This window comes from Dendropsophus ebraccatus, chromosome 1 (assembly GCF_027789765.1).
Source record: "Dendropsophus ebraccatus isolate aDenEbr1 chromosome 1, aDenEbr1.pat, whole genome shotgun sequence".
Classification (NCBI taxonomy): Eukaryota; Metazoa; Chordata; class Amphibia; order Anura; family Hylidae; genus Dendropsophus; species Dendropsophus ebraccatus.
Window position 1 is genome coordinate 80,276,462 of NC_091454.1, and position 144,179 is coordinate 80,420,640.

The following is a 144,179-nucleotide window of genomic DNA, read 5'->3' on the forward strand; positions in this document are numbered from 1 at the left end:
ACACCTTCCTGCCTGTCATATTCGCTGTCTCTATATAGTAAACTGGTGGTTATCCAGCTTACTGTATAAAGCCTGTGACTGGGATGACAGGGAGGGGTATACTGAGTGGCAAGTCCCTGGAACTTCTAAACTGGGAGGCCAGCCGTGCTGGGCCCCCTGATGCTGCGGGCCCGATAGCAGCGGCTATGGCTGCTATGGTGGTAGTTTCACCCCTGATTGTGTGGTGGTATCGCTGGGTTGCTGCAGTTAAACTTCTATATAGTTCAATGGGAGCTGAATTGCAATAATCAAGCCCCACTTCTACAAAGCCAGCTTTCTTCTTCTGGTTCCATTCATTGCGTATTGTAGGTGCTCTAGTATACAGATATATTGGTGGTCTATCCTTAGGATAGGCAAAAATATACATATGACATTGTCATAAATGAACAATTATTTCTTCTAAGTAGTAGTGTTGAGCGAGTACTTAAATGTTTGGGTGCTTATTTTTAAAGCTCAAGTGCTTGTCTCGTGTAATGAACCCTATTACAGTCAATAGGAGACTAGAGCATTTAACCAGGTGCCACCTGCTCGGCAGAGAGGAGTGCCTGGTTCACCTGTATTTCTTTGATTCATAGAATATATCTATATTTAAAGGCAGTACTTTTGAACAAATCCTCCTAATATAATACAATTCTCTCAGTTTCTGCTTAGTAACAGACTGTAACTAAATACCGCTCACAGTTCTGCAGATGTGTGTCTACGCAGTCGTCTCATGGTTGTTACACAATTGTTTTATGTTTCTACTGTATGTGTATTTCTTGAGGAAAAATGCTCAATAAGACTTGCATTATAATAGGCAACTAATGTTTTTCCCATTTGATAAAATAGAAGCAAAACGCTCCTGATTATATGCAATTTGCCTCATTTACATAATTAGTAGCACAACAGCATAGCCACTGGTTGGATTTGCAGTATTAGGCTTGGTTCACACTCTGTATCTGTGCGGCTGTATTGCGGGCGGTAAATCATCGGCCGGATTTTTCATGAGTACGCTGGAGAGTATACGATATACGGCTGCACAGTAGGTATGAATCTACGGCCCGATCGTAAACGGACCTGTAAAAAATGAACAAGACCATTGTTTGCGGCTGGAAATGCGGCCGTGGATTGACAGGCGGTCCGTACGGAGTACTTCAAAAATAGCCGGCAATGATGCCGAATGCCGATGCCTCTAATAGTTAATATATTAAATTAATAAAACACATTTTCTTTGTAATAAAGTCCCTTTCGTTGCTCAATAATTTATTTCTAACGAATTCATCATTTTGCAATTAAATATACTGTTAAAATAAATATATATATAAATAAATGTATATTTATATATATATTTATTTTTTGACAGTATATTTAATTGCACAATGATGGATTCGTTTAAATTAAATTATTGAACAACGAAACTGATTTTATTACAACGAAAATGTGTTTTATTAATTAAATATTAATTAGTACAGGAAGCTCCAGTAAGCCGTTAATTCATATTGCCGGCAATAGAGCATTCTGTACTAATCATCACTTTACTTTAATTAAAACATCAAATGTTTCTTCTAATTATGTTATCACAATAGCATTATTAGAAGAAACATTTAGAATTATATGTGCGCTCAGCTGATTGGCTGGTCGGCTGAGTGCATATATAATTAGCGGGTCCGCAGCACAGTGACTTCATTGTGCTGCGGACCATCGAAGAGGACACATCGGGGTGAGTATACAGCTCTCCCCACCCCCTGCACTGCACCCCTCCCAGCAAGAAAGGGGGGTCACTTAACCCCTTCCTTGCTGGGATGGGTGCAGTCGGACATCGGTCTGGCCCCCAAGGGGTTAAGGGGGATGCAATACATCCTCCCTTAACACCTTGGGGCCAGACTGTAAGCAGCGATCTGTAAAGATGCTGCATACTGTAAGGTGCACAACACCGCTCACAATGATGGGTGTTGTGCTCCTGTTTGTGTGTTTTTTGTGTGTTTCTCCCTTTTTGTTTTTCAGATATCGGTATCCTGTGGATTACGTCGGATTCCGTGGACTACGACGATGACCAGCGGTTGTTTGTTGTTGTTTTTTTTTTATAAAATGGTCAATGAGGGGTGTGTGGGTGTTTTTATTTGAATAAAAAAATTTTTTAACTTGTGTCTTGTCTTTATTTCTTTACTTTATAGACTTAGTAGTGAAAGCCGTCTAATAGATGGAATCCATTACTAAGTCGGGGCCTAGTGTTAGCCGGTATAAAATGACTAACACTAACCCCCCATTATTACCCCAGTACCCAATGCAACCAGGGGTACTGGGAAGAGCCGGGTGCCAGTGGTCCCGGAGCGTCAAAATTGGCGCACCTGGACCGGGCGGCAGCAGGCTGGTAAGATTTAGGCTGGGGAGGGCCTAAACCAATGGCTCTTCCCACCCTGGTGTTACCAGGCTGCTGTCGTTTTGGTTTTTAACCCGGCTGGTTATAAAATAGGGGGGACCCTATGCGGTTTTTTTTAAATAAATAAATAATAAAAAAAAAACGCATAGGGTCCCCCCTATTTTTATAACCAGCCGGGTTAAAAACCAAACGACAGCAGCCTGGTAACACCAGGGTGGGAAGAGCCATTGGTTTAGGCCCTCCCCAGCCTAAATCATACCAGCCTGCTGCCGCCCGGCTGCGCCAATTTTGACGCTCCGGGACCACTGGCACCCGGCTCTTCCCAGTACCCCTGGTGGCATTGGGTACTGGGGTAATAATGGGGGGCTAGTGTTAGCCATTTTATACCGGCTAACACTAGGCCCCGACTTAGTAATGGATTCCGTCTATTAGACGGCTTCCACTACTAAGTCTATAAAGTAAAGAAATAAAGACAAGACACAAGTTAATTTTTTTTTTTATTCAAATAAAAACACCCCCACACCCCTCATTGACCATTTTATTAAAAAAAACAACAACAAACAACCGCTGGTCATCGACGTAGTCCACGGAATCCGACGTAATCCACAGGATACCGATATCTGAAAAACAAAAAGGGAGAAACACACAAAAAACACACAAACAGGAGCACAACACCCATCATTGTGAGTGGTGTTGTGCACCTTACAGTATGCAGCATCTTTACAGATCGCTGCTTACAGTCTGGCCCCCAAGGGGTTAAGGGAGGATGTATTGCATCCCCCTTAACCCCTTGGGGGCCAGACTGGTGTCAGACTGCACCCATCCCAGCAAGGAAGGGGTTAAGTGACCCCCCTTCCTTGCTGGGAGGGGTGCAGTGCAGGGGAGGGGGTGGGGAGAGCTGTATACTCACCCCGATGTGTCCTCTTCGCTGGTCCACAGCACAATGAAGTCGATTAGCCAATCAGCTGAGCGCACATATAATTCTAAATGTTTCTTCTAATAATGCTATTGTGATAACATAATTAGAAGAAACATTTGATGTTTTAATTAAAGTAAAGTGATGATTAGTACAGAATGCTCTATTGCCGGCAATATGAATTAACGGCTTACTGGAGCTTCCTGTACTAATTAATATTTAATTAATAAAACACATTTTCGTTGTAATAAAATCAGTTTCGTTGTTCAATAATTTAATTTAAACGAATCCATCATTGTGCAATTAAATATACTGTCAAAAAATAAATATATATATAAATATACATTTATTTATATATATATTTATTTTAACAGTATATTTAATTGCAAAATGATGGATTCGTTTAAATTTAATTATTGAACAATGAAAGGGACTTTATTACAACGAAAATGTGTTTTATTAATTCAATATATTAACCATGAGAGGCATCAGCATCGGCATACTGCAGAGGATCGCAAACCCGGTAATAGCAATTCATGTAAACTGTTTCCCTGCTTTCCCAGAGGTGTTTGCATCACTTTCTTAAGATTTTATTTGTTATTTTTAGTTGAACCAGATTTCCAAGTAAATGACCGTATGTTTTCAGCCGCATGTCTATTTTTTCCCACGGCCGTAGTTTCAGCCGCACATTTCCAGCCGCATAAAAAATACAGCCGCACACATACATAGTGTGAACATAGCCTTATACAGTAATCACATTTGATTGTTAAGGGTCCTATTAGACAGACCAATAGCTGCCCGGTCAATAATGTAAATGAGAGCTGATCTGCCTATTACCGCTCCGTGTAATAGGGCCCCTAGTCTTACAACTACTCCTTGTGTATTACAATATATTTACCTTGTTTACATGTTAATACCTGGTTTGTACATTTTATTATTATTAACAGCGCAGTGGTTTCTGGTCACTATTCTTTTTTCTAATTAGACAAAGATTGTCAGTAGGTTAACAGACACACGCTCTCACCTGGAGACAAACATTGTTGATGTATCTACCTATTGTTAATGCTCTATACGACTACTACACACCATTGTTCTGCATGTTAAAGGCAGAGGTGTAGCTAGGCTTTCCTGCACCCGGGGGAAAGATTCAATTTGGCGCCCCCCTCAGTGCATTAGCATAGGGGGGCCCATTTTGCCCCTTACTGATGATATATTTTAAAAAAAATTATATATATATTAATACAACTACATTAAGGGTGCGTTCACACGTATAGGATCGCCATAAAATCTACTGCAGATCTGCTGCAGATCCTGTACGTGTGAATGCACCCTAAAGCAATGTTTTATTAAAAAACAAACAAACAAACAAAACTTCTCCGCAAAAACCCTTTAACCTCTGGCGTCTATAACAGCTATGGATGATACAGCTATTGTTACATTTATGCATATGTGTTAATTGTTTTGTTTTTTTTACATGAAAAGATAGCTTACATTCCAAGTAGGATTAATGCAGGCCAGGGAGGTCAGTCAATCCAGGCAGGTGGATGGGCCAGGGGGTCCAGGAACAAGAAAAGGAGACTGTAGATAGGCTGCATTGGGAATTGAACTGGCGTGACCTCATTACCTCCTCACATCAGGTGATGCACCTTTACTATCTGTGGGGGGGTACTTGAGTAGAGAGACTTGGAGTGCCTGGTGGGTGGAGACAAACAAATTAAATTCCTGGATAGACTGGAACTTTGTTGTAATTTCACTAGACTGTAAGGGGAGTGGTGAGTGAAAATTAGTTTTGTGCTCTGTCCCACTGTTATCCACCAGGGCTGTTTCTAGTGGCGGGCCGGGCGACCGCATGGGGCCCCGACAGCTAAGGGGGCGCTGATGGTGCCTCTCCAGAACTCACCTAGCCCTGCGCGCGCGCGTACACCCGGCCCACCACCTGCGCAGATCCCATCCCGCCAGACCGCACCCCCCCCAGGCCGATCACCTAACAGGCCCCCGCCGCCCATGCACGCATCTTCTCTTTCCAACAGGTGAAATGACATCATTGTACCTGCTGGAGGAGCAGGCTGGAGGAGAAGATCTGAAGAGAGAAGGACCCACTGTATGCAAGAATAAGGTGAGTATAATGTTTTGTATGTGTGAGTGATTTGCAATAAAGTGGGGGAGTATTAGTGTTACTATGGGGCAGAGAATGGGGGGGGGCTGGGATTATCACTATGGGACAGAACATGGGGGGATTATTACTATGGGGCAGAACATGGGAGGGGGAATTAATACTATGGGGCAGAACATGGGCAGGGGGAATATTACCATGGGGCAGAACATGGGAGGGGGGATTATCACTATGGGACAGAACATGGGAGGGGGATTATTACTATGGGGCAGAACATAGGGGTGGGATTATTACTGTGGGGCAGAACATGGGAGGGGGGATTAATAATATGAGGCAAAACATGGGGGGATTAATACTATGGGGCAGAACATGGGGGGTATTACCATGGGGCAGAACATGGGGGGTATTACTATATGGCAGAACATGGGAGAGGTGATTATTACTATGGGACAGAACATGGGGGGTATTATTACTATGGGGCAGAACATGGGGGGGTTATTACTATGGACAGAACATGGAAGAGGGATTATTACCATGGGGCAGAACATGGGGGGTTTATTACTATGGGAAAGAATATGGAAGGGGGATTCTTACTATGGGGCAAAACATGGGTGGGTTTATTACTATGGGGCAAAGCACAGGGGGATTATTACTATGGGGACAGCACAAGGGGGATTATTATTATGGGGACTGCACAGGGGGATTATTACTATGGGGGCTGCACGGGGGAATTATTACTATGGAAGTGCAGCACAGGGGGGATTACTATGGGGACAGCACAGGGGGGATTATTACTATGGGGACTGCACAGAGGGGATTATTACTATGAGGACAGAGCACAGGGGGATTATTACTTTGGGGACAGAGCACAGGGGGGATTATTACTATGGAGAAAGTACAGGGGGATAATTACTATGGGGACAGCACAGAGGGGATAATTACTATGGGGACAGAGCACAGGGGGGATTGTTACTATGGGACAGAGCATGGGGGATTATTACTATGGAGACAGTACAGAGGGGAATATTACTATGGGGTCAGCACAGAGGGGATTGTTACTATATAGTTTTGTGTTTCTTCACCCTCTTGCTCCTCCCCATGCAGCAATGTATTAGAGGCCCCAATCCTGTGCAGGAGCCCCCAACAAAGTAGAGTCCCCACTGTGTAGGCCCCACCTAGTATAGCCCCCCCTTTGTACCCCCCTTACATAGCATAGCTCCAAGTGTAGCCCCAACTTAGTAGAGCCCACTGTGTAACCCCTACTTAGTATAGCCCCTCTTTGTAGCCACCAAATAGTATAGCCCCCCTTTATTTCTTTATTATATTTATTATAACCCCAACATAGTATAGCCCCCCTTTGTAGCCCCACAAAGTATATCCCCCACTTATTATAGCCCCCCTTTTTAGCCCCCATATAGTATAACCCCTCTTTGTTGACCCCCTTGTGTAGCCCCAATACTGTATACCCCACCCCCGTGTAGCCACTACATAGCCCCCCCCCTGTGTAGTACCTTCCATGTGTAAAATAAAAAACCCAGAAGGATATGCACCTCTCACATCACTCCCCCATAGTCTCCTCCTGGAGCTGCTGTTTCCAAGTACAGACTTCTGGTGCAGGCTTTCTATTCCAGCCCCGCAGCGCCTGCAATCTTCTCTCCTTCTTGGCTTCGCACATGACATCACATCTGGGCCGAGCAGGAGAGAAGTGTGTCGGCACTGCTGGGCTTGAACAGTGAACTTGAACAGGATGCTTGCACCACAAGTCTGTGCATTTCCTCCGTGGCCCTTTAGTGTTGGGGGCGGGGGCAGAGATCTGCAAACAGACTCGGCCAGTCAGTGTCACTGTAAGTGCTCATGAAACGGCCCTTGCTAACACCCGGCAGCCGCAGCTGTCGGTGCGATTGCCGGGGCGGGTCACATGGGAGCTATCCTGGGATGGAAGGACATCACCCCAAAACCAGGACTGTCCCGCCGGATCTGGGACGGTTGGGAGGTATGCACTATAGATTGTAGTGAAAATTTTTTCTTTGGGAATGTATACATATATGTGTATTTGGAGAGGACAGTCATTAAGGGGTTAAGTATAGAACAGGGGTAGGGAACCTCGGCTATCCAGCTGTTCCAAAACTACAACTCCCATTATGCCTGGACAGCTAAAGCTTTGGCTGTCCAGGCATGATGGGAGTTGTAGTTTTGCAACAGCTGGAGGGCCAAAGTCCGTTATCCCTGGTATAGAATAATGTACAACCAGACCCCTAAATACAGAAACTGGACCCCCAACTCTCGTGTGTCTCCCCCCCATGCCAGACTGGGCACCCCTGATTGTCCTCCCCTTTCAACGCACCTCTGACTTGTTTCTTCCTCCTCCATAGTGCATTGTACATACAGGAACTGCTGTGACATCATAGTCACATGTCAAGGTCGTTCAACATCTACAGTAACTTTACTGTACTGTCTCCTGGCTGCTGTTTAGCCCTGATTTAAGCAAAATCGCTGTAAAAATGCTGCAACTTTGTGCAAGTCATAGCTAAACAGCAGCCAGGAGACAGTACAACATGGAAAGTACCTCTGCTGATCAACTAAAAATCCTCCCCTGCCTCCCCCACTGACAGAAAGGGCAGGACTGCTTCTAGGTCCCCCAACCTCTGCAATCCTTCTCGCTCTGCTCTGTCTATGCAGGCAGGGCCGTATTTGCCGTATTTGATCTGGTGCCTAGGGAGGCACCCTGCAGGGGGTGGCACCTTCAGTGAAAAAAAAAAAAAGAAAAGAAAAAAAAATTCCCCCCCATGGTCGCTGTGAGAGTGGGTGGGGCCATGATCGTGGGGGCTGAGTCACAATCACTGACGGGAGGGTGTGAAACTCACAGCTCCCTACTTCACTACTGAAGCAAGGAGCTGTGAAGATTGCCCACTGTCCTGGATGAAAAGACGGACTGCACCTTTTTTCCTGGGCCTGAAGGAGAGGAGAGCCATCTGCCATGGCCTTGGTAAGGGAGTTGAGGGGGGGTCGCGGATGGAAGGGGGTGGGGGCAAAGTTGGGGGCGGAGACTCACAGTGCTGGGGGCATTCACTAGACCCTGAGCAGAATCTTTATTATGAATTATAAGGTAACCCCATGTACCATTCATGGCCTAGTAAACAGTACTGTGAAGGGGAAGGGGATCCTGTACCTATTCTGTAAAGGGCACCAGGCCCTGAACAGTACATGGGTGAGGAGGGTACTGTATCATACAGGATCCCCTGCCCCCTCTCTGTATACTCAGGTCACCCAGCTTTCCCAGCCTCCTTGCCCAGCATCTAGTACTCAGTATGATGGAGGTCACCCAGCTTTCCAGCAAGTTGTAGTCAGTGTGATGGAGGTCACCCAGCTTTCCCAGCATCTAGTAGTCAGCATGATGGAGGTCACCCAGCTTTCCCAGCATCTTGTTCTCAGTATGATGGAGGTCATCCAGCTTTACCAGCATCTAGTAATCAGCATGATGAAGGTCACCCAGCTTTCCCAGCATCTAGTTCTCATTATGATGCAGGTCACCCAGCTTTACCAGCATCTAGTACTCAGCATGATGGTGGTCACCCAGCTTTCCCAGCATTCCCGGGGGTATTGGCACCTCAGTATAAGCAGATTTAGCTGAAAGGATATTTTTACGGATCTTTATTACCACCATAACGGGTGGTATAGAGAGGTGCCAGGAGTCCAAGGTAACCCTTATCAAATACTCTGGGGCAGAGGAAGAGGAGACTACAGAAACATTTTCTAAGTCTTTTTTTTTTTTTAGACCGTTCATAGAATTGTTTCTTAGCCATGGTTTTAATCTGGATTCACACACATGCAGCTTTTTATGCAGTTCTTTGAGCCAAGCAAAGGACTGAATATGAGGCAGAGGAGTATTTATATACGTCTTTCTTTTATATTTGTTTCCTTTTGGATTCAGATGCATCAAAAACAGCATATATGAATTCAGCCTTTGAGCATGTCATACAATGAAGGAGCTTTCAGTTCTGCAGTGCACCAGTATGATGTCAGTTATATAATGCACTTTTAGATATAGAGGAATGCTACTGTGTGTTAGTTTAACATTAACTCTCACCTTCACCATATATATATATATATATATATATATATACATATATATATATATATATATATATATATATATATATATATATATACTGTATGTATATATATTATTTTTATTTTAAATTACATTGGAATTAGTCAAATATATACACGTCTACTGATTAATGGTTTAGAGTTCACATGGCACTTGGCTAATAGTACTTTATTGCCCTCTTATGGTTAGTACTTGAATTACACATTACTAAAACTGGTCAGATATAGTCATTTGTCCATTGCTATTACTAGATTACTAGATCAGAGAGATACTAGGAGATTTACTGGTTACTAAGACTTGTAAATGTCAGTGATATAACTATACACTGATATACTTACCTAAACTCTCTTACAATTTATGTGTCTACCCATGGAAAGGCTGCAAACAAACCTAAAAATATTCTGTGCAACACACAAAGACACACGGATACATTTCTTGCACAATACTGGTAGTTCTTATGTATTCTGGATATAGGTATAGCCAATACTATGTGTAATTGTTTATAAGGAGTACTCATAATGAGGATGATATAGTAGGTAGTATTATTGGCACCTGGTAGGTAGGGGATATGTATTGGAACCCACTATGCCACTGATGGCAATGCTTCATTGCCTCCTTTACCAATCAACCTATGTAACTGATTTAATCAGAGTAGTGCTCCGATCCTGCAGTGATCCAGACCATGCAGTCTCTATTGTTAGCCAGTATTGCTGCATACAAGTCATAGTCACTATAGCCGGGTTATAGCCGGTTTCCAAAAATGACACTTAGCACTAAGCCCAAGGCTGCCTAAGACCATTCTGGCCATGAGCTAGCGGGCAGTATGCATACAGACAATACAAAATCCATGGTTTAGCTTACAGACAATTCTTTCCCTCCAAGCTGTGGATGCAGCATACGTGTGGTTACCTTGACAACAGTAAGCTGTGACTTATGATGTAAAACATAATGTCAATATTTAGAAAACCGAGGCTTTCGAATATGTATGCAGTACTGGGGGCCAAACTAGTAAAGAGTCTAGGGTAAGAATACTTTGCATTAAAAACATTACCATTATATATGCAGTATAATAAAATATTAATACATCATCAGTATGAAGTCAATAAAAACACTTGAAATCAGCAAATAATTTATATAAATATGCAGGTTAATGAACCAAAGTTGAACAGAGAGTGCTGAGATTCAGTAAACTCCCCTGACGTAGCAGCTGTTCTAGGCCCCTACAGAGAGGAAGGAGTGGGGGATTAACTGTACCACAAGCCTAGGACACCCCCCCCCCCTTCCATTTATAGTCAGACGTGGCATGCTTTATTCTCGTGAAACAATAAACTGCTTGCCCAAGAGTTAAAAACAAACTAAAATAAAAAAAAGAAGCAGCAAATGTCTGTATTCACTTGCTTTTGTGGTCACATGCCACACTTACTGGCATTACTGCTAAGGCTGGTATTGGAGTACAGTATGTGCATGGGATTGGACAGTGATTGAAGTGAGATTTGAGGGTTTTGCTACTTATTTTCATTTTGTTTAGTTTAGTTTAGTTTTTTTTTTTATTTGTTAGTTTAAAAACAGCAGACAACCCCAAAAACCCACACACCAAGAGAATATTCACACAGAGGTGGATACACTGAAGATTTTCTAAAGAAGGTTTGCATTAAACCCTTAATGAACCAGCCCAAAATGGCCTAAATGACCAGGCCAATATTAATTTTTGCATTTTTGTTTTTTCGTTTTTGCCTTTTAAGGCTTCATTCACATGTCCCGTAAAATTGTCTGTGGTCGCGGATCCGCTACCTCTGACAATTTTAGGAACCATTCAAATGAAGGCACATGATCCCCCGCCGCCCGGTGGCAGAGATAACAGGAGCACAGAAGACAGGAGCACAGAAGACAACTACTCGCCTACTCCCCCCATGCCGGTGAACATGTGAGCCGGCTGACATTGGGCGAGTAGGACGGTAGTTATCTTCTGCGCTACTGTCATCTCTGCTGCCGGGTGGCGAGGGGGGGAGGGGGCGCTGCACTTTTGTTGGGGGATCCGTGCTGCGATACTCCTCCAGTCATAGTGGCGTGGATCGAGGTGGGGGGCGTGGCACAGATGGTGTGAATGAGGCCTAAGAGCTATAGCGCCTTTATTTCTCTATCTACAGGGTCATGTAAGGGCTTATTATTTTCAGGAAGTTTACTTTGTACTGGCACCTTTTAAGCTAGCATGAAATGTATGACAGAACCCCCAAAATATTTTATATATGGGGTAAAATTGAGGGGGGGGGGAATGCAATTGTGTACCTTTCGGGGGTTTCCTGTGTCTACATATTGCACTTTACAGTAAAACTGACATGATATCATTATTCTATACTCCAGTCAGATCACAACGATATGCATGTTTATTTAGCTTTTCTAATGTTTTACTTTTTTTTTTTAAGTAATTATTTTTGCTAATAATTTTAATTAAAATTTCCCTATTGTGACTCTTATAATGATTTTATTTTCTAACATATGGAGCTGTATGTGGCGTCATTTTTTGCAACATGAGCTCTAGTTTTTATTAGTACCATACTTGTGTAAATGAGATGTTTTGATCGCTCTTTAATCATTTCTATTTGCTACAGGCTATGGTTACACATCGTATAACACTGTCTGTTGCATAGCAACCGACGGCCTTATACTGCCGGCCGCCAGACAGCATTCAGAATATTCCTGCAGCCGATACTTCTGTATCAGTTGCAGGAACATAATTTTTTTACAATTGAATTGCAGGCACTGTTTGGTGTGTATGCAAATCAATTAACTACGGCTCGCCGGCCGTACTTTACATTGTGTGAACAGCTATTGTTTCCGGACGCTGTTCGTCAGACAGTGTTTAGAAATAATAGGCATGTTCATTATTTTAAAGGGGAACTCTGCATAGGGAAATGTTTTCTATTAAAAGTACATTTAAAGTTATATAAATGTGCCCATATAATATATTACCATATATGTGCGGTTCTGCCACACTGGTGATTGATTTACATCCAGGAAGTAGAGAAAACTGGCCCCTGGGCCAATCCTCTTTGTCTCCTGCTCCCTCTGCTCTCTTCCCTTAGCAGACAAAGATTCCATGCCTCTGTCTCACATTGTGTGTGTTTGCTGAGCGCAGGCTGATGATGCAGACAGGGGGCAGGGTCTAATGTCACAGGAGGCTTGACTGGATCCCCTAAACTCCTGAGTGATTCACCATCTCTTACCAGCCTCTCCAGCCTAAACTGAACAGGCAAGGAGTGACAGAAGCAGATGCTGCAACTTCACTGATTGTGCAAAAGTCTGCAGTGAAATTATAACTATGTTTGTACATGTTGGAGATTCATTGCAGTACTGCAGCGTCTTCACAAAAATGATGCAGTAATACAATTAAACGAGGCTAAATGGCACAGAGGATCAGAGCTGGCACTGCCAATCCCACCTGGTCAAAAAACAAGGCATAAACAAAATATCCTATGTAAGATAATATCAGTCCTTATTGTGGGGCTCAACTTCAAAGATAAAATATGCTTGATAATAATATGTCCATGGAGATGAGAAGAAAAAAAATAGATTCAAAAAGTTCTTTACTTTATTCCATTATCGTCATTACAGGTAGTACCAGCGTGCTGTGTGGTGTTACAGGTAGTAACAATGTGCTGTGTGGGTGTGGTGTTTAGTAACACAATGAAACTGCAATGTGTGAACACAGTTTAGATGTTCTGCAACAGATTTGGGCAGGGAATGTGCAGGGTGGGGGACTGTGATGAAAAGCTGAGGAAAAGCATTGCATTCTGGAACCTGTAGTACTGTGTATAACTGCTCAACCAGGAAGTGCAGAAACACAATACAGAACGAAGACCCCTAGAACAAATGGATTTTTGGTAGTTTCAAAACGGAGTTAGACGGGTAAGCAATGTTATTTTCTTCTGCAGCAGGTTTATTTTTTTTACCTCTACCTGGGGTTCCCCTTTAACCCCTAGACGACCCTGGACGTAGGGTTACGCCATGGAAGTCTGTCCCCAGACGACCCATGACGTAACCTTACGTCCTGGGTGTTTTTCCCGCTATGAAGCGCGCTCCGGAGCGGAGCGTTCTTCTTAGCAGGTGGGGGCCGGCTGCAATCAGCAGCCGGGACCTCACCGGTTATGACACGCTGCAGCGATCGCGCTGCCGCGTGTCATTAACCCCTTAAACGCCGCGACCGCGGCGTTTAAGTGTAAGTGACAGGGGGAGTCCCCTGTCACTTACCGATCGGGACCCCCGCAGTGTGACTGCGGGGGTCCCGATCGTTGAAACGGGCCGCCGGAGGTCTCTCACCTGCCTCCGTGCGGTCCGATCGGCGATCTGCTACACTGAGCCTGCACAGGCAGGCTCAATGAGCAGAGCGCCGATAACACTGATCAATGCTATGCCTATGGCATGGCATTCATCAGTGTAGAAATCAAAGTAATGTATGTAGAAGTCCCCTAAAGGGACTTCAAAAGTGTAAAAAAAAAAAAAAGTTCAAAACACTAACACACTACCCCAAAACCCCTCCCCCAATAAAAGTCTAAATCACCCCCCTTTCCCATTATATAAATAAAACATATAAAAATGAATAAATAGATAAACATATAATATACCGTAGCGTGCGTAATTGTCCGATCTATTAAAATATAACAAGCGTTATTGCGACCGGTAAACGGCGTACACGAAAAGAGGGGAAAAAGTGCGCAGATTACCGATTTTATGTTACATTATATATTAAAAAAAATCAATAAAAAGTGATCAAAACGTCCGATCTTCACAAATATGGTATTAATAAAAACTAGAGATCATGGCGGAAAAAATGACACCCAATACAGCCCCGTAGGTGAAAAAATAAAACCGTTATAAGCGTCACAATAGGCCCATTTTATTAATATTTAATTGCCAAAAAAAAGGATTTCATAAAAAAAAATATATATAACATTAGAGAATCTGTGTAACCTGCATATGGTTGTGTTCGGACTTACCTATAGAATAATAGTGTCATGTCGCTGTTACCATATAGTGCATTACGTAGACACAGGAACCCCCCAAACGTTACCATATTGCATTCTTTCTTACGATTTCACCTATTTATATCTTCATAAATAATATATTTGGAATTCCATCATACATGTTATGGTAAAATGAATGACGCCATTACAAAGTACAACTATTCCTGTAAAAAACAAGCACTTACATGGCCCTGTAGATAGAAAACTGAGAGTGCTAGAGCTCTTAGAAGGGGAGGAGGGAAAAACGAAAGCACTAAGATCAAAATTTGCGCCGTCCACTGGGTCATTTTGGGCCTGGTCCTCAAAGGGTTAATGCCATTCCAAAGAACGGGCGTTAAAATAACAATGTCGGAACACAGTAAACAGATGCTTAAAAAGAACAACATGTGAACAAAGCCATATAAAGTAACAAAGAATCAGCAATCGTGGTGGTTTTTCCTTTATGCCATTACCAATGTGGGAACAATATTGTTATTTTTTAATAGACCAGGCAAATACGCACGCCACAATTTTATATGATAAAAATTTTTTGAAAGTTGCATTTCAATGCAATGCAGTGTGTGTGTTTGTGTGTGTGTGTGTGTGTGTGCAGGGGGGGGGGGGGGGCTGGGGGTACAAAATGAAGGTTTTTGATTAGTTGGGTGTGTGTGTTCAGACCCTCGCTGATCTTTAGATATAACTGGAAGAAGTCCGCTTCACTCCTGCTGCTCGATCTGACTTTCTGCAGAAGATGAAATCCCATGTACATCTCTAAAGCTTGTCTCCTGCATCAATACAGATTGAATGTCGAGCCAGTAAGTGAAGTGCACAGCTACAAGCTCTCTGTGACTGTATCTACAGATTGGTGGCAGCCTTCACTGTGACCCAACAAATCAAAACTTTTGATGTGTTTGACATTAAAAAATATTTTTTATACTTTTTTTTGGAGTAGTAAAGTTTTCAAACCTAACGCTGCATTCAAAGTGTACTGACATTGTTTCGAGCAGTGCTTGGTTGTGTTACAGATCTCCTTATAATCAACACTGTGAACACTGTGCTTTATCCAAAACAGACATGCTCAGATAATACAGTAAAATACTCTGTCAGATCCTCTTTCCTAAGGTACAAAGCCCACTCCCTGTCATATTGTTCTCACTGACATTATGCAAAAATTGGAGGCATAATATGAAAAGAGGTTAAATATAATAACAGTATTCAGAAAACAATACTTGCAGAGCTGGTGGGAGTGCCATGATAGTTCTTGCAACAGATGCTTCTCCCCAGATGATATCAATTGTGGAACAAAGGTGAAGAGCAGCCTATTGTGCCACTTGACAGGCTCAACAGTGAACCTTTTCATTAGACCAGCTTGTGTCCTTGTTCTGACTCACATTGTTATCTGTACTCGAAGACTTATTAATAACCTAAATGACCTTTATAGAAAATCTCTTGTTAGATTTGGCCCTGATATTTTTCTGCCTAAAGGCTAAATTATTTATAGGAATCTGGACATTACTTCCATCACATAACCTGCTGATGAAAAAAAAGATTTTAAAGTATACCTGTCAGGACAGTCTGTTTCTGGATCAGCGGTGAGATCTAATGCTAATAGAGAATTTTGGGTCGCCATTTTGACAGGTACACTTTAAGGCTGGGTTCACACTACATATATTTCAGTCAGTATTGTGTTCCTCATATTGCAACCAAAACCAGGAGTGGGTTAAAAACACAGAAAGGCTCTGTTCACGCAATGGTGAAATTGAGTGGATGGCCGCCATTTAATGGCAAATATTTGCTGTTATTTTAAAACAACGGCTGTTATATTGAAATAATGGCAGTTATTTACTGTTATATGGTGGCCATCCACTCAATTTCACCATTGTGTAAAGAAGAGCCTTTCTGTGTTTTTAATCCACTCCTGGTTTTGGTTGCAATATGAGGACCACAATACTGACTGAAATATACGTAGTGTGAACCCAGATAGTAGCAATGCATAGTAAAAAAATGAAATATATACCCAAAAGTGCCTTGGGGAAAAGTATTCATACCACTTGAATTTTATTTTTATTTACTATTTTCTGTGATAGACGAACACAAGTAGCAACTCATTGTAAAATGTAATGAAAATCATGTATGCTTTTCCAAAATGAACTTTTTAATCTGGAATATGTAGTATGCATTTGTATTCACCTACCCTGAGTCAATACTTTGCTGCAATTACAGCTGCAAGTTTTTTGAGTATGTCTCTATTTGGAACATCAAGAGGCTGAAAATTTTGCCCATTCTTTTTTGCAAAATAGCTCAGTAAGGTCAGTAAGATTGGATAGAGATTTTTTGTAAACAGTAATTTCAAAGTCTCTTAAAGGGCTTATCCAGGATTAGAAAAACATGTCCGGTCTCTTCCAGAAACAGCATGACTTGTCTCTAGGTTGTGTGTGGTTTCCCACTTAAGCTGCATTCACTGAACCCAATGTAACCCAATCTTCAGAAAAAAAGTCATACTGTTTCTGGTGGAAAGGGGCAATGTCTTTTTAAAGCCTGGATAGCCCTTTAATTGGATTTATGCCTGGACTTTGACTGGGCCATTCTAAGGGTCCTATTACACAAACGTGATTTTTATCGATTAACGACTAACGTTTGCAAACGAGATTGTTTATCATTAACCTGAAATTGTTCACCATATTACATAGAACGATAATCAATAGTTACGATCATTACTACGATCTTTATTGCGATTGTTACTATGATCCCAGCAAAACAATGAACAATGTGCAATTACACTGAACAATTAGTTAAAAAACGCGGAATATGAGCGAACGAATGTGGAATTACAGCGAACGATTGGCGAACGATTAACAATGGTTTTAGGTTTAGATCTAAATCAACAATCAAAGATTTTTCGATTGTTGCCTGCAATTACACAGAACGATTATCGTTTAAATTCTAATGATTTAACGATTCTGCACACGGTAATCGTCCCGTGTGATAGGGCATATGAATTTGGCTTCACCATACTATTGTAACTCTGGCTGTATGTTTGTTGTCATGATCATCCTGCTGAAAGGTGAACCTTCTCCCTAGTCTCAAATCTTTTGTAATATCTAACAGGTATTCCTCCAGGATATAGCCCTGTATTAACCCTGTATTTAGCTTTATTTAGCACAATCCATCTTCCCATAAACTTTGAACGGATTCTCTGTCCCTGCTGAAGAAAAGCACCCCCATAGCATTATGCTGCCACCACCATGTTTCACAGTAGGGATGGTGTATTCAGGGTGAAAAGCAGAGCTAAACCTTAGTCCCTTCTGACCAGATCACCTTCTTCAACATGTTTGCTGTGTTCCTTACATGGTTTTTGTCAAACTGCAAATGGGACTTTGGCACACGTTCAAAAATGTCTAACTTCTTGCCATTCTTCCATAGAGACCAGAATTGTGGAGTACACAATTAATAGTTGATTCTCCAACCTGAGCTGTCAATCTCAACAGTTTCTCCACAGTAGCCATGGGCCTCTTGGCTTTTTCCCTAGTTTTTTTTTCTCTAGTGCTTTTCTTGCCTTGGTTGTCAGTTTAGGTGGATGGCCATGTTTTGGTAGGTTTGCAGTTGTGCCATACCTCCTCCATTTTAGGGCAATGGATTGAACAGTGCTCCGTGAGATGTCCAGAGTTTGGAAAAGTTTTATCATTTAACCTAGCTTTACACTTCTCTACAACAGTTTTTTTATTTTTATGATGCTGTTTTACCATTAAGGGCATGTTTTCACAAATGCATTTGGACTGCAATCTACTTCCCCTGTTCTCCCCTACTTCCCCCAATAGCTTTAGTTGGTTACTGCTAAAGGCAATTAGTAACAATGGAATTGTTTTAAGGAAATCATAGTACAAGGGGCTGAAAAGCAGCGCTGATCAAAAGCATACACTGCTTGTAATCTGGAAATTGACAGCACAGATATATACATATGTATGCTGTCAGTTTCCCTTTATCTTTATTGGCCACACATAAACCTATTTATAAAGGAAGATGTGCAGCCGATAACTATAAATTTTGAAGCAGGCACAATAGATGTGATCAATCGAGGATGAGGCATTTTCCTGCCCCTTAGCTGAGGGCTGTCACTTTTACATGGACCAATAATCATAGTATAAAAAGGGAATATATATATATATTTATATTTATATTTCAAAGTATATCTAGCAGCACTACTTCCCGAATATGTTCAGAGTGCCAGCGGGAACATTCCTGACCGTGGATCCAATTCAGCTAAACAAATGCAATTTCCCACAGCACTTCTTTGTGGTGGAAAAAAACGTGATTTATTCCATGTTGCAATCAAACAACAGTGTGGCACAGCAAACAAAAAACAGTGTGTGATGCGACGTTTCTGCTGTCTCCACCACCTGCTTGAAAAAGGCGGTGGAGACCGCAGAAACGTCGCATCACACTATGTTTTTTTGTTTGCTGTGCCGCACTGTTGCTTGATTGCAATATGGAATAAATCACGTTTTTTTTCTACCATAAAGAAGTGCTATATATATATATATATATATATATATATATATATATATATATAGATATATATATATATATATATATCCGACATGGCGCATGGCGATAGAGGAGCGGCTGCACATCACACCTATGGCTGATACTAATGCTGCTAAGCCTATTTTAAAAAAAAAACAACTTCAGGACGTTGGAATATGAATTGATCAAGCCATATCGCCCCATGTACCAACGTGCAGGTCTCCCGGTGCACACGGGTCCCTAAACTAACTCCACACCGTGTCGGTCAGTGACCATCACCCCCGCAAAGCGTGCACATGCAGGGAAGGGAGGCCATGGAGTGGCCCTGCAACCCCCATGTCACAGGACCAGACCCAAAATGCCCCCCCAAAAAGTCCCAGCCAGCACCACCGGCTAGGAAGGCTGCCCCCAAACACTGACCAACACGGTGTGGAGTTAGCGTAGGGACCCGTGTGAACCAGGAGACCTGCACGTTGGTACATGGGGCGATATGGCTTGATCAATTCATATTCCAACATCCTGAAGATGTTTTTTTAAAATAGGCTTAGCAGCATTAGTATCAGCCATAGGTGTGATGTGCAGCCGCTCCTCTATCTCCATGTCGGAGAATATATATATATATATATATATATATATATATATATTTAGAATAAAGTGGGTTACTATGCTACCTTGTCTGTGTGCAGTTCCCACTTGCTTGATTGTAATACCCACCCACTTTAATCACATTTACTTTCTAAAACCACATTTCTAAGGCAAATTTAATTAAAAATATTTTATTCAGACAATAAATGGTTAATATAAACACTGGGCAGACATAAATTTAACAAAGTATATAAAAAAGCAAAATTTAAAAAAAAAATTAAATAAAAAGGAGTAAAACTAAACTGGTACAACACATGGGGACAAAAATATCTGTTCCATATACAATATGGTCATAAATGCTACATACAATAGTTATATGGAAAATACAGGACTCTTTTCTAAATTTGCGGCAGCTACCGTATCTAACATTGCTTAGACATACAAAACACACAAAGAAATTCTGCTCCGCCTAATAACGCAAAACTGTATAAATGTACTAGCTTACTATTGTAAGGAAAAAATATTGAATTTTCTTACAAACAACAAGTCCGAAATTATACAATATACAGTACAGGATTTTGTTCTTGAGTGTATACAAGTGCTGATCTGATGTGCACTAAACTGATGCAGTTTGGTGTCCAGTGAACAATGGGGATTTCTAAACACAATCCCAGGCACTCAGATCCAACTATAGCAATAAATTCATCAATACAGACGGATCAATCCTCTTTACACAATACTAAATTATATAGTTACAATAAATATTGGAGGGTAAGTCCAAAACAAAGAGGTTCTTCTAACTATCGAACACATCACCTTTATAGTAAAAGCTTTCAGATAGCCTAGCCAAAGGAATATTGACCCATCTCTATGCTGGTAATACATTCTCTTCTGATCCTTTGGAAAATCGACTCCCGGTAGAATTGCTTCATTGCCACTGATCTATTTGTGTTTCTTTCTAGAGAAAAACCTGCAGTGAAAGCAAAAAGGAAAACTACTGAGAGCAAATGAATAGATTGTCAGGGTTATACGATTGTACAAAGAGCAGGACACTAATAGTACTGCATAATGGAAAAGACCATGGACAAAATACTTACTCTTAATCTGAAAAGAAAACTTTCCGTGACACAAAAAGAGACACGTTTTCCTATATATAGATAAAAGGAGTAGGTAGACAGAGATAGGGTAGATAGCTAGACATCTCTTACTACTCTTTCCATTGTGATACAAATGTTTTCTTAGGTTCTTAATGTCTCAGAGTTAATCTATGTAAATAACTGATCGACTTAGGTCTAATTTCTATTAACACAAGTTCTTGTGATCGTAGATTGAACTTCCACAGTGCCAACGGCCATACATTCACCATAATGTAATTGCAAGTCATGGTACACTTACTTTTTACGTTTACTATCTAAAACCCTTGTTGAACTTTTATGTTGAGGTGTAGTAAATGGTTAACCCCTTGAAGTTGCGGACAATTTTTGTTTCTGTCTCCTTCTTAGAGCCATTATTCTTTTACTTATTTATTTTGTCAACAGAGCCATATAGAGGCTTGTTTTTGCAGGACTCTAGTAAGTAAAGTTACTGTGTGTATTCATACAACATAATTCCGGGCGACACGCTGTGTCGTACAGGGGCCTCAGTTTAAGCCTGATTGTATATAATTTTGTTATATATGAGGTGCTAGTACCTTTGGTACCTTAGTATGTTTCAGTAAAGTGCAGTTTTGTTTAAACTGGTGTTGGAGTAGCTTTCCTCATTCGTGACTTTGCTGTATCCTGGGGAGCCCACCCGATGCACGGCTTACATCTCTTTTAAACCTTATAAACTGGGCTCAGTCGTACTCAGGGGCTCCCCAAAGGACTCTCCTCCTGTGGGCTAGTCTCTTGGTGCAACAACATAGTTTGCAGAGTTTTTGGCAATTTTTAGTAAAGTATATAGTAAAGCATGGTATAAATATTTTAGTTTACATATTTATGGGGCAGAACATGATCTGCTGTTTTTATAAAGTTAATGGGAATCCAAATTTGCATTATGGCATACAGCAGCATCTGTTTTTTACCATCCATTTTTGCACCTGTTTTTTTCTAAATAGAGGCACCAATGTTTTATATAGCTATTATTGGGTGCAGTGGTTAGTTACTATGGTACTAAGACTTGTTCGGATACAGCACAACCCATGACCATATTTCAGATAGAAATATAATCTCTTCTCACAGTTTTCAGTTGAGAAACAAATAACCCTGTAGACACAATTACATTGATCACAGGGAAAAAGTGAAAGCAATGAAAACTCTCACCTACGACATATGATTTTGCTGTGCCTGCTGTTGTTGCTGTTGTTGCTGCTGAATTAGTAACTGTTGTTGTTGCCTGCGCCTTGCGGTCCTCAGCTTCTCAAAGCGAGCCTCCATTTCATCCAACACCTTTGGTGTGTATCGCACTACGAGCTTGACACTGTCTTTTGCTGCTTTTAACAGCTCAACTGCCTTCTCGTGATGTTCCCCTTCCACACTCTGCATTTATAGAAATAAAAATATCATTAGGCAAACTAGCTGCCATATAATGGAAAAAAGTGGGAAATAAGCTCTTTAGTGTAATAGACCAAAACAGATGAGCATACAATGAGAACCACTGTAAGGCTGGGTTCAAACACAGTATATTTCAGGCAGTATTTGGTCCTCATGTCAGGTCCTCATAGCAACCAAAACCAGGAGTGGATTAAAACATAGAAAGGCTATGATCCCACAATGGTCAAATTGAGTGGATGGCCGCCATATAACGGTAAATAACTGCCATTATTTCAATATAACACCCTGTGTTACATAATAACATTAGTAACATTAATACCATTAGTAATAAGTATATTACAATTATAACCCAAAAAGGGGGAAACCACCCTAAAAACCTGCAAGTAGCTCAATTTAATAGAAGTGTATGAGCATTTTTCCAACTACCCATTTTATTGCAGACACAAAAACACACACACACACACACACACACAAAAAGGAACAGCTCACCGCAAATGGCAAGATACAGACCTAATACACATATGAAAATCCCTAAAAGCAGCCCCCCAACTGCTAAAAAAAAATTCTATAAAAATAACAAGGCTCTTGATTACCATTTGCAAATACTGTAAACCATCCCACCACGATAAGGTGGCCTCATGCCAGGATGGACCTACACTGTAATATGGCATCTCCATGGCATATAATAAACCTATGCTCTGGGCATGCAGAATCTAACTAATACTGGCAAAAATAATAACCACCTGGGTGGGATGGGAGGAGTGCACAACCAAGTAGAGACCTTGGGGGGCTGCTTTTAGCAATTTTCTGTATTGGGTCTGTGTCTTGCCATTAACGGTGAGCTGAGTCATTTTTTTGTGTGTTTGCAATTTCAGCCATAGCAACATGCTCCTACCTAGTGTGAATGGTGTTCTAGGAGAGCTGACCAAATCTGTTATTTTGCCTGTACCCATTTTATTGCTCCAAAATAAGAAAAAAAGCATTGTTAAAATGTTGCACAGTTTTGTATTTTTTAACTCCTTTGCTGAGCCATGTGTTTCCATGGTTACAGACTATAAACCCTGCATGTAGTTTTCTGCAGTCATGCTACATGTTTTTACTAATTCATAGACATTACAAGAAAAGATAGATGAACTGATTTAAGACCTTTTTACACAGGCCAATTATCAAGTGTTCACCCGATAATGTGGAAAAGGGCTAGCGATCAGCCGACAAGCTCGCTTATTGACTGATTTGATTTGTGCAGCGAGTAAAATCATCATTATAGGCCGCACATCTCTCTAAACAGGAACTCAACTGAACGCAAATATGAACAATCACTGAATAGTTTTTTTGGTTAATGCCCAATGGACCCCATTGACTTTATTAGGGTCTGTTGGGTTTCTGTCATAATGCCTGATATTTTAACAGACAAAACTCAAAATCATGCCATTTTGTCCAAAATTTCTGGCACAGTGTTCAACCAGGGCTCCTAATGTCTGTGACGCAGATATGAACCTAGTCTAATACAAGCCTATGGTGAAAACATGCCACTATATAACACATACTGTATATTGTGCATAACACTGAATAAGCAAACAAATAGGGACATAGTAACCATACCACTCCATTAACTGAAAGCAGCTGGTCTCCCCTTTTAAGTCCACCATGTCGTTCCGCCACACCACCTGGAATTATGCGACTAATGTAAATTGGCGAATTCTGCTCTTTTCCTCCCATGACATTAAAGCCAAGGCCTTCATCAGTTTTTGGCAGCTCCACAACACGTGGGTGAGAATGGCCTTCACTAGCAGCAAATGCAGCAACTGTTGCCTATAAGAAAAATTAAATTAAAATTAAATTTCATATTTAATAAAGGCCACTTTTTCTTTTTTAAATAATGTCCGGTATTGCTGATTTATAATTGAAGTCAATGCAATGCATTGATGTCAGTGGAATGACAGCTGCCCAATGCACACAGTGCATGAAATGACAGATGTTGTTTGCACAGATGTCAAAATAATGATCATGACAATTATTTTTGGATGTCTTTTGCAAAGAACGGACGTTATTTTCCAGTTGTTCAGATACAATTTTTCTTTTTTCATCGTCCTTTCACTGTCTTTACTATTAAATTCAATGGACTTTTCAATTAAAGACACATCCAAAGGCCAATTAGTCCACCTGAACTAGAATAATGTACCAGCAGCCCTCATTGCACTGCTGGAGGACTGCTGAAACAGGCTAAACCATGGACATTATTTGATACTCAAAACAACGGCCGTTGTTTTAAGCATCAAACAACGGTCAGAAAAAAATGTCAGGTGAACATAGCCCTAGGCTGAGTTATTGTGTGACCTTGGTGTAAGATTCATTCTCTGACATAAACAGAATTACCATAAGAAGCAAATGATGAACCCATGATAGCGCTATTAGCAGGATGGAAAAGGTTTATGCATAATTGAAAAATGATGTATTTTCATAGCTAGAAAAATCCAGCTAGCAAATTTACATAGTGCATCTGATTAAGTGTAAAAAAAAAAAAGGTTTTTGCTTTATCCAGTAATCTCTATTCCAATTTACATAGCTCTGAACCTCTATGCAAACAGCATTTGCCTAATGAATCAGAAAGATCTTCTTATCTCATTTAGACATCTTTTTAAAGAAATAATTTGTTGCTTTATAATCTAAAAAGGAGGGTGGTCCCAGCAGGGGGCGCTGCAGACTATAATAGAGCATAAGTGCACTGATTTTAAAACGTTGTTAGGATGTATTATTAAGCTTTAAATACGGCAAGTCTAGGGCTAATTAAATCCCACAGTCAAAGTTTATTAAAGCTGAATGTGTCAAATCGAAATCATAATTCTAATATTCCAGATGGAGCCGGAGCCTGACTACCAGGAAAATTAGCAGTTAGTGTTAACCCTGAGTAAGAAAAAGCAGCTTGGAGTGAGTTTTTAGTCACCAGTTTCTATTTTCATGGGCAGGTTTTTCTTTTTAACCCTTTCCTGACCAGGCACATTTTCATATGTCTATAGACTATGCTGGACTGCTAAAGTGTTTATAGTCTATGGATAGTTGTTAAATTTTCAATTGGATTGAGATCTAGAATGTTTGTTGATCATGTTATTGTGTTGATATGACTTAATTAAATAAAAAAAACTTAAATACTTTTTTGAACTATGCATTATTAACCTGAAAAATGACTTCATTTTTACTTATTTTTTCTGTCAGTGGAGTGAGACAAGTGTCCAAAATTGTCCATTGACTATTGAGTAGAGATGAGTGCAACATGAGCGTGCTCGAGTTCAATCATTCGGCATTTGAATATTGGTGGCTGGAGAAGTTGGACACAGCCCTAGGGAGCCCGAAAAAAACATGGATACAGTCATAGCATGCTTAAGTTGCGCTCATTTCTACAGTTAAGGTAATGACTTCCATGTACTCTGGTCCTTTACCAGACATGTAATGCTTTGTCATAAATAATATGGAAATATGATTATTTTCTTTAGACATATCTTTATATGTTTTATGAGAATATCACCAGATAAAAGATTCAGAAACATCTTCTCAAATGGAGATTCATCACTGAATATCACCTTCATCTCCTCTCTTTAGTCCACTGCAACCTTGTTTTCATCTGTTTAGATTTTAGTTTTGGTTTTTGTTGTTTTTTCTATAGGTAAGTAACATATACATTCAACTATTGTGTTAAAGTTTGTTTGATTTCTGTTGTTTCAATTGACAGCTCACTTCTTGGGGGACATGTTTTTCTGTCCCAAGCCAAATCCAAGTGATAAAAAGTATCCTGGATCTGCTGTACTAACTTAAATACAGTATGTGTATTGTACTTGTGTTATGCAGACAAATACAGTAGTGTTATGGAAACAACTGACAAAAAAACTTATTGAATTGTAGGTTTTAACCCTTAATGATTAGACCTAAAAAGCCCTTTCTGTTTGAGCAGCTAAAACATTATTTATTTTACTGATGTGTCTTCATGAGGCTGTTTTATGCAGCAGAAATTGGACTGTAGTTGGTGTAGTTTGGTGATACATATAAATTGCTGTCATTAGTTGATTTATTTTGTAATGTAATATGAAAATAAAAAAACTTTAGGTGTCTTTTTTTTAGTTTTTTCATACTTTTTTTTTCTATATCCCAATAAAGGATTACTATTTTTGTTTCATAGTTATAATAAGTAATGTTAGTATACTCCTGTATGCTAATACATTATATCCTGGGTCACTTTCAAACAGGTTGGGGCTAGGGCTACACTTACTGTGCTCTAGCAGCAGGCACAGCAAACAGACAGCCCTGGGGTCCTTTTTAGGTCCATAGTGCTGACTGTGAAGCCCTCAAGGGGTCAAATGTCCAGTATAGAGGTTCCTCTAATCCTTCTTTTGCTCCGGTGGTCGCCTGAGAACCTATATGTACCTTTGTTTTTTATAGTGTGTAAAGTCTTTGGCTTTCCATGCATCATGGGAATTGCAGTTTTGCAACAGCTGGAGGGCCGAGGGTTCCCCATTTCTTCTCTAATCAATTATTGGCTTTTGGCTTATATTCCACCTGGGCATTGTTCTACACTGCACCTCAGTATGTCCCCGATTCTTTACATTGGCTCAGAATTTTATAACATAATCACATAGGTCTGTCTGGTGATAGCTCCTTTTTAATGTTGCTACTTATTTAAGTAGAAAACGGAACTGGATATATTGCTGAATCCATTATGTCTACTGTTTTTTTTATTTTTAGACATTAATTTCACAATTCAATACAGCAGCAGTGTTTAGTAGGCACCCCCACCCTCCTTATTTCGCACATATAAGACTTGCAATAACATATTCTAGTGTTAATGGAAAAATATAGTGTGTTTTGAATGAGATTGCTTGTGGTTACTACACAATGGCAACAAAGAAGTAATATGTATGTAAAATGTGCCATAAGACTATTCTAACAAAAGCAGTAAATGAATGTTCCATATTAACTCAAACAAGTTCTCTGTAAAAGAAAATGCTTTTATATAACAGTACAGAAAAAAAAGCACACAAGTGGGTGTAAAAGAAAATATGTATTTATTACCGGAAATAAATACTTTACTTACATACCCTGGTAACCAAATGTGGCTTCTTCACTGCTTACCAGACATTGTTCTGTACATTTGTTATTGCCTATACCTGGTATTGCAGCTTGACCCATCCAAGTGAACATGAAAAGTTGCAATAGCAGGTACAGCGCTATAAAATGCATTGAGCTGTGTCTGGTAAGCAGTGAAGAGGCTGCAGGGCATTGCAGTCTCTCCAGTTAGCTGAATGCTGAACCCCAACAGATCTGATATCAGTGGCCTACCAAGGGACAGGATATGGGACAAAATATAGTGACCTTACCTTTGCGGTGGCACGAGCACGAAATTCCGGGCATCCATTAATAGGAATTGTTTCATGCATGTATTGGTAAACCTGAAAAAATGCAAGGGGTACAAGGTAAGCAGTTATGATACAAAAAATATCTTAGATCTTATATTATATTATTACAGATCTTATATTAGATCTGTAATAATATGCACAGAAAAATCCACCAAATAGATGTTTCAAAATCATATTTTTCTCCCAGTATGTCAAATAATGACACATTACTATGTTATGAGCTAAAAAATGAGGGGTCTAACTGCCAAAACAAGAACCCGTTTTTACAATATGCTGCCTTGTGTTAAATGCTGCAGCAGGTGCTGCAACCTTACAACTTGAGGCTATGTTCACACTGCGTATGATTCCGGCCGTAGTTCGTACGCCGCCGTACATGTGCGGCTGAAACTACGGGCGTGGGAAAAATCGGATGCGTACGAACCGCGAATATACGCCCGTAGTACAGTTATGCTTCCCTAGCTTGATTCGAAGCGATCTGAAACAGGTAATTTACTTGGAAATCTTCGGCCAGCCCAATAAAACTGACAGAACCTTTTGGATCGAAAAATCAAGTTCAATTTGGCTGATATAAATACTTCGTACGGGACCGCATGGAAATCCACGGCCGTGAGTTTCAACATTTCCGTCCTCAAACAATGGTCTTGTTCATTTTTAACGCCGCCGCATACGATCCGTCCGTAAGCTTATACGTAGTGTGCATTGTGTGGGCGTATATCGTATACTTTCAAGCGAACGCATTAACCTCAAAACTATGTGCGTATATTCGCGGTTCGCACTACGGCCGGTATTATATGCAGTGTGAACATAGCCTTATTGTCTGCAATGAATTGAGATGTTTGGGTGGAGAACTGGCAGGAGTGCTGGGGGAGGGGAGTAAGCAGGGTGGGAGGACTGGAAAGAAATGTTCTAGAACTTGTAGTACTGAGCAACTAATTAAACAGGAAGTACAGCCAGAAAATATGCTAAAATAAAATTAGCACTTATAAGAACCACCAATAGAAACACACGTTTTTCAGTATACACAAAAACAGAATTGCTGTAAAAATAAAAATGTAATAATTACTATTCTAAGAAACAGTTTGACAGGACTATATCTGCTTGTTGACCAAGGAAACATAAGGCATCTCAGTGATTTAATGAATATCATCACTTTTGGAAATAAGCTTCAATTTAGGCGATTCAGAGGCAGTAATCCAGTTGGAGAGAATCTGTTTGGCTCTGATGGCAAATGAGCTTAAACTTGCCCAAACAAAATGCTTTGGCTCCTTCCTGAGTATTTAGTGTGTCATTAATAGTTTCACAGCTTTTTATTTGTGTCATAATATTATGCCTAATTAATGCTGTAATATTTACCGTATATTCATTTCAAGTGATGCTCTAGAACAGTGCTTCTCAAACTATTTCTACTGGAGCCTCACACAACAGACCAAGGCAATGCCTGGACTTCACCAGACTGGCCAAGAGGATGCTGGGCCTCACTATCTGTCCATTTAAAAGCTGAAAATAATACTAGGGCTAGCTTACACTCATTTCCCAAGCTCTATATACTAATAAAGCAAGTACAAAATAAATTAATAATGTTGTTAACATGGAGATTATGGAGAACTGTGCAGATCATAGTTACTTTTGTAAAAACTGGCTCCCCTGCTGGGCCTCACCAACAACTAGGGGGCGCCTCACTGGCGAGGCCCGCCTCACAGTTTGAGAAGCACTGCTCTAGAATGTAGTACTATACATATTGGGACTTATAAGTAAAAACTGCTGACAAGTCCACAAATGTTTTTTTCATGAAGTTTTTTAAACCCAAAACGCCTTGTGTAAATTGCAGACAATTTCAGTAAGTGTATCACTGATGCAAAGATTACATTTGTGTGTCCTAGCTCTACCATAGCATAAATGATGTAACATTTTAAATATTACACTGAGATATTTATACAAAACTCTATATTAAAAACAATTAAAAAATACATCATCACATCTGTCCCAATGTTAACAGGAAACGAGAAATGCCCACTCCATCACTGGCTGAAGTGGGTTGAAATGAAAGCAGGCAGTATCAGGACCAGATATCATTAGGATAGGTGTAGGTGAGCATATACTTGTATTATTTATTTTTTTATGCCAATACAAGCACAAGCACCATCACAAAAAAAATATTTAAAACAGTCCCTTTTAGACTTTTATTTTATGTTTAAAAGTGCTCAAGATAAAAGTAAAACCATACTAAGGGGCCCTATTACACCAACAGATTATCTGACAGATTTTTTAAAGCCTAAGGGCCCTATTCCACCGGACGATTATCGTTCGCATAATAGTTAACGATTAACGATCTCAAACGACCGCTATTGCGAAAGACCTGAAGACGTTCACTCATTTCCATGGAACGATAATCGTTACTTATGATCGTATTTGCAATCATTTTTTCTTCGCTTTTGCGTTTGTATCTACTGCGAACGACCGAACGACACCTTATTCAATGCGAACGATTTGCGAACGTTTTGCGAACGAACAACGATAAAAATAGGTACGGGTCTTATAAAGCGATCAACGATTTCTCGTTCGGTCGTTAATCGATAACTGCATTTCAACCAAACAATTATAGTTTAGATTGGAACGATTTAACTATAATCTGAACGATAATCGTCTGGTGGAATAGGGCCCTAAGCCAGGAAAGGATTAAAAAGAGTAGAAAACTTTCCTGTATAACCTGTTTTCTGTTTATAGACTATTCCTGGCTTTGGCTCAAAAAAATCTGTCAGATAATTTGTTGGTGTAATAGGGCCCTTATTTATCTACCAACAATCCACTGCCAGAGCTCCTCCCTGCTGACGTCTCAACAAGTAGGAAGCTTAGGCATTAACTTAGGTGATTTACTGCTGCAACCAGTGACTGACTAAGAGGGCATTAGCTATGTGTCAGGATAGTGCAGGGTGCAGTTAAATAGAAGATAAACCTATACTTACTGTCTTTGCTCCTCCCCTTCTTCACTACCTTGTTTCAGGATTGCACAAGGACCTTCCTGCTCAGCCAATCAGTGGCCAAGATTCGACATCACTGATTGGATGAGCAGGAAGATCCTTCTGCGACACAGTGCACGAGATATCATAAGGATAGCAAGGAGGGCAAGTATAGTTTAGTTTATTTCTATAAAACTGCCCCATGAGGACAGTTATAAATAAAATTCTCCTGACTCCCCCTTTAAAAAGGTTGCAAAATAATGTTTGTGCAGAAGGCCTTAGGTTAGCCTCACACATGGCATATTTGCTGCAGACATTTTTGTGCCTGTTTCATATACATTGTTTTTAAAGCACAGGGCATGTACTACAGAAACCCCATTTAGATGTATGTAATGGATTTTCAGTTTTAGAACAGTTGTTCAATTAACTGGGGGGGAAATAATAATAAAAAAGTCTAAAGCAAAAACTTTTTTGTCTTCGTTGCCCATAGCAACCATTTACAACACAGTTTTTTTAGACAGTTATACATCGCAATTATATTTTTGGGAGTAAAACGATGCAAAAAGTACGGATGCTCCCACAAACACAGATTTATGATTCTGTAAGAGCAACCAAGCACAGCTCGGCTTTCATCTTACCACAGTAATCTGAGGAATTAAACCTGAGCTATGATTTGTTGCTTGGGCATTTTTTTATTCTTATAATAATAAATGTGGCCCAATAGTTTTCCCCCGCAAATGCCCTCATCATACCTCCCTTATAGCAGTACAGAATTCACTTTGCAGAACTTTCTTCAGAGACTGTAATTTATGCACTGGCACCTCTCCCGAATTTTCTAGTTTCTCCAACAATTCTATAGCTCGGGCAACATCTGAAGAAGAAAAACAAAAATAATTATGCACAGGCAAGCAAATATACAATCGCCATACAAGACTTGGCTAAGAGGAAAATGATTCCAGGATTTTAAGCAAGCGGTTTCAGGCAAGGAATGCAGATTGCTATTTTACTTTCACAGTTTAATAGGATTGTACACTATTACCAAATACATCTAAACAGTGTCAGCACATAAAGAGTTCAGCTTTGCAGCATACATTATGTAAAATGTCTGCTATTGAGAGTGGCTACAGAGCAATCGAGGTAAGAAGGGAGAATTTAGACTTGGAGCCAAGTCTGACTCACAATTGCTCATGAAGACTAGATAAATGCAAGAACAGTTTCTTCAAGGTCTGTTTCACACAAGCATATCAGTAAATGACTGTAATACGCATCTAAAATACACATGTATTGTGAATATAATGTCATCAGTATGTCTTTAGTATTGAGATCATATTTCCATACAGAAAATATTGATGAACCTTCTTTATGGAATTACACTTTAAACATTAAATTTACTAATAACATGCTGATCCAGTACAGATCAAATACAGGACACATACGGATGAATTCAAACTTTATTCCTTCCTATTAGACTTTAGTTGGTATTTTCCATCCACCAAATAGATGAAAGTAGCGCTTTTTGCATTTTGAATGCATGTACGTGATTTGTATACCTAGGTAAATAGATGTAAAGTAATAAAGATATAAAATAGACTTACATTTCTATGTCTCATGTAACAACCTTAGGGTTCATAGCAAACTTTTGATTGCCTCCCCCTTTCGCCCCATCCGACTGAAGGTAATCCTCCTGTTCGTTAGCACTCCGCCCTGTAGATAGCATATGTTAGGCATCTACCCTGGTATCCCCCCACCCAGTAGATAGTGCTCCATGGTAGCCATGGTAGGCATCTCCCCTACTATCCCCCGGCCTAGTGTCCCCCAAAATAGGCATCTCTCCTAGTAGACTACCCCCCCAGTACATAGTGTCCCCCAAAATAGGCATCTCCCCTAGTATGCTACCCTCCAGTACATAGTGTCCCCCATGGTAGGCATCTCCAATGGTAGTACGATAACAGCTCAGGAGGCCCAGTTTATTGCAGGGATGGGCCCCCTGATGTGCTGGGTCTCATAACAGCCATTATGGCTGCTATGGATGCTTTGGTGGTAGTTACGCCCCTGCTTAGAGGGCAAGATGGCTAATCAGGTCAAAAGTCAGGATTAAGATATATTTAAACAACAGCCTGCCATCAGCCATATTTTTGTGCAGAAGTGCAGAATCCTTCTAACTTGGCATTCAAATGACTATTGACAGTAGATTGCAGTACAGCCATACAGTCGGGGCTTCCTAAATGACAGTTTGCAAGTCACAAATGCAAGACTGGAACAATTGTAATAGTCTAGTAGCCAGCCAACAACCATTTAGTGCAACAGCATTTAACATCACTCTTTCTATATCCCACATTTTATTCGCTACTAGGGGGACCCTCCTATCCACTCTGTTCCTAATTGGGGGAACATATCTACTGGGAGTTCTAAATATGTTATGGTGGACATGCCTGCTTAATGAAAGGACCTGCCTACCTACTTAATGAGGGGACCTACATATCTAATTAATTAGGGGACTACTCACCCTTAACCTAACCCACCTATCTACCTACTCTTACTAAAACAATATTATTTCTATGTGGGGCACGATGGATGGATGGAAATTTTGCACAAAGGTGGGGAAAAGGTGGAGAGGATGCTGGAAGACTCAGGAGATATTCATACAGCAAATTCTGCAGAGTTGAGTTGTGACTTGAACAAGTTTGCTCCCCAGCCAGGCGCTCAGCTGATAGTGTTGGTTGTATGCTGACTGGCAGGTGCAGCTGCCAGTCAGACTAGGTGTTCTCAGGAGATTGGAGTCCAAGGCCCCAATCAGTTCTGGGGCTGGGACTTCACCTCCCATATAAACCTGTATTTTCCCCTCCCTCCTTGCTTATGATAGAGCCTCATACCCTCAGTGTATCTTGACCTAGCATTGTAACTGATTTGTTGTTATGGTATCTTTGGCTTTCTGACTTGGAATTTTTGACTACTCTTTCAGATTTCTTTTTTGTGCCTCACAGACCGCTCTGACCAGAATTTGCCGTCAGAATTTGTGTTTTGTCTGTCTTGTCCGCATTAAGTGTCACACATGTACAGGCTAGGGACTGTCGACCAGACAGTCAAGGCAATTAGGCAGGGACAGTGGGATGGGTGTCAGTGCCAGGGCATCACCTGTCTCGTGTCATTCAGTTCCCTAGATCTGATACTTGTCTAATTGGACTGTACCTTCAAATTACATCAAAGACATAAATTGTGAGGAGGTGGGGTACTCAACCAGTGGTTTTCCTATAATTCTATTATTACTTTCTTAGAACTTACACTTTGTAACCTTATTTTCTAAATAAACCTTTAACTGCGTTAATGTACCATGAGACAAGATGCTGTATCAGACATAAGTTTGTGGAGAATTTGGGATTGTCCAAAAGCCTGTGTTCCTTCTGCGAGTGATCTGGACAGGAGGATCCATGGGACAGACAAAGGGGACACAGGTGAAAGTTCCCACCAGTCTTTCCATTATTTCTCCTCCACAGGTCTTGATTTGGGAACCTTGTCTTTAAGCGACTTTGTCAATGACACTCACAGGTGACAACTTTTTCTCCTATTTGTGTATGTCCCATCAAGTGGTTGCTCATAGCAATTAATTGTAGCTCAGTTATCAGCTTTGGTAAAATGATTGCTGAGCTCTGATTGATTGCAATGGGCAGTTTATGCCAGTTTCTGTTTTACAGACTTTCATAGGCCTAGCTTTCTAACTTGTCTGTAACTGACATGCAAGTGCTGGGGTTGGATAGTAATGCAAATTTATTTAGTTTCGCTGAGACCAAGTACAAATTGGTCCCACCAACAGATATTGTTTCCTTGTAGTATTAGTATTTATAACCATTGTAGTATTACTGTGTATTACATTGCTAAAACCATAGTTTCCCCATCTATATGCAGAGGAATATAAGGATGCCTTCTTAGTCGTACCACAGAAGCAAATGTAGAAAGCCTAAAAAATGTTTGCAATAATAAATCTGGCTAATGCTTTCTTTTCAGTCCCCAGTTGTTACTAAGCCACTGCACCAACCTGCCCCCGTATTGGTTCTCCCCCATTTGCCCTATTGGTATTATTATTACGCCTTAGTTACAATGTTTTAAACGTAAACCAGTAAACAAACGTGACCAATATGCTGGAGGCCACATCAGAGTTGGAGGAAGAGGGTCCATGTGATTGTGCAAAAAAATACTTTTTTTTTACCCCTTACCATATCTCAAGTACTTTACAGAGGGAAAAAATAAATAAAAAATTGATGCTTTAAATGCTTTTATTGATGGTCTCCCCACCATCTTGTCCACTCCTAGCAGTGCAGCATGTAACTCAGCATGCCTTCTCCGATGGGATTTTCTCAGACTGATCTTCTGCCTTAGCAGTTAAACATAGATCTTAGAAGAGCAGTGTGAAATCTTAACATGTGACATGTTGACGGATGCTCTGTTGCTTCCAGGTCTTCATTTCCTTACCTGGCTGCTATGTCATATGATGCAGCAAATGTCTCAAAGGGGAGGGAGGGCTTATTAAGTTGATGCAACATTTTTCTTAGGCCCATGAGTTTACTATAGTTCCAGCAACATATTTGTCTATTATACTTTACTTGAAAAACGCTATAATAATTTAATACTGAAATGTCTCCAAGAAACACCAGATTTATCGTCTACAATAGGTTAATGGTATGAGGGTATGTTTTAGGGTGGGTGAAGTCAGGAGACAACAGCCTAAAGTTCCACAAACACCTTCAATAACTGACAGCCCAATGATTGCCTAGCCATCAGTTATATCTCCCACATACTGCCTGTCCTCCCCATACACAGTAATGTTTGGAACAAATGCTCTCAATGCCGCTTATCTCTCTCTCTCTCTCTCTATCTCTGAACAAAGGGGTCGGCTGTGATTTTCTATCATGGCCAATCCCTATCACTACCAGCATCATCTATCTGTGGTTGTTCTAGAAGGTCCCACACAGCTTATACCAGCATCCATCCGAATCAGCTACAAGCAGCAGGTTTGGCCAGCATAAGTCTGAAGGCTGTATTACACAGCCGGATTTGTTAAATAAGCCTTAAAGGGTATTCCACTGAAACAGAACTTTTCAGATGTTGCTGCCCATGGTGATACTAACAATTACTTCCATACTTATTATAATCTATTCAGTCTCCTTCTCCTAGTTCTGAGTTGCTGCTTTTTGCTCAATACATAAAAAACTATGTGTGACGGCTGATGTAAACAAGTCTCTGGAAGGCTTTATCTGCAACTTTGTAGTTTTTTTGTAATTCTATAGGGTTAAACGGAAGTCAAGTGCTAATTAACTCAGAAGAAGGGAGAAGGGAGGAGGGGGTTGATAGCAGAGACAGACTGAACAGCTCAGATACAGTTTTTTTGTGTCTTCAGCAGAAAGCCACAGTTCAGAACTGGGGGAAGGAGACTGAATAGATAATAACAAATCTGGAATGAATTGTTAGTTTCACCATGGGCAGCAACATATAAAAAGTTATTTTTGGGTGTTATACCCCCTTAAGCTTCTACTAAGCAGACAGGTAATTTGCTATGTCACAGGGATAAAAATAAATTATTCCACACAGCTTCTTATTTGATTGCCAGTGACTAAATCAATTGTATATATTTTGTAAGATTGGAAAGTCTGTAATCAGATAGGGTTCACCTGCACTGCAGTTTTAATGTTAGAACTAATTGTATACTGTTCTCCGTGATATATGGATAGACAACATAAGCCCTTAACAATAGTATTTTTGCAAGGAAAGACTTCTTTCCTACTACCTTGCTTTGCCTCTTAACAGAATTGTTTATCCTAGGGCAAAGATAGGAACCATGGCAGGAGCATAGGGATTTGGGGTTCGGGCCATCCGGCGACAGAGCCTTAGCTGGCCCCTCATCCATCCACTATGCAGAATCACTTGAGACACTATTAACATACACACACATTACTGACTAACACAGACTCACACATGCTGACTGACTGGGAGGCCAAAGTGTGACTCACTTCACTATTCTAGTGCATTTGCTATTCCGGACTGGAACCAACAGGTCACTTCTATCCATTAGTTCCTATACTGACCCAGGTGTGGCTCACACCATGGCTGAAGTATTATGTAAACTGTGTAAATAAGCACTCATCTGCTAGATTGGCGCTCGTTTACTGAGCAATTGTTAGTGATGTCCGTGCAGCCCTTGCCTTTAGTGTAAAATAATAATAAAGTATTTCCTTACCTTACCACATTCCCCACTGTCCTGGGGCCTTCTACGGTCTCTGCAGCTGCAGCTCTGCCTTCTGTTCCCTTCTGTTCCACTCAGCCAGTCACTGGCCGCGGTCATGTCTCGGGCAATGATTGGCTGAGCGGCCTGTCAGTGCACAGTCCGGACCAAAAGGGACCAAAAGCAAAGCTGAAGCTTCAGAGGCTGGGGTACTGTATACCCGAGGACACTGGAGAATGTGGTAAGGTAAGGAAATACTTTATTAGTTTATACTACAATCATCCATCGGCCCCGTAGGCCAACAATTTTAGGTCCTGATCTAAAGACATGTTCAGCTGATGATCGTTCTCAGCTGATCATTGTCTTAGTTACACTGAGCGATAATTGGCCGAATTGGCCCAGTTTGGCCAGTTATAGCTTTGAATAATAGGGCTCTTCATTATTTGATTTAATTGGAGTGATAAGGCATGAAGGGGGGACGGGGAGAGCGGAGTGGTAAGGCATGAAGGGGGGCCGGGGAGAGCGGAGTGATTATGCAGGGAGGGGGGCCGGGGAGAGCGGAGTGATTATGCAGGGAGGGGGCCGGGGAGAGCGGAGTGATTATGCAGGGAGGGGGGCCGGGGAGAGCGGAGTGATTATGCAGGGAGGGGGCCGGGGAGAGCGGAGTGATTATGCAGGGAGGGGGGCCGGGGAGAGCGGAGTGATTATGCAGGGAGGGGGGGCGGGGAGAGCGGAGTAATTATGCAGGGAGGGGGGCCGGGGAGAGCGGATTGATTAAGCGGTGAGGGGGGCCGGGGAGAGAGGAGTGATTATGCAGGGAGGGGGGCCGGGGAGAGCGGAGTGATTATGCAGGGAGGGGGGCTGGGGAGAGCGAAGTGATTATGCAGGGAAAGGGGCCAGGGAGAGCAGAGTGATTATGCAGGGAGGGGGGTCGGGGAGAGTGGGATGATAAGGCATGAAGGGGGGCCGGGGAGAGCAGAGTGATTACACAGGAGGTGGCTGCGACCTCCTCCACACTGACAGGCCCGCTCTGGAACATGAAGGGGGGCCGGGGAGAGCGGAGTGATAAGGCATGAAGGGGGGCCGTGGAGAGCACAGTGATTATGCAGGGAGGGGGGCCGGGGAGAGCGGAGTGATTATGAAGGGAGGGGGGCCGGGGAGAGCGGAGTGATTATGCAGGGAGGGGGCCGGGGAGAACGGAGTGATTATGCAGGGAGGGGAGGCGGGGAGAGCGGAGTGATTATGCAGGGAGGGGGGGACGGGGAGAGCGGAGTGATTATGCAGGGAGGGGGGACGGGCAGAGCGGAGTGATTATGCAGGGAGGGGGGCCGGGGAGAGCGGGTTGATAAGGCATGAAGGGGGGCCAGGGAGAGAGCGGGTTGATAAGGCATGAAGGGGAGCCGGGGAGAGCGGGTTGACAAGGCATGAAGGGGGGCCGGGGAGAGCGGAGTGATTACACAGGAGGTGGCTGCGACCTCCTCCACACTGACAGGCCCGCTCTGGAACGGGCGTCAAGTGACGTCCCGTGCTCAGGGAGGGCCGTTTCTATGGCTTTGAAAGCTTGAAAGTGCATAACTAGCTAGAGGCCGGCTGAGTCGGGGAAGTCCCCACACTTCCGGTCCGGTGACATGACGGAACCACGTGACAAATGTAAAAATAGAAAGAAAGAGAAAAAATTTGTAATAGAAACCAATGAGACATAGTAATTATATTACAAGACAAATACGTAGGGTAAATGTTAAAATAACCTGGAATACCCCTTTAAGGTTGCCATCTCACACAGCCCACACAGTAGCCCAGAGGTGGCTCCTAACAAGGCTGAAGTCTCACACAGCATATGCACTTTGCAAAGCACATTCCCAAACCAGCTCACTATCTCTCTGTAACTACACTCATTGTTGCTTGGTACCATTTAGGTGTTTCTTAACTCCTGGGATTTCACCTCTAAGAGTCCCACTGCATAGCTTCCTGCCATGGTAACATAGTTACATAGTTTGTAAGTTTGTAAGGATCCAGCCTGCTTTTGAACAATTTTGAACCAAGCATACCATTTGGAGGATAAGCTCAGATTTGATTCCTTCTCGGGTGTCCTATACAGTATCACCAAATGCTTTTTTTTTTTTACAAACTTTACTTCCTAGTTCTTTTTGGCACAGTACTTCAGTGCCATAATACACACTTCTGTGCCAGCATCAGGCTGTTCCTGGGACAGTTGTGATACCGGCACCGGCAAACTATCAATCCTATTGTCAAGTTACAGTATATACAATATACATGGCACTAACAGTATAATACAAATAAACATTCATATAAAGTGGAATACCTACAGTCTTTAATGTAAAATGGGAAGAACATACTTTAGCGACCTTACAGTTATAGCCCTTAGTAATATTTAAAGGGATTTCTTAGACATATAATGAACAGTGAAAGACCTTTTATGTTTAGAAAAAGGACATTTCAGAGCTTCCAATAGGGTGGATAAGGATTCCAGTTCAGTTGTGCGGCACAAAAGGTACTGAACCTGGTCTGAACAAGGTTCTGTTTTTATTTGTTCAGCACTACCGGCTTTGCCTCTTAGCCTCTGGCAATGCAAGAGTTACTCTACTAGCTTGATACCTGCAGCTGAGCAGTGAGGAGTTTCCCTTGATAGGCAGGTGTCTTTACTAGTTAGGCTAGTTAGGGTCTTTGTGGATCTGAGCGCTGGTCCAATGGGGATCTGGACCGGGATCCTAGTCCTCATAAGTAGTCAGCATGGCCAGCAGCTAGTTGCTGTCTATTAGAGCAATCTATGCTAATTGTACTCTCTGATATCCGCTGTGTGTATCTCTGACCCTTGCCTGTTCCCTCTTTGTCCTGTTTGCCGTATGCCCTGACTTCTATATCCTGTTCTAGTTTTCCCTGCTTTTTTGCTGATTTTGTATTTTTGTTGCCCACCGTTACCGACCCAGATTGTTGACCTTGGATTTATTGTTTTTGTCGCTGTTCTGTGTTTCATTCTATTGATTATAGGGACTGTGACCGTGGTTGTCTGCAGTCGCCTAGGACTGTCTTGTGGCAAGTAGGCAGGGACAGTGGGCTCACTATCCATGTCTTGTCACACTGCCTTTTAAAAGCAAGGAGAGGGTAAATATACAATCAAACCAGCATTACACAGTAACAAACTATTCAACATCTTAAACAAGAGGAATGACAGCTCTGTTTACAAGAGTTTACAATCTATAATTTTGCCGATAAGTTATATTTTGAATGTCCTTGGGTCTAATAAATGTATGTCTGTTTATTCTAGGAGAATAGGCATATTAGGGATAATTGTACCTTTTTATACAACATGTGCATCTTCTAACATAATGAAGAAAATAACAGGCTAGAGGAGAGAATATTTCAGTGTTTTTTGTGGCTCTTCTATAATGTTCACATACTGTACAAAAATACTATCAACTGGTTCAGCTTCATTTTCACAGGGAAAAGAATAACCACTTGCGTTTTCACATTTTGAATGTACACACATATTTACATTGTAACTGTATGTCATTTAGATGAAGAGCAGTTCTTTTAATGGTTCAGGGTTTGTTAACCAATTCACATATGTGAATATGAGTTCACACATGGGCAAATCTAAGACTACTGCCAGCACTCGTAATAACTAACGTTTCACAAACCTTTTGGTTGGGATGGATCCAAATGCTCTAAAGGACATTAGTTAACATATGACCAGTGCCATGTTCATACGCTGCACATTTTCCCACAATTACTACCCTTTTCTGCAAGAAGGTCTGAAACATTGCTGTTCCTTAAAAAAAAAAAAAAAAAAAAAAAAAAGGACTGGCAAAGCTATTTTTAGTACAGAGCCGTGCTGAGTGCCTAGAAACCTGTAAGAATTTATTGCAGAGAAAATGGATCGCCTTATTAACATGATGAAGACTTCAAGAGGCACTTACAGTAGAATTGTTTTATATATATATATATATATATATATATATATATATATATATATATATATTAAAATAAATCTAAACAAAATACATATGGATGTTCTCCATTAGGTATACTGTATTAGTTACCTAGTTTACTTGTGATTTGGTACAATTTTAATGGAACATACCATGTTTACAAATTTCCTTAAACAGTCCTGTGAGTCCCCCCACACACACACATCAGGGCCGTATTAAAAGCTGCTGCTGCCCTAGGCACTAAACCTGAAGACGCCCCATCTTGAAAAGCGTGGGGGAGCTTGGTTTTGGCCACATGCACTTTTCTACATATTGGGGGAGATTTATCAATTCTGGTGTAAAGTGAAATTGGCTCAGTTGCCCCTAGCAACCAATCAGATTCCACCGTTCATTTTCCAAAGAGTCTGTGAGGAATGAAAAGTGGAATGTGATTGGTTGATAGGGGCAGCTGAGCCAGTTTCACTTTACACCATGCTGGAAAAATCCCCCCCGTGGTCTGAATCACATCCACATTGTCCACATTGATTCAATGATTAGAGCCGTCTGCATATTGTCTGAAGGAATTCTCCCCACAGGATTGGTAGATTGGTAGATAATAGCTCCAGACCTGAACAATACCCCCCCCCCCCCTCAAAAAGACACCAGATTTACTGTCAGATCTGAACAGGAAGTGGGAGACTAAAAAAAAATTGTTTCTTCCCCCCTGCTCCCTGGTGCTGCCCCCCTGCATGGTGCTGCCCTAGGCACTGGCCCACGGGTGCCTAGTGGTAAATACGGCCCTGCTCCACACACGCACAGACACTATACACACACATTACATACACTATCCGTAAACTGCATACATTACATACTATACACACACACTGCTCACTACATAGATTATTGCATTGTTCCCCAACTCCAGTCCTCAAGGAACACCAGCAGGTCACAATTTGAGGATATCTAATACAGAGAACCTTTTTGGTGATACTTACTGCTCTGTCTATGAAATCCCCTGTGAAATACTAAGGTAATCCTCAAAACATTACCTCTTGGTGGTCCCTGAGGACTGAGGTTGGGAAACACTGGATTAATGCATTATGCATTACTAATATAGAGGAAGATTTCAAGCAATCTCATATCTGAAAACTTAGCTCTGATTAGTTGCTATGAGGAACAAAGGACATTCTTACTATAAGCTGTGTTCACACATAGTATTCCTGTCAGTCTTTTGATCAGTGTTGATTTTTGGTTGAAACACAACAATAAAGTGCAAAATTGTGCAATCAAAAAGTCGCATATGTGCAATCAAGGTGCCAATAGAAAGGAACACATCATGGTGCAAAAAATTACACCTCACAAAGCCCCATAGAAGAAAGGATAAAAGCGTTATATGCATGGGAATAGAGCAATTTTAAGGAACATATATGTGTTAACAGTGGTTTAAATTTTTTACAAGCCATCACATACAAGAAAAGTTACACATTACATATTTTTATATTTGTAATGTCTTAAGGTACATTTTTTTTTTCAATTTCACCGTGCATATAATTTTTTTCTGCTTTCGCAGCATATTTTATGCACAAATTCAACATGTCATTGCAAAGTACAATTAGTGATGCAAAAAATAAGGGCTCATGTTGGTCTGTAGGTGTAAAAATGCAACTGCTATGGCCTTTTAAGCACATGGAGGAAAAAACAAAAATTTGCCTGGTCCTGAAGGGGTTAAAGTGTCACTGTCGTGAATTTTTTTGGGGGCAGAAATCAATAGTCCAGGCGATTTTAAGAAACTTTGTAATTGGGTTTATTAGCCGAAAAATGCATTTTTATCATGAAAATTGTTTTTATCCTGAAGCTCTCCACCCTGTCTTCATTGTTCTCCTATGGAGAGAGCTAAATAAAAGACCAAAACAAAAGTGTCCTGTGCAGTTGCACACATAACATTACCTCTGCTGGTATATTCACACTTTGTTGCATTTGCTGAACGTTAACATGAGCTCTACAACACTGTGGACAAATGCTGCAACATAAGCATAAGGGAGGCATCTGATTGGCTCCATATCAGCAGGATAGCGACCCCATATAGCCAATGTCATTAACTATCTTCAGCATAAAGAAGAAAAAGTGATCATATGGTCCCCACATAGCTCTGATCCCAAATTTATCAAGTCTATCTGTCATTACATGATGAGACAGAAGGACCGGAGCAAGTCTACATGAACAGAAGATCTGTGATTAGTTCTCCAAGATGTTTGGAACAACCTCTCTGCCAAGTTTCTTCAAAAACTGTTCACGTTACCTAGAACTGATGCTGTTCTGAAGGCAAATGGTGTTAACACCAAATATTCATTGGATTTGGGTTTCTCTTTGACTTGCATTCTGGCAACTGATGAAAATACTATTAATACTTTTTAAAACAGATTTGACCTGCTCATATATTGTTTAACAATGCAGCCCTTCTGGCATCCTCAAAACCATGCAGAACGCCAGTCTATGCACCAACATCTGTTATTCCCCTTGAACTGAACTATAAATTCTACTGTGATGTTTTGAGGTTAAATCATGAATTCCTACTGGGTAATAATATTAGAGTAAAACTTGCGAGTTTAGATGCAAAATTTTTAGATTTATGGTTAATGTTTTATAACACAAGCAATGTGCTACTACAACTTGTTTGCCAGTCGATACATATACCACTACATGGAAGCTACTGCTCTACCAGTAAAGAAATGCCTTTTCTAAACATGAATGTCATGCAAGTCTTCTAGATATTGCAGACTTTCATTCCAGCTGTGCAAATTAGGTAACTATCAGCCAGATTCTTTTTCAGGTAACAGCTATTTTCCATGCCTCCCTTTATAGACATGCTGAGTCCATTGACATTGCTTATCTTCCAAGAGATAGAGCGTTAGCAGGTTAAATCTTACATCCCCAATACCTGACATTGTGACAATAGTAGAGTTCCACAAAATATACATTAGAGCACTGAACAGTCCTGCCAAAATAGTCAGATATTGCCAACTTTAGGTTAATGGTTTTTGTCTTCAGCTTAATAGTATCAATCAGAAGGTTAATAAGAGAATTAAATGCTGTAGTAAAGCATTTACTTATTCTTTTACATGGATAGTATTTTTGTATATAAAATAAATTGATAGTATTTTTGTTCTATAAAAGATATATAAGATAGATTACATTTGGTAACAAGACAATGGAAGATAGCGGCAAAACATTGGATTCACTTTTTTACCTACGATAAAAGACCAAGCCCTTAAAATTACAACATAGACGTTCTAAAAAACCCCACTAATGTCATGACGTGTAAATATCTAGCATAGGATTTTAGATAGAGTCTTGTTTTATTATTTTAATCTTTTTATTCTTTTAACTGTAATGGCAACAGCAAGTTGGTTTATGTATTAGAAATCAATACTTTCTATATACTAATCTACCCATGAACTATTGACAATACCCTGTATTTTTGGGTCATATACAGTATGTTCAGGTAGTGAAAAGGGAACAATGCATTTTATATCTGAATGGGTTTTAAAGCTAAGTAGCCTCAATATAGAGTTTCATCTGTAAAAAAAAAAAAAAAAAACAACATTCCTATAGCCATGATTTTGTATTACAATAATGCCAAAAGAGAGACTAAAATTACATCAAAGTAGAAGACAGCCTATGACACTCTGAATTGTCACTTTGATCATTGATGATATTTTGCAGCTGTAAGAGCTCATTCACATATGTCAGTTGTTTCCGGTCACTCCTGTTTTGCCTTTGCCAGTCACAACAGATGAAATGTGCACTTTGTTCATCAGTCCAGTGTCCATAATTAGTCCATAATCATGTAAGGGAGAAAAACTGATGCCACCGGACACAAAATTGACCTCACAGGAAACTATAAAAATCTATTTTGTTAACAAAGACAGACTGAAGTAAACAAGCCTTAGGTTCCTAGTTGCTGGGAGCACCACTGTGCAGGAAAAGGTAAAGCAGTTCTACATCAATGCAATGATTGGTGGGTGTCACAGAGAAATCATCTTTTTACCCTCCCCGAGGCTTTGAGTGAAATCATAAAGGAATGAAGGTTTCTCTTTTCTAAAGGAACTCTGGCTTGTGTATTTAGCACATTGCTTTTTAAAATCAACACTGTAGCTATAAAGACATCACTTGAGTTTGAGCTTACATACAAATGTTGGGAAAAAAATCTTTATAAAAATGACATCTAAAGAGCTATAATAGTTACATTCAAAGTTTTTTTTCTGATAGTACTGTACTAATGTGTGCACTGTAAAATGTAACAGTTCTAAATAAATAAAAAATAATAAGTACATCATAAAGTGATAAAATATAGTATGAAAATATAGCTGTAGTATACTTTTCACACCAATAAGCTTCATTGGATGGCAAAACCAATTATCCAAAATAATAATCGAAATAATAAGTTGCAATGGAGAACTACTCAATGTCAGGGAGCGAGCTGCGCACTCGGCCCGTGGCAATGCCCAAGCGTGAGGCCGGCCCCTTGCCGATGCCATCCCTGGCAGCTGGACCGGCCGGGTGCAGGAAGAGCACTGACATCGTCCCTAGCTACCGGCCCGGCTAGGTTGCTAAGGGCGCATTGGCTCCTGCTTCTGTTCTTGCCGTGGCCAGGGCTTCACCACCCCCAGCTGAACAGCTCAGGTGGTGGCTATTAAATCACTGGACTGGTGGCTGGTACCACCAGTCTGCTCTGTCATATGCTGCTGGAGCGGGAGTCTGAGCCCATATCACCTCCTGGGCTGGGACTCCAGGCTCCATAAATACTTTTCCTTTTCTGTCCTCCCTTGCCTGCGATCGAGCCTAGTTTACTAAGTGTGTCCTTACCTAGTGTTCCCTGCATTTGTGTATTTGGTATTCTGACTTTTGGCTTTTTGGACTTTGACTTTTCTCTTGAATCACGTTTTGTACTACACCACTCTCTTGTTGCTGACTTGGACCTCTGACCCTGTTATATTGTGTTGTGTTTGTCTTGTCTTTTGTTCCGTGTTCACTCATATAGGATTAGGACCGTCGACCGGCTGCTGTTAAGGCTGTTGAGGCAATTAGGCAGGTACAGCGGGGCGGGTGCTGGTGTCAGGGCTACACCTGTCCTTTGTTGTCCTGGTCCCATATCCTGACACTCAATGTTTTCTTTGAATTAGTTTTAATAAATCTTACTCATAGCAAACTGACATAAAAATGTATTTACTCATTTGTTATTTATGTCAGTTCTAACTGTATTTTCCAAATGTAATTGTGGGCTTCTCAGGGGCTTACATATACCATGATTACATAGAAATTTAGCATTCAACTGTTTCAGTGGCTCCTGTACATGGCGGTTCACATAATACCATTTAGAATCTCCTACTAGTCAGTGGTGAAAATATATTAATGATAGAACCCTATAGCCATTTTAATCAATTTTAAAAGAAGTGCAGGAGTCAATGAACCAAATTCTGATATCCATAATTCCAAAAGTGTAAATCATGGGCTGAAAAGAGTATTATCTCCAATCTCTGAATCTGCTTTTCAGCTACCGACATTTGATTAATAAAAGGGCTTACGCATTCCACCTTTGAACATATTTCTAATTTAGCGGCAGTAAAGGTGACAGCTGGAAGCCATCATTTATTATGGTTTGGATCATCATAGATCCTGTGATTAGTACTGTTGATATCCTAATGCCATACTCCTATGACAGATGAGTGAAACATGAGCAAAGGCATGGATTAAGCTTTCCTTCTGGATGGTAGACTTCAGCGGGTAAATTAAATGATGAAACCACTATTTAACAAATTCATCAAAGAGCAATGGGACAATGTAATATTTCAGAATGAATGAAAATATACAATCATCTTGCCGAACAGGTCAGAATTAGACAGATAGATAGATAGATAGATAGATAGATAGATAGATAGTTTGATATGTTGTTATATACTGTTTCCTGTGTGCATGCTGAAGGGCCCTGAAGCCTGAGTAGGGATTCACCCTTTAGAGTCCTTCGGTGACCTAGTTATATGCAGATGGAGAATCAATCTTAAATGCACTGAATGAGTTTGATTGTTTTAAGCCACTTTGTAAATCCCACAAGAGGAAACATACATGGGTGAATGCACACTCTACAGAGGAAACTGGATAAAGTGTATCTGTATTCAGATATTGTAGGAACTTTCATGAAATGAATCTGCCTATTATAAAGGTGTCCATTACATATTAAATGCATGTTACACAAATTCAAACGAAAAAGTACATTGACCCCAGATGTACTTATACTTTTTCACCAAATTTCTGTCTAAAATCTAGGGCACAGGACTTTATTCCACATTTATTATGTACTTTAGGCACTTTTGAGAGATACTGTATTTCCACTGGGTCAGAAAATGAGATGTGGCATTGGTAAAAAAGCAGGCATGGCCTAAAGTACGACACTATATGCAAAAAAAAAATGTGCCAAAATTGAGCATAAAATTCTGGCTAATTAATAATTGGTTTAAACTAACTATTAATTTATTAATCTAAGGGTCCATTTACACAGAAAGATTATCTGACAGATAATCTGTCAAAGATTTGAAGCCAAAGCCAGAAACAGACTATAAACAGGGAACAGGTCATAAAGAAAAGCCTGAGATGTTTCCTCTTTTTCAATCCATTCCTGGCTTTGGCTTCAAATCTTTGGCAGATAATCTGTCAGATAATCTTTCTGTGTAAATGGACACTTAATGACAAAACGATTGTGGATTTATGGTCATCAAAACCACTTATCCGTTGGTATGGGTGGCTCACAGAGTGTCATCCACAAATCTGGATTGTGACATGTCCTATTTTTTTGTGGTCTGGGCTCCTGGGAAATTTACAGATCATGGAAGCCACTGGTATATGCATTGGCCTGAAAAAATAGAATTGTGGATCTACAATTGCGGATAGTATACAGTCTCTTTTCTTTTTCTCTTCTCTTTTATTGTTTTCAAAAGCTAATCAAGCAGGAAACATAGCAAAAATTGCAAAAGCACCATAGTTACAATCAAAAAGTAAGTGCTGTGCAAAAGGTACATGTACATGCCTAATCACATCTCACTCCCAAAGGAAGACCAACAGAATCATAAGACAACAATAAGTCCTGTTTGCTCAGTAAGCCATCGCGGACCGTAAAACTCATGTCCGGCTGGTGAAGCGAAAATCCAGTGGTAACAATGGTACATATAGAGTGGGAAAATAGATACACAATACTAAAACAGCATACCATTGCTTAGTAATGACTGGACAGAGCATGTGATAGTATAGCTCGATTGTAAATATGTAAAAAGCGTAAACAGAAAATAATTACAAGGAGTAACCCCCCCTCCTCCCTTCCACAGCAATGTACATTTTAATGCTTCTTTGTTGTACCAACCAGTACTTCTAAAGTTATACATAAGATCATCTATTTCTGTGCGAGTAAAATGGTGGCAAATAAAGGCTCTCCACTTACCAAAGAATTTTTTGGTTTCTTTTTCTTTGTGTCTCAGTGTCTCGACCTTATCATAAAGGAGTAGTCTGTGCAGGATAGATTTCAGTTCCTCCAGGGTGGGAGTATCAGGTTGCAACCAGAATACATTTCTTTGCCGCTAAGCTAACAATATGAAACATTTTGACCCCGGTGAGTCCTAGTGTTAGGTCTGGTTGGTCTAACATGAAGTGATGAAAAATCAAGTTCCGTGACCGTAAAGGTACCACAGCGCCCCAAACCTGTTTCAGACATTCTCTCAGGTAGTGCGCAGGTGCATCTCTATACGACAAATTGAATGCATATGTTGCTCTGTGAAGAATTCTAAATAGTTCCCGCCATTGCTCATCAATCATCTGTTTCTGTATTCCCTCCCACCCTTTCAGTAACTGGGCCGAGATTTCCTCGTCAGCAAGTTCGGTTTCCCATTTTTTTAAAAGGTCTCTTTTCCTTCAGTAACATTTGTTTCCGAAGTACATATAAGTATGATAATGAATCATGTCGTGACCTGGGACCTATACGATCATCCAAACTTCCTGACATCTCTTACAACCCCCACGCCAAGGCCAGGGACCTACAGTATTCTTTTACTTGACAATATTGCAACTAATACAGTCTGTTTTCTTTGGCTTATTGCAGGAGGCCTAAATGTTCTCAAAAGGTCAATGTTGTCAAATTGTATATCTATCTATATAAAATGCAAACAAGGAAATCTTTATAAAACAGCAATAGCATACAAAGCTAAAACAGACTGTCAAACGTATTTCACTTTGGATAAAAGGCCTTCATATTAATGCACACAGGTCTAAAAGGGGCACTCTACTTAATAAAATGTAATCCTGTTCAATCCCCACCCATAACCTAAGCTTCTACCTAATAGGTTTCTATTATATGAATTGGACCATTTGCAGTATATCCTGATTTACACGCTGAAGCTGCTGAAAATCCTCCCTGCCTTGTTCAAATGGTCTCAACTCCTTTGTCCTCCCCACTGCCTTCTGAGATCAAAGTCACATGAACTTGGTCTCTTCTGTTGCCAGGCAAGCTGTAACCCCTCATCTCTAACCCCACCCACCACTGACATTACACCAATCATTACACCACCAAGGGGAGGGGAAACAACAGAACGTTGACAGCCTCCAGAGCAGTATAGCTGAAATGTGATAGGTTTTTAATCTTTCTCTCTCTTTCTAATCTATCTATGTAGAATTTGGAGAATGTCAGAAGTGCCTGCATAAATTGCAAGTTGTCCAGCAGTGAGGGTGTTAACAGAAATCAGGAATTGAGTCTGTTAAGTGGTATGTGAGGTAAAATGAAGCACACCTGTGTGTTGTGAGGTAGAAACAGTGACAGAGAAAGCCAGATATATGTGGACACAGCAGCAAGAGATCACAGCACAGGAGCTGGATTTGCCACAAGGGGAGAAAATTCAGCCCAGTGGGAATCTGATGTATAATGACTGATAAAACTCCTGCGTACCTGTAAGCATCCCCCCTGTGAGAAGCAATGGAGTCTGTTTAACTCAATGAGGTGTGCTGTAGAGAGGATACATTTAAGAGACCTAAACCAATGTACACCCCCTTTCCAATTCCTCCAGAATCTCAAAGAACTTACAATACCCGACACTGCCATACCATAAGGCTATGTTCACACTACGTAAAAGTACGGCCGCAACAACGTCTGTACCTGGTACGGTGTGGAACACTGCCTTAACTGCTATGGGATCCCGGCCAGAGTGTATACACATAGTATTTGTTCCGACCCGGATCCCATACGGCGCAGCAAAGAACTGACATGTCAGTTTTCTGTGTCTGAAATTCAGTGAATTGCGGCCGCAGAAAAACCTGTCAGTTCACACAATGAAGCGAGCGGCTCCGGACGCTTGCTTAATTGTGTGCTGTGTGAAGTTCTGATGTGGGCGTGTGCTGATGCGCCCGCATCAGAACACTGCGGCCGGAAAGATCATCCAGTCGATACTTAAGTACCGGCCGGAAAGATCTTTGCAGAGACCGGCCGTTCCGTAACATAGCCTAAGAATGCATGTGGATAACATATACATAGATAGATACAGTATTTAGTTTAGGCTATGCTTACACAACGTCCAAAAAAAGGGAAACAATCTTCAGTTTTTTGTGTTTAAAAAGACGTCCGTTGTTGCATCATTTTAAGTTAGGTGACTAAAATGCATTGAAGTCTATGGAATAACAGACATCTTTTTCACACATTGTATTGAATGTGTCCGCCTCAAAAGACATCAGTCATTCAATACAATGTGTGAAAAAGATGTCAGTTTTCCTATAGACTTCAATGCATTTTATTTAAGTCACTTAAAATGATGCAAAATGATGACGTCTTTTTAAACACAAAAAGCGGACGCCTTTTTCCTTTTTTGGACCTTGTGTGAAAATAGCCATACGGCGTAAAACAGAAGCAGATTGAGACAGTGATGGACAGGTACTTGCCAGTTGGCCCTGTTGGGCAATGAATGCTGGGAAGTGTAGTTTCTTGGCCAGTGCTATCTTGGATATAGACTGGCTTTTAGAAAGACTTGTAGCTTAGGAATGGTGCAGCTAGAAAGATAGAACATGTCTCAAATTACTCAGGAGGACTTGGTGAGACCAGCAAGGTTTGGGAACATTTCCTTTAGCTCTTTAGTTGAATACCCCTTTTTAGAATTACTAATTAGGAATTTGAAGCAATTTTCCATTTGGTCCAATTATATCCAACCCATATTAAAACGAAGTTTCCTCAGCAATAAGCTGGGACTTTTCTATTCCCAGTTCTCACCTGTAATTGCCAAGATAGCGATGTGCCATGTTACTTATAGTGGCTACTACAGGGGAAATAAAGTATTACAGTATTTTGTACACCTAGCAGGAATTATTATCCCCCCCCCCCCTAAATCAGAGAATCCCATTTTAGGCCTTATTCACATGTCTCACAAAGTTGCCCATAACCCTGGACAACTTTATGGCCCATTGATTTCAACATCGATTAGAAAGATAGTATTCAATGCGGCTATACAAAAATATACTTGGACATTAGGAGTTCTCAGATTTACTGTACCTTAGTATATTATATTCTGACATAAGCAGATTGTATTTATGTTTTACTGTTAGACTCGGTATAAAACAAAATCCCTAATTCTGTAGTGTGCAGCAGATGTACAGCATTTCTTAAAAAGCATCATTTTAAGTGACACATCATGCTGAAAAATTACACATTTTCCTTTCAAAACAAGACAGTCATAGCTGAGTTATAAAGCATTACTAGGAAGTGGTTTAACGCTGTATGCATTATAGAATGACTGTAAACTACAGATGTGTGACATTAAATGTGGGGCTTGAGGTTTTTCCCATGGTAAGAAGGTTTGTTACTAATTAAAACCATGAACTGTGATGTTTTTCTGCAAGTTTACTGATGTGGCCAATTTTCCTATTCCCAGAGGAGTTGTGGTATTTGTAACTTATAATAGAGTTAGTTTTATGTCAAAAATATTTTGTCTCGGATTCCAGTACATCTTAATAAACCAATGAGGAATTAACCTGAAAATGTACCATATAGAATCTTAGAATGGAGTGGAAAATACTAATTAATAATAATAATAATAATACTTAAAGAGTAACTGTCATATTTTTTTTATTGCAGAAATCAGTAGTATAAGCGATTTTAAGAAACTCTGTAATTGGTTTCATTAGCCAGAAAAGCCTCCTTCTGTCCTCAAGAAGCAATCTCCCAGCCTCCCCCCCTGACTTCTTATCTGTGCATTATCAGGCAAACACGTCTTCATTACAGAGAAGCCAGTGAAGACGGGTTCTGCTATCTCCATTGTAAGCCTATGAAGGGGGGAGGGGCCGAGGGAGATGAGGGAGCAGGAAGAGGTGACATGAAGGTCAGCTGTTTGTAGACTCTCTGGGATCAGAAAGGTCAGTGCTTATCTATAAACTTGCTGAGAGAAGATTGCAGGGTGTTGTGCTTTGCAGAAATCCTCCGTGCTCAGTCACTCCTAACAGCCCCTCCCCTCTCCATAGCCACATAATGGAGACAGAAATCCTGCTTCATTTGATGTGAGGGGAGAGGCTGGGAGATTGCTTTTTTAGTCCAGAAGGAAACTCTTTTAGTACATAAAACCTATTACAGAGTTTCTTAAAATCGCTTGTACTGTTGATATTTAATGTTTTAAAAAAAAATGACCCTGAAATGACAGTTACGCTTTAATAATTCACCAAGAAACATTGCTTGAAAGATTCACAACTTTCGACTTAGGCCTCATTCATATTCAGTAGTTTCATCCAGTAGTTTTTCAAGACCATATATTATTCCACAATCTTTACAAATAAGTCGGCAAAAATATTATCCGTAGTGAATCAGTAATCCGTATTTTTTGTGGATTAAAATATAAGAAGGTCATCCATGTATTTGCAGAAGTTGCAAACATTTTTTCCATTAAAACCTAAGAAAATTAAGGATGCTCCCATAGACTTCATTGGGTGAACTCATGGGCTGTATAAGGACATGTTCTGTTTTTTTGGCATGGCTTGCTGATCCATAAAACTACAGACAGTGTGAATACTCCAATAGAAATCAGTGTGCCCTAAATTTTTCCATAATTGTACCATCAGCATGTGCAGGATCTGTGAATAAGGCCTTAGTCTACCTAATAAAAGTAAAGCTCACGAAAAATGGAAAATGAAAGGATTTCAACCCACATTATGGGACCCAAATTTACAACCTATACCAACACCTCTACAAAAAGAGAACCACAATACTGTATGGATTGTATACAGAGTTACTCTAATATCAGTATCACATCAGATGACCATGTATGGTGGTAATGCAGTGCTTTCAGAACAAATTGCTTCATGAACGACCATTGTATGTTGAAAATATTATATATTGAGACCAAAACTGTATAAATTGTTAAATTGTTCTGAAGCCCCCAAAATGTCATCCCAAAATGAGAAAAAAAAATAGGATTTAAAGAAAAATAAATGAATAACTAATATGTACAAAATAAATCCTTACATACAACAGTCAAAAAGAGCTACTAGAAACTGTAAATACCTTTCTGTGTAGAGCACTGGCGTGTATTCAGGGTCCTGTACAGTTATAAGAGGGTCCCAGAAAAATAAAGTAAAACCGCCTTCACCTGGTGCTCAAAGGACCAGCTCATCCTGGCACAGGTAAAAAGTAGTACAGAAGATGTAGTATCACACTGTACTGCAGAGAGGCGACACTAGACAGCCAATCGGTATGTGCTCTTTAGTAATATTGGTGTTTTACCAAAACAAAATGGCCACTTTTTCGATCATCTAGTTATTGATATGTTCCACAGACTGACTGTAGCATTGTATGTTGAGTCTGGTGTCAAATTACAATGGTCCAGAAAGGTTCATTTTATGATGAAAATATTGTAACCTGAGGGGCCACTATAGTGCGTTCCAAGACAGGCTAAAAATGGTTCTGTCATTTTGACTTCAGCCACTGTTATTCAAATACCAAACGATCAGACCTGAGCATGCTTGAGTTGTGCTAATCGTTAATGCTGTTTTTTGTACTTTTTTCAAATCCTTAATAACTCTTTGAATAAATGAAATAACATCTATTGTACTGTAGCCCTGACAGTCCATTGTAAGTAATTTGGCCTTTCAGTAGTAGTAGTATCTCAGTGAAAGAAGGCACAATTAACATGTCAGTAAATAACTATACACGTGTTTGGTAACAGACTTGTTTACCGTGATTCTTTTTCAAAAGAAGGGGAAAATAACCCCTGTTGTTATTCACTTTGCTATGGATGATGTTCAAATACTTTGACTTAATAAACAAAACTGGATTGTAAGTGTGGTGACATTTGAAGATCAGAGGAGTATTCTAATTCTTTTAAGCTACAAGAACCAATCAACAAAATTTCACTTTGAAGTAAAGCCAAATAAAAACTGTGTCACCACTCAACATTACAATTGGCAGCAAACCGATTAAAGTCAGAGTGAATTAGTTTTCAATGTCTTTTTATAAAAAAATTTTTTAAAGTAAAACCTAATAGATGTTCTCCTTTTAACTCTATAACAAACATTGTTAAGCATTAGTACTACTGTACTACTGTTAATGGTAGCTCCACATGCACCTCTTGTTGGTGCTTTCTAGATTTAGTTGCTGCATAGCTTCATAAATAACAACCTTACATCAAGCAAATAAAAAAGGCACCATGTATAGAAAGATGCTAACCTGGAGTTCAGAAAAGTTATGTACAGAAGGACAATTGTACAAGTATATAATAAAGTATATTTCTATGTACAGTTGTACAGATTTTCTTTTACATCACATAAAACCTAATCTCTCATCTGGTAATGCATTCGATTTTTCTTGGTTACAGTGTCAAGATAAGTTAATAGAGATGTCAGTTATATACCCCGTACTTAGATCAATGGATCTTCCTTCGCTTAAACCTGTACAGGTATTGTTATGCAATATATCATTTCAGCAACACAAAACAAGGTTATTTGCTTAGTTAAAATTAACACTATAAAAGACTAGGGATTTGCATTCTTTATGCTACTGTAAAAAGACAATAAAACACTTGCTTATGTAAAAAGGTGTTTTCAGCCTGTGACCATTTACTTGCTAGGAACAGTCAAGTAAGGTCAGTAATAGCCACCGAAAAAAAAAAATCTTTTATGGCCATATTCCCACTTTCAGGGAACATAGTGTGATCATAGTGTGATCGGGAACATATTAATGATCATAAGTATTATTAGAGGCCTTTTATATAACAAGATAGCCAACTTTCCTCTTTATGTTTCTTAAGTGGGAACATAGCCTTAAGGTTTTTTTTTTTTTTAAATATATTATTGTACTGTAAGGTGCTGATTGGTGTCATGTTTTGTGATAACCAGGCTCTGTTCACACTACTATCATTACCTTCATTCATAACTGCCTTTGACGGATTCGTTTTTCTATGCAGATCCAACAATGGAACCCATTGACTTATAATGAGGTCTGTCATTTTTATTTATTTTTATTTTTTTTGTGGGGTTTGGCTTTAACGTTACAGATTGCACTATTCTTGCCATCAAAAATACTAAAAGCCCTTACAGATAGACAAAAACATTCTTCTGAACAATGTCCCAAGTAATAAAATAATCAATAAAATATTTACAAAAACTATTTTTTACTCACTTTTTTACTTGAAGTTGCTAATACTGATGTAATATCAGGTCAGTTATATAAATATATTATAAGTGTAATCATAGGTAGGGTTAAACTACAAATATCTAATGCTAAATATTTATAGAAGGTATGGTGCTTTATGAACAATGGAGTGTTGGGAATGTATTGCAGCAGTTAGATGTGTGCAATATATTTCTCATATACAGTGCGACATGTTTACTTATTTTGCCCGCTTGGTTTTTTTAGCATTAATTCTCAAAATTAAAAAATTAAAATTAAAAAATTAAAAAAGAATTTCCATTCAATCATGATATTCTACGGATATCTGTATGCGCTTGCAATAGTCTGACCTCAAACATTCCATTCCAAACTTGTTTTCACTGCTTTTAATTAAGTGCTTTCAGCTCCAGTTTCCTTTAGCATCTGATTAAGACAATTGCACTTCCTTCCCTTCCTCTTAGCATCCCATTCTCACAATACAGACTTGTCTGCCTGCTCTGTCCTTGCATTATCTCTTGCAGGTGCTTTGCCTTTACTGTGGCAATCTGCCTGCTGTCCTTCAACATGTCACTGCTACGTCCCTACAGCATGAAAGGGTTCACATCCCACCGACTGCACATAGGAACTTCTAGGTCCATGCAGCTGACTGCTGCCATCACATTAACATTCACCTGTGCCCTGTCATTTCTAGGCACATCAGTCTCTCAGATGAGCAGATGAAGGTTAAAGGTCAACAAACCTAAGAAAGCAGAATGAGAGCAGGGTCCTTACAGATAACAATGTGCTTCTTGATTCTAAATGATACAATTATCTCGTATATATCTCCGTCAGTGCACTGCATCTTGTTCCCAGGCCAGCATGGAGTCCCTGTGACTGTTACAGCTTCATACACTTTAATATCCTAATACACAGTAGCTAAGGAAGTGGATTGTTCTGCACGATATTCTGCCAGGCTTTACTGTGGTTACCTTTAAAAATCAGATGATTTCTACCAAAGCTCTTTTTTTGGAATCAATACCACACATGCACAGCATCAGCAGGTACTCGTCTTGTCCTACCTCTGTCCAATGTGAGGGGCTGGACCACTGTCGCCATGTCTGTGGTCGGATGCAGAGTGACGCTCAGAGCCAGAGCAGCAGAACTGGAGGAGAAAGGGGGAGGGGGAGAGAGAGAAAGGGAGAGAGAGAGGGAAAGAGAGAGTAGCAGAGCTCTCAGAGACATCAGCTCAAAGGAGCCGCTATTAACTTCCTAATAAGATGATCTCGCAGCAGTAGTTGAGTCTTCAATTGAAAGGAAAGAAAAATATCAGATTTTAACATGCCTGACAATGTTAGAAATAACAATTTGTACCCCTGGCCAATAGCTGGTTACCGTAATAATCTGTACTCGGTGGGTTAATGCACTTGATTGATTCAGATAAGTGTATTTTTAAATCTTGTAATGTTCCCGTGGTAACCATAACATGGAGAATTTATCTTCCGTAATATACTTACCTGGAATTCAAGCTCTCAGTTCATTAGAAAGGGATTATTTTCCCACTTTATACACTAAATAATAAGTTGTGTTCTTCGCAGATTAATGTGACGTCATTTTTATTGTTTTCTTAAGCAAGCGTCGGTGTAATGTACAGTATCTTATAGTTATAGATTTAGGTAAAATATATGAATCCTGTGTTTGATGTCCCTTGTGTTGATGGATTATGGAGGTTTGTGCAGCAATTGCTATAAAATCCTCAAAAGTCTCATTGCTAGTGACCTGATTGTGTCATAAGCACTTAAAGGCAAAGTATTACACAACACCCATGGTTGTGGCGTCTGTATTGGTGAGGTCCTGAAATGTCTGCTCACATTTCTGTACATGACACACACTGCATGGCTGCAATTGGAGCTCATTAAAATGCATCCTGCATACAACTGCAGGCATGCAACATGCATCAAGGTAAACTATTTATTAGCTTGTCTACAGATCAGTCATTTTATTCTGTAAGATCAGAGCTAAGAAACTCATATATAGTGCATTTGACAGGTAAAATGCCTTTTGTTGTACCAAATCATTTCTACCTGTGAAGAAATGACACATCTAAGTGCCTTTATATGCAAAATCACTTAGTTCATAGACATGCTGTCATATTTTTATGTTATTTTATTAAGAAAATAATAAGGGGCTAATCATCAATATCTATTCATTTATTTGGAATGCATAATTATCATTTTCAGTCTGATTGTATAAAAGCTTGTAAAGGACAGCAAGTGTAGACAGCTGTAGACAAGTGTAGACCTGCTGTATTACTCAACCGGTTTGACTATTGGCCACTTTGGGAAATGGAGTCTAAGAGCTCTCTAGGTCTTCATCCTTTATTCCACTCCAGAATACAGAGGCTGGTCTCCTGCACCTAGGACACTAGGTTGCTCCACAAGTGTGGTTCCTTGGTTCTTTTGGGTGAGCAGCAGCTGGTTCCCAAGAAACAGAGTCTGTGCAAGGCAACAGGGAACAGGTCAAGTATACGTGGTCAGCAAGCCGAGTCGTCAGCAGGAGAGTCAGCGCAGTACCAGGGATAAGACGGGTATTGAAGTCAGACGGGCAAAGGGTCAGGGCAGGCAGCTTCAGAGGCAGGTCAGGCAATCCGAGTTGGCAAAAAGAGAGGCACAAAGTACAGACAGGGCTCACAGGAATACACAGGGATACATCTGAAACAGCAGACCAATACCTTTTCTTCTAATTCTACACTGCAACAACACTCAGGCAGAAATGAGCAGGCTTTTTAGCTGGTTTCAATAGGTACAGGTGCCTCTGGGTCAGCAGTAGAGATGATCGAACAGGGCCGAGGTTCAGGTTCGTACGAACCCTGAACCATCGGCATTTGACTCCCTCTGCCTTCCCGATCCGTGGGAAAAGTGGAGTTAGCCCGAGTACCACCTGGAAATCAGGAATACAGCCTATTTCCTAGACTGTATCCCTGTTTTCCAGGTGGTATTTGGGCTGTCTCCACCTTCCCCACGGAACGGGAAGGTAACGGAAATCAAATGCCGATGGTTAGGGTTTGTACGAACCTGAGCCTCGGCCCTGTTCGATTATCTCTAGTCGGCAGATGGCAGTAGTAGGTGGAGACAAGCTGCCTTGATAAATCCGGTGCAGCTGTCTGCATGTGTACCCTAGTAGCCAGAAGTGTCACTGCAGGAGAAGGTAAAGGAATATGCCACAAGAAACGGGCAGCCCCAGGATGAGGATGGAGCATAGCAAAGGAGCAAATAGGATGTCACCGCCACTGCAGAGTGTCGTCTGGCAGCATTACATCTATTACCATGACCATTGTTAGAAATACAGAACTACTACTACGTAGTCCAGATTGCCTACAAATACTCCCCTTTACCAATCTACTTTAAAAAAGCCCCAGAAACTTACCACTGATGTGAAGGTAGCCTCATCCCTGAACACCAACCTGACAGGTTTGTGTTCAGGGATGAAGCTACCTTTCACGTCAGTGGAAAGGTCAGTTGGGACTCATATAGGAAAACATGTGCTTTTATTGTCTACATGACAACTATAAGAAACAGCAGGCATGTTTTTTCTAGTTTTATACTTTTCTGTGTCAGTGATCATCATCTATATTGCTATTCATGCCTTTAGTTTGGCACCCAATATGCTACGTCTTAAGCTTAAGCTTAAATTCTTAGTGTGGGCAGTTATCACTGCTCAGTTTTTACTAGAGAGATTGCTCAGGTTCATAACCCCCTTGACAAATAAGCAGCAGTAACTATCTACTTGAAAAACTATGGACACTGCTACTGCCTATGGATTGTCAAGGGGGCAAATGCCCAGATTATTAGTCATGGGCTGTCTGTGACACTGCCAGGGACGGGCTGGGCTCCACGGAACCTAAGCCCTCGGACACCACTCCCTTCCCTTCCCCCTGGAACACCAAAGAGCCACGGCCACTGGATGTCTTCAAGGCCACTCTGCCCTTTTAAAAATAGGGCCTCCGGTACTGTTGTTAGTTGCTCTTACAAGTTCAGCGAGCTTCCGAGACAGGCAGCCTGATACACATCTGCCCCGAAAGCTCACTGCTCCAGCCCTGCAATGCCTGCACTTCTCTCCTGCTCTGCTACAGACATTAGCCACCACATCACATGTCCATAGCCAAGCAGGAGAGGAGAGATGTGCAGGGGCTGGAGCAGTGAACTTGTAAGAGCAACTAACAGACCAGAGCTCCAGGAAGAGAGAGAGGTAAGTATACTTTTGTTTTTTTGTTTTTTTACTTGAATGCTGCTACACAGGGGGCCTATATTATGGGGGGGCTACAGAGGAGGGGGGCTATACTAAAGCCTCTATTACACAGGGCGATATTGAGGAGCAAACAAGTTTTTTTGTCTGTACTTAAGCCAGAAGCAGAGTGCTATCAGCGCTCGTTTGCTCCTCGCTCCCTTCTTGCTGCTGGCACAATTGCATGTTTCGGAAGCAAGTGGGTGAGAACCAAGGGGACCATATGGAGCTGCAGAGGGCCTGCCCCGGGTGATCACTATATTGTCTAGGCATCCCATAGGGGATAGCAGCGGTCTGCTGCCACCGCTTCTATTCCGCGGAGCAACGGCAGTATATCGTTGCTATCCTGGTCATTTTTCTTTCAACATGTTGAAAGACAAATGACAGCAACGATCAGACATCATAGTTCATGTTCATGTAGTTCATACACAAGACGATTATCAGTCAAATACGTCTGATATCGTCTGATATGGTCTTACTATGTGGTGATTACACAGGGACCTATACTATATGGGGGCTACACAGGGGGTCTATTCTCTGTGGGACTACAAAGGGACTACACCTATACTATGTGTGGCTAAGCTGGGACTTATACTATATGGGGGCTTCACAGGGGGAATACACAGGAGGGTATACTATGAGGTATACTATGAGGGGGCTACATAGGGAGACCTATACTATGTGGCTGTCTATTATATTATGTGGGGTCTGCACGGGGACTATATTATATGGGGGCTGCACAGCAGTGGGGGGGCTGTGCTAGATAGGTACTGCTGCACAGTGGGGCCTATAGTATATGAAGACAGGTGAACAGAGGAGCCTATACTAGAGGGTGTTAGGATCCAGTCCTGGTTTTATGTTTTGCTGTGATTTTGGGCATGTCTGCCTCTTTGCAAGATGGCCACCGCAGCTTCAGTGGCCATCTTACCTGCTCTCTGAGGCTATAATAATGTGTGCACCTGTGCCCCTCCCTGCCTGAGTATCAGTTAGAACTTAGCTTCTGTCTGCCTCTAGCTTACAGACTCTCCTGTTTGTATATTGCTGCGGTCCTCTTATTCCAGAGTCCTGCTACTAGACCTCCTGATTATTACTACTGCTGCACATGGGATCACTCTGCTGTTTAAACTCCTCAGCAAGGTTTACCTAGTGCTACACATCCTGCCTGCTGTCTGTCAGCGGCGCTGCCGCTCACCTACCCAGGACCCGCTCCTGCTGTGTGCTATCTTCCTACAGATCTGTTAGTGGAACAGCCGCTTACCAACTCCAGCTCTGCTGAACCACACTCTGCTCACCTGCCGGACATCATCCAGCGCTGCTGCAACAAAACGTGAGTCTGCATATACTTACTGTGACTGTTGTCTGCTGTGTACACCCCTACCAGCCATAGGCTTCCACAAAGTATCCACACAAAGTGTAACAGGATACTCAGGCCCACAAGATGGAGGCCGCTGGGTCTGGGGATTTGGAAGCCCGTATTAAGAGACTTCATCAAATCACATCTTCTATACATACTGAAGTGCAGTCGCTAAAGACTAAAATAATTGCTCTGGAGACACAAGCAAATGAAAATGCGCATGAACTTAACATAGCAATCCAGGATTTGCGCGCTCGGACCACCTCTGTTGAGGCGCAGATGCCAGCTCACCCTGCTGCAGTACTGGGTCCTCCGAAATTGCCACCGTTCAGGTTTGGTGGAGATCGTGACAAGTTCCGTGGCTTTGTAAATCAGTGTCAGCTATACTTTGATGCACACGCCAGCCAATTTCCGAATGATCGCGCCAAAGTACTCTGTATCATCATGCTTTTGACACACAAGGCGCTAGCATGGGCGAATCCGCTAATTGAGACCGGTGATCCCTGTTTGAACAGTCTGACTCAGTTCCTTGCTGGCATGAGACTAATGTTTGATGATCCAAATCGTCGCATCACCGCAGAGACCAACTTATTGGCACTCCGACAGGGCCGACGTTCCGTCACGGAATACGCCATGGAATTTAAGAGATGGGCCATTGATACAGCTTGGAATTCTGAGGCACAACTCCCTCTGTTTAGAAAGGGATTATCTAGCGCCATCAAGGATGAGTTGGCCCGCAGTGAGGCTCCCTCAGAATTTGGAGATTTTGTGCATCATTGCATTCGGATAGATATCCGCTTATCTGAACGGAGACAAGAGAAGTGGGCAGCACTGAATCGAAGGGACAGTCCATCAGCTTCCCCATCTGCATATCCCAGGGAACCTTCCAATAGATCCCCACAGGAGATCGAGCCGATGCAATTAGATGCAGTACAGAGATCAGAGAGTAATGCTCGCAGAGAGCGCAGGCTGCGGGAAGGTTTATGTCTTTATTGTGGAGAGTCTGGCCACTTTCTTATAAATTGCCCTAATCGGCCTCGCAGAACAGCTGCAGCCGTGGCCGAAGGTGACCTGTCTGACTCTGAATCAGAGCTCTCAGAAGCATCACAGCAGTTGAATGCAGTAATTCAGACCCTGTCTTCTGTGGCCCCACACCTTGAAAAGAAGAAGAAAGAGACCCACTGCTTCCTGCCTATTCAGATTTGGACCAGCACTTGCTGGGTCCCCACCTCAGCTATGGTGGATTCCGGAGCCAGTGGCAACTTCATGGATCTTGCCTTTGCTAAAGAACATGGTATCGCTACACAACTAAAAGCTTCACCTGTGCTTATGGAGACCGTGGATGGTTCCTCCCTGACCTCTGGGCCGATAGATCGGGAAACTAAACCCGTGAGGGTCTCCATGCCACCCGACCATCAAGAGACACTCTCTTTCATGCTCATCTCCTCTCCTCATTTTCCAATCATCTTAGGCCTCCCATGGTTGAGGAAGCAGAACCCAGTTATCAATTGGGAAACTAGGGAGATACGCTTCCCAGCAAGTAAAACCTCAGCCATTTGCCTAGCCAAATCCGGTCCTGAAAGTATCTCTAACAATTTTCCATCAGTCTATCATGACTTCTTGGATGTATGCGACAAGAAAAATGCGGATAAGCTTCCTCCACACTGGCCATATGACTGTCCGATTGAGCTTTTGCCCGGTGCAGCGATACCCTTTGGTCACATCTATCCCCTAGCCGGACCAGAGTTAAAGGCCCTCAAGGAGTACATTGAGGAGAACCTGGCGAAGGGATTTATCCGTCCTTCTTCATCCCCTGCGGGCGCTCCGATTTTCTTTGTAAAAAAGAAAGATGGGTCTCTTAGACCCTGCATTGATTATCGGGAGCTGAATAAAGTTACAGTCCGAAATCGCTATCCGCTTCCTCTGATTCCTGAACTTCTGGAAAGAGTTCGCCATGCCAAAATTTTCTCCAAATTAGATCTCCGTGGAGCTTACAATTTGGTGCGGATTAGACCTGGAGACGAGTGGAAGACTGCCTTTCGGTGTCGCTATGGACATTTTGAGTACCTCGTGATGCCATTTGGGCTTTGCAATGCCCCAGCTACTTTCCAGCACCTGGCTAATGACATCTTCCGGGATCTCTTGGATCAGTTCATGGTGGTCTACCTAGATGATATACTTATCTTCTCCAATTCCCTGCAAGAGCATCAGGAACATGTGAGAACTGTTCTGGACCGTCTTCGAGTAAACCATCTTTACATCAAACTCGAAAAATGTGAGTTCCACCAGACTGAGATCCAGTTTCTGGGCTATGTCATCTCGCCACAAGGGTTGCATATGGATACAAGCAAGATCCAAGCAATTATTGATTGGCCAGTCCCAAAAAACATCCGGGAGGTACAACGTTTTATAGGCTTTGCCAACTTTTACCGGCGCTTCATCAAGCACTTTTCAGAGATCGTCAGTCCTATCACCCAACTTACCAAGAAGGGGACAGTATTTCATTGGACACCTCAGGCCCAGGAGGCTTTCACCCGTCTTAAATCAAAATTCACAACTGCCCCAGTATTAATACATCCTGATCCAGAGTTGGCATTCATAATTGAGGTGGACACCTCAGATTGTGCCGTGGGGGCTGTCTTATCCCAGAGAACAGGAGAAAAAGGTCTGTTGCACCCCTGCGCATTCTCCTCTCGAAAGTTATCATCTGCTGAGAGGAACTATGATGTTGGAAACAAGGAACTATTGGCGATCATCTCTGCGTTCAAGGAATGGAGGCATCACTTGCAGGGAGCTTCTCAGCAAATTGTTGTACTCACTGATCACCGTAATTTAGAATTTGTTCGATCGGCAAGATGTCTTTCTCCCCGACAAGTTCGCTGGAGCCTATTCCTAAACCAATTCAATTTCATCATCTCCTACCGACCAGGTTCGCGTAACAGCAAAGCTGATGCTCTTTCCCGGATGTTCTCTACTGAATTAGATTCTACACCATCATCTAAGACCATAATACCAGATGCTAATGTGGTAGGAGTGATACAGAATCAAGACCTAATCAATATCTTTAAGGAAGCCTATGCCAATGACCCTCTTTTGTCACGGCCAGCTGATGACGTGCACTTAACTTTCAAAAATGGAGTGTGGTTCCATGGCCAATGCCTTTACGTGCCTAAGACTGCTAGATTAAGAGTGCTGAAACTGATGCATGACTCAAAGGTGGCAGGTCATAAAGGGGTACAGAAGACTCAGGAGTTTGTTTCGCGATTCTTCTGGTGGCCTGGCTATCAGGGGGATGTTAAGAGTTATGTCCGCTCCTGTGATGTCTGTGCCAGGTGTAAGACACCCAGGTCTGCTCCGACTGGACTACTACAACCATTGCCGGTGCCTTCTCGTCCGTGGGGCTCCATCTCTATGGACTTCATTGTCGAATTGCCCACCTCTAAAGGAATGAACACCATTCTAGTAGTGGTTGACCGATTAACCAAGGCTGCTCATTTCATACCCTGTTCTGGACCACCATCTGCGAAGGACACCGTGGAGTTAATTATTCAAAATGTCTTTCGGCTACACGGGGTCCCCGATGAGGTCATTTCAGACCGAGGAGCCCAATTTATGGCAAGATTCTGGCAAGGATTTTGCTCGGCATTGGACATCAAGGTCTGCTTGTCATCTGCTTATCATCCACAGTCAAATGGCCAGACTGAACGGACTAATCAGACCTTAGAACAGTACCTGCGTTGTTTCATCAGTCATTTGCAGGATGATTGGCTGGATCTTCTCCCTCTGGCGGAGTTCTCTTACAACAACTCCCAGAGTGCCTCCACAAAGATGTCACCCTTCTATGCCAATCTGGGGTTCCATCCCAAGATTCTGCCAAGGCTCCCAGTTGATGTCACCATGCCAGCAGTTGCAGAACGTGTGGCAACTCTTCAGCGAAACTTGGATGTGCTGAAGGAAACTTTGACCTCAGCCCAGGAGAGATATAAAAGATCAGCTGATCAGTATCGTAGACCAGCACCCAGGTTCAAAGTAGGAGATTCTGTCTGGCTCTCCACTAAAAATTTAAAACTGAGAGTACCCTCTCCAAAGCTCGGACAGAAGTTTGTGGGTCAATTCAAAATAAGTGCCATTATAAATGCAGTGGCTGTTCGGCTAAAGCTCCCCAAGACCATGAAGGTCCATCCAGTATTCCATGTCTCTCTACTGAAGGCTGCTGTCCCTAATCCGTTCCCGGGTCGCTCTGCCCAACCACCCGATCCGGTTTTGATTGATGGTGAGGAACAATTTGTGGTGGAAGAAATTCTCGACTCTAGGATCCATAGGAACCGGCTACAATATTTAGTCAAGTGGGAAGGGTATCCAACCGAAGAAAATTCTTGGGAACCTGTGAACAATATTAATGCTCCCCGTTTGGTGTCAGAGTTCCACCGAAGACAGCCCGGAAAGCCTGGCCAGAGGGCGTCCGGAGGCCGCTCCTGAGGTAGGGGAAGTGTTAGGATCCAGTCCTGGTTTTATGTTTTGCTGTGATTTTGGGCATGTCTGCCTCTTTGCAAGATGGCCACCGCAGCTTCAGTGGCCATCTTACCTGCTCTCTGAGGCTATAATAATGTGTGCACCTGTGCCCCTCCCTGCCTGAGTATCAGTTAGAACTTAGCTTCTGTCTGCCTCTAGCTTACAGACTCTCCTGTTTGTATATTGCTGCGGTCCTCTTATTCCAGAGTCCTGCTACTAGACCTCCTGATTATTACTACTGCTGCACATGGGATCACTCTGCTGTTTAAACTCCTCAGCAAGGTTTACCTAGTGCTACACATCCTGCCTGCTGTCTGTCAGCGGCGCTGCCGCTCACCTACCCAGGACCCGCTCCTGCTGTGTGCTATCTTCCTACAGATCTGTTAGTGGAACAGCCGCTTACCAACTCCAGCTCTGCTGAACCACACTCTGCTCACCTGCCGGACATCATCCAGCGCTGCTGCAACAAAACGTGAGTCTGCATATACTTACTGTGACTGTTGTCTGCTGTGTACACCCCTACCAGCCATAGGCTTCCACAAAGTATCCACACAAAGTGTAACAGAGGGGAGCATAGAAGAGTCACTTCATACTACATGTGACATAGCACAGAGAGGCTCTAATACTATATGGGCACACAGAGTGGCCTGACTACTATTTTCAGACACATATTGGGCCTTATTGCTTATATGTGGCACACAGGGAGCACTGTTTATGTGTGAATCAATACACATGGGGAGTTTGTATAAGGTGAGCTTGATGCTGGAGTGAAGAGCCTAAAATGTTTGTCTGGCAGGTTACGTCGAGAAAATCATGGATGAAGAAATGGTCTGTAGATCTTTTGTATAACTTAATCCCTACCTCTATTTGGTTACTGCTAGAGATGAGCGAATTTACAGTTAGTTCTCAAACGCTCTATATTTGGATACATGCATCCATACAGGTAGTGTAAAGTGAATATTATTTACTGACATATATAGTGGTATTATACAAGCATCGGAGATGCGGCTGCCTGTAGAAAGGAGCTGCCGGGAACGGGTGACAGGTGAGTTGGATTGTTTCTTTTTTTATAGTGGTTGCCACATATGGCCATTTTTTTACCTCCCCCACGTCTTATACGCCAGAAAATACAGTATATACGTAATAATATTTTTTACATACCCTAAAATTTTAGACCTCTGATGGCTGCTGTAGCCTGTAGCCGCAGTCTAGACACATGATAGATACATATCGAAGATAAAGGAGATAGATTCAGTATGAAACAGATATCTAGCAGCTCATTGTGTATATTGGGCTAAAAGTTTATTACCGATACCGCCTTTATCCTAACGACACAGCGTGCACTGTACATGGCTATCCATGATATGTGGAAAATTATATGGTATGTGGGCTGAAGGGGTGTGAGTGCCAGGGCTGATGTTCAGTCCGACCCTGCCTATAACCAATCAATAATCTAATACAATTTTACCACAAAGTGGTTTCCTACTAGCATATTTAACTTTCTGTTCAGTCTATCAGACATATTTAACAGTGGAGTCTTCCAGACTAACAGCTTTACTCTAATTTTTTCAAAAATTTGTTTTCAAAATCTGTTCAGTACTTAACAGCCAAATACTTGAAAAAATTCTTTAGTTTTATTTCTTTGCCCTATTATGTGCTGATTTTTGATGTTTAATGTCTAGTCCAGAGTATCTTCAATTTTATTTCTGTTTAAAAGAAAGAAAAAAAAATTATCCACACTCTAGAAATACTAGCACAGCATCATCACCCCAAGAATTTACCTATCCTCTCTGATATTTATTGCCAAATTTTGTATTACAAGAGCAGAGTAGGGGGCAACAGGGCAGGCCTGTACGATAACGCTACATAAACTGAACTACCATATTGAGGAATTACAAGTATAATGGAGTCATCTGGCTACAAGTTGTAGCTTTGTAGTAAGAAGCCAGATGGTGACTTCGGGGATCAAAGCTAGTCATCCTACAGAGTTCTGCAGTATACAAAATGGCCTTTTTGAAACCATTGCTGGTAAAATAGTAATGATGGTCTGAAAAATAGCCTTTTTTTTTTTTTTTTTTGGCCTGTTGCTGCTATTTCTACTTAACACCATGTTTGATAAATCTCCCCCTATAAAGGATGTCACTACAAGTACGTCAATCTTGATAAATGTTCTTCATAATGTCAACCTGGACAAGTACAATTATGGAGGTCTTGTGATCCAGATTTTTATCCAGTCTGCTTAAGAAATTTAAATTGCATAGATAAAGGCTGCTGATATCTCCCGATTGTGCAGGATTCATCGAGGATGCAAATATGTATCTTACCTTTATCCTAGGTGCTTTTCCTGTGCACCTACACCCTGGCCTGGTAAAACCATTGGGAGCACTGTCCGGTCCCCCCTAGCGACGATCCATCCCGCCCCTGGCCATCCTGCTCCATTAGAAGAGGCAGATCGGCATTATGGGGTCGGGGCAGTGCCTCTAACGGTGCCCCCATGGTCTATACAGTCTTACCCGACTATGGAGTGAACAACTAAGTACACAGGAAAGGCGCCGAGGATGAAGATAAGAGACATACCCTCATCCTCGTCGCCTCCTGCGAAATAGGGAGCTATAAGCAGGTTAGAATCGTCTTTAAAACAGTGTTTATCCAAATGTGGAGAAAGGGTCTTTGTTGCCAACCTTTACCTACAGAAGCAATAGGCTTAAAAAAGGATGTTTTTATAAAATGTCAAATAATATTATGGAGATTTCTCTTTTCATATATAATTAAGTGTAATTGATATGACACTGTTTTTCCTTAAAGGGGTTTCTCCTTTAGTGCATCAATATGCCATAAATATTTTATTAGAGGAGTCCTAGCACTGAAGGCTGTAACACTATTCTGATTGCTTTGTCCACTCAGCCCCTGTAAGCTATTCTCAGCTGCAATCTAAAGAAACTAGGTCAGCCGACTGACTATAAAAGGACAACCTAGTGTATACTAGGTAAAGCCTAACATGGTTGATGGGAGATGAAGGGGCACATTGTATGTTATGTACTTTAGGTTATAAATTAAAACCAAAGGATAAGCCAGTTGGCAAAGCCAGAAACATTTGCAATATAAATTTAGAAATGCTTTTAGAAAATATTTCACATGCATATAATGAAGATGATAAGGGAAGTAAAATAGAAAAAAACTGCTGATCCAATAGGCCAATGGAAACATGTTTCTCAAGGCTAGACCACATTCAAGCAAATCTGGGAATGTACACTCTAGATCTGCTTCCTATTTTCCATACATGAGATAGTACTCACGATTTCGTAGCTCACAGTTAGAAGTCTCATTTTCCAAAACCCAGAGAGGCTGCTCTGCTGCGGATGTTTCCAGCTATGCTTTTCTTAGGTTATTACTGATTCAATAGTTAAATAGTTAATGTGAGACATAAAATTATACATTTCCAAAAGCAGCCATACACTATAGCCTAGATTTATTAATCTGTCAAGGACAAAACTAACTTTTTTTTTATAGCAACTAATGCCATCTCAGCTTTAATTTTTCAATTGTTCTGATAAAATTAAACTATACTTGGTTGCTGTGAAAATCTAATAGTTTTTGGGCCTATGTTTGCACTAGTGTACCTATCACTTAGCGACTGCGTAAGGATGCCTTGAAAAAATTCTGGCAGTTACGCTGTCCTCTTCTGATGCCACTGGTAGATGAAATTCCCGTCATCTGCATTGTAAGTGTAAAAGGCCTGAAGAAGATCTCAAGCTCAGTACCTTTGAGAACATGTTCTTCTTTTAGTAGCTTTATTATTGCTGTCCTTAATAGTCTATTATAACATTTCATCTTACAGACTACATGTGAGTGAATACTTGTCAATCTGTCTCCTTATATACTTAATGGCAAGTGCCCAAGATGTAAATATAAACTTCCTGATGATATGGTCTAGTGTTCTCCACTGCTGACAGTACTTATTTTCCTGGGCTGTGTTACCTACAGGCACATGATGCTCTCTATAGGTTTTCTAATAAAACAGATTAATTTTGCCCACACATATAAGGTGTTGAGTTACAGCTATGTACTGTGCAATGTTGAAAAAAAAAAAAAAAAAAGCTTTATAACACTGTCTAACAATGTTCACATATTTGTCTTGGATTATTTGGCTTATATCACACGTGTTCGTTTTTTTTATTATTTATTCCATTTTGACTGTTAGAAAGAGCTAGAATGCAGTGCTGTATTGTCCTGGTAAAAAATACAGAAACTTGATGGATTCATTATAAATCAACACAGTGAAAGGTCAGAACAGATCAAAATTATTAAAAATTACTGTCCATGCTAAAACAAAAACGTCTGCAATCCCCCCCCCCCCTTGTTTTTTTTGTTACCTCTCCTGTATGGGTGCTTCCTTTCCTCTGTTCTAAGTTTTATTACATCGAAGACTATGTTACAGATGGTGCCGGACAGGAAACTACATCTCTTAGCATGCCGTGTACCTCCATAATAGATTGATGGCCCCTGCAGCAGGTCCAGGTGTAGTGTCTTAGTACAGGGGTCACTAACTTGCTTACCGTCAGAAAGTAAGTCTGTCAGGTGTCACACTAAGAGCTGGGAGCTGTGATTTTCTGCTCCAGCCACTTGGTGTCTCACTCTCCTCTGTGCACAACTGCAGTGTATAAAGTTTAGCTATGTGTGTGTTTGGCCAATCACATGTGCAAGACATTCTACACTCTCCCTTTCTCTACTCTTCCTTCTTCCTGTTACATGACTCTATATAGGTCAAAGGTAACTATCTTTTCTGGGTCTTCTAGTCAGTGTGGATGAGAGACAGACACATGAGACAGTTTCCTGCTACAGTGAATAAGCTGGCCTGGCTTGTGCCAGAGCCCCTGACGGGGACTGGAGCTGTTTTTCTTAAGAGAGAATGAACCCACCAGTATGCAGTGCAGTATGCAAATGGGGTAACAATGGGTTGGGACACCCTTGTCTACGCCATGGATCTTCTTAAACGTCAGGGAGGTCTCCCCCTTTAAGAAAGGGCAGAAGGACTGATCCCCAGACAAAGCTGCTAAGTGACGACGTATTTGACAATGCTCATCCACCTTGAGAAACCTTCAATAAGAGCTTGACCTAGAGACAGAGATCTAGGACTCATACTGCCCTACCTCAGCGATCTCTGAGCTGGGTCATATATGCACAGTCTATATTTATATGTATGAGAAGTTCTTCTTTCAAGTATCAACACTACAATCCCAGCACTACAGAGTACTACATATATTAGACAAGGGCCCCTAGAAGGCCCCTACACTAGTTTTTTCTCTACTTTCTTCACCTCTACTTAAAGTGTACCTCAAAAGTTGTATTCTATTTTTCTTTGCACTAGCACCTTTGAGCAGTTCCTTTTGTATACTGTTATATTGCACTGAAACTTTTACAAGTAAAGAACCAACTACTGGTTAAGTGCTGGAATCTGTCACCTTTTTAGTGCACTGCACATGCACCTACACTTAGTACTAACCCTTCAAGTGCAGTGCCCATGTGACTGGGGGTGGGTATCGCCACTCCTGGCTACCGTGACAAGGTCTCCCAAACACCAGAGCCCACCAGCTGCTACAACATCCTCATACAGTGCCTGGGCCACGGCACAGGCACAGCAGCTCCTCCGGTGTCACTCCTTTTTGAGGGCAGATCAACAACAAGCTCCGGAGCTGCATCCCAGGATCAAACTGGAGGCAACTTGACATTGTGACAGGGGGCCCAGGCTTGGTGCGGGCAACTGGACTCTGGAGTTGTATCCCAGGAGGAGACTGGAGGTGAATGGAGGTGGATACGTAGTGGAACTAGAAGTCCAGGCTCAGTGTGGGTCATGTGAGGGCACTGGGCTCCAGCTGCTCCCAGTTAGTGGACAACTTGCCCCAGACACTATGACTGAGCCCACATGCGGTAGAAACTTTTACAAGTGAAAAGCTGCTACATATGTAAAGAGCAAATAGACTTAGAAGATTATTGGAGTCAAATTCTTTACATGAATAAATGCAGCAAACAGTGCGATAACAGTGATTTGCATATATGGGATGTAAATAAGAATAAAAGCATTCTCTGTAATAGTTGCAGTAATGACAGCACCAAGCTATACCGTAGTTTACTGGAACAGTCTAACTAAATGGCAACAATTTTTTTTTTCACAACCTCTGAAAGGGCTGTTGTCTGTATTTCCCTCTTAGTTAGTGGTCTCTAGAGATGAGCGAACCGCGGGCATGCTCAAGTCCATTCGAACCTGAGCGTTCGGCACTTGATTAGCGGTGGCTGCTGAAGTTGGATAAAGCCCTAAGGTTGTCTGGAAAACATAGATACAGTCAATGACTATATCCATGTTTTCCACATAGCCTTAGGGCTTTATCTAACTTCAGCAGCCACCGCTAATCAAATGCCGAACGATCGTGTTCAGATGGACTCGAGTATGCTCGAGGTTCGCTCATCTCTAGTGGTCTCTTATACCAGGTACCCTTTACCTTTGCCCTAATAACTGCAGACTAGCTCAGGCTCTGTCTCTCTCAGGCTCTGACTGCAACCTCTGCTGGGACCTTTGGTGTAAGGCCATCTCTACCTGTAACTATTGTAATAAGCTGTTTCTCTCCCGCCATAGTAATTCAGGAGCAGGTTACGTCCCTTTCTGCAATGCAGCTCATGTAGTAGGCCTTGTTCTTTTGTGCAAAGTAGCTCTTCTAGATGGCTACCACTCTCTCTACAAAGTAGCTCTAGTGACAGGCTGACCCCCTCTGTGCAATATAGCTCTTGTACCATGCTGTCTTTTTCTGATGTCTGATCTAAGGACCAGTACAGTCTTGTCATGTAACCACAGGTCCTTTTAAGCTTCTTCTTACATCTGTAGGGAATGTGGATGTTTGGAGCAGGTATATTGATTTCTGGAAATCCCATTCAGAGAATTTAGACAACCCCAGAAATTTCTGCAACAAATCTACCATGTGTGAATGTACCTTAACTTGGCATAAAATAACGATGAGAAGACATAACCTAAACATGTTTACTGTGACAAATAGAGAACGGTCTGTAATAAATTCCTCCAAGCTGGCAATCCTTAAACATGTCAAGACAAATATCAATAAAAGGGAGAATTGTAAAAATCAATAAACATCATAATAGAATTTATGTGCTTTGTACAGAGTATGTAGAATGGGAATTACCATTGCCCTACATTGTATTCATGGCTCATATTATAGTGTTTACCAGTGGTTCAGTATGTCCACAGGGTAAGTATAGTATGTAAGAGCAACTGAGAGATAAATTCCAGTCTGTTAAAAAGAAAATCTTATCAAAATGTACTTGCCTGGCAATGTCCCTGTCACCAAATGCCTCTCTGGCAATCCACTGTCTGACAGACCATACCGTTATCTGCTTTGAAGCGGTCAGAAATATCAATAGCCCTGCTTCTCTTTGGTGGATCGAAACACAGTTGCAGTCGGGGGCTGGCACTAGCTCAGTAAGTATGGATGGGCTGGAGATTCATATGGCCTCTTTGGAGGATGAAAATGAAGGACTCTGCACAGCTATGCCAAGCTAAGGTGGATTTGGTCCTTACAAGGGAGAACTTGGATGATTTCGAAAATTGCTTAAGATGAAGCAACCTCCGTATAATTGGTATCAGAGAGTTGTCCCAATCATTAGAATTGAAATCTTTACATAAACATGAGATTATGTAATTTTAAACTCTATTTTCCACTAAATTATATCATTTTAATGAAAAAAATGCTCATATTTCTATTATGGAGTTGAGAGGGTGCACCATATTGAGTCGAATCCTACCCTGCCAATGGTAGCAACAATGTGAACTCCTGTAATGTTTGCCCCAGACAAATCATTTTGTTCTTCTTGGACTAGGTAGACATTTTAGGGTTTATATGAAACAACACACACACTGGAGATTAACAGAAGGCCCCTCCTTATGGTTGAGGACTTCTAAGCCGAGGTAATTAAAATGAAGCAGTCTTTCAGCACTATGTGCTTGGCCATTTATTTCCAGCTGTAATATCCTGCCTATTTCTGAGTGTTCTATGCTGATGACACAGTCTCCACTTTTACCTCACTTCGCCAAGCACTTCACTACTTTCACCTCACTTTGCTCCCTCCTCACCTTTTGGCTAAATTCACACAAGGTTTTTTCCACTTCATTTAAAATTATGTCTGTCATTTTGAGTTTAAAATAACAGACATCATTTTACTGTTTGGCCATCTGTGCAATGACGACCGTTTGTACATTAACGTGTTTTTAAACCTAAACCTCTGGAGCATCATAAAAGATATCCTACAGGACCCGCATTGTTTTCTCACCCAAATTTTTAAAATGTTTTCTTCTTTATGAAATAGATTGGTTCAGAGGCATCATGGCGCATCTTTCATCCAAATAAAAGGGATTTCACCCACAGGATGAATCACATCCTGGTTAGTAGATGCATCACATCCATAGATCACTATGATTTTGTTGTATCTGGCCACACCCCTATCCTGCTGACCCTTTATTATTTGGTGATGGTCCTAACAGGGATGACCCTAATTGTATTGGGGGAAATAACAAAGGGGGTTATTTAGGGAAAGCTAATGTTAGGAATATGACTTTGCGCTCCTCGGTCCTTGCTGGGCAGTCGAGGAAGCGCTGAGTTTGTCTGTGTTTTTTTTTTACACTGTCTGATTGTGTTGTATTTGCCAGCCACACCCGCTTTTCCTGGCAGACTCCTGGCGGTGCAGGGGTTACTGCTCTGCTTGATCTTCTCAGCTGAACTTGCTGCTGGGATCAGGGCTGGTCCAATCATCTGCTGGACTCAGTCTCTGATCCTAGATAAATAGCAGCAAGTGGCTTTCTTCCCTGCTGACTATTAGAGTTCACTCGCCTGCTCAGCTCCCTGTTTAGTTCTTCTGATCTCTGTATTCTGGACCTTCTGCATCTGACCTCGACTATTCTCCTGTTTGCTGTTTTTGTACTTCGCCACTCAACTGTTGCTGACCTGGTTTGTCTGACACCTCTTATTGTGTTTTGTTTGTCTGTCCGTGCTTTGTGTGTCGCACCTATTTAGTGTAGGGACCGACTCTGTGGTGGTCCGGGCCATTTAGGGCCGTCCGTGGCAAGTAGGCAGGGTCAGTGGGTGGGGTCAGCTCAGGGCTCACTGTCCGTGTCTTGTCAGACTGCCTTTGCCATACTGACCATAACAACTAATTGCTCATGTTTTTAACACACAGAAATAAAATCGAATCCCAGTCTAAGGCAACTACTAAGTCTTTGCAGGGAGCATATACATAATTTACAATCTTGAAAATCCTATGTGTGTGAAACAAAACTTGTTTGGCAGGAACTGTGAAGTGTACATGAGTTGTGGTTGGTCTGGCAAGACCACATGTATTGCTCTCAATATGTAACAGATTTCTATAATTGTGGAAACAAGGTAGGGAGATTGCTGGCAAATATTGTGAAGGGATGTTTAAAGCTACTTATTTTAGCTTTATGGGATCACCTGGGTGTTATACAAACTCTCCCTCATACTGTCAGTTGGATTTTGGATAATTTATATGTTTTTCTTTTTTCCGAATTCCCTCCTGCCCCTGAAAAGACACAATTATTGCTTCCTGAGGAGCAAAGGGACAAGATGAATACTGACTTGGCATAGCTTCAGGCCAGAATGGGTGCACGGCAGAATACTTTTGGTGGATCAGGTGGTCCCTCCATTAACAGCCTATTATTACATTGCATACAGCCAGATGCTTTAGAGTGCTCCAATGGAGTCCTATAGGTAATGTCTCTAATAAATCAGATATTAAGTCAACTACAGTGATCAGGAGAACGAGTGGGAAGAGACAAGGGCTTTTGCATGCCTCTCTCCCTACTTTGTGTCTACACACAAAAACACAGAAAAATGCAACAGCTCACCGCAACGGAAAGATACAGACCCACTACAGACATGAAAATAATTAAAAGTGCCCCCCCTCCAACTTTAAAAAAAAATTCCAACACAAATATAATGAGGCTTTTGATTACCATTTGCAAAGAGTGTAAATCACCCCACCACCATAAGGTAGCCTCATGCTCGGGGCAGACCCTATATTGTACTATGGCCTCTCCATGGCATGTAATACGTCTATGCTCTGGGCATGCAAGATCAATCTTGTATCGGCAAAAGTAATTACACCACCTGGGTGGGATGGGTAGAGTACACGACCAAGTAGAGGCAGCCACATCCCCATGTGGTATAATTTGTGTCTATGTGAGCGAGACAGTCTCATTGACTTACATTATGCGGTCATCTCAATCACATGATACAAAGCCACTAGAGAATGTGCTGAGCGTGGATTTCTCCCAGCTCATTCTCTTGATCTTTCACAGTTTGAAAACATTAACCTCTTAAGAGCATATGCCGTACCCGTACGGCATATGTCCGCAAGAGGAGTTCAGAGCGGGGCCGCGATCGTGGAGGGGGGATCCCTTGGTCTTACCAGGCCGGGCCTCAGCGTCAGAATGACGCTAATCCCGGCTCGGTATTCTATTGCAATTGTCTGCAGCAGACTATAGCAACAGAGCACCGATCTCATGTATCGGTGCTGTGTTATACAGCTACACTGATCTCTATGAGAGATCAGAGTAGTTATATTAGAAGTCCCCCAGGGGGATCAGTGCTGTGTATATAGGAGGCCCCCAGGGGGACTTCTAATTAATGTATAAGTATTAAAAAAAGTGTCTTCATTATTAAAAAAAAAACACCCTCCCCTAATAAAAGTCTGAATCACCCCCCTTTTCCCATTTTATAAATAAAAAAATAAACATGTTTGGTATCGCCGCGTGCGTAATCGCACAAACTATTAATTTATCACATTCCTGATCTCGCACGGTAAACGGCGTAAGCGCCAAGACCCGCCAAAGTGCAAAAATTGTGCATTTTTGGTCGCATAAAATCCAGAAACATTGTAATGAAAAGCGATCAAAAAGTCCCATATACGCAATCAAGGTACCGATCATGGTGCAAAAAATGACACCTCATGTGAATGTGGTCTTAAACAGATATTTCTTTGTATGTAAAGCTTTGTTATACTAGAAACCCAATGTAAAACACTCACTCAGCTTTTATTATGTAAACCCCTCTCAGTCACATAAAAGAATATTCAGGATTCCTGTTTAGTTTCTGGAATATGCCGGCTACTGTAATCTAAAAGTGCTAAATTTTTCATGACCCATTACTGCAGTCCTATATAACATTAAACAGCTCCTGTATATGCTAAAAATATCACAGAATGATTTGCAACCAAGTATAATGCAGTAGCTGAGGGCTACACACTATATGCTGGCTTTTACAGGCTTTGCAGCTCCACCATTTATTCTTTCATGCTCTATGTGCATAGTGTTCTGGAAAAATCTATTAGTAAGCCTAATTTCTCTCTCTTTCAGTGCTTTAACTATTCCATACTTACTATGTTACTCAGCTGCCGCTACATTAAACAGTTCCCCATGAGTGTTATTTTACACTTTTACTAAAGATTATTGCTATCGCTATTGGGATTAAATTAATATAGTTGTGTTCTATTGCACTACATTTGAAATACAAAATACAAAAACAAAATGAAAACTTTGTTTCTGCCACACTGATGAACAGTGTAATATCTTTTATAGCTGCACATGTGATAAAGCAATAGAAAAAGCTCCAAAAGCTCATATGCTTGTAATATGCTTGTGATAGCTCAATTGCAGAGGTAATAAAAATCCTTATTTGAAGACAAAAAAGCACTAGAAATTCAGGATCATTGTCAACAGATATATGCAGAGTCTAGTACCAGTGGTTTCTACTTGGGTCAGTAAATGGGCAAATACTTGTCTTAGCAATATAGTGGATTTTATTTGGTAATGTATTGGTGGTATTAGTGCTATGAGCTGGTCAAGGTGTGGCAATAATATTTGTTTCTGATTTACTGGTATTAGGGTATGTTCACACTGAGCACTGAGGGTATGTCCTTCTCCGCTCTCCGCTCAAAGAATTGACAGAGCAGAGGAGAGCGGAGGCGGGCAAACCCTCCCACAGAAACACTGTTGAACAGTGAGGCAGGCGCTATTCTGCAGCGGACATCTCTGTTGCAGAATTCTCCCTATTTTGCTCAGTGTGAACATACCCTTATTGGTAATGGTGGTATACTATACTGGGTTTAAAAATATGGTGATATGTATGGTGATAATATTATATTTTTAATTACCCTTCCAGACAGTAACTCCCCAAAGAAGTGCATGCACAGAGTTGTAGCTGCAAACACTACACCTCCCAGCATTTACTGAAAGTCTGCAGCCCTCAAGTCTGGGTTTTCAAGTGTCCCTACACATGAACAGACATCTCGGCTGATAACCAATGACATAGTAAATGGACCCTCAGGGCTGATGGTTGTACTTTTACTAAAAGCTTGTGAACCACATATTGCATGCAACTTGGAGCCTTTTACATGAAAGAATCATTGCTTCGTTCCAGTCCTGCGGCACCGTTCAAATCCTATTCACGTTCCTGTCACCGCTCTTCTGTCTCTATGTCATTTGAAGGCCGGAAGTCTTGCTCTCCAATACATTCTCTATGAGAGAGCGTGACTTCTGGCCAGGGGCGGATTAACTTTACCATAAGCCCCGGGCTGTTAACCAAGCCAGGGCCCCCACCCTACTGTACATATGGTAGCCCTAGTGGGGTGTTCGTAGTACAGAAATATAATTTCATGCTGCTCTATTCAGTGCAAAATCGCAGTAAAAAAGCACATTTTTTTTTGCAAATCATGGCAATACTGTAGCCAGGGAAAATACTCCACTGAAAGTATAACGCTGTTTGGGTGGTTATGGGCCCCCCAGGAGCTCAGGGCCCAGGGCTACCGCCCGAAAAGGACCTATTATTATCCGCTACTGCTTCCGGCCTTTAATCGACATGGAGACAGAAGAGGGGTCAGAGGAGCGGTGACGTGAATGCGTGCATGATTTGAATGGCGTGGCAGGACCTCAATGAAGGCCCGCTGGGACACTGATCTGTTCTACATTGCATTATTCCTATTGATATTACAATTTGTCATAAAATAGGAAATTTATATGGCGTCAACATATTCCACAGAGTGTAAAGAAATTTCACTTTTTATATCAGTCTGTGTTTAAAATTTACTGTCCCAGGCATGCATACGCAGGGAAAAAAATGCATATTTTTTATTTTAGGAGTATGGAAGAAATCCTATGTGAATTTAGGAAAAACTTACAAACTCTATGCTTATGTTGCATTTTGTGGGATATAGAGGCCCCACACAGGGGCATATTACATCTGCGTTTTACAAACTTACCACGAGTCTAAAGACAGCAAATTGCAGCCATAATATGAACACAAAAATGCAGCTATAATGCTTCTACATATGGGCTTCTTTTAAACACAGAAGCTTCCCAGTGCTGCATGGTAAGGCCTTGTTCACACAACTACTTGATTTGATAACAGTTGTTTTTTGAATATCAAATAACGGCCATTTTTTAACATTCTTTGTCGGCTGTCATTACAATGATGTCCGTTGGTATATTATTCAAGTTTAGGCTCGACATGGCCGCTTCTTAACACCCTTTAAGATGTGGTTAGTTTAAAGTTTCATTTCATAATGTGTAAATTGCGGTGAAAGGACAGTGACTTGAACATTAATTTTGAAGTGGCCATTATTTCATACATTGTGTGAACCAACTGCCATTGTTTCCATAAATTTCAACGGAAATCACTGAAGACTAGAAACAGTTATTTAAAAAGATGGCCCTTACTAAAGAAATAAAGTGTGTGAACATGACCTAAGAGTGGATTTACATGTGGAACTGCACAGACTGCTACAACTGAAATTCAGTTCTATCCATTTGAATAGAGTTGTTTTGCCGACAAGTCCCATTCAGATAAATGAGTCCTCCATAGACATTCTGCCACTTGTGAACTTTTCCACCATGCTGAACAAGTTAATGAAAATAGCTGCATTATCTGCATTAACAGTTGTGAAGACACAAGAAAGTTTTGGCGTCAAGTAGCTTTATAGAAAGCGGTGGTGATGAAAGTCTCTACAGTACAATCCATGACATTGTTTTTGTTGTGCGCACTGTAATAAAGGAACATTATCGGCATCATAAAACTTTACAAGTTGTGGTGTATGATTGAACCAATTTGCATCTATTTAAAATGCACAGAGAATATATGCAAGCAGGAATATGGACATATTCATAAACTATCTCGTTCACCATACTGCTGAAGTACTTATCTATGAATACAAATATGGTGTATAACAAAGGGATATACAGACCAGTGGGATTATTTTATGAATTTTTAGATAGCTGCATTGGTGAGATCATTTTTATAAATACTAAGCTGTCTTTATGGGTCGAGTCCAAGTATGCAATAAAAGTATTAAAGCAACAGAGAACAGATGGCATGAGATTTCAGGAGTGGTAAAAATCTGACACAAAAGCCATGCTCTAGGGAAAGCTTACACAGTTCTGATCTTTTGGATGTAATTTCAGTCTAGTAGTATTACAATCTGATTTAAGGCTGCCCTACTTTGGCCTAATCCTTCATTTTCATATATATCTTCATTCCATACCTGCATTATGCCCACAGAAACTATATTATATCAGACAACACCATTAAAGAAATTATTTAAACGTTTAAATGTAAGTTTAAGTAAATATATAGAATTCACATTACAATCGGAGCCTATGATGGAGGTAATTTTGGACAGATCTCCTGACCTAAACCTGTAAAAGAAGGCTATGGCAGTTCCCACTGTGCACACATACAGTGAGATAGGTTCTAATAGGCCTGTATTGTAATGAAAAAAAAATATATATATGTTCACACGGTTTTTTTGGTCAAAAATACGGCTACAATTTGATAATTACAGTCATAAGTAATGATCATTAATGGTCAAAATATGGCTGTATTTTCACCTCAAAAAACGTTATGTGAACATACTCTATTGGGCATATGTATAATTCTTTTTGTGCCATTATTTTGGCATATTTTCAGTTTTGTTACAAAGCACTTTGGACTGTTTTAGAGCATTTAACGCTGGCTCAGAGTGGGCATGTTAAGGGCATGGTTTAAGTTAGCTATGTTTTTAAATAGTAGTACTGCAGTCAGACCCGGGCATAATTTGTTGGCCATTTTATTAGCACAAAAAAATGCATAATTGAAAAGTGCACAGGCACAAAAATTATTGCTCAAATGATACATCCCCCCTATATCTTTTCATGCAATAGCCTATTCTACTATGTTATTCCATGCTGCTAAAGAAAAGGTATACTGACATATACCAGCCCATAGGCTATTATATTGGCCTCTATAGATAGATCTCTATGGATACAACTGACATATATTTTCTGTTTTTTCCCATTGTATTTATAAGCTTTAAACATAGTGTAGCGTTAGTAATGAACATATGTATTAAAAACAACTTTTATATATATGTGAAAGAATTGTCTATATGCAAAAATATCAATTTGAGTTCAACATAAAAAAAAATAGATTTTAAGATGTTCCATTTCATCATCTGCAGATATATTTTCAGTTCAGTCGGATTCATTGATATTCTGTGAACAAGAGTGAAGGGGAATGTGCCATGAGAAAATGACCTATTGCTTGAATGTAGGTGAACCAAAAACATCTAACATCCAAGTATGTGCAAAAAATCTTGCAATTTTACTGCATATCCAGGTACAGTACAGCAATGTTTCAAGCAGAAAGGCCTTTGTCTAGCATGATAGGCATCCATACAGTAAAAAAAAAAATAATAATAATATTAATAATAATAATAAAAGCAGAAGCAAAAATATAATCTTTGTGGTATTTATTCTTCCCCTCCAAGATATGGCTTGTCCCACCTACGTCTTTCAACACGTGTAAAAAATCATTAGCCATCATTTATTAAAGGGATGCTTGGTGTCAATATATAGAAAATAATAAAAAAAATCTATGCTTGCCTCTCCACACTCCCCCAATGTCCTCCTGCCTTGTCTCTGGGTCCCATGATGACTGCAGACACCACCGACACTTCTAAATCTGTCTCTACAGTGACAGCCCGCTCAGCCAATCACTGACCTAGATGGGACAGTGCCACAGCCAGTGATTGGCTGAGTGGGCTGTCACTGCAGAGACGGGTTCAGACATGTCAGCAGTGGCTTTAGTCGGCAGAGAACCCAAAGACAAGGCTGGAGAACACTGTACAAGTGTGAAGAGGTAAGTAAAGCTTATCTATAAGCTTCTATATGCTGAGCAACCTTTTAAAGCTAGCGATGTCTGTGTAGCCCTTGCCATGTGATTATTGAAGTCTTATGGACTCTTAAAGCAAGCGTCAATCTCTCTCTGCTGATTGTGCCAGAATATGGCACTTAGGGCGTTAAATGAGCGATCTGCTAGATCATCGATCATTTGCGGATGGCAGATTGTTTTTGACAAGTCAGAAGTGACTAATCAAGCCATGAGCGAGCATTAAATTATCCATTGGCTGATTGCTGGCTCTTTTACATGGTGCAATATCTGACTAATTTGGGAGATAATCAGTCCATGTAATGGGCCTTTATGTTTGACTCTCACCAGGACTGATGAGAGTGATCGTTCTTTATGTAGTTACAGATTATATTGGTGCACTTTGTGAAATTATTACATAAATAAAACTGCTTTTCAAAGCCATTTTCCATGTAAAGGAAAGGTAAGGATGTAAGCTGATTCCATGCCTAGCGACCCTGACACATACATTTTACCGAGATTTATTTGGCAAGCACTGCGTAGAACTCAGCATGAGCAGGCTTTTGTAATAACTCACAATCTGAAAAGGCCCTAATTTGTTCTTTCATGATGTTCTTATGTTAGTGAGAAACATGATATCAACTTCATTCTTCTTAATAAATGAGTAAATGGCATTGAAACTGAATATCTCACCAAATACACAAAAGATCATTTCAGATTCTAAAATTAAATATCGATTTCAACATTTTTAGTTAAAAGATGCAGCTGTGTCTTCTTTGAAATAGTTTTAATTGGTAATACTATAATAAAACAATACAACTGGGGGTTAATTGGATTTCTATACATTGGAACCAATAGTATTTCGTGTTAGATTTCCAGCTGTTACAATGTCTATATGAAGACCGGGAAAAGCAAAGGCAAACTTAGCAGATTCGCCCCAACTATGGCCCCCCCATAACAGCGCCAGTACGAGGCATTAATGGCACTGTGTAAGTGCTAGCCACAGTGTGAGGGCAAGATCCATTGCCTAAATGAGTTTCAGTGAAGGAGTAACAGTGCTATATACTGTACACATACAGTGTATACTGTATTTTCCAGCGTATAAGGCAACTGGGTGTATAAGATGACCCCTGACTTTCAAGAATATTGTCAGGGTTTCGCCTTATAATGTTAACTCCTGCCTGACCACAGCCCGGCATTTTCAAGCTATCCGGCATATAAGACGACCCCCGACTTCTAAGAAGATTTTTCGAGGTTAAAAAGTCGTCTTATATGGTGGAAAATATGGTACTTTTTGAGAATTTAATGTTGTATGCAGTAATTAGAGAACTGTTATACAGATGTGCTGAACCTATTTACAGTTATGAGCAACACAACGTGGGTGAAGCTACTGGGTATATCACAGTTTTTCTAAGATAAAACTGTTCCTGAACAGACACATTCATTCATAGAAAACAAATGGGGCTCTCCACATGCTTTTGCCTGTCATTCAGCCTTAAGGGGGTACAAAGGTGGGGTTCAAAAAAATAAGAAAATGAATACCTCCACAGCAGGGCCAAGAAACTTGATAATACTGCAATGGTGTTACTAAATAAAACACACCACATAATATTAATACACCATACATTTGCCTTGTGGTGATAAATACCTGTCCTACAAAGTTTGTACCATTATTTATGGGACCATTACATCCAGTGACTACAGTCAACATGTTCTCTGGTGGAGATGCTCACTTTCCTTTTCTTCTCGGCCCAGCCCAGACTGCCAAGACGACCACAACTTTTCTCTGCAGAGCTATCTGCACAGATGTCTCCATGCTTCTTTAATACTGTGCCTATGTATTCTTTACCCTTTACTTTCCATTCAGCTTTCCTTTTACACAGTGATAGTGCCCCTATAGTACTTCCTTACAATAACATTTTTCCTAACTCAGGTAAAATGCTACCTTAGTGCCCTTCTGTTGTTAGGAGTGATATTATCAAAGGTGTACAGTGCCAATATTAGGACATACAAAAACAGGAAAACATGCAGAGTGCCTCAAATTGTAGATAATGAGATAATAACTAGCGGATGGACCAAAGCTCATCTGGATTGGTTGTGTACAGACACAACCACTATTGCACATACTGTACCCATAGCAGGAAAAGTATGATCCATCTTATAAAAGCAAAGTCCACCTTGTAGATCAGGGATGTCAAACTGCGGCCCTTCAGCTGTTGCAAAACTACAATTCCCATCATGCCTGGGCAACCGAAGCTTTAGCCAAAAGATAAAAACAGTTTAAAAGAAAGGTACAGATAGAAAGTACAGATCATGGCGCATGACACCTCAATTATCCCCATAGACCAAAGGATTAAAGCGTTATAAGGCTGGGAATAGAGCGATTTTAAACACACTTTTTTAAAATTTGTCAGATAAAAGAAAAGTGATATCAATTACATATCATTGTAATCGTACCAACTTGAGGAACATATACAACATGTCAGTATTACTATTAAGCGAATGGTGTACAGACGAAACCCCCCAAAATGAAAACAAATTCCTTTCACTGCACAAATAATTTTTTTGATTCTAGATTCTAGAGCATGTAAATGGAGTATAGAATACCCACTTTTATTACTAGTAGAAGGTCAGCGGATTATGTTAGGATTTAGGCTATGTTCACACATAACATTTAATCCATGTTTAAAAAGTGTAAATTAGCGATATTTCACTGTGAATTCTTGATTTTGCCACAATTTTGTCTAAATAGCGACAATAATCTATATTGTATTGCAACCTGCACAATTCACTGCAAAACAGGGCTAATTAATGCTAATTAAATGCTAGGTGTGATCATGAGGGTCAATTAAGGGTCTATGGGAGGCGCGCTCCTGTTCTGTCTGCGCTGAAGAATGAACATGTTCATTCTTCAGCGCGGACAGAGCAGGAGCGCACACCTCCCATAGACTCCCATTATGAGCGGGAGACTAACGGAAGGCTAACGGGAGGCTAACGGAAGGCTAGCGGGAGGCTAAAGGAATTCCGCAAGATTTGCTCAGTGGGAACGGGGCCTTATACTCTTATGCAGTTCTTATTCCCAGGAAACATTGATTATTGTATACTGTTCTCAATATACTATGACAAGCACTCCCCGCCATTGCTGTGTTGGCCCCGAAGCTTGGCTAAGTGCTTCACATTGGCTTCATTTTTCTGGCACTTGCAGAATGCATGGCTTGTAAAGAAAGTATTCACTGAGATGACACTATCATTAACCATTTCATCTACATGTATTGTTATTCAATATGATGTCAATGCAGCATTAGGCTATGTTCACACTACGTACATTTCAGGCAGTATTTGGTCCTCAAGTCTGGTCCTCATAGCAACCAAAACCAGGAGTGGATTGAAAACACAGAAAGGCTCTGTTCACACAATGTTGAAATTGAGTGGATGGCCGTCATATAACGGTAAATAACTGCCATTATTTCAATATAACAGCCATTGTTTTAAAATAACAGCACATATTTGCCATTAAATGACGGCCATCCACTCAATTACAACATTATGTGAACATAGCCTTTCTGTGTTTTCAATCCACTCCTTGTTTTGGTTGCTATACAGCCTCAAAAATACAGCCTCAAATATATGTAGTGTGAACCCAGTTAAATTGTAAACTAATAATAACATTCAAATGAATTCAGGAAAAACAGGAAGATTAAGTAATTACATGGAAGTTCTGAGGACAATGTACATAATATTTACAACTAATCTGATCAAACATATTTTAATCAGATTAAAAGAGCAATGTTGTGACTCTTCCTCATTTAGTATTCTGAGGGTTCTGTTCTAATGTCATTATTTCTCCTACTTAATATAGAAACATTAATGCAGATAAAAAGCAGCACTGACATTTTGCACAGCTTCATTTAAAGTTCATCTATGAATTTTCAGAGTACATTCTTCTTTTATAATTTAATCTTAGGCTACAATTTTCTTATTCGATTAATAGAAAGTACACCGATGAAATGTATAACAATGTACATGTGATTCATCAAACCATGGAGATTTACATCATTGTATAGGTGAAAGAAATGACTTCTTTAAGACAGTGAGGAAACTCTCTTCACTAATATTATGTTTTAAGTCGTGTACTGTCAGCTATATTTTGCTCATGCAGTATTCTGCCTAGACAAGTCCGTAACAAATTATATTTCTTTCTGCTTTGAGTTACAAATCTAGCCTCTACTTTACACACCTCTACAGTAGAAAGACACACTGGGGAGCCATCACATGACAGGTGGTCACCTCTAGTAGTGATCCGAGAGAAACTTAAGAAAAAAAACACAGAACAATGTTAGGAGGAAGTGAGCACAGACTTGTCAGCGCTCACTTCCCCCTTGTTCTTGGCTTCCTGCCTGTGCTATTACACACACAGAAAGGGGGGGGAGCAGTGGGAGGGGCTGTGATTTGCACCTAATGTCTGAAGGTAAACTATACAAAAGGGTTAACTGATGTCTCTATTGCAGGGCCGATTCTAGCTTTTCTGCTGCCCGAGGGGAAAATTAAAATGGCGCCCCCCAACCTTCCCTCTTGTTTAGCACCTGACAGCAGCTTTAATAGCCATCATAAGGTTAAAGGGGTTATCCAGAATTAGAAAAGAACAGCTACTTTCTTAAAAAAAAGCTGCACCACCCATCTGACAGCAATTATCATTGAGCCTATATAATGGACAGGACTTCAAGCAGAGGCCGCCTGATGCAATCTGCTTGAAGTCTGCATATGGATTCTGCAGTGTGAACGTACCCTGAAACTGAGGACAGAAAAGGTTCTGCTTCTGGAAGTAAACGGCCATGTTTAATAGGCCACACAATTGTTTGAGCTTTGTAAGATTTGTATGCCCTGTAAGGATGTAGTAGCTGCCACACACTGTGCCAACTGAATATAATACTGCCAAATGCTGTGCCTCCAGAACATAATGCTGCCACACATAGTCCCCCCTGAAGAGTGCCATGCGCTGGACCTTCTCAATACAATGCAGCCACATACCGTACCCCCTTATTATAAAAGTGCTACATACAACAGTGCCATATGCTATGCCCCCTACCACGTCCCCTAATTATAATAGTGTCACATAATATGCCCTCTGATTAAATTAGTGCAACACCGAACACACAATGTACTGGTCAAGTGCCCTTCTGAAACATGGCAGAAGTGTAATTGGCAGCTTCCCACAAGAAGTCATGGCTCGTTTCACTGGTAACTAATCACAATCTGACTCTGACTCAGGAATAATGACACAGTGAGAAGAGAGAACATACACTAAATAAAAATATATATTTTTTATATATAGCACCCACAGATTCCGCAGCACTTTACAATTATGGGGGTACATACACAGACAAAAATCAGACATCACAGAGATATACATATAATTATCCATACATGAGGAGTGAGGGCCCTGCTCGCATGCATGAACTTATAAACTATTAGGAGGGGGTTTAAGACAAAAAGGTAGAGGGGCAAAGTGCTTCATTGTTACAATGGTCAGGCCATCTTTATAAATAAGGCAGTGTAGGTAAGGGTGGGTGAATCAGTCACTATCCAATGCCTGCATGTGTAGGTCTAAGTGCCTAAATGTTCGTGTGTGTGTGTGTGGGTGGGTTGGGTAGTGGGTTGAGGGTAGCGGTCAAATTAGGAAACCTTGAGTGCACGTTTGAAGCTTTGTGTGTTGGAGGTGAGCCTGACAGTCTTAGGTAATGCATTTCATAGAACTGGTGCAGCTCGGGTAAAATCCTGGAGACGGGAGTGAGACGTGCGGATTAAGGTGGATGTTAGTCTTAAGTTGTTAGAGGAGCATAAGGCACGGGTAGGACGGTAGACAGAGATGAGGGAGGAGATATAGGGAGGTGCAGCACTGTGGAGAGCCTTGTGGGTGAGCAGGAGTTTGTATTGTATTCCGTGTTTAATAGGGAGCCAATGTAGTGACTGGCACAGGGGGGAGGCATCTGTATAGCGGCTGGACAGGGAGATGAGCCTGGCCGCTGCATTAAGAATGGACTGGAGAGAAGAGAGTTTAGAGGAAGGAAGGCCGATTAGTAAGGAATCGCAGTGGTCTAGATGGGAATGAATAAGAGCAACAATAAGAGTTTTAGCAGATTCGACAGTAAGGAAGGAACGGATTTTAAAGATGTTTTTTAGATTCAGGTGACAGGAACGTGAAAGGGATTGAATATGGGGAGTGAAGGACAGATCACAGTCAAACATAACCCCAAGGCAGCGGGCTTGTTTTGTACGGGTTATGGTTGCACATGGCTTATGGGGCTGCAAGGTGTAAACTGTGTCCAGAGCATCAGAGGAGGGGATCTACTCTGTTACATGGTCCAGTCACTGTGACCTCTCTAACCCCATCACTCCCTGACCCTGTCATAAGGGGTGAACCTGCTAACCCCAGTCCCAGAATGAACCAACTTCAACACAAACCCCAATAAAACACGGACAACATTCTTGGTAGAAAATTTGGCAGCATAAGCTGCCTTTTATTAACTGTATGGATATAACTGGGGAGGCCCAACAACACGACCCTTCATCCAGAACCAAAAAAGTGAGTTCTAACTAAAAATTCCATTTTGAGGGGTGTCCGCCTAGACATTCCCTCCCCCATTGATAGCAGCCTGCTGCCTAGCAGAACTGTCCCTGCCAAGGGGCCCCTAGCCTTACCGCCGTATCCCTGGATGAAGGATCGTGAATTCCGCCTTACAAAGTGATTGAACATTGTAATGTGGTTTGAAATGTTTCCAAACAAGAGCATACATTATAAACATATACATGATAAATACATACATTATAAACATACATTGTAAGTACATGCATTACATAACATACATTATACATGCATTGCTAACAGAAACCCACTTTACGAAAACACAGGGTGAATGGGTGGGATCTGGCAGGAAGAACCGTGCATTCCGCAGCAAGATCATTTTCATGCATGATAATGCACCGTCTCATGCGGCAATATCCATCTGCATAGCTTGCTGCTATGGGCATAAAAGGGGACAAACTTATGGTGTGGCCCCCATGCTCCCCTGACCTCAACCCCATTAAGAACCTCTGGAGCATCATCAAAAGGAGTGTCTATGATGAAGGGAGGCAGTTCACATCTAAGCAACAGCTCTGGAAGGGTATTCTGTCCTCATTCAAAACAATTGAAGCAGAAACCATCCAAAAACTGACAAATTCAATGGACTAGAGAGTTCAGAAGCTCCTTTCAAACAAGGGGCCCTATGTGCAAATGTAACATCACCTAGAATAAATTTTTGACTTGAAAACTGTTTGATTTCAGTTTGCAATAATCTGCTAATGCTTATCATGTCACAAATGACCATTTTTTTGTTCTTAATAAAAATGAAAAGGTTGAACAGTGGGGAATAGCAGCAATGTGGCTTTAAGTGCAAGCTTTACTTATGTTTGTTGCATCCTCTGAATCAGTTCTTCAGTGCGTATAGTGGTATAAAATCTGAGGATTTAATCGAATCATTTAATTTAAGAATTTAATACCCAAAAGGACTAGGGAGCTGTTGTAAATAAATAACGCCTAAGTGTTACTGTTGCAAAACAACATATGTAATAGGCAAGATAGGCACAGTTTGCTATGACAATTATTTCACCCCTTCCTGACCCATGACATGTAAAGCAATGCTTTTAAAAAATATGAAAAAAATCACTGCCCTATTAAAAATTCAGATCACCTTTTTTCTCATTTTACAAAAAAAGAAGTATAAAAAGGCACAAATCCACTTCAGTCAGGACCACACTTACATGCTCCTATCGAATCATGCTGCCTACAACAGCCACAGTTCTGCTAGAATCAGGTCATGTCCCCCTTTTTTTTTTCCTCCAGACTATACAGATTTAGATCCTTAAGCCCTTCCTGATATGTTTTATGTCAGACACCCTCTACCATTTTTGTAGCTTGTCTTTGGACCTGTTCTATTTTATCGATATCTTTATGTAGGTGAGGTCTCCAGAACCGGACACAGTATTTCACATGTGGTCTCTCTAGAGCTCTATACAGCGGGATCATAATCTCCCCCTTTCTACTGGGTATACCTCTAACTATACCATGTGTGTAAGGCATTTCATATTTCCCTATTGACTCCATCTGCCCAGTACATTTACATAAAATACGTACAATAAATTATGGTATGTAGCTTTTTAATGTCTTTTCTTTTTTGTTAAGAATGACTATTTTAAATTCAGCCTCAAAGGCTAAGAACACAGGATTATTCAAAGATTTGTAGGTCAGCACAAAAATTGCTGTTGCCTCAAGGTCCAAAATAGCTGCTGTGCCAAAGGGTCAAACGTATGTATATGTAAAGGTAGATTGCATTGGCAGGTGAAAAGGTAAACTAAGAAAAGAATTGTACTGTTTCACAACCAGTTAGATGTTAAATCTAATACATATTGTTGACAAGTTGAACTACTATTGTTACATGTCTACAACAGGAAATGTTATATTTTACGTGCTGTCATGGGAATGAAGAGAAATGTGACAGACCCAGATCCAAGAGATATTATGGAAACCAAAGGAATGAGGGAAAAGTGTAACTAACATAAGAACACAATAAGTGTCTTCCATTTTTTTTACCTTTGTGTTTCTTTACGAGCTGGCATTAATTCTTTCTTTTCTTTCCCCTATACACAAAATTATTATTTACATACCATTTCTTTTTTACTAGTCCTTTACTAGTCTCCAACAAACTGCACCATGCACTTTTTCCCCTATGTAAATACTTTTAGTTCTAAGATTTGACCAGAGCCATGTTCTTGTAGAAGATAAGCAGTGCCAGATGCTTATTCCATTCTCTCCACTGAAATATAAATGCATGCTTAGCCAAGTCAAATATATGTGTTTATGGGGGGAGGGGGTCTGGAGACAAGCATATAACCTACAGTTATGCAAAGTGCATCATCAGTGCCTGAAATGTCACCAATGAGGCAGATATATGACTAGCTGTTCCAGCCTTTAGAGTAATTAGGCACCCAGCACATCCTCCCCTTCCTAGCCATGCTCCTGTTTCTCCAGTCAGCACTTTTGTGGCACTCCAGTAATCTCATTTACTTTCCAAGATAAAATAGAACTCTATATATAACTGAAATCACCTAAATCCTCATGTGAGTGGGGCCTTCACTCGACTTGTTCAAAGTTTTAATTAGTTTACTATGCAATGTTTGATCTGTATATATACCCTCTGTATTATAAAATACAATAGAATATGCTGAGCCTCTATAAACAAAGATTAATAAACATCAAGGCTGACTGTCCTTTGTAAATTATTGGTCATGAAGGCAAAAGACTATTGTCTACTAAAAATTGAATTTGGTTGAATTTTTTTACCTGTTGTCAGCTGAACCTTCACATGTATGTCCAAAGGCAGCAAATTATGTGATGGGCAACCTTTTGAGCTTGGTGCGTCAAAATACACCCCAACACAGAGCATAACTCAGGTGGTGTGTCACTTCGAGAAAGAAACCATCATTTCACAATATTTATAGGTTAATTAAAAACATAGCACAGACCCTCACCTCTCCCAACCTCTCCCAGCTTCCCCCTCACTTATCTCAGTAAGGGATAGTGATGAGCAAACATGCTCGTCTGAGCTTGGTACTCGTTCGAGTATTAGGGTACTTGATGGTACTCGTTACTCAGACGAGCATCTCGCGATACTCAAGGAAATCTCATAATCAGTTTCCTTTAAGTTTCAGGGCGCTTTTTCTCAGCCAATAAACATGCAGGAGACTCTTTGGTACATCCTGCGATCACGTGGGACCCATACATGTCGATAGCAGCAATTGGTTGGCCAGATCAGATGACCCAGCCATATAAAAATCTCAGCCCTCTTATTGGGCCCTCTACTATATTTTCTGATTTCTGTATTTCTTAAACAAGGCATATCTAAGTTCACTACTGCTTGTTCAGTGTAAAGGGGATGTCAAAGACTGTATAGTTGCAGCCACCAACAGATTGTATCCCACAGCCCCCTAAAAACTAGTTGGCCCTCTACTATATTTTCTCATTTCTGTATTTCTTACGCAAGGCATATCTAAGTTCACTACTGCTTGTTCAGTGTAAAGGGGGTATCACAGAGTGCATAGGTGCAGCCACCAACAGATTGTATCCCACATCTGTTGCCCAGAATTTGGCATAATGGTGCGATTAGGGAGCCTCAGAGGCATCCATACATGCTGCCCCTACTGTTTCCTGTCTATTTCCGTGATGTTTCCATCATTTTCTGAAGTTGACAGGTTTTCACACGGCCTTCCCTTTACCGAACTTGGGTCCCCTGCAAAAATACTTGAGTTTTTCATTGACTCCAATGGGGTTCGTTACTCGAAACGAGCACTCGAGTATCAGGAGATATTAGTCTCGAGTAACAAGGACCCGAGCATTTTAGTACTTGCTCATCACTAGTAAGGCTGGGTTCACACTATGTATATTTGAGGCTGTATTTGGTCCTCATGTCAGGTCCTCATAGCAACCAAAACCAGCAGTGGATTGAAAACACAGAAAGGATCTGTCCACACAATGTTGAAATTGAGTGGATGGCCGCCATATAACAGTAAATAACTTTCATTATTTCAATACAACAGCCGTTGTTTTAAAAAAACAGCACATATTTGCCATTAAATGATGGCCATCCACTCAATTACAACATTATGTGAACAGAGCCTTTCTGTGTTTTCAATCCACTCCTTGTTTTGGTTGCTATACAGCCTCAAACATACAGCCTCAAATATACGTAGTGTGAACATAGCATGTGCATCAAAGATGGATTAACTTTACTATAGGCCCTGGGCTGTTCAGCAAGCCTGGGCCCCCAACCCCACTAGAACTATGGTGGCTCTAGTGTGGTGCTCATAGTACAGGATAGATAATATCATGATGCCCTGATTTTTGCAAAACTGCAGTACAAAAAACTGTGATTTTTTTTTTTGCAAATCATGGCATAACTGTAGTCAACTGTAGACAATACACCACTGAAAGTATAAGTCTTTTTGGGTGGCCATGGGCCCCCCAGGAGCTCAGTGCCCCGGGCTACTGCCCAAAACAGACCTATTATATTCTGATACTGGGGTGCATGCACACTACGAAATTCACATGGATAACCTGTCATGAATTTCGCCTGCGCGCATCTCTGCCCGTTCCACAGACTCCATTCTATGGACAGGCGGATTCTGGCTTCCAATGGGCATTCAGCAGGTTATCCGCACGGATTCTGTAGTGTGCATTCACCCTAATGATGGGAACTTAGAAATCCACGACACCCCAGAACAGTGGATTGGATAATGGTTGCTGTGGTTATGACCATTATGTGGTTGCTGGTAATGGCAATCACAGGGACCTAAGGAATGAGTCCCCCGATGTATTCCGTTACTGCCTCCTGAGCCAGGCGGAAGTGAGGTCAAAGAACCCGGGCCTAACCGGAAGTCCCAGATTGGACGTTTTATCCTCTGTCCCTGCACGGCCAGGAGCATTAGCCGAGGATAAAACATTTGCTGTAGTGTAGTAGATGCTCTGTGCCGGAGGTCCGGAGGACAAAAGAACAGAACTGAGAACTAGACACTCTGAGGGACATTTATTAAGGAGTCTAATGTGTGCAAGTCTATTAAGGAGTCTAATTCGCCTGTCGAATACTGGTTCATAAATAAAACTTAGACCAAAAATGGGCGAAAAATCAAAATTTTCACCTAAAAATAGGCGCAAAGCACAGAGCATCTACTACTCTACAGAAAATGTTTTATCCTTGGCTACTGCTCCTGGACGTGCAGGAACAGAGGATGAAACGTCGCTCTCAGCATGTGGCCCCATATTTCTCTGTATGCAACCGTGTTTCATTGAAAATAGCATGCTCGTGTCAGTGCTGACACACGTGTCATATGTTCGCCATCACTGAATTAAGTCATCGGTCAGATTCTAGTAATCTCATGTATGTGATCAGCTGTACAGGCAGGGTTACCTCTCCTTTTGTTTGATTAGAAATGTTTGCTTACTATGCCAACTCTGAACCTTTGGTATCTCAGCAACAATGTATCAAAGTGGACATCTGAGCCAGCAGTACAACAGTGGGCAAGTAAAAACAATCTCCACAATAACCACGAAGCATAATATGCACAGACCAAGGGTAAACAACCAAAGACTGACAAAGATGTCACTGACAACCCCACATATAACAAAATCCTTGCATGAGCCAAGGGAAGACATTAATTTACCTTGGACACATGGCGTAAAGTTGTCTGGAGTAAAAACTCACATGCATAAACCTGCATCCCAGGTGCACCTCTGGGGTTTAACAGGCTGGTGGCAGTGTCATGGTTTAAGAAGCATGTTCGAATGCATAGGACATATCCATATACACCACGTAAATAGGCAGGCACACTATATTGAATGTAATGTAAATGGAGTGCATCCACATCTCATAAAAATCACAATGCTCCACAAGAAAGAAGCCTGAAACAAAAAGAAAGAACGCACATCCAAGCGGTTAAATAAATGTAAAACAATCTTTACTAGACTCACAGACTTAAAAAGCACAGAAATGTTCAAAAAGGAGCAACCATAATACGTAACTCCCTAGTGCCAAATAGGCCGTTACGGCCAGTAGGCCATAAGATGTAGTATCCCTGAATCACAGATCTGACCAAAGATCCATCTTTTCGTAGGGTAAAATCCATAGGGACTAGTGGGATGAATACAAAAACGAATTATCCACACTGCCTTTGTCTCCAAACTTACCAGAGTGTAGCCACATTAAACATGCTGGAACAATCTGTAAGATCTTATCCCAATCCTACAAAAAAGTTGCACCAACAGCTGTAGCAGACATGGGTTGAGATGAGTATGGAGGATGTGGAATCTGTTCCATGACATCTGCAGTGCGTAGGCATCCAAAATGGTGGACAAACCTATCATTGAGTAGGTGTTCTCAACGCAGAAATCATTCAGTGTATATATGGAGAGGGAAAGACTGCTGCAAAAACTTGCCATGAAATCAAAGTGTTAAAAAAATTAAACATTTTAATTTAAAACCTTTGATACTAACAATAACAAAAGTAACAAAAGGTCTTAAAGCCCTAAAGTGTCACTGTCATTTGTAATAACTTTTTACGTCACAGAGACATGTTAAAGTATTTGATCAGTCTGGGTCTGAGTCTTCAAGCCCATAATGATTGGGAGTACGAGCCGGGAGAAGACCACGCTCTGGCCAGAAGGTCAGTACTCTCCCGGTTCCCTGTCACATAATGAGTTGGGCTCATAGTGTAAGTCTATAGAGCCCCAAACTGTTTTCATACAGTGGGGAGTGGACCGTGCTGCAGTGCATCCTCTCCCGGCACGTTCCCCCGATCAGTACACAGACCGATCAAAATTCTTGACATGTCTTAAGTTTTTAAAAACGACAGTGACACTTTAACTTCCTTTTCAAACCCTCAAGATTCAGTTCACGCACTGTAGAAAAGCTATTGACTAAAATGAATGTATACTGTTTAGTTGCAAAAGATTACTGGTGGCAACAGTGCTAAGTTCACTTCAAATCACTATGTATAAAGTTGAGCCTTTGAACAAGTTTACTTCAAGTCGAAACACATTTTATTGTACGTCACTCTTCTATTGGTAAATGAAAACAAGGATCTGCTCATAGCAAGAACGCAAGCTAGAAGAGATTGAAAAGAATCTTTCTGTAGAGCCCAAGGGATCCTGGAGAATTAGCAATACAGCAATAGATTAACACTTTCCTGTAGTGAAGATCCTGAAACTTCATAGCAAGACAGCGTACAACAAAGCTCTCAAGCTTTGCAGAAGTTAAACTTTCTATCCGTCCTCTTCTCAGCTCTGCCACTCCTCCTGCCCACTGAATAAGGAGGTGGAACTTCCATAGAAAAGCAACTATTCACAGGCCAACTGCATTCTGGTAGGTTTCTTTCAGTTCAGTGTTTTCTTACACATAACAATTGTATGAAGCAGATTCATAGAGTTGTTTATTCTGAATCCAGGATTTGTTGTTTTATTATACTTAATGGCGATGTTATAAAGTACATTCTGGTATGGGGACATTTCATGCTATATTCTTACTTGCTGAGCAGTCAATCCTGATATTACATTACACTATATATATTCTGCATGTTAGTTTTCTCCCATGTGCTTTATGCAATTTACACAAACCATACATAGGCTAACTGACAGCTACAATCTATTGATATTGATACTAGCATAATGGACAATGTAGTTCAGCCGTAGTCAAAACACAATTATTTATTCAAATCTGGCTCATATTAGTTACCTATATGTATTCATTTGGTTTTAAAAAGGAAAAGAAATGATAATGTACCCAGGAACATCATGTGAAAATCAATGAGTTTGTCCTATTTTGGGACTTGATTTGATATCAAGACCTGTTCACTTTTAGGGTACGATTCACATTGAAATCTGCTGTGATTCTGATAAGCATTAAAGGCTATGACATTTCTATTCTTACAGCGCATTTTCATTGCACTGCTAGAATGGAGTGCCATAACATTGTATTACCTAAGATATAGGGGGAGATTTATCAAACATGGTGTAAAGTGAAACTGTCTCAGTTGCCCCTAGCAACCAATCAGATTCCACCTTTCATTTTCCAAAGAGTCTGTGAGGAATGAGAAGTGGAATCTGATTGGTTGCTAGAGGCAACTGAGCCAGTTTCACTTTACACAATGGGGGAGATTTATCAAACATGGTGTAAAATGAAACTGGCTCAGTCGCCCCTAGCAACCAATCAGATTCCACCTTTCATTCCTCACAGACTGTTTGGAAAATTAAAGGTAAAATCTGATTGGTTGCTAGGGGCAACTGAGCCAGTTTCACTTTACACCATGTTTGATAAATCTCCCCCCATGTTTCATAAATCTCCCCCTAGTGCTGTTGTTTTGGTATATAAGAATAAAGAAGCCATTCTAACCTGTCCAAGCTCCCCCGATGCCCTCATGTGGAGTCTCCGTTTCTCCTTCTTACTAACGGCCTGCTGTGACGGGGCTGTGCAGTGATTGGGCGAGCAGGCCGTCATTGAGCGGGGACCTAGAGACACCGCAGGAGAACCCCAGGGAAATAGTTTTTTACTATAACAGCAGTTTAATATCTTTGACTTTACAATACTATGGCACTCCATTTTCGCAGTGGGTGGAAAATCTGATGCGGGAATGGAGTGCCATAGGCTTCAATGCTAATCAGAATCGAAGCAAGAAACTCACTGTGTTAAGTCCGCTGTTATATGTTACACGTGAATGGACCCCAAGGCCGAGTCACAGAACGGTCTTTGTCTGTGACCGGCCGGATGATCTTTATTTATGCTAAATTGGGATGCGGGCGCATCTGTGTGTGCCCAAATCCAAATTCCAGAAATTCCAGAATTACCGTTTGGATGTACGGTGCAGTTTGTTATTTCACATACTGACCCGCATCCAAATTTACCATAGCCGACAATGGCTGGAGCCACACATCTGTAAGGCTTGTGCAGCCCCTATTCAATGAATAGTGGGCACACAAAAGTGACATGTCAGTTATCTGTGCGGCCACTAGAGGTCCTGGACGGAGTGTATACTATGAGTATACACTCCAGCCGGGATTATCCCTGAATGCAGTGCACGCAAGTTTTGCAAACAACAGCCATGATTAATAAAAAAACTTACATTGTGTAAACATGACCTCAGGCCGTATTCTCATCTCAACTAACATAGTAGTAGTTGGCACGAACTGGAGAGAATGGAACCGCTGCACATCCCATCTATGGCTGATACTAATGCCGCTAGGCCTATATTAAAAATCAACACCAGAGTGTCTGTATATGAATTGATCAAGCCATATTGCCCCGTGTACCACCGCGCAGGTCCTCTGGTCCACACGGGTCCCTACGCTAACTCCACACCGTGTCGGTCAGCGACCGCCAACCCCGCAAAGCGTGCACGTGCAGGGAAGGGAGGCCATGGAATGGCCCTGCAACCCCAATGTCACAGGACCAGACCAAAAAAGCCCCACCAAAACCCAGCCAGCACCACCGGCGGGGAAGGCTGCCCCCAAACGACACAAGTATGGATATGGTATTACACTTACCATTGCTGCTCTCACAGAATGGGGAAGACATAGGGTCCAGACATGTGAGCACAGGCATATCCTGCTAATTTTGGTCATGTGGGTCTTATAAAGGAGTGCTAGCTGTTCAGAGAGGGAGAACTGTAAAACACGAACTGGAGAGAATGGAACCGCTGCACATCCCATCTATGGCTGATACTAATGCCGCTAGGCCTATATTAAAAATCAACCCCAGAGTGTCTGTATATGAATTGATCAAGCCATATTGCCCCGTGTACCACCGCGCAGGTCCTCTGGTCCACACGGGTCCCTACGCTAACTCCACACCGTGTCGGTCAGCGACCACCAACCCCGCAAAGCGTGTACTAGTATCAGCCATAGGTGTGAGGTGCAGCACTCTGTTTCTTCCCTGAACCGCATTTTGTTTCTCTCTTTTCTCCGTGTTTTGCACTCCTCCTGGTGAGATCCACATGACTGCAATTAGCAGGAGACACCTGAGTGCACATGGTTTTAATCCCTCCTGTTTTTTCCCATTCTGTTTGCTGCAGCTATGGTGAGTGTAATACCTTATCCAGACTTGTGCTGCTTGGGGGCGACCTTCTCCGCCGGCGGTGCTGGCCGGGTTCTGGTGTGGTGTTTTTGGGTCTGGTCCTGTGGCATGGGGGTCGCAGGGCTGTCCCATGGCCCCCGTTCCCTGGCTGTGCACGCCTGTGGGGTTGGTGGCCACTGACTGGCACGGTGTGGACTTAGTGTAGGGACCCATGTGTATCAGATACCGGCACGAGGTACATGGGGCAGTATGGCTTGATCAATTCATACACAAAATTCTGATGTGTTTTTTATTTAGCCTAGCGGCACTAGTATCAGCCATAGGTGTGAGGTGCAGCACTCTGTTTCTTCCCTGAACCGCATTTTGTTTCTCTCTTTTCTCCGTGTATTGCACTCCTCCTGGTGAGACCCACATGACCGCAATTAGCAGGAGACACCTGAGTGCACATGGTTTTAATCCCTCCTGTTTTTTCCCATTCTGTTTGCTGCAGCTATGGTGAGTGTAATACCTTATCCAGAGTTGTGCTGCTTGGGCACGACCTTCTCCGCCGGCGGTGCTGGCCGGGTTCTGGTGTGGTGCTTTTGGGTCTGGTCCTGTGGCATGGGGGTCGCAGGGCCGTCCCATGGCCCCCGTTCCCTGGCTGTGCACGCCTGCGGGGTTGGTGGCCACTGACTGGCACGGTGTGGACTTAGTGTAGGGACCCATGTGTATCAGATACCGGCACAAGGTACATGGGGCAGTATGGCTTGATCAATTCATACACAAAATTCTGATGTGTTTTTTATTTAGCCTAGCGGCACTAGTATCAGCCATAGGTGTGAGGTGCAGCACTCTGTTTCTTCCCTGAACCGCATTTTGTTTCTCTCTTTTCTCCGTGTATTGCACTCCTCCTGGTGAGACCCACATGACCGCAATTAGCAGGAGACACCTGAGTGCACATGGTTTTAATCCCTCCTGTTTTTTCCCATTCTGTTTGCTGCAGCTATGGTGAGTGTAATACCTTATCCAGGCTTGTGCTGCTTGGGGGCGACCTTCTCCGCCGGCGGTGCTGGCCGGGTTCTGGTGTGGTGTTTTTGGGTCTGGTCCTGTGGCATGGGGGTCGCAGGGCCGTCCCATGGCCCCCGTTCCCTGGCTGAGCACGCCTGCGGGGTTGGTGGCCACTGACTGGCACGGTGTGGACTTAGTGTAGGGACCCATGTGTATCAGATACCGGCACGAGGTACATGGGGCAGTATGGCTTGATCAATTCATACACAAAATTCTGATGTGTTTTTTATTTAGCCTAGCGGCACTAGTATCAGCCATAGGTGTGAGGTGCAGCACTCTGTTTCTTCCCTGAACCGCATTTTGTTTCTCTCTTTTCTCCGTGTATTGCACTCCTCCTGGTGAGACCCACATGACCGCAATTAGCAGGAGACACCTGAGTGCACATGGTTTTAATCCCTCCTGTTTTTTCCCATTCTGTTTGCTGCAGCTATGGTGAGTGTAATACCTTATCCAGAGTTGTGCTGCTTGGGGGCGACCTTCTCCGCCGGCGGTGCTGGCCGGGTTCTGGTGTGGTGTTCTTGGGTCTGGTCCTGTGGCATGGGGGTCGCAGGGCCGTCCCATGGCCCCCGTTCCCTGGCTGTGCACGCCTGCGGGGTTGGTGGCCACTGACTGGCACGGTGTGGACTTAGTGTAGGGACCCATGTGTATCAGATACCGGCACGAGGTACATGGGGCAGTATGGCTTGATCAATTCATACACAAAATTCTGATGTGTTTTTTATTTAGCCTAGCGGCACTAGTATCAGCCATAGGTGTGAGGTGCAGCACTCTGTTTCTTCTCTGAACCGCATTTTGTTTCTCTCTTTTCTCCGTGTATTGCACTCCTCCTGGTGAGACCCACATGACCGCAATTAGCAGGAGACACCTGAGTGCACATGGTTTTAATCCCTCCTGTTTTTTCCCATTCTGTTTGCTGCAGCTAAGGTGAGTGTAATACCTTATCCAGGCTTGTGCTGCTTGGGGGCGACCTTCTCCGCCGGCGGTGCTGGCCGGGTTCTGGTGTGGTGTTTTTGGGTCTGGTCCTGTGGCATGGGGGTCGCAGGGCCGTCCCATGGCCCCCGTTCCCTGGCTGTGCACGCCTGCGGGGTTGGTGGCCACTGACTGGCACGGTGTGGACTTAGTGTAGGGACCCATGTGTATCAGATACCGGCACGAGGTACATGGGGCAGTATGGCTTGATCAATTCATACACAAAATTCTGATGTGTTTTTTATTTAGCCTAGCGGCACTAGTATCAGCCATAGGTGTGAGGTGCAGCACTCTGTTTCTTCCCTGAACCGCATAGTAGTAGTTGGGCTTGTCAAGTTAAATATTTTTGCAAATACATTCATATAGCAATTTTACCACCTTCTCCTTATATTGTTGCTGATATACATACTGCTCTTTTCCCCCCATTGTTGAGAGGTCATTGTCAAGGTTACAGATCACTGCAATGGTCTGGCCAATGTGCCATATTTTTCACTTTATGTGTAGGAGGCATTTTTTTCTCCCTAAGAGGAGTATGTCTTATAAAGCAAAGCGAAGATTTTATCTATGTAACCCTCTTCCTTTCGGGGTCCATCGCTGGGATCTACCTACTCCTCTGGTGACTGAAGTCCTGCAGAGGTGTCTTCCTTTCTGCGTTGAACACTGAGACGGAGCTGGGTCTGAGATAAGAGAGAAACCAAATGCATCGCAAGCACCATCTTCAGTCTCAGTGGCACAGGCACGGTGAGTACAAGAAAAGAGATGGCGATTGCTTCACACCTGTACCACTAGGACGGAAGATGACACTTGTGGTGCATCTGGTTTCTCCCTTCTCCCAGCCCCAGCACAGCTCCAGCGTTGGACACCAATAGAAAGATAGTTAAACAGGTAAAATCCTACAGCTGCATGTGTTAAATATCCTCAATATCACAATAGGTAGGGACTTTAGCGCTGGGTGGTGGGGACAAGGTTAAATGGCACCACCAAGTGTCAGAAGTGTTTCAAAAGGCTATATGCTCAGATGGATTCCTCCATCCTCCCAAAGAATTGACTTGATAAATTTTTATTTCATCCTTTTAAAAAACGCCAACGCATTTCGGACCTCAGAAATCCTTAATCATGGCTCTTAATAATCATTGACTGCAAATCAGGCTGTTCAATGTGAATATTCAGGGACTTAATCCGGCATTTTGTATGTTACCGTTGTCCTATAGCTTAGGAAACCACATGGTCTGCTACCTCCAGCGTATGTACACTATCTATATATACACACAAGAGCGTAACTAGAAATGGCTGGGCCCCATAGAAAACTTTCGATCCCCCCCACCCCCTCCTGAATGACCACTTAACCAAGAAGTGTAGTCATAACTGCAAGCGGAAATTTGCAGATCCTTGGAGACCTGGGAGGCCAACTCGTGCTGTAAATAATGACAGTGTATTGCAGGAGTACTATGGCTGCTACAGTGGTAGTTACGCCCCTGTATAAACCAGCCAGACCACTCTTTGTAGAGCAGAGTGGTAGTTTGTAACATAGACAACAATCTATCAAAAATGGGAGGGAAAGAGCTGCAGATCAGGAAAAGGAGGCAAGCTTGCTAAAGTAATGTATTTGCAAAAATGTTTATACTTGTAATACTTGAAAGCCCTCCAATATTAGTGGAGATGAGAATATCCCTTTAAAGCGACTCTGTACCCACAATCTGACCCCCCCCCCCCCCCCAAACCACTTGTACCTTCGGATAGCTGCTTTTAATCCAAGATCTGTTCTGGGGTCCGTTCAGCAGGTGATGCAGTTATTGTCCTAAAAAAAATACTTTTAACCCCTTATGGACCGGGCTAACTTTCGTTTTTGCGTTTTCGTTTTTTCCTCCTTGCCATAGCAGTTGCATTTTTACACCTACGGACCCACATGAGCCCTTATTTTTTGCGTCACTAGTTGTACTTTGCAATGACAGGCTGAATTTTTGCATAAAATAAGCTGCGAAAGCAGAAAAAAATTATATGCGCAGAGAAATTGAAAAAAATTCTTTTTCCTTGGGGGGCTTAGTTTTTACGCCATGTGTCCTATGGAAAAATTGACATGTTATTTATGTTCCTCAAGTCGGTACGATTAAAACGATATGCAACATGTATAACTTTTATATTATGTGATGGCTTGTAAAAAAAAATAAAACCTTTTACAAAAAATAAACATTCGCTCTATTCCCATGCTTATAGCACTTTTATCCTTTAGTCTATGGGGCTGTGTTAGGTGTCATTTTTTGTACCTTGATTGCGCATATGCGACTTTTTGATCGCTTCTTATTACAATTTTTCTGGATTTGATGTGACCAAAAATGCGCAATTTTGCACTTTGAGATTTTTTTGCGCTTACACCGTTTACCGTGAGGGATCATGAATGAAATAAATTACTATTTTGGGCAATTACGCATGCGGCAATACCAAACATGTTTATTTATTTATTTTTATTTATAATCTGGGAAAAGGGGGATGATTTGGACTTTTATTAGGGGAGGGGGTTATTTATTAATAAAAACACTTTATTCTTTTTTCTTATACAGTAATTAGAAGCCCCCTGGGGGACTTCTATATACACAGCACTGATCTCCCATTGAGATCAATGCTGTGTATATAATAGAGCAATGATCCATCAGATCAGTGCTCTATTATACTGGTCTGCTGCAGACCATCTACATGAATTGCCGAGCCGGGATCAGCGTCATTCCGACGCTGAGCCCCGGCCAGCTCATTAGAACGGATCTCCCCTCCACGGCAGCATCGCTGCATTTAAATAGTTAATTGGCCGGCCGCGGCGGCTAAGACCTGCGATCCCTGGCTGCACATAGCAACCGGGGACCGCGGGCTGCAGAGAGGGCTCACACTGGGAGCCCTCTCTGATCCCCCTTAACGGCTTTATGACGGGTATACCCGTCATGCGTTGTTAAGGGGTTAAATTTGAAGCCCGTGCCAAACGGGAGTATCTGTGCCCTAACTTTGCACCACCCCTCCGTCCCTCCTCCCCACCCTCTTCATCATTAGGAATGCCACTGGAACATTTTTTACATGCTGAACACTGCACAGGTCCTTAATGATCCCGCCCATGTGTCGGGCTAAACAGGTGGGGAATAGGAGGCAATCTGCCTGGAGCATTCCTGATGATGAAGAGGGTGGGAAGGAGGGACAGAGAGGTTGTGCAAAGTTAGGGCACAGATACTTCCGTTTGGCACGGGGCTTCAAGTTTAAAAGTATTTTTCTAGGACAATAACTGCATCACCTGCCAAACGGACCCCAGGATAGATCTTCGAAGGTAGCAGCTATCCGAAGGTACAAGTGGTTTGGGGGGGGGGGGGCAGATTGTGGGTACAGAGTCACTTTAAAGTTGTCCTGCAAAAATCTTTTTTTTTTTTTTCAAACTAACTTGTGTCAGAAAGTTACCACATTTTTCAATTCCAAACGATGAAAGGTTCCACAGCTTCTAATAATGGTATCAAAAACTTTATTGGTACATTCAAAAATAATAAAAACTTTAAAACCGCGCGGTTTTAAAGTTTTTATTATTTTTGAATGTACCAATAAAGTTTTTGATACCATTATAAGAAGCTGTGGAACCTTTCATCGTTTGGAATTGCCTATACGGGTGACGGTCCGCACCACTATCCACGCGCTCTATTGTTCCTGAGAACTGTGCCAGATATTTACCACTACTTGCTTGAGGGTGAGCTGATTCCCCCTTCTTCTTCTGTAATACTACCATATTTTTTCGCTTTATAGGACGCGCCTTTTGATAAGACGCACCCCTGATTTTAGGGGAGAAAAACAGAAAAAAAAATATATTTTGCTCATTGTCACATTTGGAGATAGCAGCAGTGTGATTGGTGCCATACCCCCATATAGTGCCCCACATAGTATCCAATCCCTCATTTAATGCCCACATAGTAGCCAATCCCCCATATAGTGCCCACATAGTATCCAATCCCCCATTATAGTGCCCCTCATAGTATCCAATCCCACATTATAGTGCCCCACATAGTTGCCAATCCCCTATATAGTGCCCACAAAGTAGCCAATGCCCCCATATAGTGCCCCTCATAGTAGCCAATCCCCCATATAGTGCCCCCATAGTAGCCAATGCCCCCATATAGTGCCCCACATAGTAGCCAATGCCCCCATATAGTAGCCAAAGACCCCATATAGTGCCCAACATAGTAGCCAATGCCCCCATATAGTAGCCAATGCCCCCATATAGTGCCCCACAAAGTAGCCAATGCCCCCATATAGTAGCCCCAAATAGTAGTCAATGCCCCCATATAGTAGCCAATGCCCCCATATAGTGCCCCAAAAAGAAGCAAATGCCCCCATATAGTAGCCAATGCCCCCACATAGTAGCCAATGGCCCCATATAGCGCCCCACAAAGTAGCCAATGCCCCCATATAGTGTGGCCCGACCAGAAAAACAACAAACCAGTAACTCACCTGTCCGCCGGTCCCAGCAGCTCCTCTCCCGGCAGAGCGCGCACTCCCGTCATCCTCCGGCACAGGCAGCGGGGTACAGAGAGACTGACTGTGCCGGAAGTGTCCTGCAGCCTCCATCATGAATTATAGAGGCTGCAGGTCACTTCCGGCACAGTCAGCGTCTCTGTATCCCGCTGCCTGTGCCGGAGGATGATGGGAGTGTGCGCTCTGCCGGGAGAGGAGCTGCTGGGACCGGCGGACAGGTGAGTTCCTGGGACAGCACGAGCTGCTCATTGGGACAGGTGAGTTCCTGGGACAGCAAGTGCTGCTCATTGCACTTTCCTGGGCTTTTGATCAGCTGTTAGCTGAGCGGCGATAGAAGGGGCTGGCTGGGCGGGCGGAGGGGGTCGCTCAGGGCTGCTTACTATGCATATGCATAGTGAGCAGCAATGGAGGGGGGCGGGCTGGGAGGGCGGAACAGCTTCCTTGCGGTGCTCGGCACTGCTTGGAGCTCTCTTCGCTCTATAGGACGCACTTAGTTTTTCCTCCCACTTTGGGAGGAAAAAAGTGTGTTTTATGAAGCGAAAAATACAGTATATAGATTTGTAATTTACTTCTATTAAATAATCTCAAGTCTTTCCGTACTTATTAACTGCTGGATGTCCTGCAGGAAATGTTGTTTTATTTTCAGCCTGAGGGTGGATTCACACTACGGAATCCGTGCAGATAAATTCTAGCGGATAAATTCTAGCAGCTAATAAGTATGGGTAGACTTGAGATTATTTAATAAAAGTAAATTACTAATCTATATAACTATATAAGACACCAGTTGATTTGAACCCCCCCCCCCTTTAAGGGAGTTTTCCCACCAAATACCCTTTTATCCCCTAAAGTCATGTGAATAATAAGGTTCCTGGGATTTGGGAACACCATTCTAGTAAATGGTATACATCAAACCATAGATGTCCATAAATGAGGATAAAGTGGTGCCTTGGATTACAAGCATAATTTGTTCTAGGGGCCATGCTTGTAATCCAAATCCACTCTTAAACCAAAGCAAAATTTCCCATAAGAAATCACTAAAATGCAGAAAATTGGTTCCACACTCCAAAAATAATGATTTATTTAAATTCTGAAAAACATGTAAAACAAATGAAATAAACAATGAGAAACAACTGAATATGTGATATTATAAGTTACTGTACAGTACAGCCAAGCAGCAAGTGGAGTATTTTGTATAGTAAGTGCATAAACCTGAAAATACAGCAGCAGTTTGTAGATACAGGATGGAACTGCAGATCCCCATAATGTAGTAGTGTAGTACAACAGGCTAGAATAGAGAAGCAGGGCTGCTGTCTGTATGGTCACATGATAGCAATGTGGGAAGTGGGAATCACTGAGCTGTGCAGGAGAACAGTGACAGAAACTTTTCTATACAGCAGTATAAATGGCTTAGTGTAAGTGCAGGCACATTATAGCAGTGTATATAGCTGAGTGTGAGTGCAGGCAGATTATTGCAGCAGTGTGTATAGCTGAGTGTAAATGCAGGCACATTATAGCAGCCTGGGGAGGATGGGAAATACAAGGGCGGATAGAGATTGCAGGGAGCATGAATCAATGTGAGCATATGTGCACACAGTATAGCAGTACTCTCTGTCTGGGGAGAGAGGGGTTACAGCGATGGAGAGATTACCTCCACCGTCCTGTCCACTGATACAAACCCCAGCTTGGAGTGAATCTGCTATGATATGGAAGGTGAGGGAGACTTCCTGGGTCAGAGTACAGTGCTGTAGACCACACTATGCAGAGCATACCCCCACCCACCCAGTACAGGGAGCTCTTAAACCAAAGCAATGCTCTTTATCCAAGTTACAATTTTGAAAAAACTGTGAGCTCTTATTGCAAAACACTCCTAATCAAAGTTACTCTTAAACCAAGGTACCTCTGTATGTCCCAACACTTTTTTACTCCGTGGAAAGGTGATGAATATATTTGGTGAAAAATAAACAACCTTAACATATGTTATTAATTGTAATTGAGACCCTGGTCATTCCATGGCTGAAGGAGATTCAGCTTTGTACATTTGCTAGCAGCTGTGTCTGGTGTTACAACTCCATTCACTTCAGTGGGACTAGCTGCAATACCAGGTACAGCTACTGGTAAATGTACAAATCTGTGGATGGTAATGGATGAAAAGACCACAGTGCTCACATAATGGCAACTGCAGTCAGCTCATCAGCAGGGCCCCCACTGATAGTCCTGGATACCAGATGAGGGCAGGTACATTTTATTAGTTGGCACTTGGCACTGTGTGTACCATACAGGATCCTAAATATTCCTATCCCTAAGGGTACTATTACACCAACAAATCTGACGACAGATTATCTGCCAAAGATTTGAAGCCAAACCCAGGAGTGGATTTGAAAAGAGGAGAAATCCAGTCTATCCTTTATGACCTGATCTCTGTTTATAGTCTGTTCCTGGGTTTGGCTTCAAATCTTTGGCAGATAATCTTTCGTCAGATCTGTTGGTGTAATAGTACCCTAAGGCTGGTTTCACACATGGCAGTTTTTTTGCAAAACGGTCACTGCAGTTTTTGTGCCAAACCAGGAAGTGGAGAAGTACAAGTCCTCCCTTTATATTTTGCATCCGTTTTTAATCCACTTCTGCATTTGACACAAAATTTGCAGAGGTGGTATAAAAAAAAAAACTGCCATGTGTGAAAATGAATAACAGCAAAAAAACAAGTTTTATTTTTCAGTAATTTTTTGCATTTGGTTCTTTTTTTTTAGCTGTTTATGGTTGGATGGTTTTGAGATGTAAAATGGACTTTTACATGACAAAATGACATCCAAAATACAGTGTGTGACTGTTTTTAGTCAAGTCAAGAGGCTTTATATTACTAAGATAATATTGCAGTTCTGAAGCTTTTCAGCAATTTTTACATATACATGTCTTTGTTAAATATATAAGACCAAAACTAGAAAGACGAATGTAGTTTTGAGCTGGACATTTAAATCAAAGTAACAACCTATAAAGAAAAATGTATTAAAAAATCTGTTTACCCTATATATTTCCTCACAATTACAGTTGTATTGACAGGAAGCCATTGGAAGTCATGTCCACCTTTATGTTTTGATACTAAAACTTGAAAAGTGAAAGTTTACAGTGAAACATAGTAAAATGAATAAGTCAAAATGTGGAAATTTCACATATACCACAATGTTAAAGGGGGTTATCCAGGATTAGAAAAAAATCTTTTCTCTTAGAAACAGCACCACACCTGTCTCTAGGTTGTTTGCAGTATTACAATTCAGTTCCATTCACTTTAATAGAAACTTCGAAAACCACACCCAACCTGAGAACATAAGGAAGTAGGTGGTACCTGGAACAAAGTGGCCATGTTTTTCTAAGTCTGGATAGCCCCTTTAAAAGGTAAACAATTTTCTAATACATTTAATTTATCAATTATTGCTATTAGGATCCTTACAGATCACGTGAATCTCAGGTGCACACCTTATTACAATTACAGGACCGATATCAGAGCTGGGTCATACAAAGCCAAATGTGTCCATTACTTTTTCCCCCAGAATTCTGACTCAATTTGCGCCAAAAAAAAGGTTAGGGTTAGCTTCTCGTCCCACTAGATTTGCTATGTATCTGATTGCCCTCAGTTTATTGCAAAACAACATCAGTTTATGTAAACATGAATGCAGTTTTAGGGGCCTTTAAAAAAAATAAAAATAAAAACATGAACACTGTACGCCATTTGAAGCGAGCCTAAGAACACTTGTTTATAAAGCTGTCACACATGTAACAAATTGCCCTGCTATTATTAGAAAAAACATGTACTACTACTAATAAACCGTATAATACACTTCTCTGGGTACTCTCACAATATACATTTTCCTGTCTTAATACATGAGGAAATAATCCGAGCAGTATCTTAACAAATAAATATTGTGACCTGAGGGTTTTGTAGCTGTGTATAAAATGTGGAGAAGAGGGTTTATTGCTATACCCACAAGCAGATTATACGATCAGTAAATGAACAACTAGTTCCCACATTATTCCTTTGCCAGTAACTGAATATAACATTGTGTAATTTGTCGTTCTCAGGAATCACACTTGTCAGGAAAACCTGCCCAGGATTTTACAAAGCCTCTTCTCAGTGTATAGGCGGCAGTGCATGACCCGTCTGCTGGGAGTGAACATCCAGTGCTGGTTTTCCATCTGTCCCTGCCCTCTCACTGAATACACACATCTTGTGCCAGAAAAGTCAGCTGCAACTTAAGAAAATGTACTTTAGAATAAAATGTGTCTCAAAACATATTCTCAAGCAGGGTGGACTGAAAAATTGTGCAGTCAGTATACCATACTGGCACTCTGCAAAAAGGACAGGACTTAAGGGGCAAATCTGTTGTCAAAGAAAATTCTCCCAACTGTGCACAAGGATCACAACACAACCTGCCTGCTTTGTCACACACTGCAAACATCCCCGCCGCAGCAGATCCTACTCCTCTGAGAGTCTGGGAAACTATGACCAGGTGTTCAACTCTTCAGTGCAAGAACCTGAGACAGTATGGAGGAAGGCAGCTGAAAATATTGTATGGTTTAAGCCATGGACTAGAATTATGGACAACTCCAATCCTCCCTTCACAGACTGGTAAGTGACTTTTTACAAGCAAACACACTTTATTTGGTTTCTTTGGTTTCTTTGCAATGTTTTATAGATGTGTACAGCGGCCGTGGAATTAAAGGGGTCTTCAGGACCAGTGATGGCCTATATTTAGCATAGGGGCTTTCTGGGCCCTGCTGCTAAGCACAGTGAATGGTGCTGTGGATCTCCATTATTATTTATATAGGAACAATAGCTCATCAGCAGCATTGGCCTTGGCACTGCCGCTTATCACACTTGTTTGAACCCCATTGATGCGATGGGCACATTTTCTAATATTAATATAGTAGTAAGCCAGTATGCAATGATAATTACATATTCATATTTGTTCACATAGATTACATATTCATATTTGTTTTTTTGTTTAGTAATTCTCCAGTAGAATAATGGATCCCTTTAAAGTGACTGTACCACCAGGCCCAGGCTGAAGCACTGGAGGCGGGCCGACCCACCCTTAGTGGGAAGAAACCCTAGCCCCTCTATGATAGGGTTCTATTGATTCTAATGGAGTCACGTCATGGAGGGGCTGGGGTTTCTTCCCACTAAGGGTGGGTCGGCCCACCTCTAGTGCTTCAGCCTGGGCCTGGTGGTACCGTCACTTTAAAATCAATGGGGTCCATCAGGTTCCATTGGTGCCCATCATGCAGTTGATTGGCCTACACTGGTTCTAGCCCTTAACAGAATTTGCAAGAGAGGTCCCCAAATTAAATTACTGACACAGTTGTGAACCTGGCCTAAGACTGCTCACATTAGTTTGTGCCAGAACATGCCCAATGAAGAATCTGGTATAAGGTATTATCCGGTGAAAAAAACACAAATAAATCTGACCCATCCTTACTCCCGTTTTTCAAAACAAGTCTAAAACTTAATTGTTGCATAAAATATGCTGCGAAACCGGAAAAAAAACGTATATGTGTGGTAAAAATGAATATAAACACAATTTTATTCAGTGTGGGGGGGGGGTTGGTTGTGTTTACGCCATTTGCCCTAGGGTAAAACTGAAATGTGATGTTTCACGTCTCACGTCAGCAAGATTACAACCATATGCAACTTGCATAACTTTTATTTTATTTGACAGCTTTTAAAAAATTAAATGTTCCTTATTTTGCTCTATTCCCATCCTTATAATGCTATTATCCTTTGGTCTATGGGACTCTATTTTCTGTGCCATGATGTATACTTTCTATCGGTACCTTGACTGCGTTTATGCGACTTTTTGATCACTTTTTATTGCAATTTTCCTGGTATTTGATGCAACTAAAAATGCACAATTTGCACTTTAGCAGGTTTTTGCACTTACACCGTTTACCCTGCGAATGTCATAATTAACTACTTTAAGCGATTGTGCCCACGGCGATACCAAATATGTTTACATTTTTTTATTTTTATTTATTAAATGGGAAAAGGGTGTTGATTTGGACTTTTATTAGGGGAGGGGATTTTTTTAAAAATAAAAACGCTAAAAAAAAATAATAAAAAAAAAATTCTATGTACACAGCACACAAACTTCTATATACACAGCACTGATCTCCCATTGAGATCAATGCTGTGTATATAATAGAGCACCGACCCATTAGATACGTACTCTATTTTTTTGGTCTGCTGCAGACCAGATTCATAGAATACTGAGCCGGGATCAGCATCATTCCTATGCTGAGGCCCGGCTTGGTAAGGAGAAGGGATTCCCCTTCTGCGATGCAATCCCCCCCCACTAGACCACCACGGATAAGCACCGCAGGGCTTTTAAATGCAGCTGTCATGTCTGACAGCTACATTTAAATGCTCTTATTAGCGGGCGTGGCAATGGCCTGCACCTGCTAATTGCCACAGAAAGCAGCCGGGATTGCGGTGGTTTACAGGGGAGAGGGGATACGTCATGGGTCGTTAAGGGGTTAATTCTGAGTGAAATACCCCTTTTAATACTATGGTTGGCCTTGGCCCACCAAGAGCACATTGGGCTGTAAATCAACATACCTTTTCAACAAGGTGTTGATATATAGCTTTCATATTCTCCCAAAAAGTGATGTGAATGTAGCCTAAGGCTACCTTGACACGTACCGGATCCACTGCGAAACCCTGTAGTGTGAAGTTGAATGGGGTTACATACCCGCAGCGGAATTATAATTCCATTGCAAGCATGTAACCTGGCCCCTTTTAACCCCCGCAGCCTGCGCCCTTAGCATACATTACCTGCTCGGCGCTGAGGCTGCATTTGAGGCTCCTGGCTCCTGTCGATCCCCATCAGCCAATCAGTGCACAGCAGTGCTTTGGGGTCAGGCTGCGGGGGGGTTAAAGGGGGTTAAATGAAAATACTGCTGCAGGTATGTAACCCCGGTACGTGTGAAGGTACCCTAATACAGAGTATTTTTGCATCCCCATTAGAGCCTACCTGGGGATCTGGTCATCAGATCCACTCTCAGAAGGAGATTTGAAGGCCAGCCTTAGGAACAGAAATCCTGTAATACAGTGTGACAGAAAGGAGGTGGTGCAGGGAACCCCCAAACTTGGCTGATGTTTTCACTCAGGAGACTGGAAGTAATCTGGGTTCCTTCCTAACATGTTTTTGCCCCACCTCCCAAAAATGCTATCTGCCTCAGTCCCTGCTGCCTCACTTAGCCACCTAACTGTCCCACATGCATCAACCCATGGCCTTGCGATATTGCTGACATTTCCTGTTTGTAGTGTGGCCCTGTGATGTAGACATCATATTTGAAAGATGACATGTCAACTAGTTCAGGTTTACATTCAATACTAGAAACATAGATTGTTGGCAGAAAAAGAACCCTAGGTCCATCTAGTCCGCCCTATTAGTAATTCCCTTCTTATTATCTTAGGATAGATATATGTTTATCTCTGGCATCTTTAAATTCTGTTGTTGTAGATTTACCATCCACATCTACTGTAAGTTTGTTCCAAGCATCTACTACTCTTTCAGCAAAGTAATACTGGCTGGTCTTTATTTGACCTAGTAGTCAGTATGTCTCTTAACACTTATTGGAATGTGAAATGTTTAGTATGCTAAGCACTGTAGGTAAAAGGCGGTGTGTGTGTGTGTGTGTGTGTGTATATATATATATAAGTTGCTGATATGACATATGTCCTTTTTGAACTTGCAAAATAAATATTTCAGATGTTGTAACAGGTTGCGCTATGTAAAAACTGGGTGAGAGGTGTCCTGCCAATATAATTGTTTTCTAGGTTCTGTCTGTATCTGAATAACAACTTTTACAGCTAAACACTGCATAATAAAGTACAATATTATATTGCAGGCCTTTATGAATAGCTAAATTAGTTGTGTAAATGGCTGTGATAAGAAATGTTTGTATCGTGAATTGCAAATGTTTTACAAGTAAGTAACCCATGCATAACCTAAAAGGGGAATGCAAAGACACTGTTTATTGTGGCCTCAATATACTGTAGGTACAGTATATTAGTTGAGCTTCAGGGTACTGTATAATATACACAGTCAAAGTCATTGAGTTAATTTGAGTATATAATAGTTATTAGTAGTTTATCGTTTAACATTTACTCTGCCTGGAGAATGTTTTGGATCACAGGGTGTTTCAAAAGTATGGCCATAAATCGCTGATAGTCAGCATGCCGACACCAAAGTACAAATGTGGTGCCCGTGCAGTGTCGGACTGGGGTACCTTGGGCCCACCAGGGAATTTAATTCTAGGGGCCCACCCTTCATATACCAAATATAACCAGCGCCTAACTTTCACTTTACAATAGCGTGTTCGCACGGCATTGTGTATATGACCATCAATGCTAGCTCACTGCTAGTAACTTGTCAGTCACTCTGCGAACAAAAGTCCCATGAAAGTAACAAATCTCAGGCAGGCAGGGGTGTTTGGGAACATAATAACAAAAGTATACTTACCCGACCCCTTGCCCTCCTAGCGCTTCCTTAACCCCTTAAGGCCTGAGCCAATTTTTGTGCTTTCGGTTTTTTTACTACTCATGTTTAAAAGGCCATAGCGCTTGCAATTGTTTTTTATTAAATACATTTTTATGCTGTGCATGTTTGCGTCCTAATCACATTCAGCTGCATACGTGCGTTTTTATTTATTATTTTTGGCTGGTTCCGATTTCATCTTATGAAGAAGTCCTCTTTTGTCTAACTGGTCCGGGTCGATGTCCCTTCTTGATTTGTAAAACACCAAACACATATCCTGCTATGATTTTTCAAAACCAGAGAAAAACCATAACAGAAAAATGTCCCATGGGTATTGCGTTTCGCCATTCTCCACTGACTATGAGCTAACATCTGGTTACAGCGTTTTTGACCCCCCAAAATGCCATATTTCTGAAAAATGCCTAGTCCAAGTCCCGCCATATAGTACATGAGAACATACCCCTCTCCCAAAGTTATCCACAGGATAAGGGATAACAAGACCCGTAGAGAATTATTGGAGCACCGTCCCCACTGTTTATTTGAGGGGGACATGTTCCCCACATTCTCGTGATTACTGGTACCCCTACCAATCAGCTTGATATCCCCTATCCTGTGGATTTTAGGGAGGGGGGAAGCTACCTATGCCACACCTGGATGTATGTGTGTGGGGGCGATATACTTTGTCTTGCCCCTGATACTGCCTACACACACGAGCCACCAGATTGAGTATATATTATGTATATTTATGGTGGTGTCCATGGTGCTATGATTGGTGTGACCCTGTCACTTGAAAAAAACCTTTTGACAAACCTTGCAGATGTAGGTATAAACCTTGCAATGCATGTTTTCTCCAGTGCTCCATCCTGCTTCCTCTCATTGTGCAGGTGATAGATCTGTGTAGCAGGCAGATGTCCAGTTTTATGACTCTGCTATATGTGATGGATCCCCAAGATAAACCAAAGAATGCAAAATAAAGACACAACACATTAAAATCAGGTGTCAAAGGGTCCCAATTTTATTTAAAATTACATGACACCGAAAATGGCAGACCCTTGACTCACAAAGAGCCACCCTCCAGCACTCAGGCGAGGAAAAAACCCCTGTGGAGGAAACCTCGAGGGAGCCATGGCTGGAGAGTTGCCCCTCCGTTGGGCTTAGAGGATAATACTATACTATAAATATAATAAACTGGATGTGAGAGAAATCTGGCTGCAATGTCACCTTATTGATGGCTAGGCGGCTGTAGCTCTTCTCCCTCACAGATCCAGGTCCACTTCTCAAGAAGGTGGCGACTCGATGAAGGGGTAGTCTAAAGCAGACCACCCCTTTTCCCTGCTAGAACCTCCAAATTACATCAAGGGTAGGGGGCAGTAAAGTAGTCAAGCTCAAGGTCCTCTGGCGCATTCAGATGGCACTGATCAGGGCGCGTTGCATTGCTTTATGCAACCTTTTTTATGACATCAGCGCTTGTCATCACAGTGCACGGTTGGCATGGTTACTGCAGGTAAACACTTCTGAAGCATCAACCCATTAACCTCTTAAGGACCCATGACGTACCGGCACGTCATGGATCACTGTCACTTAAGGACCCATGACGTGCCGGTACGTCATCCCTTTAAACGGGCGCCGCGGCCGGCCGGGTCCCGATCGGGGGAGATAGCCTGCTATAATACATAGCAGGCCATCTCTCCCTGTCGGCATGGAGGGTTGTTAACCCCCCCCATGCCGACGATCGCCGCTATTGGCTGATAAGCCCATAGCGGCGATCGGAACCTTTCCGGGCCATCGGTGGCCCGATGACCCGGAAAAAAATGGCGGTCGGTGCTGTCCGAGGACGGCACCGACCGCCATTACTGTAAAAAGTAATGGTGGTCACGGTACCACCGTCCCGATCGCCGTGAACGGCCGGCCAGCCGGCCGGCCGTTCACGGCGAACAAAGTCCCCACAAGTAATAAATACCTGCTCCGGACCCCTCAGCTAGGTAGCTGAGGGGTCCGGAGCAGGTATTTGTACATTACTCACCTGTCCCGGGGTCCTGATCGGCGTCTTCCGGGTTCCCGGCGTCCTCTTCATCTTCGGCTTCTTCCGTGAGTCCCGATCGTCTCTTTCCGGCTCCAGCGTCGTCTATTTTCGTATTTTTCCGGCTCCAGCGTCGTCTATTTTCGGATCTTGCGCTCTGCTGCCCCTAGCGGCTGATAAGTGTAATACACGTATCAGCCACTACAGGGATGTTCAGAATGTAGTAAAAAAAAAATTTTTTTCCCAATTTTTTTTTTTTCTATTTTCCGCACCCTATCGCCGCTGAGTGTTGATCAGCATCGCACGAAAGTGCGCTGCTAATCAGCAACTCCTCCTTTTTGGCGTAGGGTGTTTTTTTTTTATATCCTACTGCCACGGTCTGCTTATAAGTGCCGAACATAAGTGCGGCATTCATCAGCAACACCATTTTTGGCGTAGGTTTTTTTTGTATACTTACTGTAAAAAACACGTAAAAAAACACTACATTACACCACACTACATTGAATAAAGTTTTACACTACACCACTACATACCCCATATACCAATCCCCATATAAAGATGGCCCCCAGGGTGTTTTCGGTGTCGGACGCATACATTATTATTGCCTCCGACACCGAAACAGACAGTGAGGATAAATTGGGGGGATCCTTCTTTCCTCCATTCATCCTCATCCTCCTCATCATCCAGTGACGTGTCTGGGAGTAGCGTAGCGTACGCTGCCCCCCAGACACGTCTTTTCCGCCAGTACCGTCCCAATAAGAGATGACGGTATGGCGTGAAATTCTACAAACTCTGTGAGAGTACCTCAGGGTACACTTACAGATTTAGGGTACGTGCACACTGCGGAATGGCGAAGGATAACCCTTCGTGCATTCCGCAGCTGGCACCCGCCGGCGGACTGATGCAGGGGCGCGTCTCCGCCTGTGTCATAGACTCTATCCTATGCATGGGCGGATTCCATTATCCGTCATTCCATCAACACGTTGGACGCAGAGCGGAATCCGCCCGTGCATAGAATGGAGTCTACGACACGGACGGAGACGTGCGCCTGCATCAGTCCGCCGGCGGGTGCCAGCTGCGGAATGCACAAAGGGTTATCCTTCGCGATTCCGCAGTGTGCACGTACCCTTAGAGTGTATGAAGGAAGGGACACTCGAATGCAGCCCCCAGATGCCCCCTTCCCCCCCCCATCCTCGGAGTTAGTGGGGAGATCGTCCGGGAACTGATCTTCCCACTGCTGGATAAAGGTCACCACCTGTACGGGGATAACTTTTATACCAGCGCCCCCTCTTCTAGTCCCTCGCTGCCCTGTAGCTTGCGGCACGATCCGAACATATCAGAAGTAGTAATAAAGCCCTAATATTTAGCAGCCATGGAGCGGACCCAGCGCTTCTGGATATGAAGGACCCCGTATCGCACCAGGACAACATTTTCCAGGTGACGTCCCCCACACTGGAGAACAGGAGACCCCAGAAGAAGTGCAGAGTGTGGGGTAACAGGGGGATCAGGAAGGACACCATTTACCAGTGTGACACCTGTCCTGATCCCCCCGGCCTCTGCATACTGGATCGCTCCAAGGCGCACCACACGTCATTGGGGTTCTACATTATCTAAATTCTGTCGCTTATTCCTATTTCAGGGGTCACGTTGGTCCAGGGATTATTCTGATCGCCATTATGGAGTCGGGGAGGAATTTTTCCCCTGTGATGAGGCTACTGTCGTCTGCCTCACTAGGGTTTTTTGCCTTCCTCTGGATCAACACAGGTTGAGTTTGATGGACACCTGTCATTTCCAACCTTATAAACCAATAATTGGCCTAATACCCCCAAATAAATTAGAATTGTCCCTTTTCCCCAGCTAAATAGGTATGGCTGCCATTCCCATTAGAGGAGGCCATGATGCAATTACAAAGCCTCTGTGCGGCCAGGACAGTAGAAACCCCCCACAAGTGACCCCATTCTGGAAACTACACCCCATAAGGAATCTAACAAGGGGGGCAGTGGGGATATGGCCTCCTGGTGACGGCCACATTTGGGACGTGAAAATGAAAAAAATGGTATTTTTTATTTTCACGGCACATGTCCTACACATGTGCCCATCACTAGTGGGGTCCATATGCTCACTGCACCCCTTGTTAGATTCCTTATGGGGTGTAGTTTCCAGAATGGGGTCACTTGTCAGGGGTTTCTACTGTTCTGGCAGCACAGGAGCTTTGTAATTGCGACATGGCCTCCATCCCCCATTCCAGCCTCTAAATGGCGCTCTGTCCTTTTGGTGACTTGCCCTGTGCCCATATGGCAAATTATGTCCACATGTGGGGTATTTTCGTACTCAGGGGAAACTACCCTACACGTTTTGTGTTCATTTTCTTTTTTAACCCCTTGTGGAAATGGAAAAAAATCAAGGCTAGACCAACATTTAGTGTAATTTTTTTAAAATTTTTACTCTAAATCATTGATCTTGTCTTGATTTTTTCATTTTCACAAGGGGTTAAAAGATAAAAAAAAACACAATGTGTAGAGCAATTTCCCCTGAGTACGGAAATACCCCACATGTGGACATAAAGCGCCATGCGGGTGCAGGGTAAGCCTCCAAAGGGAAGGAGCGCCATTTGGTTTTTGAAGGCTGGATTTGGATGGAATGGATTTCGAGGGGCCATGTTGCATTCAAAAGGCCCCTGTGTTGCCAAGACAGTTAAACCCCCCACAAGTGACCCTATTATGGAAACTACACCCCTCAAGGAATGTAACAAGGGGTGTAGTCAGCATATGGACCCCACTGGTGACGGGCACAAATGTGGAACAATGTGGCGTGAAAATGAAATATTAAATTTTTTACACTATAATGTTGGTCTAGCCTTGAATTTATCATTTTCACAAGGGGTTAAAAGAGAAAAAAACACACAAAATGTGTAGAGCAATTTCCCCCGAGTCCGTAAATACCCCACATGTGGACATAAAGCGCCATGTGGGTGCAGGGCAAGCCTCCGAAGGGAAGGAGCGCCATTTGGATTTTAGAGGTTGGATTTGGCTAGAATGGATGATGAACGCCATGTCGCATTTACAGAGCCCTTGTGCTGCCAAAACACTGTAAACCCCCCACAAGTGACCCCATTCTGGAAACTACACCCCTCAAGGAATCTAACAAGGGGTGCAGTGAGGATATGGACCCCTGGATGACGGGCACATTTGTGCCATGAAAGTGAAAAAATGAAAATTTTCACTTTCACGTCACATTTTTTCCACATTTGTGCCCGTCACCAGTGGGGTCCATATGCTCACTGCACCCCTTGTTAGATTCCTTGAGGGGTGTAGTTTCCAGAATGGGGTCACTTGTGGGGGGTTTCCAGTGTCTTGGCAGCACGAGGGCTCTGTAAATGCGACATGGCCCTTGAAATCCATTCCAGTGAAATCCAGCTTCCAAAAGCCAATTGGCGCTCCTTCCCTTTGGAGGCTCGTCCTGCGCCCGCTTGGCACTTTATGTCCACATGTGGGGTATTTCCGTACTCGGGAGAAACTGTGCTACATGTTTTGTGTTTTTTTTTTCCTTTTATCCCTTTGTGAAAATGAAAAATTGAAGGCTAGAACAACATTTTAGTGTAAAAAATACTTTAGTCTTTTTTCAAGCCATATTGTTTGGAAAATCTGTGAAGCACCTGTGGGGTCCAGATGCTCACCGCACCCCTTGTTACATTCCTTGAGGGGTGTAGTTTTCTAAATGGTGTCCCTTTAGGGGTGTTTTTTAGGTTTTGGCACCCCAGAGCCTCTGCCAACCTGAAGTGGTACAGTCAAAAATGACCAAAAATAACGGAGCCATTGAAATTCACTAGGCGCTCCCTTATATCTGAGGCTTGTGGTTGCGTCAAATAGCGCAATAGGGCCACATATGGGGTATTTCTATAAACTGCAGAAATGGGGCAATCAATATTGGGGTGCATTTCTCTGGTAATAGGTTTATAATTATGAAAAATATTGGATTACAATAAAATCTCTGCACAGAAAATTAAAATTTTCAAATTTCTTACACACTTAGCTTTTATTTCTGTGACTCCCCTAAAGGGTTAAAAAACTTTCTGGATGTGCTTTTGCAGAGTTTAGGGGGTGCAGTTTCTGAAATGGGGTGCTTCGTGAGGCTTTCTAACACACAGTCCCCTCAAATACACTTTAAACCTGAACAGTTCCCTAAAAATATCTGATTTTGAAATTTTACTGAAAATTTGGAAATTTGCTGCTAATGTTTTAAGCTTCCTATTGTCTAAAAAAAATGAAATATAGTTTAATAAATGCCGCCAACATAAAGTAGACATGTTGCTAATGCTATTTAATATATAATTTATGTGGTATAACCATTTTCTGTATAAGCAGAAAAGTTTTAAAGTTGGAAAAATGCATTTTTTCACAATTTTTTCACGCTATTTTGGGTTTTTTTCATAAAGATTCGTTATAAGTATCGACTCCAATTTACAAGAAATGTGAAGTACAATATGTCACGAGAAAACAATCTCAGAATCAGCCGGATAGGTAAAAGCATCCCGAAGTTATTAATGAATAAAGTGACACTGGTCAAATTCATAAAATTTGCTCCGGTCCTTAAGGCCATTTCAGGCTCTGTCCTTAAGGGGTTAATGACTGGTGATGCGCTTTACTGCAGAGGTCACTAAACACACTTGTGACCAAGCAAACAGCTTATGGTTAGGCCACACTAAGAACACGAAATAATATGGTTTGATGAGGCCCATAGCAACCAATCACAGCTCAGCTTTCGTTTCTCAAATCACTTTGGTAAAATAAAAGCTGGACTGTAATTGGTTGCCATGTGCAACTTACAGTCTAACTTCCCCATAGCAACCAATCAAAGCTCAGCTTTAATTTTATAAGAGCTTGTTAAGATATGAAAGGTGAGCTGTGATTGGTTTCTATAGGCAAATTAGACCTTGTTTTGTCTCTGGCAGGTTGGTAAAGCTGCTCCATTGCTGTAAAGTTTATAAGGATGATGACTGAAAACACATGACAGCAAGCTTCCCCATAATGCTTTGCAGTCAGCCCTTCCTCCATAGCTCCCAAAATTTTGGAGGGACACTTGTGCTTCACAGACCTTTCTATACACTACAATTCCCAGCATTTCCTGTCAATAAGTTTAGAATCTACTGGAATACGGTTATATACGGCTGATTTGTTAACATGAAGGAGACGGCTGACAATCTGATATAATTGTACGTTGAAAGGGCTGCCAAAGAGTATTATTAATAAAGCTGTTGAGATTAATAGGGAAGGAGGAGATCCCTGCCTGGAAATCCTCCAGAGTAAAGACAAGCAGTACGGGTGGCATGTTTAACACTACATTTCCCAGGCTTTCATAGGAAATCTGTGATCACCCGATTAGTTGATCACTGGAGAAACTGCACTGACTGTACAAAAGGGGTTGTTTAAAAGTAAAATAGTTCACAGTATTAAAGGGGTACTCCAGCAAAAAAAAGTTTCAATAATTTGTAATTTACTTCTATAAAAAAAATATCCAGTCTATACTTATCAGCTGCTGTATGTCCTGCAGGTAGTGGTGTATTCTTTCCAGTCTGACACATTGATCTCTGCTGCCACCTCTGTCCATGTCAAGAACTTTCCAGAGTAAGTTCCTGACATGGACAGAGGTGGCAGCAGAGAGCACTGTGTCAGACTGGAAAGAATACACCACTGCCTGCAGGACATACAGCAGCTGATAAGTACTGGACGGCTTGAGGGTTTTAAATAGAAATAAATTACAAATCTATTTAATTTTCTGGCACCATTGATTTGAAATAATTTTTCTTAGGGGGAGCACCAGCCCAGCCAGTGTCAGACTGGGGTACAATTGACCCACCTGGGAATTTGATTCTTGGGGCCCACTCTACTTAAAGATATAACAAGCACCAAACTTTTTACATTACTATAGTAACTCTGCACAGAGCTGTGTATGTGACCAGCGATGCTCGCTCACTGCTAGTAACTTATTAGTCACCCTAGGCAAGCAGCATAAAGTGCCATGTCTCAAGGCAGCTCAGCCATTCAGCGGTCATAGCAGACCTTGGCCGCTGAATCGCTGAGCGGCTTTGAGATGTCCCGTCTCAAGCCACAGCTCAGACTAGAAAGCAGCTGCAGGACGGGAGAACGGGACCCAGCGCTGGAACCGGGGAGGTAAGTGACAGGCTGCCTCTATATCCACCCCCTCCCAGGCCACACAGGGAAAATACACATAGCCCGGAGTACCCCTTAAGTTTTTTGAAAGGAGAAGTCCCATGAAACTAACAAATCTCAGGTAGGCAGGGGGGTGCAGGAACATAATAAAGAAAGTATACATACCCATCCCTTTGCCCCCGTTGTTCTTCCTTAATATTCTGATAATGATAGCCACCGACCTCCTGCAGCTCCTCCGGCTGCAACATCACATACTCGCCCATATGGATAGCCCAAACAACCAATCACCGACTGGGATGGACACCGCTGCAGTGATTGACTCACTAAGCAGGCAATCCATCATCTAAGAATGTGACATTGCAGCTAAAGGAGCTAGGGCCATGACATACACAGAACCCGGTCGGAAATAATTGAAAATGACTTCCGGCGGCTGTGCGAGAGAGCGGTGCAGGGTCACGGGGACTGGTGAGAATGGTTTCTTTATCATCTTCCCACACCCCCCTGCCTGCCTGTCATTTGTTAGTTTCAGGAGACTTTTCAGGAGGGGTTATCCAGCGCTACAAAAACATGGCCACTTTTCCTCCTCTCTTGTCTCCAGTTCAGGTGCAGTTTGCAATTAAGCTTCATTTACTTCAATGCAACTAAGTTTGAAACCCCACCCAATCTGGAAACAAGAGAAGGGGAAAAGTGGCCATGTTTTTGTAGCACTGGATAACCCCTTTAAAGGAATCTACTGACACTGTTAGATGCTGTTAGGTCAAGAAGACACATTGTACCTTAAAAATATTTGTCTGTGCTTCTATAGCATAGAAAATGTTTTTATTTTCTGGTACAAAGAGGCAAAGAGGCTTCTCCAAGCTCCTTAATAGCTAAAAGCTAGAAAGTCTCCCAACTCCTTCCTCCCTGCCTTATTGACACCTGCTGGTTTAGGTATGGGAGGGGGAGTTATAGGGGTGTGCACATAACGTGTACATACATATTACATACAAATATGCACAATACATACACACCTCATACACAGATAAAGAAATGCACATTACTTATATGGATACATAGTATGCCCACTATACGCACATCTAAACAAATGCACATTACATATATGCATACACACACATGCACTGTACACACAGACTCACATAATATACATCATGTCCACACACACCGATTTACCTCTGTTACAGGAAAGCACCAGGTACATCTCACATGCTGTCAGATTTGCAGCTCCACTGTGCAGGCTGCAACCCCTCTCCCTCCTCTCCTCCTGTATCCCAACTGCCAGCAGCAGCATATAGAGCAGATGGGGGCAGCCTGAGAGGAAGAGGTGGAGGGTCCTGAGGGAGAGGAGAGGGCTGAGCTAAATCTGCACACTACATGCTGCTGCCTGTCACCCTAGTCACTCCCTGCCTCTATATAATATGGTGAAACCCCAGCTTACTTTATAAAGGCAATGAGTGAAAGAAATGTGTTGGATATGTCATCCTGGAACTGCTAGACAGGGAGGCCCACCTCCTGCTCAGGGGCTCACCAAGGGGTAAGGCCCACTGGGGGATTCCCCTGTTCCCCTGTGGGCCAGTCCAAGCCTGTGCCAGTGGACGTTCGACCTTTGTTATCGCTGTACCACCAGTTGCCCTACAGTGTCGGGTGACCCATCCTCCTAGGGTGACACAAGCCTCAGACTTTGTTACCTGAGTTGAGTAGGGTGGCCAAATTACCTGGTTACACCCACGCTGCGAGATAGAGTACGTAGGCTTGTAGCAACTTTGCTCTATCCAGATCAGTTCTTCTTGTTTCAGGATACTGTCCTACACTGTTAGAGACGTGCAACGACGTGGGTTGGGGTGTTCTCTGACTTGTTTTCTCCTCAGAAAGTTTAGCATTGCATAATAAGAATAAATATTCCTTTGATGAAAAGAAGAGTCTCTGTGTTACCCATACTTCTGTCCACTACCACACTCACGGTTAAACTGCACTGGACAGGTGGGGGACCTGTCAGAGCCAGGGCCCAGCTGAACTACAGCAGGGACCGTCTTGTTGTGCCACACAAACACTTTGTAATATAACTTTTTTTTTTTTTTAAATGTACATATTCATAGACCAATTTGGGTTTTGAGATGCTGGGCAGTAGGTTTGTCACTCTCATAGCTAGATAAGCTTTGTATAGATAGGGGCAGCTGACCTAAGATTTTCTTTGTACTATTAAAATGAATTGCCGTGTCAGCAAGGGAAGAAAATAAAGCTCACTGAAGCCTGTATGAATGAAAGGCCTGCGCTGTGAACTGAAATTCTTGATGCGGGGAGCTGGAGTCACCCAGGAGACACAGATTCCTTATGCTACTTTCCTAGAAAACATTTATTCTTGGATGTATTTATTTTATACTGCAGATTTTAGCTTTGAAAATTGTAGAAAAAAAGTTCTCATTGAAGTAACTTTTCTAAAGTTCATAACAGCAGCACTTTCTTTTTTTTTAATCAAAGTCAAGTTCTCATTTTCTTATTGATTCTATTCATAGATTTTACATGCAGAACATTGATTGAAGGTTCCATAGGGCAGTTCTAGGAATATTTCAGAGAAGAACTTGTTTGAAAACAAACCACAGCTGCCTATAAGGTTACATGGCTCGCTGCGCAGAACTAGATATTTTTTTTTTCTCCACTCAACCGATGATCAAATACAAAGAAAACCCCCCAAAATCATAATGGACAGAGCTGCGATGTTTCTTCACATAAAATGTGAATGAGGATTAAACATTTTTCAATTGCATTGTAAAGGAGAAACAGATTTTTATTACTTCCAGGTACCCATATCTTTTGAATATAAAAATAGGTTCACACAGCACTTATGCAGTATATCAATGGTATACATCGGCATCCCATAAAAAAGGGATTCAGACTTCTACTGCAGCGGGCCCCATTAATTTCAATGGCCCAAACGTAGTCATCTAGTGACTATATTCAGGCTGCTACAGGTGACTACTTTGAAATCAATGGGGCACGCTGCAGTATACCACAGTATACATTAGCATCCTTAGATAATAGCATGAGTGAGGTACTGCATAAACACAGTGTCAATCTAGTCCAAGTATTATTTTCTTGTAGGACCACACCTGATTTGGGCTCAAAGAACTGCTATATGCATGATTGTATTCAAAGACATCAATTAAAGGGCAGCCCAAGCGATACCATAAAAAAAATAAAATGCACAAAAAACATATAGGTGCACTCATTGATCTCCCCCCCCCCCCCAACAGTTTTTTGACACCTTTCTTTCATGTCTATTCCTTCCCTAGCCCCAGATTCAAACTTCTACAAATGATCTCAGTTTTCCATCGTGGCACCTCTCTGGAAAATTACATCTCCCAGGATGCATTGCGACTTAGAGCCAACTGCTGAATACCCACCCCTGTCTTGCAGTATCTGCCCACCACTAGCTCAATCTGCTTCTGCTTTGCACAGTAAACACTGTATTTTTCTGTCAATCTATTCATCTACATAAATTAGAGAAAGAGATGAAACAATAGGGTCTCCTTTCCTCTATAGTACTTAGGAGAGGCTGTTGCTTTCCTGCCCTTGGCCAGGTGATCACTGTGTGATGTCAGTGGTGGGCAGGGTTAGAGATGAGATGTTATAGCTTGCCTGACAACAGAAGAGGCAGAGATCATGTGACCTCTGTCTCAGAAGGGAGTGGAAAGACAGAGTAGTCGAGACAGAGCAGACCAGGAAGTGAGGATTTTCAGAAGCTTCAGGGTGCGAATAAGGATGTACTGCAGACATTGGGCTGTGGCCCCATGTAATAAAAACCTATTACAACCATGCTTACATTATAAGTGGGAACTAAACAGGGTTAAATATTTCTTTAAGGGGTTCTCCGGCCAAGCTGCGGCTCTGCTGCATTCCAGCACTGCCATCCTGTGCTGTGATGTCATAAGTACAAAGCTTACAAAGAAAGCTTGGCCAGAGTACCTCCTTTAACCCTTTGGCGTTGCTGGACGTACCTGTACGTCCAAGGCCACCTCCATGTGTTCAGAGCGGGGCCGCACGGCGGCTGCGCTCTAAACCGCCGCGGTCCTAGGTGCCGCTCGTAGCACAGCTGCAACAATTGGATCTGGATAGTAAGAACTCAACCTAGTAGTACAATCGGTATTGTGGGTGTATTGCGAGTGCACTACTTGGTTGGCACCGAAAAACCATTAAATATATGTATTATTAGTAGGCTCTCTAGCATAACCCCCTTGGAACGGCTAAATCATAATTCTTTAGTATTGCGTAGATCAATGTATATTGTCTTATGAAACAATATGGCGTTACTATGGTAGTGTATAAATACCATTATTGTTTGCATTTATACACTACCATAGTAACGCCATATTGTTTCATAAGACAATATACATTGATCTATGCAATACTAAAGAAATATGATTTAGCCGTCCCAAGGGGGTTATGCTAGAGAGCCTACTAATAATACATTATCAATAAAAAGCCCCCCCTCCCTTAATAAAAGTCAGAATCACCCCCTTTTTCCCATGTTATAAATAAAAATAAATAAACATGTTTGCTATCGCCGCGTGCGTAATCACCCAAACTATTAATCACATTCCTGATCTTGCACAGTAAATGGCGTAAGCGCAAAAAAATCCCAAAGTGCAAAATTGAACATTTTTGGTAGCATCAAATCCAGAAAAATTGTAATAAAAAGCAATCAAAAAGTCCCATATGCACAATCAAGAAACCAATAGGAAGAACACATCATGGCGCAAAAAATGACACCTCAGACAGCCCCATAGACCAAAGGATAAAAGCGCTATAAGCCTGGGAATAGAGCGATTTTAAGGAACATATATTTGTTAACAATGGTTTGAATTTTTTACAGGCCATCAGATACAATAAAAGTTATACATGTTATATATCATTGTAATCGTAACGACTTGAGGAACATGTATAACAAGTCAGTTTTACCCCAGGGCCAACGGCATAAAAACGAAAAAAAAAAAAACTAAAAGAAATTTTCTCAATTTCACCACACATTGAATTTTTTTCTGGTTTCACAGTGTACTTTATGAAAAATTCAGCCTGTCATTGCAAAGTACAATTAGTGGCGCAAAAATTATGGCCTTTTTAAGCACAAGGAGGGAAAAACGAAAACGCAAAAATTGAAATTGGCCCTTTCCTCTAAGGGTTAAGCTTAACCGCATCATGCCTCATGATGTAAAGTATATTATAACAGGCAGGTTATTCCTGCAAACTATCATTTTCTACACTGGTGATGGTACGAGCATAGGAGCTATGGCCTTGTCATCACTAGGGGGTGCAGGCTGTAACACCTGCCATAATAGCTATAATTATGTATTTAACCTTTATATATAAAACGCATGTTCAATACATAAGACTTTCCTATTGAGGCTACTACAGTGTATTTTTGAACTTTAATCTTTAAAAAAAAATACATTAATTGAGCTAAATATCTTTATCCTCTTTAAGACCACACAAATGTTAATTTCTGCTTTTGTTGTTTTACAATAATTGCATTCTAAGAGCCATGATGCTTTCAGTTCCCCATCTACAAAGCCATTTAAGAGTTTGCTTTTTTGCAGTATCAACTGTACTTTGTAATGATACCCTAGATTTTACTATAGGTACTGTGGATAGCTCATCAATGTATTTTGGCTGAAAACCACCTTTAACCCTTCGAGAACACCTGATGCCAGATATGACACCTACCCAAAACTACTTTGTGCCAGCCTAAACCCATTTTTGGTTTGATGCAGGGCATTCCATTTTGTATGTTGGCAGTCTGAGGTTTGTGGCCCAAAGTCAGTTTTTATTTAAAGGGAACCAATCAGCCCATTTGGGCTGATATGGTTCCCTTGAGCATTGTATAAAGCACCTGGAGCGGCCCCTGCACGTACCGGCCGCAGCAGGTGCTTTATAACGGAGAAAATGACTTTTATTCCTCGGCTCGTGACTAGATACGAGCAGGGAAGTAGTCATGGTGGGCGGCTCCCCGCTCGTATCTAGTCACTGCACTCTGCCTGTCAGCCCGCTCAGAGGGGATGATTGACAGGCAAAGAGGTCCGTTACTGGCCTCTCTACCTGTCAATCATCCCGCCGAGTGCGCTGACAGGCAGAGCGCAGTGACTAGATACGAGCGGGGAGCCGCCCACCATGACTACTTCCCCGCTCGTATCTAGTCACGAGCCGGGGAATAAAAGTCATTTTCTCCGTTCTAAAGCACCTGCTGCGACCGCGGCCGGTACGTGCCGAGGCCGCTTCAGGTGCTTTATACAATGCTCAAGGGAACCATATCAGCCCAAACAGGCTGATTGGTTCCATTTAAAATCACAATATTGCACTCCCACTTTAATGCCTACTTGCATCTTGTATGCCAACTACTAGGTATTTGTGGCTGTTTTCCCCATGAATCCTGTATGCCCCCGACCATCACTACAAACACATACACGCAGGTTGGTGCAGTCCCCTGGCGTTCCTTTATTATCCCAGATCCACATCACACAAGTGATGTCACTTGTGTGCCAGGGAGCTGGGAGAATGGGAGAATGAAAGCCGGGGAACTACACTGGGCCAAGTGAGTATGTGTATGGGGGTGGGCCTCTTTTTGTCTAAAGGAGCAATGCTGCCTTCTGCCACAAGAGAGACTGGCAGGGCAGGAAGCCAGTAGCTTCTTTCTCCATTACTCAGAGGGCTGCATCATTTACTGTGAGCATTCATCACAGCAGTTCAGTTATAGGACCAGTTACCTGCGGGGCCCGTAGCAGTGGTGTGGTCTGCCTTTATGGTAGCTAAGCCACTGCAAACACATCCTTTTCTAGGTTTTGGAGTTCTTGAACAGAACTAGTAGCAAATTCTAGTAACACAAATTAGTGGGATCACACAGTTTGAATGAATTCATCCACCAAATTTTAAACATTAAAGATTGGTGGTGTTTAGGAAGTGAAAACCCTGCATTTCTTTGTTTTATAGTTGTGTGAACAAGGCTTAAAGGGGTTATCCAGCGCTACAAAAACATGGCCACTTTTCCCCCTACTGTTGTCGCCAGTTCAGGTGCGGTTTGCAATTAAGCTTCATTTACTTCAATGGAACTGAGTTTCAAAACCCCACCCAAAATGGAGACAACAGTAGAGGGAAAGTGGCCATGTTTTTGTAGCGCTGGATAACCCCTTTAATATCTGACTAGTGGAGGTCCAACAGCCAGCATCCCCAGCAATCCACTGTTGTCAGAGCGGTGGTTCCCACACATACAGAGAACAGAGCTGGTAACAGATACTGTAGCTACAGTATATGTAATAGGGGTGTCTACTATGAGGCAGATGGGCCTTTGGGCCCACTCAGACACCAACCCACTGTTATTGCTGCTATTTCTGTACCACATATAGCAATGCCTCTTTTTGTTAAAGGACTAACTTGGGGTCCATTTACACAGAGATTATCTGACAGATTATCTGCTAAAGATTTGAAGCCAATGCCAGGAATGGATTTAAAAAAAGGAGAAATCTTAGGCTTTCCTTTATGACCTGATCTCTGTTTATAGTCCATTCCTGGCTTTGGCTTCAAATCTTCGGCAGATAATCTGTCGGATAATCTTTCTGTCTAAATGGACCCTTAATGTTTTTTATGAAAAGGCTGAAGCAGATCACTATTTCTCCTTTAACCCTTAGACGACCCTGGATGTACAGTTACGCCATGGAAGTCTGTCATCAGATGACCCTGGACGTAGCTGTACATCCTGGGTGTTTCTCCTGCTATGAAGCGCACTCCGGAGCGGAGCGCGCTTCTTAGGTGGTGGGGGCCGGCTGCAGTAAGCAGCCGGCACCTCACCGTTAATGACAGGATGCAGTGATTGCGCTGCAGCTTGTCATTAACTCCTTAAACGCCACAGGAGTCCCCAGTGATTTACCGATCGGGACCCCAGCAGTGTGACTGCGGGGGTCCCGATTGCTGTATCGGACCGCCGGAGGTCTCTTACCTTCCTCCATGCGGTCCGATCGGCTATCTGCTCACTGAGCCTGCCTGAGCAGATGGCCTATCACACTGATCAATGCTATGCCTATGTATGAAATCAAACTAATGAATGTAAAAGTCCCCCAAAGGGACTTCAAATGTGTAAAAAAAATAAGAGTTTAAATCACGCCCCCTTTCACATTATATATATATATATATATATATATATATATATATATATATATATATATAAAAAATAAACATATAATCTATCGTAGCATGCGTAATTGTCTGATCTATTAAAATATAAAAAGCGTCATTGCGAACTGCGTACAAGAAAAGTGGGGAAAAAAGTGCGTGGATTACCGATTTAATGTTATATTATATATATATTTTTTTTTTTATAAAAGATGAATAAAACGTCCGATCTTCACAAATATGGTATTAGTAAAAACTAGAGATCATGGCGGAAAAAATGACACCCCATAAAGCCCCGTAGGTAAAAAAAATAAAGCTGTTATAAGCGTCACAATAGGCCTATTTTATTAATAACTAATTGCCAAAAAAAAAGGATTTAATTAAAAAAATATATAACATTAGAGAATCTGTGTAAACCTGATTATGGTTGTGTTTGGACTGACCTATAGAATAATGGTATTATGTCACTTTTACCATATAGTGCATTACGTAGACACAGGAACCCCCCAAATGTTACCAAACTGCATTTTTACGATTTCACCTATTTATATCTTCATAAATAATAATATTTGGGATTCCGTCATACATGGTATGGTAAAATGAAAGATGCCATTACACAGTACAACTATTCCTGTAACAAACAAGCCATTACATGGCCTTGTAGATAGAAAACTGAAAGTGCTGTAGCTCTTAGAAGGGGAGGAGGGAAAAACAAAAACAAAATTTGCGCGGTCCACTGGGTCACTTTGGGCCTGGTCCTCAAAGGGTTAAAAATGCAGAGATGCCCTGGGCGTTCACTAATATTGTTCAAGTAGCGGTTGGCAGCAATATGGCCACAGAAATACTGTTAATGATTGCTTCTAGAGAACTGCAGACATTATTAAGTTGACCATATTGCTAGAGCTGTGCTTTGTAATTTTCCCTGCCACAACATATTCTACTACTAAATTATAAATATGTCTGTGTAGGCAACATTGCCTTCTGAGATAAGCACGTCTGGATCCAAAATCTGGCCAGGTGGACACAACCTACACATAACCAGATATAAATATGCAGAATGTGCTTCATTATTTTTCCATAGCTCTAATTGGAGTCATTTTTACAAAACTTCAGTCCACAGGGACGTTGGCCTCGTGGGAAGTATTTTCATTAGCAGAGTCTTTCATCAGAAGGCAAAGCTGTTTTTTCTACTAGACATCGAGCTCCATTAGGAGGATGTAGGACATTTTATTTTCTCTATGCTTTTATCTTTTCCTTGATGAATCTCTAGCAATAGTTAATATATTCCTAACAAATATGTAATCAGTAATTATTCCATCTTTATTTTCCTTCAGGCTTCAGATACTTTGTTCTCCCAGCAGCAAGATAAATACACATCTGAATCATATCCTCATTATTAGAATGTTCTAGCTCAGGTTGTAGCTCAGGTGATTACAATACTGAAAGATAGAGAGAGAGAGAGAGAGAAAGATAATTACATTTTTCTTTTATGTTATGACTATTTAAATCCTTTTGACCTGTTAACCTAGTAACCTTTGGTATAGTAGGGCACGAGAGGGACCTATTGCTAGAATTTCTCCTCATTTGACCTATAACTGCTGGATTACCGTTTCTGTTTGTTTCCCTGGAAAGATCTAGAACTATGTGATTTCTGCTATCATCTCCTGCTGATGTGTAATAGCAACCAGTTGCTTTGAGAGAACACATTACATACATAAATATTGGATGGACACCATGCGCACCACTAAGCCATCATGCTGTGCTAATTACATTTCTGTCTTTATTTCATACATGCAAAAAAACAAAAAAAACAATGGTATAACAAACATGTCTTGTATCTGCCCTTTTTAATTACTATTATATTAGGCCTAATAATCGGGATAGTGAAATGAACATACATCACAGGATTTGTCTAATTAAATGGATTAATATTTAATCTTGTGCACTCTAATAGTTTGGGAGTTATGGAAACAGTAGGCACGGCTGTTTTCATGTTCTCATCTACTTCTCCACTCAGTTGCTCCAACAAGTGGGACTGGGACTGCGGCATCCCCTTTTTGGGGACCCTTATCTTTCAAAGATTGACATGCCCTGTGGAATATTTATCATGGGCATATCCTGTTAAGGATATTCCTTTAAAGATGACCTCTCATCTCCCCATACCTAGCTATTCTTCGTGACTATGTGCTAATGAGATCATAATTCTGAAGTATTTTTTTCATACCTGTGTGGGATATAATATAATCTGTTTTTGAAGCAATCTTTCAGTTAAACTTACAGACATTACATTTTTTTAAATTTATTTACAAAATACCCTGAACATCCTTTCTATTGTAGGTTTATTGGTGGAGAACTTAATGTTTGTTACAATGCTCTTGACCGCCATATTGACAATGGAAGAGGGAATCAAGTTGCAGTTATTCATGATAGTCCTGTTACAGGCATCAAGCAATCTGTCACTTACCAAGAGATCTATGAACAGGTAAAGTACATGTTCATTCTTCAGCGTGGAGAGAGGAGGCGCGCGAGCCTCCCATAGACTGTCATTATGACAGGGAGGCTGGCGGCATTCTCCGCCGTGGAATTCCGCCACTTTTGCTCTGTGTGCGCGGAGCCTTACAATGAAATGTTTAATATTTTGAATAAGTTTTGAATAAATATTAGTGCAGCTTTATATCACTGACATTTCAAGGGTTATAATGCTGCTCATCCACAGGAAATATGATGTCTAATCGATGGGGGTCCAACCACTGCAACCCCTACTAATCACAGGAATGGGGCTTCCCATGTTTCCCCAGGTGAATAGTGTAGTGGTGGAACATATGAGAAGCCCTGGGGCTACTTGTAGTGGGGCCCTTGCAGCTCAGAAACGTATCACCCATCTTGTGGATAGGTGATAAGTTATGAATATAGATTTAAAAAAAAAAAAAGCTTTAAAAAAGATGGTGGATAAAAATGTTGAAAATGCGTCAGTCAGGACTGCAATCAGTCCTTTCTCTTATTGTATACGTTTGTCAGAAATGTGAAGTACACACAATGTCAATCTAGGCTTCAGCTAAGCTGAAATCTTCTTGCACCAATTATTTCATGTCCTTCAGCATATTTTTAACACCAAGAACACTGTACAAGAACACTGTAGTATAATTCTATTTGCGGTGACAGCTTGTCCATTAGCCTGCATAACACTGAATATAAATATCAAGATTTTACTCAAGTTTACTTGTTCAAAACCACAGACCTTTTTGGTAGTTGCAGTGATAGGTTTGTTATGCTCCATGGCAATGCCTTCTGTATAGAGTATTAAATCATAGTAGTTATTAATGCAAAATAATTCTGTTCTATATAAGATCAGGGGCGGTCTTGGCATTTCTGGGGCCCCAAGCAAAGTTATGTCTGCCCCCCCCCCCCTCGACACGCACTCCACAACAATAGACTGCCCCCAGTAGTATATACCCCTTGTGCACAGCTGCCAGTAGTATATACCCCTTGTGTGCTTCCCCTCAGTAGTGTATACCCCTTGTGTGCTTCCCCCAGTAGAGTATAGACGCCTGTGTGTTCCCTTAGTTATATATAGCCCCCCCCCCCGTGTGCTCCAAAAAGTATATAGACCCCCTGTGTGCTGTCCCAGTTGTATATAAACCCTCTGTGTGCTACCCCCAGTCGTATATACCCTGTGTTCTGCCCTCAGCTACATATACCCCCTGTGTGCTCCCCCACTAGTATATAGACCCCCTGTGTGCTCCCCCACTTGTATATAGCTCCCCTGTGTGCTCCCTCAGTGGTATATAGCCCCCCTGTGTGCTTCCCCCACTTGGATATAGACCTCCTGTGTGCTTCCCCCACTTGAATATAGACTCCTGTGTGCTCCTCCAGTAGTATATAAACCCCCTGTGTGGTTCCCCCAGTAGAATATAGACCCCCTGTGTGCTCCACCAGTATTATAAAGATCCCTGTGTGCTCCCTTAGTAGTATATAAACCATTGTGTGCTCCTCCAGCAGTATATAGACCCCTTGTGTGCTGCCCCCAGTTATATATAGACCCCCTGTGTGCTCCCCCAGTTATATATATACCCCTGTGTGCTCCCCGTTATATATAGACCCCCTGTGTGCTGCCCCCAGTAGTATATAGACCCTCTGTGTGTCCCATCAGTAGTATATAGACCCTCTGTGTGTTCCTCCAGCAGTATATAGACCCCCTGTGTGCCATACCAGTAGTATATAGACCTCTGTGTGCTCCTCCAGTAGGATATAGACCCCCTGTGTGCTGCCCCAGTAGTATATAGACCCCTGTGTGCCCCCCCAGTTATATATAGACCCCCTGTGTGCTGCCTCTGCAGTATAGAGACCCCCTGAGTGCCCCACCAGTAGTATATAGACTCCTGTGTGTTCCCCCAGTAGTATAAAGACCCCCTGTGTGCCCCACCAATAGTATATAGACCCCCTGTTTGCTACCCCAGTAGTATATAGACCCTCTGTGTGCTACCCCAGTAGTATATAGCCCCCTGTGTGCTTCCCCACTTGGATATAGACCTCCTGTGTGCTACCCCAGTTGTATATAGACCCCATTCTGCTGCCCCAAGTAGTATATAGACCCCCTGTGTGCTTACCCAAGTAGTATATAGACCCTTCTGTGAAGCTCCAGTAGTTTATAGCCCCCCTGTGTGCTCCCTCAGTTATATATAGCCCCCTTTGTCTTCCCCGTTATATAGCCCCACTGTGTGCTCCCCCATTTATATAGACCCCCGCCGTGCGCTCCCCCAGTTACACAGGCCCCTGTGTGTTCCCCCTCCCATATAGTGTATATAACACAATAAAACAAACACTTATTCTCACTTGGGTCCAGGTGTCTCCTCTTCTCTTCACTCTTGTGGCCGCAAGGGTTTTCCCTGCGGTCACAAGAGGCCGCGCTCCCCTGGTCCTGGTGCCGATGCTCCAGTGATGTCACTGGAGCACCGACACCACAAGGATAGAGCGGCCACTTGTGACCGCAGGGAAAACACTTCCTGTGACCACAAGAGTGACTGACAGAAAGGGATCCAATGGCTCCTGCCCTGTCAGTGCTGCTGCTGCATGTAACTGTGAGCGCTCATTACGAGTGCTCATAGTTACAGTTCAGATCACAGCAGCGAGCGGAGCAGCGGCCCTGTCTAGCGGTCTTGAGCCCAAGAGAAGAGCGGGGCGTGGGGGCCCCCCTGGATGTTGGGGGGCCTCAAGCGATTGCTTAGGGTGCTTGGTGCCAAAGACCGCTACTGTATAAGATCATAAAAACGCTGCATTGAAAGACTCCAGATAATACAATGAACAGTTTAGTAATACACTTTAAATGTAAGTGTCCAAAGCATAGGCTTAGCTTTCTATATTATATTGTACCTCACCACACAATAAAGAATATTTATCAGATGCTCATATTGCTTTAACTTTGTAGTGAACTCTAGAACAGGGCACATTATGGGCATTAGATTTCTGGGGATTATTCTGATTGCCATTGAAGTAGGGATTTTCTCCCTGTGATGGGGCAATTGTCATCTGAATCATTAAGGTTTTTGCTGTCCCCTGGATCAACTCAGTAGGGTTTCCCTATGTTAAACCTAGGATGATTGGCAGAAAGGTGTGATGTCGGTCCTGTGAGGCTCGAGCGGTCACTTGCCAGATGGTGCTGTGGTGGTTGATCAAGATATAGCTCAGCCAGATGGTATACTGTTGTGATGCCAGTGCCAGGGGGGCACATAGGTATGGGGGCACACCTACTTTTATTTCAGAGTGGCGAGCTATAACCTTTCCCCTGTGGTCAGTTACCTTCCAGGCTGTGAGGGGGTCTGTTGGGTATTTATCACGGTGGTCCGGAGTGGAGTTGTGACCCACCCGGAATATCGTCCCCACCACCCACAGAAAGGGTAGATGACCCAAGGATGTGTGGTGTTAACTGTGTAGGTGCAGTGCCATTAGCATAAATAGATCTTCTTAACTATAGAAACACTTTGTACAATAGCTGATAGCAGACTGTACTTGACAAGACAGCTGCTGCTGACAGCCGAGACTTGACAAGACAGAAGCTGTACTGAGGACCTTAGTGTAAAGGAGCTGTGAGTGGTTTAGAGGAGTTTGTGCTGAGAATCCAGAACAGCGGAGAGAAGTTTATACTGCAGGTTCATAGTAGAGGAGAGAAGTGTGTCGTGAGAGTCCCAACCCAGGGTAGAAGTGTGCTCTGCTGGAACTTTTAGAAGTAGAATACTGAAGACTTGAAAATAGATGTTTACTTGTGCCAATGTTTCGACCTTTGTCGCTGTACCACCTTTTGCCCACCAGTTTCGGTTGACCCGTCCTACAAGGGTGACAAAAGCCCCAGACCTTGTTACCTGGGTTGAGCAGAGTGGCCAAGATTTCCTGTCTACGCCTGCGTTGCGAGTACATAGGCTTCTGCGCTGAGTACATAGGCTTCTAGCAACTTTGCTCTATCCGGATCAGTTCCTCTTGTTATTAGGATACTGTCCTGCACCTTTAGACTTGTTCTCAGCGTGGGTTGAGGTTTCTCTGACTTGACCTCTCCTTTGAGTAGCTTAAGGTGTCTAAGTCTCCCATGTGCGTCCGCTCTGCTCAACAACCAGAATAAGACTACACACTAAAGTGGGTATATGCTTCCTCTTCCCATGTGACAACCTCCTACAGGTGGTGGAGAAGAAAAGCATAGAAGAAAGGAGCTCAGAGATAGGTAGAGAAGAAGAGAAGGTCCGCATTGGTGTACAGATCACAACAGTGACATCTTGTGTTAAAACTTAGGTACTGCTTCATTACCACAGTTTACTTGGAGTACAGACTTTTGTGAAGGGTGTGAAAATAAGCAAGACCCGTGGTGGGACACCACAGAGGCACTACATGGTTGCAACCAGAGCACCAATTGCAGAGCAATCACAGTGCACTACATGGTTGCAACCAGCAAGAGTACCATCTGCAAATGGTTTTCTGTAAACTCTCTATCAAACAATATCCCAGTTGTGCCCATTGTGGGTGCTTTTAAAGTGCCATTCTAGTGAGAGAAAAAAACAACTTTTTAACATTTCTTTTATATAGTGATATAACTTTGTAAAATAACTTTGTACAAGGGGAAAAAAATAACACTCATACATTGACTGTCACGTGTTAGGCGCGTCACGACTCCTTTACTTCCACTAATGCCTGTGTCAGGGACTGCAGGGCTGCACAAACCCTGGTTCTGGCATAGTTACATATCGCCAACACTGCCTATTGCAGCATTAGAGGTGCTGATCCTCCCTTAATGTCTATGCTGATACATGTTTTTATTAGAATAGAATTCACTCTTGGGGAAGCAGCCTGTGTCAGAAGCACTGCAGCTGTGGCATGGTAAAGAAGAGCAAGCTGTAACTGACAGTTGTCCTCGCTCATACTGCATCATTGTCCTGTGGCTGTAGTGCTTTTAGCACAGACAGCTTTCCCAAGACTTTATAGAAGCCTCAGTATCGATATGTAACTGTGCTGGGACCAGGGTTTCTCCATAAAGCCACTGATGGCAGCAGATGGGCAGTGCCACCTTTTTGCCAGTCAATGTAAAAAGGTTCAAAAATTCAAATTTTCTTTAATATCATTTTAAATTCTTTATAAAATAAACAGAACAGAAGACTGATGACAAAATCATTTTCGGAGAAGATATCTTTAAATGGTATGCCTGCTGATACATAACCTAAATATATCTCTCTTTTTCAGGTGTCCAGGCTAGCAGGTGTTCTCACAAAATATGGTGTCAAAACTGGAGACAGAGTTGTCATATACATGCCAATGATACCTCAGGCAATGTATACAATGTTGGCATGTGCAAGAATTGGTGCTATACATAGTCTGATATTTGGAGGGTTTGCACCCAAAGAACTATCTGTGCGCATTGATCATGCAAAGGTAAATAATAATTGAGAGAACTCTGCAGTAGCTGTAAATTTCTTTAGCATGCACATCAGATATTCATTTTGGGGTTTATTTTAAGGGATTCTGTTATTAGGTTTATGCTGCCTTAAATGAGGGCAGCATAAACTAGTGACAAAAATGCTGAACAGATCAGTGTATTACTTATATTAATATGTTCAGCTGTTCTCCTGATATGCAGGAGAATAGGATTCTTGCCATACCCCTTCTTACGCCCTCCAGCTTGATTGACAGCTGACTGCCTATGGATCGGGCAGGCACAGCGACCCAGGGGGCAAGGTGTTATGCGGCTGGGCAAGGTGTTGTAGTACAAAACGAGGCACTTGTCATGGTGGTCAGGAGTGGTAGGTTTGCCCACCCCTGGACACGCTGGCACGTGGCTCCTTGGTTAAGGACAGGTGTAGGTAGTGCAGGTGTAGTGCAGCAGTACTTAACCAGATTAAAGGGGTTGTCCAGCGAAAATCTTTTTCTTTGAAATCAACTGGTGTCAGAAAGTTTTATATGGATTTGTAATTTACTTCTATTAAAAAAATCTCAAGTCTTCCCATACTTATTAGCGTCTGTATGTCATGCAGGAAATGTTGTTTTATTTTCAGTCTGACACAGTGCTCTCTGCTGACCTCTCTGACCGAGACAGGAACTGTCCAGAGCAGAGCATTTTTCTATGGGGATTCATATATAACCGAGGCAGAACTCCTGTCTGGGCCAGAGATGTCAGCAGAGAGCATTGTGTCAGACTGAAAATAAAACATTTTCTGTAGTACATACAACAGCTGATAAGTATGGGAAGACTTGAGATTTTTGAATAGAAGTAAATTACAAATCTATATAACTTTCTGATATCAGTTGATTTGAAAGAAAAAGATTTTTGCTGGACAACTCCTTTAAAGGGGTAGTGCGGCGCTAAACAATTATTCACAAAATAACACACATTAAAAAGTTATACAACTTTGTAATGTATGCTATGTATGTGAATGGCCCCCTTCCCCGTGTTTCCCCCCACCCACGCTAGACCTGGAAGTGTGGTGTATTGTACTTACCGCATCTTGTGTTGACCCCTGGCTGCCATCTTGGGACAATGATGTAATCTTCGGGAGGCCGGACGGAAAGCTCCATCCGTTCTTCATGCTGCCCCCCCCCCCTCTGCCGCGTCACAATTGTGCTCAGCCGCGATTGGCTAAGCACAGTTATGTTCAGCCAATCGTGGCTGAGCTGCTGATGACGCGGCAGAGGGGGGCCGGCATGAGGGACGGATGAAGCGGTTTGGCCGGCTTCCCGAAGACTATGTCATTGTCCCAAGATGGTGGCCAGGGGTCAACACGAGATGCGGTGAGTATAATGCACCACACTTCCGGGTCTAGCATGGGTGGGGGGAAACACGGGGAAGGGGGCCATTCACATACATAACATACATTACAAAGTTGTATAACTTTGTAATGTGTGTTATTTTGTGAATAATTGTTTAGCGCCACTACCCTTTTAAGTCTTAACTACAAATCCTATTAGAGATACAGGCACAAAAATGACAGTCCTTTCTTTGAATAAGGTGCAATATCATAAGGGAAAACGTTAGAAAGAAAAGAGAGACGTAGGAGCTTCTTGTGTAGTAAATCTCAGATAATCAGTGAGGAAGAATAATATGAGTGGATTCTCTCACCTAGTAGAGTTGTGCTATATTTTAGGCACAACTTTATAGAGTGACCAGAGTGAGCAATGTAGTAAGAAAATCCCAGCAGAACCCATCTGGTACCAAGACCCTTCTATATGGACTGATAGCAGGTGCACAGGTCTTCTAAGTAGTAGTCGTCACACATCAAGCGTTTCAGCGCTATGGTACATTAGCGCATAGTAAAAAAGGTGCTACTGTAACAAGTTTTATTTATTTTTTAATAACTTTGTAGTCTGGTCCTGTTGTTGGGGTTGTGGCCGTTTTCATATGACTATGAGCCTGATGTGTGACTACTTCTACTTAGGACACCTTTGCACCTGTGCTAAGTCCGTATAGAAGGTCCTGGTACCAAATAATTTCTGCTGGGATATTATTTCTACAGGAAAATATGTTAGTGCAGTGAAATCTCTTGAGTTAGGTATAATGTAGAGTTAGTAATACTGTAGATATACTCTGAATATACTTCACAGCTGCTTTGCTGGTTGAATTAATTCTCTCTCTCTCTCTCTCTCTCTCTCTATCTATATATGTATATATCTATATAATAAAAATAAAAGTCTGTCTGTCTGTCTGTCCTCTATAGACTTCCAAACGCCTGAACCGTTTGACCCCAAATTTGGCACACAGATACATTGGGTGCCCGGGAAGGTTATTGCGAAGGTCCCGTCCCCGCCAGATGTACAGGAGGGGAGGGGGAGGGGAAAGAGAGGCGCCCCATAGAGATGAATGGGAAAATCTCCTCACTGCAAACACAGGTGATATAATTAGCTGCAGCAGACACGGCAGTTGGAGCCTTAGCAACCAATAGGATTACTGCTTTCATTTTCACAGTGAGCAATGGTTGCTAGGGCAGCTGCCTCACAATATCCACAGTAATAACTGGTAGACCCCCTACTCCATCTATACAGTACATGTATATACAGGGCCCCCTACTCCATCTATACAGTACATGTATATACAGGGCCCCCTACTCCATCTATACAGTACATGTATATACAGGACCCCCTACTCCATCTATACAGTACATGTATATACAGGACCCCCTACTGCATCTATACAGTACATGTATATACAGGACCCCCTACTGCATCTATACAGTACATGTATATACAGGACCCCTTACTCCATCTATACAGTACATGTATATACAGGACCCCCTACTCCATCTATACAGTACATGTATATACAGGGCACAACAGGTATACCAAACTGTGACTGGGTAACACTGCCACACCAGACCTGACCAATACCGCCATACTGTGACTGGATAACACTGCCACACCAGACCTGACCAATACCGCCATACTGTGACTGGATAACACTGCCATACCAGGCCTGACCAATACCACCATACTATGACTGGATAACACCTCCATACCACACCTGACCAATACCGCCATACTGTGACTGGATAACACTGCCACACCAGACCTGACCAATATCACCAAACTGTGACTGGATAACACTGCCATACCAGACCTGACCAATACCACCATACTGTGACTGGATAACACTGTCATACAAGACCTGACCAATACCGCCATACTGTGACTGGATAACACTGTCATATAAGACCTGACCAATACCGCCATACTGTGAATGGATAACACCGCCACACCAGACCTGATCAATACCGCTATACTATGCTGGATAACACTGTCATACCAGACCTAACCAATAACGCCATACTGTGACTGGATAACACCATCATATCAGACCTGACCAATACTGCCATACTGTGACTGGATAACACCGCTATACCAGACCTGACCAATACCACCATACCATGACTGGATAACACCGCCACACCAGACCTAACCAATACCGCCAATACTGTGACTGGATAACACCGCCATACCAGACATGACCAATACCGACACACTGTGACTGAATAACACTGCCATACGGGTAAATACAACCATGCAGGTATACAGGACACTACAGGTATACAGGACCCCAAAACTATACACTACAGGTGCACGGGACCTCCACAAAACTATATACTACAGGTATACAGGACCCCAAACTTTACACTACAGGTATACAGGACCCCAAAACTATATACTACAGGTATACAGGACCTCCACCAACTATATACTTCAGGTATACAGGACCTCCACCAACTATATACTACAGGTATACAGGACCCCACCAACTATATACTACAGGTATATAGGACCCCAAACTATACACTACAGGTATACAGGACCTCAAAACTATACACTACAGGTATACAGGACCTACACCAACTCTATACTACAAGTATACAGGACCCCAAATATATTACAGGTATACAGGAACTCCACCAGCTATACACTACAGGTATACATGACCTCCACCAACTCTATACTATAGTTATACAGGACCCTCAAACTATTTACTACAGGTATACAGGACCCCCGAACTATATACTACAGGTATACAAGACCTCCACCAATTATACACTACAGGTATCCAGGACCCTCAAACTATAAACTACAGGTATACAAGACCTCCACCACCTATATATTACAGGTATACAGCACCAACTATATACTACAGGTATACAGGACCCCCCAACTATACAGTACAGGTATACAGAACCTTCACCAACTGTACCCTGCAGGTCTACAGGACCTCCCTCAACTATACACTACAGGTATACAGACCCCCCAACTACACACTACAGGTATACAGGACCCCCCAACTATACACTACAGATATGCGAGACCCCCAAAAACTATACATTGTGGGTATTTAGAACCCCTCCAACTATGCACTACAGGTATACACTCATTCCACTGATTAACTCAGATGAAACAATACCTTTAGCTTGGCCTCCTGGGCACCTTAGAACAAATCTAATTAACACACTGACACTTTATACCCGGGCAGCGCCGGGTACATTTTCTAGTATATAATAAAAATCAAAGTCTGTCTGTCTGTCCCAAATAGACTTCCAAACGCCTGAACCGTTTGACCCCAAATTTGGCACACAGATACATTGGGTGCCCGGGAAGGTTTTAGCGAAGGTCCCGTCCCCGCCAGATGTACAGGGGAGGGGAAAGAGCGCCCCATAGAGATGAATGGGGAAATCTCCTCACTGCACACACAGGGGGATATAATTAGCTGCAGCAGACACGGCAGTTGGAGCCTTAGCAACCAATAGGATTACTGCTTTCAATTTCACAGGGAGCAATGGTTGCTAGGGAAGCTGCCTCACAACATCCACAGTAATAACTGGTAGACCCCCTACTCCATCTATACAGTACATGTATATACAGGAGCCCCTATTTCATCTATACAGTATATGTATATACAGGACCCCCTACTCCATCTATACAGGACATGTATATACAGGACCCCCTACTCCATCTAAACAGTACATGTATATAAAGGACCCCCTACTCCATCTATACAGTACATGTATATACAGGACCCCCTACTCCATCTATACAGTACATATATATACAGGGCCCCCTACTCCATCTATACAGTACATGTATATAAAGGAGCCCCAACTCCATCTATACAGTATATGTATATACAGGACCCCCTACTCCATCTATACAGGACCCTGCCCAATACCGCCATACTGTGACTGGATAACACTGCCACACCAGACCTGGCCAATACTACCATACTGTGACTGGGTAACACTGTCATAACACACCTGACCAATACCACCATACTATGACTGGAAAAACTGCTATACCAGACCTGACCAATACCGCCATACTGTAACTGGATAACACTGTCATACCACACCTGACCAATACCACCATACTGTGACTGGATATCACTGCCATACCAGACCTGACCAATACCGCCATACTGTGACTGGATAACACCACTATACCAGACCTGACCAATACCGCCATACTGTGACTGGATAACACCGCCATACCAGACATGACCAATACCGACACACTGTGACTAAATAGCACTGCCATACCAGACCTGTGTAACTGGATAATATTGCCATACCAGACCTGACCAATACTGCCATACTGTGACTGGATAACACTACCATACCACACCTGACCAATACCGCCATACTGTGACTGGATAACACCACTATACCAGACCTGACCAATACCGCCACATTGTGACTGGATAACACAGCCACACCAGACCTGACCAATACCGCCTTACTGTGACTCGATAACACCACCATACCAGACATGACCAATACCGACACACTGTAACTAAATAGCACTGCCATACCAGACCTGACCAGTACCGCCGTACTGTGACTGAATAACACCGCTATACCAGACCTGACCAATACCGCCATACCCCTCTCGAAAAGACACCAGATTTTCTGGCAAGTCTCAATGGGAGGTTACTGCCCCTCTGCAAGGTGCTACCCTACGCACCAGACCATGGGTGCCTAATAGTAAATACGACCCTGCAGGTATACAGGACACTACAGGTATACAGGACCCCAAAACTATACACTACAGGTGCACAGGACCTCCACCAACTATATACTACAGGTATACAGGACCCCAAACTTTACACTACAGGTACAGGACCCCAAAACTATACACTACAGGTATACAGGACCTCCACCAACTATATACTTCAGGTATACAGGACCCCCGAACTATACAGTACAGGTATACAGGACCTTCACCAACTGTACACTGCAGGTATACAGGACCTCCCTCAACTATACACTACAGGTTTACAGCCCCCCCAACTACACACTATAGGGATACAGGACCCCCCCCAACTATACACTATAGGTATACAGCCATACCAGACCTGACCAATACCGCCATACTGTGACTGGATAACACCACTATACCAGACCTGACCAATACCGC

The 144,179-nt window shown here is 42.0% G+C and overlaps 2 protein-coding genes across 4 annotated transcripts in view; one reads left to right on the forward strand and one right to left on the reverse strand.

Moving 5' to 3' along the window:
• Positions 1-19,877: 19,877 nt before the first annotated feature.
• Positions 19,878-56,495, reverse strand: LIN7A (lin-7 homolog A, crumbs cell polarity complex component). Of its 2 annotated transcripts, none has more exons than XM_069955670.1 (6): positions 56,413-56,495; positions 31,293-31,411; positions 27,545-27,616; positions 23,781-23,990; positions 21,952-22,163; positions 19,878-20,617 (listed from the first exon to the last, which is right to left on the reverse strand). In XM_069955670.1, exons 1-6 carry the CDS (start codon positions 56,447-56,449, stop codon positions 20,590-20,592), a joined length of 678 nt encoding a protein of 225 aa, XP_069811771.1. In that variant the 5' UTR covers positions 56,450-56,495; the 3' UTR covers positions 19,878-20,589. The 2 variants fall into 2 exon arrangements, with proteins under 2 accessions (XP_069811771.1, XP_069811772.1); XM_069955671.1 differs by having other exon boundaries at positions 21,948-22,163.
• A 39,056-nt stretch (positions 56,496-95,551) lies between these two features.
• ACSS3 (acyl-CoA synthetase short chain family member 3) overlaps positions 95,552-144,179 on the forward strand; it is a 109,408-nt gene continuing 60,780 nt past the window's right edge. The window contains exons 1-4 of one of the 2 annotated variants that reach the window (XM_069974005.1): positions 95,552-95,682; positions 108,970-109,516; positions 132,105-132,249; positions 137,487-137,675. In XM_069974005.1, coding sequence (XP_069830106.1) covers positions 109,149-109,516; positions 132,105-132,249; positions 137,487-137,675 — 702 coding nt within the window. In that variant the 5' untranslated portion in view covers positions 95,552-95,682; positions 108,970-109,148. The remainder of the gene's footprint in view (positions 95,683-108,969; positions 109,517-132,104; positions 132,250-137,486; positions 137,676-144,179) is intronic. The other variant, XR_011363565.1, reaches the window with a different exon arrangement.

Excerpts from the sequence above, each read along its gene's own strand:
- LIN7A (XM_069955670.1), bottom strand. The coding sequence starts at position 56,449 with ATGGCGACAGTGGTCCAGCCCCTCACATTGGACAGAG. Across the intron at positions 23,991-27,544 it reads GTGCTCGTGCCACCGCAAAG|GCAACAGTTGCTGCATTTGC; the intron begins GTAAGGTCACTA and ends TTTTTCTTATAG. Across the intron at positions 22,164-23,780 it reads TGCTTTCAGTTAATGGAGTG|AGTGTGGAAGGGGAACATCA; the intron begins GTATGGTTACTA and ends CTATAAATGCAG.